The sequence below is a fragment of the Bufo bufo genome, chromosome 2 (assembly GCF_905171765.1).
Source record: "Bufo bufo chromosome 2, aBufBuf1.1, whole genome shotgun sequence".
Classification (NCBI taxonomy): domain Eukaryota; kingdom Metazoa; phylum Chordata; class Amphibia; order Anura; family Bufonidae; genus Bufo; species Bufo bufo.
Genome location: NC_053390.1, coordinates 423,439,833 through 423,584,011, shown reverse-complemented (window position 1 = coordinate 423,584,011; position 144,179 = coordinate 423,439,833). Strand labels below are relative to the sequence as shown.

The window sequence follows — 144,179 nt, the reverse complement described above, 5'->3', positions numbered from 1 at the left end:
GTGTCGGGGTAGACTCTGGCGCAACAACCGGAGCGGCAGTAGGAGCGAGCCCAGGAGCGACAACCGACCCATCGGCAACGGGAGCGAAATGAGCCGTGCGTTCAAGCAGGGTTTGCAACGCCACAGCGAACCGACCCAACAGGTGATCCTGCTGATCAAGTCTGGCAACCAGCGTGGGTAGCGAGGATGGCCCTGTACCGTCAGAATTCATGGCTTGGTCCTAATGTCACGGAACCATGAACCAGACGTACAACAAGAGATAAGTGAAAATAAGAAGGCTTTATTGAAAATAAAGCTGTAAAGCAAAAGTCCAAACGGATGGTGAAACCGAGCAGAGTCTTTGCGAAGCCAGAGGTCAGGAACCAGAAGGGTAGTCAGACGAAGCCAGGATCAGGAACCAGCAGGGTAGTCAGACGAAGCCAGGATCAGGAACCAGCAGGGTAGTCAGACGAAGCCAGGATCAGGAACCAGCAGGGTAGTCAGACGAAGCCAGGATCAGGAACCAGAAGCAGCAGCAGTCTTGGAAGCATGTGAACACAAGGGGACCAAGCAAGGAACTGAAGCCACAGACCTCCTATATATATGAGCTAGGCATCCAGCTCCTCCCAGTGGGAAGGAGGAGCCGCAGGGTGGAAGGCTACAAGAAACCCAGAAACTAAGATGGCCGCCAGCACATGTCAAACGAAGGAGAACAGCAAGAAGGTAAGACCATGATAACTACATAGCTGAGATGCTCTAGTAGCAGCCTGTGGATTTTCAGTCTTTTCCGTCATCTGGGGAGCACACGGGCTCCTTTTCTCTGCTCTCTGACATTATAAACACTCATTATAACTCAATCCTTATCTTACTGATAAGAATGTGGCTTAAATAAGTGTTTAGAGATAAATGTTGACTGACACAAAGTGAAAGTACCAGTCACACAGCTAGACAAACAGTTAACCCTTTGTGACAGCATGGCTCAATATTTTTAATAAAGGCCAAATGAAAATATGATTTTTAGCCAAAAATGAGTAAAATGCAATCATAAACAAAAATTGCCTCTGAAGGTGTACATACCCTTTAATATTGATGACCTAGCCTCAGGATAGGTCATCAATATCAGATTGGCGGAGGTTCAACATCCGTCACCCCCGCTGAGCAGCTGGTTGAAGAGAAGGCTGTGCTTGCGCAAGAACTGCCTTCTCTTAATTGTTTACCTGCTCGCTGTCGACATCGCAGCAGCGAGCAGGTGTAATTTCAAGAAGCCGTTCCATTAACTTCTATGGGATGGCTCCTTCCTATTCAAGTGTATAGGAAGGAGCCATCCCATAGAACTGAACGGGACGGCTTGGGTGCAATTACAACTGCTCGCTGCTGAGATGTTGACGTCGAGCAGGCGATGCCCCTGCCGATCTGATATTGATCTAAAAGATGGATCTGCATTTTCCCTAGTAATAAATGACTGGCACAGGCATAAGCCTATTACAATTTGTCAGTCTAATATATTATAATGAATTTATAATAGCTTTCATGTATTTTATGCCCCCAATAATCATGTATAAGCCAACAATTAAATGGGTTGTCTGAGATTTTGATATCCACATCTGATCGGTGGGGGTCTGACGCCAATCAGCTGTTTGAAGAGGCCATGGTCCTCCTCTGAGTGCTGCGGCCTCTTCACAGCTTGCCAAGCACAGAGTTGTACACATTGTATAGCAGATGTGCTTGGTATTGCACTTGAATGGGACTGAGCTACACCATGGTATTAAATTACCATCGCAAAAAAAAAAGCAAATGTACCATAGACTTTTCTGGATCCAATGGTGGCTAATGGGGTCATCCACTCAGATTCCTATCCACTTGTTATACCAGAAGAGGGTAAAACACAGTGAACCCTCAACTCCAATATAATTCTACATTTTTTGAATCAGTTTTTAATACAGGGCTCTTTTCAAGGTCCATAACCACACAGCTGACCAGACTGAAGTAGAACAAAAATACTGGGGAAATATTCCTTACTATTTCTAACTAAGGAGTAAAGGAATTCACATTTTTCCAACTTGTTCCCAGCTTCATCCTCACTGACCCCAAATGAGCTCACTGGACATATTTTCTATGTTCTCAAAGATTTTACTTTCAATAATTACTGGGGTATTAGATACAACAGTTGGGGAAAAAAAATATCATTTTTATTAAGCCAATTCTATCGGCCTTAAATAATGGTAAACAATTCCACATTTTGACTTTTGTACTAATCTTTTTTTATCAGTAAGACAATATTCAAGTCCACATAAGCAAAATGGTTGTGACAGATAAGAGCATGGCAAGAATTCCCTATACAATCACCCCTGGGTCTAATGGCATCAAAAATGATGTATTCCAATTAAAGGGGTTCTGCAGTTTGTTTAAACTGATGATCTATCCTCTGAATAGATCATCAGCATCTGATCGGTGCGGGACCCCCGCCAATCAGCTGTTTGAGAAGGCAGCGGCACTCCAGGAGCGCCGCGGTCTTCTCACTGTTTACCGCAGGCCCAGTAACGTCACAACTAGTATCAACTGGCCTGGGCGTGGCTAAGCTCTGTTCACATGAATGGAGCTTAGCCCCGCCCAGGCAAGTAGATACTAGTCGTGAAGTCACTGGGCCTGCGGTAAACAGTGAGAAGGCCGCGACGCTCGTGGAGAGCCGCGGCCTTCTCAAACAGCTGATTGGCGGGGGTCCCAGGGGTCGGACCCCACCGATCAGATGCTGATGATCTATCCAGAGGATAGATCATCAGTATAAACAAACTGCAGAACCCCTTAAAAGGTAATCCCTAAATAATTTCCATACCAGTGGATAAGATGATTAAAGGGGTATTCCCATCTCAGACAATTGGGGCAACTGGATCCATTCTGAACGGATGCAGATGGTTGTATTATTAAAACGGATGCTTTTTCCTGCGGTTTTGAAATCCTCTACCAGATCTCAAGACAGGAAAGTAAAACGCAGATGTTAAAGTAACCTAAAACGAAGCTGGCAAAATGACGGCCGGTGGTGCGTTTTGTGACACTTTCCTTCACTTGGTTGCCCGTGGCAACGTGTGGTGTTGTGTGCATGCTGTGGCAGTGTCTCAGCCCTATGGCTGATCCGCAGGACATGATTGTCACGCATGCCGTTGCCCGCGGCAACAGGTGAAGTGTGTTTGTTTATGTGTGTATTCCCCTTTAAGTGTCCGTCTTCCCTTGCCTGGTGTTGGAAGGGTTAACCTCCTTCCTAATGTGTGTGTGCACTGGGTGTGTCTGACTGTGGGTGTGGCTACTTGGGCCTATATAGCCTCAGTGTATATCACTTGTCTGAGGGGTACTTCAGCCATGGTTAGCTGGAGCAGCCTCCTGTGTATTCCATCTGCCAGTGGGGCCACCCTTGTGGTCATAGGTTTATGTATGGTGTCTAGAAGATGTTTGTTTGGTCTTTATTTATTGCAGAATATGGTTTCCTGGGTTCCCGTGTGATGTCTCTGTGTGCGGTGTCCTTTGTGTTGTTTGTGGACAGCAGCACTTGCACGTGGGTTCCAGGTTGTGTGTCTGTGGCAGGTAAGTGTGGTACTAGTCTCACTTACCTGCCATTGCCATATGTCTGTTTATGTTCCCCTTTCTTTATAGCTTGGCCATTTTAGACTCCTGTTACTCCGTGTCCAGGAGGAACGGGCTGTCTACCCAGCTCCTAGTACAGGGATCGACGGAGGGTCAGAAGGGATCCAAGGTTCCTGAGCATGAGCCCTCCTACCTTCAAGGGCGGCTCATGCAGCTAGGAGTCAGGGTCAGATTAGGGAAGCTATAGGAGGTGACCTGCTCCCTAATTCTGTGTTACTGGCCAAGTAGCAACCTTACATCTCCTGATACCGCACGGCTGAGGGTTTTCCCCATCCTCAGCCGTGACAGGTGCCAGGTCCAGCCACCACTAATCGTTCTTATTGGCCAGCGAAAATAGCCGAGTGGCCATCTTGCCTGAGCTGTTCTTAAAGAGGTCATCCAGGCTTTTAATATTGATGACCTGTCCTCAGGCTACGTCATCAATATCGGATTGGCGGGGGTCCGACACCCGGGACCCCCACGATCAGCTGCTTGAGGAGAATGCATGCACAGTGCGCACGTGCCGTCTCCCATCTCTCTTCCTGCTCTCCGCTGTATGTCTATGGGAAAGCAGCAAAGGACAGGAAGAGAGAATGGAGACTGCACGTGCGCACTGCGCGAGCGGTCTCCTCAAACAGCTGATCGGCGGGGGTGCCGGGTGTCGGACCCCCGCCGATCTGATATTGATGACCTATCCTGAGGATAGTCAACAATAGAAGAGGCCCGGACAACCCCTTTAACAGCATTTAGAAAATTGCTTTATGGCAGCCCCATGGGCCATAAACACAATGTACTGTAGGGGACCCTATTGACTTCTATGGGAGAGTTTTCTAGGCATGCTCGGTGACCTGTGTAGAGGTCACTGTACAAGGAAACAACAGATAAACTCTGAAAATCACCTATTGTGAATGGTGGATCCTGTCTTATCTATACACAGAGGTCATATAATTACAGGCAGGATTAGAATGAGTTAAAGTGTAACTGTCAATTTTTTATTTTATTTGCTAGTTTATTAGAACTAGGCATGTATACCCGAGTTAGCCTGTCAATGATTGTCAAAAGATCTGTAATTACCTTATAATAACAGTTTTCCAGGCCTACTCCTTTCCAATACCTTTTACCTATAACAAAAAGTTCTGAAACACTTAAAACTGCTGGGTGAAATTGAATTTTTTTTACAGTTCCAACCCTAATTTTTTTCCAGGTTCCCACTATATCATATGAAATATCAAATGGTGCCATTAGAAAGTACAACTTGTACCACACAAATCAAGTCCTTATATGTCTATATTAATAGAAAAATGAAAAAATTATGGCTCAGAGAAGGCAGGGAGTAAAAGACAAGAAGATGAAAAATCGCTCTGTCAGGGAGGGGTGGGTTAAAGACATACCCTATTCATGGTTGCTTAGTGCATCTAGCCCAAAGGTAAGTGTATGCCACAATAGACTATAAGCTGTTTTTCTGGATAAACAGGAGAGGCTAAAACTGCAACCAAGTAATTTTAGGCCTGGGTTCAGAAAGGGTTTATTTGAATTTAAGCACATGTAAAATTGTTACAAAATGCCAGCAGTTTTCTATAGTGATTTTATATGCATTTTTCACGTACTTAAATCCTTTAGCTACCTGCGCCATACATGTACGTCGCTGGAGCGATATGTAAACATGGCACCCGCTCGCACGTGCAGCGGGCGCCATGGCCGGCAGATCTCTGCTGTTTCAAACAGCAGAGAGCTGCAGCTAATTACCGTGACTGTCAATAATGCAGATTGCGGTAATTAAATGCTTTAGATGCCGTGATTAAGTCGTGCTTTAGATGCCGTGATCTACCAATGCCCCGTGCGGCCAATTGGGGCATCGGTAGTTGCACTGAACACTTTAAAGGGACACTGACAGGCCCAATAAGCATAATTATCTATATATATGCATGCACAGGTCTTCTAATGTGTATTAAAAACATATAAGTATAACCCCTGTCCACCTTATAAATACAGCAAACTCATGTTTTATAACCTGAAGTAATCGCTTTTCTTTCTGCCCAAGGGTCGGCGTTTCAGCTTCACTTCTGCCCAGCCAGCCGCCCCCCAACCGCCGTTTTGAAGCGCCGCCCAGCTCATCAATATTCACTTCGCTGGGCGGCTTCTGCTGTCCCCGACGTTCCGAGATCCGGCGCATGCCCAATAGAAAGCTATGGGTGCCGGGCGCATGCGCAGAAGCTGAAAGTGAGTCCGATGCCCATAGCTTTCTATTGAGCATGCGCTGGATCTCGGAACGTCGGGGACAGCAGAAGCCACCCAGCGAAGTGAATATTGATAAGCTGGGCGGCGTTTCAAAACGGGGGTTGGGGGGCGGCTGGCTGGGCAGAAGTGAAGCTGAAACGCCGCCCCTTGGGCAGAAAGAAAAGCGATTACTTCAGGTTATAAAACATGAGTTTGCTGTATTTATAAGGTGGACAGGGGTTATACTTATATGTTTTTAATACACATTAGAAGACCTGTGTATGCATATATATAGATAATTATGGTTATTGGGCCTGTCAGTGTCCCTTTAAGCCTCGCAGACAAGGCTGAAAGTGTTCATGTTGCAATTCTTATTTTGGACACCAGATGACAGTCCAGGATTAGAAATGAGCAATATTCAGTTTAAATCGCATTTTAACCCCTTAAGGACTCGGCCCTATTTCACCTTACGAACTTGGCCATTTTTTGCAAATCTGACCAGTGTCACTTTAAGTGCTGATAACTTTAAAACGCTTTGACTTACCCGGGCCATTCTGAGACAGTTTTTTCGTCACATATTGTACTTCATAACACTGGTAAAATTTATTAAAAAAAATACAAAATTTACCAATTTTTTTTTCAAATTTGCAAATTTCCAAGTTTCAATTTCTCTACTTCTATACATAGTAATACCTCCAAAAATAGTTATTACTTCATGTTTGGATCATTTTGGGAATGATATTTTATTTTTGGGGGATGTTGCAAGGCTTAGAAGTTTAGAAGCAAATCTTGAAATTTTTCAGAAATTTTCAAAAACCCAATTTTTAGGGACCAGTTCAGGTCTGAAGTCACTTTGCGAGGCTTACATAATAGAAACCACCCAAAAATGACCCCATTCTATAAACTACACCCCTCAAGGTATTCAAAACTTATTTTACAAACTTTGTTAACCCTTTAGGTGTTCCACAAGAATTAATGGAAAATAGAGATACAATTAAAAAGTTTAACTTTTTTGTCAGATTTTCCATTTTAATAATTTTTTTCCAGTTACAAAGCAAGGGTTAACAGCCAAACCAAACTCAATATTTATGGCCCTGATTCTGTAGTTTACAGAAACACCCCATATGTGGTCGTAAACTACTGTACGGGCACACGGCAGGGCGCAGAAGGAAAGGAATGCCATACGGTTTTTGGAAGGCAGTTTTTGCTGGACTAGTTTTTTTGACACCATGTCCCATTTGAAGCCCCCCTGATGCACCCCTAGAGTAGAAACTCCATAAAAGTGACCCCATCTAAGAAACTACACCCCTCAAGGTATTCAAAACTGAATTTACAAACTTTGTTAACCCTTTAGGTGTTCCACAAGAATTAATGGAAAATAGAGATACAATTTCAGAATTTCACTTTTTTGGCAAATTTTCCATTTTAATCCATTTTTCCCAGTAGCAAAGCAAGGGTTAACAGCCAAACAAAACTCAATATTTATGGCCCTGATTCTGTAGTTTACAGAAACACCCCATATCTGGTCGTAAACAGCTGTACCGGCACACAGCAGGGCGCAGAAGGAAAGGAATGCCATACGGTTTTTGGAAGGCAAATTTTGCTGGACTGTTTTTTTTGACACCATGTCCCATTTGAAGCCCCCCTGATGCACCCCTAGAGTAGAAACTCCAAAAAAGTGGCCCCATTTTAGAAACTATGGGATAGGGTGGCAGTACTGTTGGTACTAGTTTAGGGTACATATGATTTTTGGTTGCTCTATATTACACTTTTTGTGAGGCAAGATAACAAGAAATAGTGGTTTTGGCACCGTTTTTATTTTTTGTTATTTACAACATTCATCTGACAGGTTATATATTGTGATATTTTTATAGACCAGGTTGTCACGGATGCGGCGATACCTAATATGTATACTTTTTTTATTTATGTAAGTTTTACACAATGATTTCTTTTTTGAAGCAAAAAGAATCATGTTTTAGTGTTTCCATAGTCTGAGAGCTATAATTTTTTCAGTTTTTGGCGATTACCTTGGGTAGGGTATGATTTTTGCGGGATGAGATGATGGTTTTATTGCCACTATTTTGGGGTGCGTGTGACTTTTTGATCGCTTGCTATTACACTTTTTGTGATGTAAGGTGACAAAAAATTGTTTATTTAGCACAGTTTTTATTTTAAATTTCTTACGGTGTTCATCTGAGGGGTTAGGTCATGTGATATGTTTATAGAGCCAGACGATACGGAAGCGGCAATACCTAATATGTATACTTCTTTTTTCCCCTATTTTTTACCAAATTTTTTTTAACTTTATTTGGGGAAAATGAAGTTGTTTGTTTTTACATGAAACTTTAAATTTTTGGGGGGAAAACTATTTTTGAAACTTTTTTTTTCACTTTATTTTTTGTCCCACTTTGGGACTTGAACTTTTGGGGGTCTAATCCTTTACAATGCATTCCAATACTTCTGCAAAGAAAAAGGGGGTCAGTCAGCACATCCCAAAGCGCAGGGGCACGTTGCTATGGCTGAGAACAACATTATTGCTCTTACAGAGATCGCCTTGACGTGCGGCAGACAGGCTAAAATAATTTTCTACAAAATGATTTGCCAAGCATCTCGATGGTGCCGCCGTCGCACCAGGTAAAAGCCGCAAACCGCAGGTCTGAATTGACCTGCGGTTTGCGGCGATCGCCGACACGGGAGGGTCACGGGACCCCCCCCCCCGCGCATTTAGCCGTGGTGCCTGCTCAATGATTTGAGCAGGCACCGTGTTCCGATCACCGCCCGCCGGTGCGTCATGGGTCCTTAAGGACTCGGGAACCATGCCGTACCGGTACGTCATGGGTCCCTAAGGGGTTAAAAATCCCTGATGAAAAATTTATAGACTCATATATGAGACTCAAAATCATCACAAACATTTTTTAAAAAGTTAAAAAAATATATAAAAAAATAAAAAATCTAAAGGTTTAAATCACCCCCCTTGCCGTATAATTGAAAATTAAATACCTAAATGACAATAAATATAAAGGCCAACCTGGGGTTGGTGGAACTGCTATTTAGCTATCTCCTTTTCTGTTTCACATCAGCTCAGGTCAGTTCTTCTGGGACCACACCACACAGGGCAGACCACCCTGCCATAAATCGTCACAGGTCACTCGGGAAAAACCTAGGTACCACCTATAATGATGGAAAGAATGACAAACTTCTGTGCAACCTTTAATATACATTCAGGGGTGAACTAACCATTTCAGTATTAGGGCAGTAATCAATGACTATGGTCAGAAGAGCCCATAATGATTTACTTGGTCACATGACCCTTAATTAGCAGTCATCTTATGGACAGGATCTCTGTGTGGACAACACAAAAAGACTTGGCTAACAAAGGGCATACCTTATGAAATATCAAAACTATTGCAGAATTTCAACAAAGGCTCGACCAGCAAGTTTTATATAATCATCTCACATACACATTGGTCAACTGTAATCAGAAAGGAGCCAACACGTGTCCAACACGTCCCACATAGAAGGCTTATCAATAACTTGCAGTCTTTGTGCTTGGACTCCCATATTGTTGAATGGATTAGGCAGTGGCTGAGGGACAGACAACAGAGGGTTGTAGTCAATGGAGTATATTCAGACCATGGTCTTGTTACTAGTGGGGATACCTCAGGGATCTGTTCTGGGACCCATATTGTTTAATATCTTTATCAGCGAAATTGCAGAAGGCCTCAATGGTAAGGTGTGTCTTTTTGCTGATGACACAAAGATTTGTAACAGGGTTGATGTTCCTGGAGGGATACACCAAATGGAAAAGGATTTAGGAAAACTAAAGGAATGGTCAAAAATCTGACAACTGAACTTTAATGTTGATAAGTGCAAGATAATGCACCGGGCGTAATGACCCAAGAGCAGAATATAAAATCAGTGATACAGTCCTAACCTCAGTATCTGAGGAAAGGGATTTATGGGTCATTATTTCAGAAGACTTAAAGGTAGGCAGACAATGTCATCGAGCAGCAGGAAATGCTAGCAGAATGCTTGGGTGTATAGGGAGAGACATTACCAGTAGAAAGAGGGAGGTGCTCATGCCGCTCTACAGAGCACTAGTGAGACCTCATTTGGAGTATTGTGCTCAGTACTGGAGACCATATCTCCAGAAGGATATTGATACTTTGGAGAGAGTTCAGAGAAGAGCTACTAAACTAGTACATGGATTGCAGGATAAAACTTACCAGGAAAGATTAAAGGACCTTAACATGTATAGCTTGGAAGAAAGACGAGACAGAGGGGATATGATAGAAACTTTTAAATACATAAAGGGAATCAACAAGGTAAAAGAGGAGAGAATATTTAAAAGAAGAAAAACTGCTACAAGAGGACATCATTTTAAATTAGAGGGGCAAAGGTTTAAAAGTAATATCAGGAAGTATTACTTTACTGAGAGAGTAGTGGATGCATGGAATAGCCTTCCTGCAGAAGTGGTAGCTGCAAATACAGTGAAGGAGTTTAAGCATGCATGGGATAGGCATAAATCCATCCTTCATATAAGATAGGGCATGGGGCTATTCATAGTATTCAGTATATTGGGCAGACTAGATGGCCCAAATGGTTCTTATCTGCCGACATATTCTATGTTTCTATGTTTCACACGTGACTGAATAGCTGCAGATATGCACTCATGGATTTCCGTGCACTCTGCTTACAAAAACTGCAGTAGACTGACCTGCGATGTGGATTTGGAATCTGTAGCATGTCTATTTTGCTGTAGTTCACCATGAATGTCACCTTTGCAGTGGAGAGGGTGAAATCCACTGCTGTTTCTACGGAAAAAAACAACGCATGTAATACACTTGATATTTGGCACATTTTTTACTGTGGAACCTCGACAAAAACCTCAATAATAGTCTCTTCCGCTGCATTTTCAGGCACGTGTGCACGTACCCTAAAGGCATTGTCTGGCAATAATTAACTATTTAGTGATGTCACCTAATCGCCTATTGCTGTCCGCACTCCAGTCCTGCATACTGGCTCCTGTTCGTCCATCTTCCACACCACGGCTTGTTTTCTTCTGCCTTACAGGCTCGGCCTGGCCCACAGGGGTACAGGGGAATCCCCCGGTGGGCCCCTAGTCTCCCACCCCATGCACAAGTGGTACATAACACAGTAGACTTACTGCACTACATACATATATTCAATGTACAGCACCTCAACCAGCCTATTTTCATATAAAAAACTTGTTAGATTATTTATTATATTTGAATGTATCCGTACAGTGGGCCCCCAAAATAAATTTTACTGGTGGGCCCTAGGCTCCCCAGTCCGACACTGCTGCCTTAGGTATAAACATGGTCAACTGCGCCACTGCATCCACCTTTGTCCGTAGGGCACACACATGTGCTCCCTACAGCTCCCAAAGAACCAGCATGCAAGTGCCCTAATATTTACCAGTCAATGGCTGGCAAACCTGGGGTACTTCAGGAACTTTCCCCTGTGGGAGGGTGCCTGAGCTATTAGGTTGTCTAGCTTGCTAGTTTCCACTAAGGTGTGCTGTATCTGTTTGCCTGTGTGCCAACTTCTGCCTGAATCCTGGATTCTGACCCTTTGCTGCCTGTCCTCAGACCGTTTACTATACTGCACGTTCTCTGCCAGCCCTGGCCTTGGCCTGTCCCTGACTACGATTTTGTATGCACCCCTCACCGCTCTGCACCGGTGTCTCTGAACCCCGTGGGTCAGCTGTCAACCACACTGGGACTACTTCAGGAGTAGGGCTGCAGCTATCGATTATTTTAGTATTCTACCGATTAATCTACTCTAATAAGAAAAAGCTAATTAAAATAATGTTTTCTAACTCCTCAGCTCCCCTGCCATCAGTTCCCCCTCCAGTGCCATTAGTTTCTCCCCCAGTGCCATCAGTTCCCCCTCCAATGCAATTCCTCCAGCAGTGCCACCAGCTTCCCCCAGTGCCATCATTTGCCCCTCCATTGTCACCAGCTTCCCCAAGTACCACCAGCTTCCCCATGTCTTCAGTAACTCTCCATTCCAGTGCCATCAGCTCCCCCTCCAATGCCACCAGCTCCTCCCCCAATGTCACCAGCTCGCCCCCAGTGCCCCCACTGGCATCAGTTCCCCCACTCCCCCTCCTAGCCATCAGAGCCCAGACAGCGCCAGTGAACTAAAATACTTACCTTTCCTGTAGGGGCACTAAAGACACTCCAGAGATATTCCATTCTCTTCTTCACAAACTGCACTGGGACCTGACGTCACACAGCATCAGGTCATAGTGCGTGCTTACGTGCACTATGTCCTTACAATGTGTGTACGTCAGGATCCAGTGCAGCGCTGTGCGGGAAGGCGGGTGACCACGGAGGGTGAGTAATAGCAAGCTCTTCACTCACACTCTGTGGTCACATGGTACAAATAAATCATTGATGCAAAAATTTTGCATCAAGGATTTTTTGTGTCGAGTTAATCGATTAACTCGAGTAATCGTTTCAGCCCTATTCAGGAGGTAGAGACCTGGTGAGTCACCCGCAGCAAAGTCCAGATGCTTGTACAGGGGATAAAGGGTGAATACAAGGACTACCAGGAAAGCACCCTTAGATTTAGCCCAAAGTCAAATCTGTTGGTTGACACATGGGATTGGATGTGTATAGATAAGCAATGGGAGGAGTTAGAGGCGTGGCTTAGTGTAATAAAAGATTTGCTGCTACGTGTGCCGCTGTCCTGCCTTGGACTTTTCAAAGGTTGGGAGCAGGGTCGCCAACCCAAATTTTTCTATTTTCTGGACAACTTATCCCAAAATCACAGACAGCCAATATTTTTTTATAGAGAAATTGAAAAACCAAAAATGAATGGTAAAGATTATAAGTAAGGCTACGTTCACACTCGCGTTTGGTGCGGATCCGTCATGGATCTGCACAGACGGATCTGTTCAGATAATACAACGGCATGCATCCGTTCAGAACAGATACGTTTGTATTATCTGTAACATAGCCAAAACAGATCCGTCTTGAACACCATTGAAAGTCAATGTGGAACGGATCCGTTTTCTATTGTGCCATATTGTGTCAGAGAAAACGGATCCGTCCCCATTGACTTACTAACATTGTGTGCCAGGACAGATCCGTTTGCCTCCGCATCGTCAGACGGACACTAAAACGCTGCAAGCAGTGTTTTAGTGTCCACCTCCAAAGCGGAATGGAGATGGAACAGAGGCAAACTGATGCATTCTGAACGGATCCTTATTCATTCAGAATGCATTAGGGCAAAACTGATCTGTTTTGGACCGCTTGTGAGAGCCCTGAACGGATCTCACAAACGGAAACCAAAACGCCAGTGTGAAAGTAGCCTAAGGCCTCTTTCACATGGGCGTTGCGGGAAAAGGTGCGGGTACGTTGCGGGAACATGCGAGTGAAAAACATTGTAATGCGTTTTGCACTCGCGTGAGAAAAATTGCGCATGTTTGGTACCCAAACCCGAACTTCTTCACAGAAGTTCGGGTTTGGGATCGGTGTTCTGTAAATTGTTGTAATGACCGGCGTCACGCAAAGGGAGGGAAATGGGAAGGCCCTGTCCAAGGGAGAGGGAAAGGTGGTGACCCCTAACTCACCTTGCAGCTGGCACCTGACTGCCCTGACGTCCCTAGACGGGTTCCTCACCCGTACGCCGATCACGTGCCTAAACCCTGGCTTTCCCTAAGATGAGCCCTGTGTAGTGAACGGGGCGGTGGGATCACTAGTCCGCACCACTGACACTAAAGGAAAACACCAAGGAGAGGACAGACAATACAGACAAAACATATAATCCCAGGTGGGCGACAACAGCAGACCACCAAGGCCCACAGGGATCCGGAGGGTAACACTCTGGAACAACAACCAGGGAACACAGTTACACAGCTCCAGTTGGTCAGTATAGAAGTCCAGGCAGGAAGCTCTATATCTGGCAACCAGAGAAGTGTGAGAGGGAAATATAAGGAGGTTGGGAGTGCTGGACAAGAAACAGCTGAGGAGAAGGAGCTACGGATCCCTGAGTGAGCCAAAAAGGGTTGCAAGGCAAACCCAGAAAGCTACCATAAAGAAACAGCACTATGTTTCTACATAGAGCGCGCAGCCACCCGCTGCGACTTCCTGACCCCGGGTATAACGGAGCCAGGCGTGGCTCTTGACACCCTCGTGACAGTACCCCCCTCTCTACGAGGGGCCTCCGGACACTCAGGACTAGGTCTCTCAGGATGAGAGGCATGAAAAGCCCGAACTAACCTGTCGGCGTTTACCTCAGACACTGGAACCCACATTCTTTCCTCGGGACCGTAACCCCTCCAATGCACCAGATATTGAAGAGAGCAGCGGACCCGACGAGAATCAACAATTTTGGATATTTGAAACTCTAGATTACCATCCACAACAACAGGAGGGGGTGGCAGCGGTGACGGTTCTAGACATGGAACATATTTCTTGAGTAACGACTTATGGAAGACATTATGGATTTTAAAAGTCTGAGGTAGTTCCAGGCGAAAAGCCACGGGGTTAATAATGGCTACTATTTTGTAAGGGCCAATGAACCTAGGACCCAGTTTCCAAGAGGGAACCTTTAATTTAATATTCCTAGTAGACAACCACACATAGTCATTCACTCCTAGGTCCGGACCTGGCGACCGTCTCTTATCAACCATGCATTTATATTTACCTCCCATATTATTCAAGTTAGCTTGCACCTTCTGCCATACCGATGAAAGAGATGATGAAAACCGTTCCTCTTCGGGAACCCCAGAAGACCCCCCCTCTTTGAAAGTACAGAATTGGGGATGAAAACCATATGCACCAAGAAATGGTGACTTGCCAGTAGATTCCTGACGGCGATTATTGATGGCAAACTCGGCTAACGGTAAATATGATGACCACACCTCTTGGTTTTCAGACACAAAACATCTTAGATATGTCTCAAGGTTTTGGTTGGTACGCTCAGTCTGTCCATTCGACTGAGGATGGAAAGCTGAGGAAAAGGACAAGTGTACCCCCAAACGGGAACAAAAAGCTTTCCAAAACTTAGAAATAAACTGGGTTCCCCGGTCCGAAACAATATCGGAAGGGACCCCGTGAAGCTTCACGATTTCACTGATGAATACCTGAGCAAGAGTCTTAGCATTAGGTAGTGCGGGTAACGCAATGAAGTGTACCATTTTGCTAAACCTGTCCACTACTACCAAGATAACTGTTTTACCCGCAGACAAAGGTAAGTCAGTGATAAAATCCATTGACAGATGTGTCCATGGTCTATTGGGAATGACAAGTGGCAATAAAGACCCTGCAGGACGTGTATGAGAGACTTTCGCGCGCGCACAAGTAGAACAGGAAGACACAAAATCCATTACATCCTGACGCAACCTTGGCCACCAAAAACGACGAGACAATAGCTCCAAGGTTGCTTTACTACCCGGGTGCCCAGCAAGTGCCGAATTATGATGTTCCTTTAATAATTCGAGACGCAGGTTCAACGGTACAAACAATTTCTCTGAGGGGCAAGAGACCGGGGCGTCCCCCTGGGCCTCTAACACCTTCCCATCCAGAACAGAGTGTACCGCAGAGACAACCACTCCTCTTTGTAGAATGGGTACCGAATCACTCACATTACCCCCTCCAGGGAAACAACGAGATAGTGCATCTGCCTTGGTATTTTTTGCCCCAGGACGATAGGTAATAACAAAGTTAAACCTGGTAAAAAATAGCGACCACCTAGCTTGTCTAGGGGTGAGACGCTTAGCTGATTCGAGGTACAGAAGGTTTTTGTGGTCCGTAATCACAGTGACGGGGTGGATTGCCCCCTCTAAAAAGTGACGCCATTCTTCAAACGCTAGTTTAATAGCTAATAGTTCCCTATTGCCAATATCATAGTTCTTTTCTGCTGCAGATAGTTTTCTAGAAAAGAAAGCACAAGAACGCCATTTGCCAGGAGACGGACCCTGAGACAGCACAGCCCCCACTCCCACCTCTGATGCATCGACTTCAACAATAAAAGGCTGGGAGACATCAGGTTGGATTAGTACAGGTGCCGAGGTAAACCTCTCTTTTAGAGAGGAAAAAGCAATTTTAGCGGTGTCAGACCATTAAGAAAAATCAGTCCCCTTCCTAGTCATGTCAGTAAGGGGTTTTACAATCACCGAATAATTTTTAATGAATTTTCTATAGAAATTAGCGAAGCCCAAGAACCGTTGCAGTGCTTTGAGGTTCTCAGGAAGATCCCAATCTAAAATTGCCTGGACCTTCCTAGGCTCCATACGGAAACCTGAAGCAGATAATAAATAACCTAGGAACTGTATTTCCTGAACAATGAAGACACACTTTTCAATTTTAGCATATAATTTATTCGTCCGTAGGACCTGCAGTACCTGTCTGACATGCACCTCATGTGTTTTCAGATCAGACGAATAAATTAAAATATCATCTAGGTATATCACCACAAACCTGCCGATAAGATGACTAAAAATGTCATTAACGAAATGTTGGAAGACAGCAGGAGCATTGGTCAGACCAAAAGGCATGACTAGATTTTCATAATGCCCCTCAGGGGTGTTAAAAGCTGTCTTCCACTCATCCCCTTCCTTAATACGAAATCAGATTGTAGGCCCCCCTAAGATCAAGTTTGGAGAACCACCTAGCACCCGCAATCTGATTAAACAGGTCAGGAATGAGAGGAAGAGGGTATGGGTCTCGGATGGTCATCCGGTTTAGTTCGCAGAAATCTAGGCAAGGACGCAGGCCCCCATCTTTCTTTTTAACGAAGAAAAACCCTGCAGCCACAGGTGAAGAAGAGGGTCTGATGTGTCCCTTAGCCAAGCTCTCGGAGATATAATCTTTTATGGCTTGTCTCTCCGGACCCGAAAGATTATATAACCTGGTCTTGGGTAATTTTGCACCAGGAATCAGGTTAACCGGGCAATCATAAGGACGGTGAGGTGGTAACTTCTGACAACCCTTTTCAGAAAAAACGTCCTCAAAGTCCGAAATAAATGTAGGTAGGGTAGCTATGGAGGCGACTAAGCAATTGCTATTTAAGCAATTTTCTCTGCAATGCTCACTCCACTCCAATATACGGCATACATATTAGGACATCATCAGACATCATCCACAACTCCATCCTCCGTCAGGCAAAACTCCATCAGACCTCAAACAAAACTCCGTCCTCCCTCAGACATCAGCCAAAACTCCGTCAGACATCAGCCAAAACTCCATCAGACATCAGCCAAAACTCCGTCGTCCCTCATCCAAAACTCCGTCGTCCCTCAGACATCAGCCAAAACTCCATCAGACCTCAGACATCAGCCAAAACTCCGTCGTCCCTCATCCAAAACTCCGTCGTCCCTCATCCAAAACTCCGTCGTCCCTCAGCCAAAACTCCGTCGTCCCTCAGCCAAAACTCCGTCAGACATCAGCCAAAACTCCGTCAGACATCAGCCAAAACTCCGTCAGACATCAGCCAAAACTCCGTCAGACATCAGCCAAAACTCCATCAGACATCAGCCAAAACTCCATCAGACATCAGCCAGAACTCCATCAGACATCAGCCAAAACTCCGTCAGAAATCAACCAAAACTCCGTCAGACATCAGCCAAAACTCAGTCGGACATCAGCCAAAACTCTGTCAGACATCAGCCAAAACTCTGTCAGACATCAGCCAAAACTCTGTCAGACATCAGCCAAAACTCCGTCAGACATCAGCCAAAACTCCATCAGACATCAGCCAAAACTCCATCAGATATCAGCCAAAACTCCGTCAGACATCAGCCAAAACTCCGTCCTCCCTAACTCAAAATATGCCCTACTACACACACTCTTCACCTGACAGAGCTGCTAGCTGCTGGAGAGGCAAAGGACCTGTGATGATGTCATGACAATGTGACGAGTCACGTGTGTGGGAGGGGTCAGATGTGCACAGCAGCTGGTAGAGTGTACAGCATGGGTGTCAAACATGCGGCCCGCAATGAATATCTTTGCGGCCCGGCAAAGATGCAGCATCGCAGACTGCTATATATGAGCCGGGAGAGAGGAGGGACTGGAGTCCGTAACTAGGGGCGGGGCCCGGTGCAGTCACTGTACTCTTACACCGGGCCCCGCCGCTCACCAAAGTATTTATAAACGTGAATCCTTATCCTGTTATTAAGTTGAACTAACGCTGCGCTCTCCCATGTTCCCCTGTATCCCCACAGCACTTACTTAAGCTTCAATAGCAGGCAGAGCGGACGGCAGCAGTAACGTCACTCACTGATGTTGAGCGCCTGCTCCGCCCACTTTATGAATGAAGCAGGCGGAGCAGACGCGTGACGTCAGTGAGTGACGTTACTGCTGCCGTCCGCTCTGCCTGCTATGGAAGCGTGTTCGTAAGTGCTGTGGGGATACAGGGGAACATGGGAGAGCGCAGCGTTAGTTCAACTTAATAACAGGATAAGGATTCACGTTTATAAATACTTCGGTGAACAGAGGGCCGGTGTATTGGGGGACACTGTTATGAGGGGGATCTGTGGATGACATATAGCAGTGTCATCCACAGATCCCCCCCATAACAGTTCCATCCACAGATCCCCCCACCTCATAACAATGCCATCCACAGATATCCCACCCCATAGCAGTACCATCCACAGATATCCCACCCCATAACAGTTCCATCCACAGATCCCCCACCTCATAACAATGCCATCCACAGATCCCCCATAACAGCACCATCCACAGATCCCCCACCCCATAACAATGCCATCCACAGATCGCCCCATCCCATAACAATGCCATCCACAGATATCCCACCCCATAGCAGTACCATCCACAGATCGCCATAACAGTGCCATCCACAGATCCCCCATACCAGTGCCATCCACAGATCCCCCATAACAGTGCCATCCACAGATCCCCATAACAGTGCCATCCACAGATCCCCCATAACAGCACCATCCACAGATCCCCCATAACAGCGCCATCCACAGATCCCCCATAACAGCGCCATCCACAGATCCCCCATAACAGTGCCATCCACAGATCCCCCATAACAGCGCCATCCACAGATCCCCCATAACAGTGCCATCCACAGATCCCCCATAACAGTGCCATCCACAGGTCCCCCATAACAGTGCCATCCACAGATCCCCCACATGACAGTGCGTCATCCACAGATCCCCCATAATAGTGTCATGCACAGACCACCATTAATTCAAAGCCCACCAAAAGCACAACTTTTGGTTAAAAATATTTTTTTCTTATTTTCCTCCTCAAAAACCTAGGTGCGTCTTATAGTGAAGTTTAATATTTGTATATATATATATATATATATATAGGTCTCACTTGTGTTATTGGGCAACGGGATGTTGGGGGTCAGCAGTCATGAAACAACAATGTTGTTCTATGAAAATGTACGATTTTTTTTATTTTTTTTTTGATGCGGCCCACATAAACTTAAATTTTGTTTTTTTGGCCCATGTTAGCCTTTGAGTTTGACATGCTTGGTGTACAGAACTGTAGCCATCAAATAGAGCTCTGTACTAGAGATGTGTGTGTAACCTGCATGTAGCAGTGTTGTGTATTGTGTAGCAGGGCTGTATGTGTAACCTGCATGTCGCAGAGCGGTGTACTGTGTAGCAGAGCTGTATGTGTAACCTGCATGTAGCAGAGCTGTGTACTGTGTAGCAGAGCTGTATGTGTAACCTGCATGTAGCAGTGCTGTGTACTGTGTAGCAGAGCTGTATGTGCAACTTGCATGTAGCAGAGCTGTGTACTGTGTAGCAGAGCTGTATGTGTACCCTGCATGTAGCAGAGCTGTGTACTGTGTAGCCGAGCTGTATTTGTAACCTGCATGTAGCAGAGCTGTATGTGTAACCTGCATGTAGCACAGCTGTGTACTGTGTAGCAGAGCTGTATGTGTAACCTGCATGTAGCAGTGTTGTGTACTGTGTAGCAGAGCTGTATGTGTAACCTGCATGTAGCAGTGCTGTGTACTGTGTAGCAGAGCTGTATGTGTAACCTGCATGTAGCAGAGCTGTATGTGTAACCTGCATGTAGCAGAGCTGTATGTGTAACCTGCATGTAGCAGAGCTGTGTACTGTGTAGCAGAGCTGTATGTGTAACCTGCATGTAGCAGAGCTGTATGTGTAACTTGCATGTAGCAGTGCTGTGTACTGTGTAGCAGAGATGTATGTGTAACCTGCATGTAGCAGAGCTGTATTTGTAACCTGCATGTAGCAGAGCTGTGTACTGTGTAGCAGAGCTGTATGTGTAACCTGCATGTAGCAGAGCTGTATGTGTAACCTGCATGTAGGAGAGCTGTATGTGTAACCTGCATGTAGCAGAGCTGTATGTGTAACCTGCATGTAGCAGAGATGTGTACTGTGTAGCAGAGCTGTATGTGTAACCTGCATGTAGCAGAGCTGTATGTGTAACCTGCATGTAGCAGAGCTGTGTACTGTGTAGCAGAGCTGTATGTGTAACCTGCATGTAGCATTGCTGTTTACTGTGTAGCAGAGCTGTATGTGTAACTTGCATGTAGCAGAGCTGTGTACTGTGTAGCTGAGCTGTATGTGTAACCTGCAGGTAGCAGTGCTGTGTACTGTGTAACAGAGATGTGTACTGTGTTACAGAGATGTGTGTGTAACCTGCATGTAGCAGAGCTGTGTACTGTGTTACAGAGATGTGTGTGTAACCTGGGAACTATAAAAAAGTGTAAAAAAAAGAATAATAATTAGATCACCCCCCTTTTCCCAAAATGAAAATAAAAGAACTGAAAAAATACACATCATGGGTGTCGCAATGTGTAAAAACACCCATTGTATAAAAATATATTCCCCATACGGCAAACAGCAAAACAGAAAAAAAAAGAGTCCAAATGTCCGATTCGTCGCTTTTGGTCGCTTCATTTGCTACAATTTTTTTTATAAAAAGTGATCAAAAAGTCTTAAACATAATTACAAAAAAGTTATAGGGGTTAAAATAAAAAATAAATAAATCAGATTCTGGAAATCTCCTGTCACTCCGAGTTACTCAGAATTGGTAGCCCTAATTAATAAATACATGCAACATGAATGCATATATGCCGCTTCACACAAAACTAGATCACAAGTGTTAGGCCTCTTGCACATAAACGTTGTTGGTCCATTCCGTGCATTAGGGACAGCAATTTGCAGTCCCCAATGCACGGGCAACGTGCGTGCAGCGGCTGGGACAGATCCAGACCTATTCAACTTGAATGGGTCCGTGAGCATGTTCTACTTTTTTGCTGTGCGGAGGGACGGCCAGAAACACCACGGAAGCACTCTGTAGTGCTTCTATGGGGATCCGATCCGTGTTTCCGTTCCGTTCAAGTGAATGGGTCGACATCACAGATGCGGGATGCACACGGCTGGTGCCCTGTGTATTGCGGAACCGCCGTATGTGGTCCACAATACAACCACAGGCACACAGCGGCCATGTGCAAGAGGCCTTACAAAGATGGGATTTATGGTGCACATCCTCTTATGCTTCCCATATTCTACAGATTTATATCACACAGCTACTTACAGTTGTGCTGATAAGTTTACATACCCTTGCAGAACTTATGATTTCTTAAAGGGGTATTCTCATCTTCCCTTTTTTATACTTGCCTTGCTTGAGCGCGACGTTCACTTCCTGGATTCTTCTCTCGGCCGGGCCGTGCTTGCGCAGAAGACTGAAGATTTTCTCCCGGCCGGGGCGCTCAATGTCCTGAACGCGCACGCCGCCGCGCATGTGCCATGGTGACTTATTCCTGGCCTGTATAGTACAGACTCGGCGTGCGCGTTCGCGGCTCTGTACTATACTGGCCAGGAAGAAGTCATCATGGCGCATGCGCGACGGCATGCGCGTTCAGGACATTGCGCGGCCCGGCCGGGAGAGAATCTTCAGTCTTCTGCGCAAGCGCGGCCCGGCGGGATTCGACAGGAGAGGTGCCCGTAACCAGGGGAGACCAAAGACAACATCGGGTAAGAGGTGACTTATTTTCTAAAAAAGGGTGGGAATTGGGTAATAAAATGTATTTAGAAAAATGATCACTGTCAAATCATTAACAGATTTAACAGTGATCAATATGATGGGAATACCCCTTTAACCATTGTTCAGAGAATATGAACGATAACACGGACACTTGTCGCTCGCTCATGGTTAGTGGTCGGCTGAAGCCATTTATGTCAAACAACTGTGTTTACTCTTTATAAATCATAATCACAACACAAACTCCCCAAATGACCCTGATCAGAAGTTTACACACCCCAGCTCTTAATACCATGTATTGCCCCCTTTAACATCAATGACAGCTTGGAGTCTTTTGTGGTAGTTGTGGATGAGGCTCTTTATTTTCTCAGATGGTAAAACTGCCCATTCTTCCTGTTGAAAATAAAAAAGCAATTCCACCACAGTTTTACAGGATTTTTATTTACGACATTCGATGTGCGATAAAACTGACTTACTTTTATTCTACAGGTCAGATCGAATCCGGCGATACCTTATATGTATAGTTTTTCTTGCGTTTTAATAGTGATAAAAAAATAAAATAAAAATCAGATTAATTTTTTTGTCGCCATATTTTGAGCCCTATAACTTTTTAGCAATTATGTGTACAGAGCTGGGTGGGGGCTCATTATTTGCTGGGCAATCTGAACTTTTCACTGATACCATTCTGGGGTGTTTAAGACTTTTAGATCACTTTTTATTTAAATTTTTGTAGCAAATGAAGCGACCAAAAACGGCGAATCGGACATTTGGACTCTTTTTTTTTCTGTTTTGCTGTTTGCCTTATGGGGAATATATTTTTATACAATTGGTGTTTATACACATTGTGAAACCCATGATGTGTATTTTTTTAGTTCTTTTATTTTCATTTTGGGAAAAGGGGGGTGATCTGAATTTTTATGTTTATTAATTTTTTTACACTTTTTTATAGTTCCCAGGTTACACACACATCTCTGTAACACAGTACACAGCCCTGCTACATGCGGTTAGACACACTGCTCTATATACACAGTACACAGCTCTGCTACATGCAGGTTACACATACAGCTCTGCTACACAGTACACAGCTCTGCTACATGCAGGATACACATACAGATCTGCTACACAGTACACAGCACTGCTACATGCAGGTTACACATACAGCACTGCTACACAGTACACAGCCTGCTACAGCCAGGGTACACATACAGCTCTGCTACATGCAGGTTACACATACAGCTCTACGACCCAGTACACAGCACTGCTACATGCAGGTTACACATACAGCTCTGCTACATGCAGGTTACACATACAGCTCTGCTACACAGTACACAGCTCTGCTACATGTAGGGTACACATACAGATCTGCTACACAGTACACAGCACTGCTACATGCAGGTTACACATACAGCTCTGCTACACAGTACACAGCACTGCTACAGAAAGGGTACACATACAGCTCTGCTACATGCAGGTTACACATACAGCTCTGCTACACAGTACACAGCACTGCTACATGCAGGTAAAACATACAGCTCTGCTACATGCAGGTTACACATACAGCTCTGCTACACAGTACACAGCTCTGCTACATGCAGGTTACACATACAGCTCTGCTACATGCAGGTTACACATACAGCTCTGCTACACAGTACACAGCTCTGCTACATGCAGGGTACACATACAGATCTGCTACACAGTACACAGCACTGCTACATGCAGGTTACACATACAGCTCTGCTACACAGTACACAGCTCTGCTACAGCCAGGGTACACATACAGCTCTGCTACATGCAGGTTACACATACAGCTCTGCTACACAGTACACAGCACTGCTACATGCAGGTTAAACATACAGCTCTGCTACATGCAGGTTACACATACAGCTCTGCTACACAGTACACAGCTCTGCTACATGCAGGTTACACATACAGCTCTGCTACATGCAGGTTACACATACAGCTCTGCTACACAGTACACAGCTCTGCTACATGCAGGTTACACATACAGCTCTGCTACACAGTACACAGCACTGCTACAGCCAGGGTACACATACAGCTCTGCTACATGCAGGTTACACATACAGCTCTGCTACATGCAGGTTACACATACAGCTCTGCTACACAGTACACAGCACTGCTACATGCAGGTTAAACATACAGCTCTGCTACATGCAGGTTACACATACAGCTCTGCTACATGCAGGTTACACATACAGCTCTGCTACACAGTACACAGCTCTGCTACATGCAGGTTACACATACAGCTCTGCTACATGCAGGTTACACATACAGCTCTGCTACACAGTACACAGCTCTGCTACATGCAGGGTACACATACAGATCTGCTACACAGTACACAGCTCTGCTAAATGCAGGTTACACATACAGCTCTGCTACATGCAGGTTACAAATACAGCTCTGCTACATGCAGGTTACACATACAGCTCTGCTACACAGTACACAGCACTGCTACATGCAGGTTACACATACAGCTCTGCTACATGCAGGTTACACATACAGCTCTGCTACACAGTACACAGCTCTGCTACATGCAGGTTACACATACAGCTCTGCTACATGCAGGTTACACATACAGCTCTGCTACATGCAGGTTACACATACAGCTCTTCTACACAGTACACAGCTCTGCTACATGCAAGTTACACATACAGCTCTGCTACACAGTACACAGCACTGCTACATGCAGGTTACACATACAGCTCTGCTACACAGTACACAGCTCTGCTACATGCAGGTTACACATACAGCTCTGCTACACAGTACACCGCTCTGCTACATGCAGGTTACACATACAGCTCTGCTACACAATACACAACACTGCTACATGCAGGTTACACACACATCTCTAGTACAGAGCTCTATTTGATGGCTACAGTTCTGTACACTCTACCAGCTGCTGTGCACATCTGACCCCTCCCACACACGTGACTCGTCACATGTTTATGACATCATCACAGGTCCTTTGCCTCTCCAGCAGCTAGCAGCTCTGTCAGGTGAAGAGTAGTAGGGCATATTTTGAGTTAGGGAGGACGGAGTTTTGGCTGATGTCTGACGGAGTTTTGGCTGATGTCTGACGGAGTTTTGGCTGATGTGTGACGGAGTTTTGGCTGATGTGTGACGGAGTTTTGGCTGAGGGACGACGGAGTTTTGGCTGAGGGACGACGGAGTTTTGGCTGAGGGACGACGGAGTTTTGGCTGAGGGACGACGGAGTTTTGGCTGAGGGACGACGGAGTTTTGGCTGAGGGAGGACGGAGTTTTGGCTGAGGGAGGACGGAGTTTTGGCTGAGGGAGGACGGAGTTTTGGCTGAGGGAGGACGGAGTTTTGTCTGAGGTCTGATGGAGTTTTGCCTGACGGAGGATGGAGTTGTGGATGATGTCTGATGATGTCCTAATATGTATGCCGTACCAATATCTCCCTGGCCTGCCAATCCACCACTGGATTGTGCGCTACCAACCAGGGAAGACCCAACACCATCGGAGTGGGAAGCCCCTCCAGAACATAACATGAAAGCAACTCGTTATGGTGGTCCCCTACCCGAAGGTGTAAGTTATGGACAATGTGAGTGAGGTTTCTCTGAGACAGAGGAGCAGAATCAATAGCGAATATGGGAGTAGGTCTCTGTAGCCGTACAGAGAGCAAAACCCATAGTGTGGGCAAAATGGGCATCTATCAAATTTACTCCTGCTCCACTGTCTAGAAAAAAAGAAATAGTCTCCATCTTAACGCCAAAAACAACAACCGCTGGCAACACAAATTGCGATGTTCGTATGGAGGAAACGTATACCCCCCCGGCTGACATCCTCCACACAGCCTGGGGTTAGTAGTTTTCCGACGTTTTTTTTGTTTTTGAGGAAGGAAGGACAGACATTAATAAAATGACCCCTCTGCCCACAGAAAAAACAAACCCCACGCCTACGGCGAGCCTCAGGAGGACGGACCTGACGAGTAGTTCCTCCTAGCTGCATAGGCTCGTCTAAGGGCTCTATCACACTTGCGTTGTCCGGATCCGGCGTGTACTCCATTTGCCGGAATTACACACCGGATCCGGAAAAACGCAAGTGAACTGAAAGCATTTGAAGACGGATCCGTCTTCAAAATGTGTTCAGTGTTACTATGGCAGCCAGGACGCTATTAAAGTCCTGGTTGCCATAGTAGTAGTGGGGAGCGGGGGAGCAGTATACTTACAGTCCGTGCGGCTCCCGGGGCGCTCCAGAATGACGTCAGAGCGCCCCATGCGCATGGATGACGTGTCCATGCGATCACGTCATCCATGCACGTGGGGCGCCCTGACGTCACTCTGGAGCGCCCGGGGAGCCGCACGGACGGTAAGTATACTGCTCCCCCGCTCCCCACTACACTTTACCATGGCTGCCAGGACTTTAGCGTCCTTGCAGCCATGGTAACCATTCAGAAAAAGCTAAACGTCGGATCCGGCAATGCGCCGAAACAACGTTTAGCTTAAGGCCGGATCCGGATTAATGCCTTTCAATGGGCATTAATTCCGGATCCGGCCTTGCGGCAAGTGTTCGGGATTTTGGGCCGGAGCAAAAAGCGCAGCATGCTGCGGTATTTTCTCCGGCCAAAAAACGTTCCGTTCCGGAACTGAAGGCATCCTGATGCATCCTGAACGGATTTCTCTCCATTCAGAATGCATGGGGATAATCCTGATCAGGATTCTTCCGGCATAGAGCCCCGACGACGGAACTCTATGCCGGAAGAAAAGAACGCAAGTGTGAAAGGGCCCTAAGTCCGTACAGACTAACTGCTGCTTGGGAGGGGTTACCAATTGCTCCGTTTTTTTCAATCTGTCCCTAAGACGTCTATCTATTCTGATAGCAAGGGACATAACCGCATCAAGGGAAAAGGGAGTCTCATACAGCGCAAGAGCATCCTTAATCCTTTCGGATAACCCAGAGCAGAACTGACTCCTGAGAGCCGGGTCGTTCCACTGGGTATACGTAGCCCACCTACGGAACTCTGAGCAATACTCCTCTACTGGCTGCTCTCCCTGTAGGAGTCTCCGTAATTTTGATTCAGCCAGTGCGACTCGGTCAGGGTCGTCATATATGAGACCCAAGGCCCCAAAAAATTCATCCACTGACCGGAGAGCCTGGGAATCAGCGGGTAAAGAGAACGCCCAGGATTGCGGGTCCCCCTGCAGCAGGGAAATAACAACCCCCACCCGCTGTTCTTCATTACCAGAGGAGTAAGGGCACAGCTTAAAATATCATTTACAGGCCTCACGGAACGTCACAAATTTGTCCCTTCCCCCAGAACATCTGTCAGGAAGAACAACCTTGGGTTCCGCAACAACCTGGTTACCTGTAGCAACCGCTGGGCTTGCGGTCAGTTGTAATTGCTGCTGTTGCTGGAGGACCGACGCCTTCAATCCTGCCACCTCCAAAGACAGGCCTTGAAGTTGCTTTGACAAAGCAGCAATTGGATCCATACTGGATTCTAAGTAGGTAGAAAGAAATTTTATTTTATTTTTTTACCTACACAAAATAAGGGCCAGATATAATGTAATGACCGGCGTCACGCAAAGGGAGGGAAATGGGAAGGCCCTGTCCAAGGGAGAGGGAAAGGTGGTGACCCCTGACTCACCTTGCGGCTGGCACCTGACTGCCCTGACGTCCCTAGACGGGTTCCTCACCCGTACGCCGATCACGTGCCTAAACCCTGGCTTTCCCTAAGATGAGCCCTGTGTAGTGAACGGGGCGGTGGGATCACTAGTCCGCACCACTGACACTAAAGGAAAACACCAAGGAGAGGACAGACAATACAGACAAAACATATAATCTCAGGTGGGCGACAACAGCAGACCACCAAGGCCCACAGGGATCCGGAGGGTAACTGTCACGGATGGTGTACAGGGAAACAAGACAATACAATATAATCTATGAGTCACTGGATCCACAACTAAGGAACAAAAGGGAGACCCCTGCATGAGACCTGCCACTCTCCCTGACTGCTCAGCCTATGCGAACACCCCAAAGGTGGATGGGCGCATATCCACATACCTCGACTATCTAACAGCTGAAGACCCTACAATAGTGAGGGGACAAGACCACCGCCCCCCTACACAGACACGGAGGGAGCCAGGGTCACCTGGATCCAGCAAACAGAAAATCACAAATACATAAACAGTACTTATCTTGCAGACGACTGGGAACTAGGAAAGGCATGCACACACACTCCAGGAAGTTGTATAAGCCGCAACCTAATGCATCATGGGGAGGAACTTAAAGGGAAGCAATCAGTCCAACTGCATGACAGCTGAGATAGGCTAACGAGATGAGGAACTGAAATCAAAACAAAGAAACTCAAGGAGGAGGTTCTGGACAGCTCCTGTCAGAGCTTCTCAGCTGTCTGGTTGTGACAGTACCCCTCCCTCTACGAGTGGACTCCGGACACTCAGAAACCACCTTCTCAGGATGGGACCTATGGAAAGCCCTGATGAGACGAGTGGCCTTAATGTCCGTCACTGGGACCCACATCCTCTCCTCAGGACCATTACCCTCCCAATGAACGAGGTACTGGAGGGAACCGCGGACAAGACGAGAATCCACAATCCTAGAGACCTGAAATTAAAGATTTCCATCAACCATAATCGGAGGAGGAGGCAAAGGCGAGGGTACAATAGGTTGAACATAAGGTTTCAATAAGGACTTATGAAAAACATTATGGATCTTCCAAGTCTGAGGAAGATCAAGACGGTAGGCAACAGGATTGATGACAGACAGGATCTTGTAAGGCCCAATAAACCTAGGACCTAACTTCCAGGAAGGAACCTTCAATTTGATATTCTTGGTAGACAACCACACCAGATCACCAACATTCAGGTCCGGACCAGGCACACGTCTCTTATCCGCCACACGCTTATATCTCTCACTCATGCTCTTTAGATTATCCTGAATCTTTTGCCAAATAGATGACAAAGACGAGGAGAATCTGTCCTCATCAGGTAAACCAGAAGACCCCTCTCCCGAGAAAGTCCCAAACTGCCGATGAAACCCATATGCACCAAAAAATGGTGACTTATCAGAGGACTCCTGACGACGGTTATTTAAAGCAAACTCAGCAAGGGACAAAAACAAACACCAATCCTCCTGATTCTCCGCCACAAAACAGCGCAGATATGTCTCCAGATTCTGATTGACGCGCTCCGTCTGGCCATTCGACTGCGGGTGGAAAGCAGAAGAGAATGACAACCGAACCCCCAAGCGAGAACAGAAAGCCTTCCAGAATCTGGAAACAAACTGCGTGCCCCTATCAGAGACTATGTCTGAAGGGATACCATGCAATTTGACAATGTGGTCAATAAATGCCTGCGCCAGCGTCTTAGCATTGGGCAAACCAGGAAAAGGGATGAAATGAACCATTTTGCTAAAACGGTCCACCACCACCAGAATCACAGTCTTCCCTGAGGAACGAGGCAGGTCCGTTATGAAGTCCATGGACAGATGTGTCCAAGGACGGGAAGGAATGGGTAAGGGAAGGAGAGGACCTGATGGCCGTGAATGAGGGACTTTGGCACGAGCGCAAGTCTCGCAGGCTGCCACAAAACCTTGTGTCTTAAAGTAAGAGGCACAAACAACCTCCCAGGAGGACAAAGATCAGGAGCCCCCGACTGGGCTGCCTGCACCTCTGCCTCCAATTCAGGAAAAAGAGCAGAGACCACCACACCTTCAGTCAAAATGGGACCCGGGTCTTCAAAAGTCCCACCTCCCGGAAAACAACATGACAGGGCATCTGCCTTCACATTCTTAACCCCAGGGCGGAACGTGACAACAAAATTAAACCTTGAAAAGAACAAAGACCATCTGGCCTGTCTCGGGTTTAGACGCTTGGCTGACTCCAAGTAGGCCAGATTCTTATGGTCAGTAAACACGGTAATAGGGTGTCTGGCTCCCTCTAGCCAATGGCGCCATTCCTCAAAAGCTAACTTGATGGCCAACAACTCCCTATCTCCCAAATCGTAATTTCTCTCTGCGGAGGAGAGTTTGTTCGAGAAAAAGGCACACGGTCGCCATTTGGCAGGAGAGGAACCCTGAGACAAGACCGCACCCACACCCACCTCAGAAGCATCAACCTCAACTATGAAGGGTAAAGAAATATCAGGTTGTACCAGGATGGGAGCGGAAGCGAAACTCTCCTTGATATTAGAAAAGGCCTTACGCGCCTCTACCGACCAGGAAGAAAAATCTACCCCCTTTCTGGTCATATCAGTGAGTGGTTTAACAACAGAGGAATAATTCAAAATAAATTTCCTGTAATAATTGGCAAAGCCCAAAAAACGCATCAGCGCCTTCTGATTCTCAGGAAGCTCCCACTCAAGCACAGCACGGACCTTCTCGGGGTCCATGCGAAAACCAGAAGCGGAGAGAAGAAACTCCAGAAATTGAATTTCTGGAACCGCAAACACACATTTTTCCAGTTTCGCGTATAATTTATTCTCCCGCAGGATGAGCAAGACCTGACGTAAGTGTTCCTTATGAGTCTTGAAATCAGGAGAAAAAATCAAAATGTCATCCAAATACACCAATACAAATTTTCCCATTAAATGATAAAAAATGCTGTTCACGAAATGCTGAAAAACGGCTGGGGCATTCATCAAACCAAAAGGCATAACCAAATTCTCAAAATGGCCCTCAGGGGTATTGAAAGCCGTCTTCCATTCGTCTCCTTCTCTGACCCTGACCAGGTTGTATGCCCCTCTTAGGTCTAATTTGGAAAAGACTTTAGCCCCAACAACCTGGTTAAACAGGTCCGGAATCAGAGGAAGCGGATAAGGGTCACGAATAGTGATACTGTTCAGCTCCCTGAAATCCAGACAAGGTCTTAAAGAACCATCTTTTTTCTTAACAAAGAAAAAACCAGCGGCAACAGGTGACTTCGAGGGTCGTATGTGTCCCTTTCTCAGACTCTCAGAGATATAAGCACGCATAGCGACCCTCTCAGGTTGGGAAAGATTGTATAAACGAGATTTAGGCAGCTTGGCGCCTGGGATGGGATTAATAGGGCAATCATACTCCCTGTGCGGAGGCAAATCCTGAACTCCACTCTCAGAGAAGACATCCGAAAATTCAGAGAGGAAAGGTGGAACAGTCTTAGTAGAAACCTCAGAAACAGATGTCATGAGGCAATTCTCTCTGCAAAAGTCACTCCAACCATTTATTTGCCTCGCTTGCCAATCAATGGTGGGGTTATGTTTAGTGAGCCAGGGTAGCCCCAACACTAGAGGAGTAGGCAAACCGCTAAGGACAAAACATGACACATCCTCAACATGAGCATCACTCACAATTAAACGGATATTGTGAACTATGCCCTTTAATGATTTCTGAGAAAGTGGAGCGGAATCAATAGCAAAAACAGGAATATCCTTTCCCAAAGTGCATACCTGGAAACCATGAGTTATTGCAAATTGATGATCAATGAGATTGACAGCTGCTCCACTATCCACAAAAATCTCACAAAAAATGCTCTTGCTCTCTAGCGCCACCCTAGCAGGCAGGACAAAACGGGAACTACAAGCAAACGGAAAACCTTCAATTTCCGCCTCAACCCTGCTAATAGTAACAGACGGAACATTTTTAAAAGATTTTTTCCTTTTTGTTTCTTTATTACTCTCAGAAAACTGCCTGAATCTCCTAGAGGGACACACATTTGCCAAATGATTTATACCTCCACAACAAAAACAAACCCTCCCATGCGGGCTGAATCTTCTATTGTCTGAGGCAATCAACCCCAGCTGCATGGGCTCCTGCTCAGAAGGGGCTGACAGCGACTGAGACCCCTGCGCACAGAATGGGACCGCTGCACTGTCCCGGGACTGAGCATGACAGGAAGGAGAGATCTCTCCTCTCTCTCTAAGACGCCTGTCAATACGAACAGCCTGAGACATAGCAGAATCCAAGGAGGTAGGTCTCTCATGAAAGGCAAATGCATCTTTCAATCCTTCTGAAAGACCATGGCAAAATTGACTTCGGAGTGCAGCATCATTCCAACCTGTATCAGCTGCCCATCTCCGAAATTCTGAGCAGTATATCTCTGCGGATTGTTTACCCTGGCATAACAGATAGATTCAACCAGAGCAATACGATCCGGATCATCATATATCTGACCCAGGGCTAAAAAGAATTCATCCACTGAACGGAGGGGCCGTGCCCCCTCCGGCAGCGAAAAGGCCCAGGACTGAGCGTTACCCCTGAGCAGCGATATAATGATCCCCACCCTCCGTTCCTCATCACCAGAGGAATGGGTAAGAATGCGATAAATGGAGTTTGCAAGCCTCTCTAAAACGCACAAAATTCTCACTACCCCCGGAGAACGTATCCGGGAGCGAGATCTTAGGCTCAGCACAAACTCCATGAACGCAAGCTGAACCGGTCACTTGAAACTGAGAAAAAGTCTTACGGAGATCAGCTACCTCCAATGAAAGTCCCTGGAAGCGTTCAGCCAAAAGTGAAACCGGATCCATGCTTGAGACGGTTTTGGCGGCTTATAATGTCACGGATGGTGTACAGGGAAACAAGACAATACAATATAATCTATGAGTCACTGGATCCACAACTAAGGAACAAAAGGGAGACCCCTGCATGAGACCTGCCACTCTCCCTGACTGCTCAGCCTATGCGAACACCCCAAAGGTGGATGGGCGCATATCCACGTACCTCGACTATCTAACAGCTGAAGACCCTACAATAGTGAGGGGACAAGACCACCGGCCCCCTACACAGACACGAAGGGAGCCAGGGTCACCTGGATCCAGCAAACAGAAAATCACAAATACATAAACAGTACTTATCTTGCAGACGACTGGGAACTAGGAAAGGCATGCACACACACTCCAGGAAGTTGTATAAGCCGCAACCTAATGCATCATGGGGAGGAACTTAAAGGGAAGCAATCAGTCCAACTGCATGACAGCTGAGATAGGCTAACGAGATGAGGAACTGAAATCGAAACAAAGAAACTCAAGGAGGAGGTTCTGGACAGCTCCTGTCAGAGCTTCTCAGCTGTCTGGTTGTGACAGTAACACTCTGGAACAACAACTAGGGAACACAGTTACACAGCTCCAGTGGGTCAGTATAGAAGTCCAGGCAGGAAGCTCTACAGGGTGGGCCATTTATATGGATACACCTTAATAAAATGGGAACGGTTGGTGATATTAACTTCCTGTTTGTGGCACATTAGTATATGTGAGGGGGGAAACTTTTCAAGATGGGTGGTGACCATGACGGCCATTTTGAAGTCGGCCATTTTGAATCCAACTTTTGTTTTTTCAATAGGAAGAGGTTCATGTGACACATCAAACTTATTGGGAATTTCACAAGAAAAACAATGGTGTACTTGGTTTTAACGTAACTTTATTCTTTCATGAGTTATTTACAAGTTTCTGACCACTTATAAAATGTGTTCAATGTGCTGCCCATTGTGTTGGATTGTCAATGCAACCCTCTTCTCCCACTCTTCACACACTGATAGCAACACCGCAGGAGAAATGCTAGCACAGGCTTCCAGTATCCGTAGTTTCAGGTGCTGCACATCTCGTATCATCTGAAGGAAATCGTCTATGCTGTGAAGATACGAGATGTGCAGCACCTGAAACTACGGATACTGGAAGCCTGTGCTAGCATTTCTCCTGCGGTGTTGCTATCAGTGTGTGAAGAGTGGGAGAAGAGGGTTGCATTGACAATCCAACACAATGGGCAGCACATTGAACACATTTTATAAGTGGTCAGAAACTTGTAAATAACTCATGAAAGAATAAAGTTACGTTAAAACCAAGCACACCATTGTTTTTCTTGTGAAATTCCCAATAAGTTTGATGTGTCACATGACCCTCTTCCTATTGAAAAAAACAAATTTTGGATTCAAAATGGCCGACTTCAAAATGCCCGCCATGGTCACCACCCATCTTGAAAAGTTTCCCTCCTCACATATACTAATGTGCCACAAACAGGAAGTTAATATCACCAACCATTCCCATTTTATTAAGGTGTATCCATATAAATGGCCCACCCTGTATATCTGGCAACCAGAGAAGTGTGAGAGGGGAATATAAGGAGGTTGGGAGTGCTGGACAAGAAACAGCTGAGGAGAAGGAGCTACGGATCCCTGAGTGAGCCAAAAAGGGTTGCAAGGCAAACCCAGAAAGCTACCATAAAAGAAACAGCACTATGTTTCTACATAGAGCGCGCAGCCACCCGCTGCGACTTCCTGACCCCGGGTATAACGGAGTCAGGCGTGGCTCTTGACACCCTCGTGACAATTGTATTATTCTCCCTTATAACATGGTTATAAGGGAAAATAATAGCATTCTGAATACAGAATGCATAGTACAATAGGGCTGGAGGGGTTAAAACATTTTTTTAAATAATTAAACTCACCTTAATCCACTTGCTCGTGTAGCCCGGCATATCTTCTGTCTTCTTTTTTGCTGTGTGCAGGAAAAGGACCTGTGGTGACGTCACTCCGGTCATCACATGGTCCGTCACATGATCCATCACCATGGTAAAAGATCATGTGACGGACCATGTGATGACCGGAGTGACGTCACCACAGGTCCTTTTCCCGCACACAGCAAAAAAGAAGACAGAAGAGAAGCCGGGCTGCACGAGCAAGTGGATTAAGGTGAGTTTAATTATTATTATTTTTTTTTTTTAACCCCTCCAGCCCTATTGTACTATGCATTCTGTATTCAGAATGCTATTATTTTCCCTTATAACCATGTTATAAGGGAAAATAATAATGATCGGGTCCCCATCCCGATCGTCTCCTAGCAACCGTGCGTGAAAGTCGCACCGCATCCGCACTTGCTTGCGGATGCTTGCGATTTTCACGCAACCCCATTCATTTCTATGGGGCCTGCGTTATGTGAAAAACGCACAAAAAGGAGCATGCTGCGATTTTCACGCAACGCACAAGTGATACGTGAAAATCACTGCTCGTGTGCACAGCCCCATAGAAATGAATGGGTCAGGATTCAGTGCGGGTGCAATGCGTTCAACTCACGCATCGCATCCGTGCGGAATACTCGCCCATGTGAAATGGGCCTAAAGCCTCCTGCACACGACCGTATGGCTTTTTCAGTGTTTTGCGGTCCGTTTTTCACGGATCCGTTGTTCCGTTTTTTTGTTTCCGTTGTGTTTCTGTTTCTGTTCCGTTTTTCCTTTCCGTTTTTCTGTATGGCATATACAGTATACAGTAATTACATAGATAAAATTGGGCTGGGCATAACACTTTCAATAGATGGTTCCGCAAAAAACAGAACGGAAACGGAAGACATACGGATGCATTTCCGTATGTGTTCCGTTTTTTTGCGGACCCATTGACTTGAATGGAGCCACGGAACGTGATTTGCGGGCAATAATAGGACATGTTCTATCTTTAAACAGAACGGAAATACGGAAACGGAATGCATACGGAGTACATTCCGTTTTTTTTTTGCGGAACCATTGAAATGAATAGTTCCGTATACGGACCGTATACGGAATGCAAAAAACGGCCAGTAAACGAGGGAAAAAAACGGTCGTGTGCAGGAGGCCTAATACATGTTTATAGCTCAATATACTGATAAGAACTCCTTAGGCCTCTTGCACACAAACAAAAAAAAAAATTCTGTGTACGTTCCGTTGTTTGCGTTCCGTATACGGTCCATATACAGAAATATTAATTTCAATGGGTCCGCAAAAAAAACTGAATGCACTCTGTATGCATTCCGTTTCCGTATCAAGATAGAACATGTTCTATTATTGTCCGCATAACCGACAAGTATAGGACTGTTCTATCAGAGGCCAGCTGTTCCATTCCGCAAAAAAAGGAATTCACAGGGATGTCATCCGTATTTTTTGCGGATCCGTTTTTTGCGGACCGCTAAATATTGAAAAAGCCATATGGTCGTGTGCAAGAAGCCTTACCAGCATTTACTGGGAGATGTAAAATGATGAGTTACCACCAAAATAATATAGTAATGTACCCCCAGCCTCAGAAAAATCACTGCCACTTAAATTTTTTTTCATTGACACAGGAAACAAGTTGCCTTTTTTATGGACTGTCCAGATATTTCTGGACCGTTGGCAACCCTGATTGGGAGATATGTGTAATATGTGACAAAACATTTACACAGTAAAGCCTTGTGCACATGACTGTATTTTTGGTCTGGGACATTAGTTTCTATGGGGCACACTGATGTCATACACACGCTGTCCGCATCTGATAGGGTATAAGTAACTCCATTTTGTCTGTTTCAGTAACGTGTATTACGATTACATTTGGCCAGTACACTTTTCCAAGATCCCCCTTCCCCTCTTTGGAATGTGAGAAACTTCCTGTGCGGTTTCAAGATACCCATACATTCCTTAATTTGTAGTTTGAACAGTCATACCTTATAGGGTCATCTTGGCTCAAATGCATACTGGCCTATGTGTCTATACCTGATTGGTCAAATGCTGCTACTATGAGTCATCTATTATGTTAATGCAGAGCTCATGTGTGTTCATGCTATAGGTTAAAAACAAATGCTAACATATGATTGGCTGTCAAGGAAGCTCAACCCCCTCTATTATAACTGTTTGCCAACTGTGAATAAACAAGAATGGATTTGAACAAGACATGTGTTTAGTCTTCACCCTAATTCATTCTCCTGGTACCAGAATAAGACTTAATTCAAGCTGATCACCGAAGTCTTGTGTCAGGGACACATATTAGGCAAAGAGTCCAGATTGCCTTACAGCTTTGGGGGCTCAGTCCTGGGATCGAGAGGGTCATCCTCGGGTCTGCGGTGAAAGACATCAATTCTTGTCCTCCTTGGATCCGGGGGCAATGACCACATCTCGACTCAAGTAAGTTGAACCATCTATTTATGATTTCGGTGGATTGTTGTGTCCAGGGGACACAAGCAAAAGCTCAGGGAGCTAAGTTGATTATAAGAGACTCAGGGAGTCCATATCACTAGATATAAATAAAGTGCACTATGAAGAAATCCTGTTCAGGGAACAGAAGATTACAAGCTTGGATTAACTCTTATGTATATATAGTATAAGTATTTTAGAAGTGATAAGATTATCTGTCTGTGTGAGATGTTGACCGGGTGGTAAGTGTACGGTCACATCCCACTGTGAAATCATTCTTTTTCCATCACTGCCAACATGTAAACTTTATGTTGCACGGTCTAGTCCCACAAATTACTTCCTAGTTAACCCATGGGTAGACAATTTGGCAGGATGTGAGAATTGACAGTTAAAATGTGAAACAGAATGTTATGCCCGGCTGGCAACAGGGATGAAAATCTGTAAGAATCTGTGAAGTTAGAGCTTACAGACTGTGTACATCAGAACTCCTGTGATGGTGAAGGGGGGGCTCTGGTGAGTGAGAAAACAGAGCAGTGTCAGGAAGTTAATTGATGGCAAGGAAAAAGTGCCCCAGTGTCTGCAATCAGAAAGGGCTTGTGTTAAATGTTCAGAAATGAACTGGTTAAGTTTTGTTGCCCTAATGATATGTGTGTGTTTAAATAGGGACGATCCATAGCCCTAGAATTAGAGATTACAACAGTAAAAGGTGGTCTGTTAATGGATAAGTGTATTGAAGGAAAAGAGAAGTTGGTTGAAGGATAATAATAGGCTGGTGCATACTGAGTTATGGTTTAAAGTGTCCATGGAAGTAACTGAGAGAAATTGAAAGTTGGAGAAATGAGTAGCATTTCTTATTACAAGATGGAGGATTTTGAATCCTACAGAGAACAAAGAAGTTGCCATGTGGCATCCCTTCCCCCACCACATCTGCTGTAACATTCAAAAGTAATTATTGTACTTGTAGTTCGACAAGAACTTTTCCTCTTTTCATTTTGAGAGCACATCCAGAGAGAACTCCCTCCCATCTCACATCCCCCTCCTGTGCTCAGTAATTCAACTACCCTCCATATGGGGGTTGGGGGGGGGGGGCTGGTAATTGGTAATGCATCTGCAGACTGTGAAGATACTAATGTATGTTATCTATAGATCTTCCAGACAGGGCTCCAGCATTGGATTAGATCCAATGATGTTTGCAAATCCACTAGTTAAGAAAGTGCCCACAGTGATTGTGCTATGATGCCAATTGGAAGTGTCCAATCCTATCAATCTACGGTTGCACCCATTCTAAGTCCTTATTCAGATATGAGTAAAAGTTTGAGGAATATTTAGGACGGTTGAACGTCCTGTGATGGATTGCTTTACTTCCCCTGCCTAAACATTCCTGAGATAAGAGAAACGCAGTGACACAGGGAAGAGGGGGAAGGGGAATTATATAGAGTAAGTGACGATGTGTGCAACACTAAACTAAGACCACATGACATATAAGATGATTTGGGTTTTAACAAAATTACTGTATGATTATAACATGTATATTGTCTTCTTATAAGAGTTGATTAATCACAGAGTGAAGACCAGAAGATATTGGAAAAAGCAGCACAAACAGTGACAGACCATTAGCAATTCTGGGTATGGTGTGGATATCTGTTTCCAGGAAAGCTGTGTTTGTCTGTGCTGCAAGTTTTGGAATGAAACAAAGAAATTGTGTGACTAGGTTGAAAGATACATGATTCAGTGGAATGTGAATGGGTGTGGCTCTGAATTGTAGTGGACTTGAAAATGTAAGAAGACTGAGAGTTTTAGCAGAGCTGTGTGTGCAATTCAGTTTTTATGTATGAGGGCAAGGTTATGAGCTGTTTGTGAAAATAAGCATATGAAAATGTGAATTCGTATGGAGTACAGTATTTGTTTTCATATAATATGCACAGTGAGAATATTATTTAATTTTTCTTGCAAGTTTTTGGTTTTTATTGGTGCCAACAGCATTGATCAAGCTGTACATTTTTTTTATTGAAGTCAATGAAAAGTTTTTATGGGCCCTTTGTGTGTTCATGTCTGTATTGTCAGATCTGTTTGTTTCAATGTTTGCAGTTATGTGTTACATCTCGGGAGTGAGTGAAGAACACATTAGTGACGCTCCAGGAGTTAGTGGAGAATAAGGGAACAACGTCCCAGGAGTGGGCGGAGCCCAGGGGATGATATTGGCAATATTGGGCTGAACTTTAACCATACATATTATGAAGTGTTCTCACCGGTGGTGTCGATCGGCTGTTCTCCACCTGGCCTCTTAAGGACCTTTGAGTGATGTCAGTTTGGTCTGACTGTTTCATTGGACAATGGTGTCCCGTGACGTGGACGTCAGGGGTGGAGGCGGGGTTGAGAACACCTGATTGACGCCACAGGAGTGGGTGGATAGCATCGTACGTCACTCCGAGAGTGGGAAGAGAACACAGGTACAACGTCCCAGGAGTGGGCAGAGCCCAGGGGACGGTATTATTATCATTAATATTGCAATTTAATCTGATATGATTTAGGATTATAGATGGTATGATGTGGATTAGTGATTTCTGTTAGGACGTTGAAGATATGCATTGAATATATGTAATGGCGGTAACCCGAAAGGGCATATATGTATAGATAAATTGGTAATAGGGAGAGAAAATTCTCTCTCAACTGTATTTTAATGTTTTAGATGTGATTGTATTAGAGGATCACTGTTTGTGATTTTATTATGTATGATTTGCAAATGTTGTTCCTGGAATTTTGGGATATTGTCCGGAACCACACCGGTCTGTGTAATGAGACCAGCTGGGCTATTTAAAAGGCTTGACTGCAAGCATGCGCAGTTATCGCCCCTGAAGAAGCAAGGCAGCGAAACCCGGGTCGGGCAGGAACGTGACGACTGATTTATATATTTTATGCCTTTGTCTACCGACTTTTGTGAGTAGAATAAAACCGTTTTAAAAAAGATTGCAAGAGGGTGCTTCACTATCCTGCCTATCTCCTTTTATCCCTGCAGAGGAGGAGGTCAGGAGCGGACCCTGTGGGTGTCGAGGAGAGGGGCTTATACCCTCTTGCTATCCACTGTTGAACGGGAGACATAGTCTCTAGCAGCGCGGTTCCAAAACCCTGTGATATGTGTTACATGTTAAGTATTGTGCTTAACATCTGAGCTCTGTTCTTATGGGCAGCTGGGACACTAATGACAGACAGAAGGAGGACCACAGCGTCCGACTGAAAGGGGTGGACTTAGATGACTGAGAGTGGGAGGAAGGAGAGTCTGAGCCTTCTATGTGAATTAATGGGGTTTTAACAAAACCTTTCAAAACTGATTCACTACCACTCGAGACCATGGACAGGGAATACATCACAGATCATGTATTTAGCATTATACTAGATTGCCCAGTCAGCCTGTTAGGGAGAGATTTGTTCATTAAGCTTGACTTGCAGGTATCAGCAAAGAATCAGGACATAAGAGTACACTCAGGTCTCATTCCAATCTCTACACCATTGCCACTGATTCTTGCAAACATACAGGACCCCCCAGAACTTAACAACATTAACCCTGCATTATGGTCTTCAAATGAATATGACACAGGATTCATAGATTGCACACCTTACAAAACTACTGTGAAACCAGGTGTCATCTCAGTGTTCCAGAAACAATACCCGCTGTCAAAAGAGAAACTTGATGGACTTAGGCCAATGATAGAAGAATTCCTACAAAAAGGAATCCTGGCAGAGGTGATTTCACCCTACAGCACGCCCGTGAATCCAGTGACAAAGGCAGATGGTACTGCCCGCTTTGTACAGGATTTAAGGGCCATCAACAACATCATTGTGCCTATAGCCCCTGTTGTACCTGATGTCACTCAATTATTATCTGCCATTCCAGCAGACGCTGTTTGGTTCAGTGTGATAGATCTGAAAAATGCATTCCTTTCTATCCCAGTTGATAAGATAACCAGACTATTTTTTGCTTTTTCCTTTGACAGACATCAACTGACCTGGTGCAGACCCCAGGGATATGCTGATTCACCTGTAGTGTACAGCATAGTCCTCCAAGCCACGTTAAAACCATGGTACCCCCCCCCCCCCAAGGTTCTGTGCTGCTGCAATATGTCGATGATAATGTTACTGTGTAGCATGTCAGCGGAGGCCAGCATTCAGGATGGTTTATCACTGTTAAAATGGTTGTCAGGATGTGGTCACAAAGTTACACTTAAGAAAATGCAATGGTGTAAAATGCAGGTTGAATACTTGGGCTTTGTCCTCACAAAAGGTGAAAGGAGAATCAGCGCAGAAAGAGTCCAGTCTATTGCGGGTTTGGTCACCCCGCACACCAAGAAAGAAATGTTATCTTTCCTTGGTATGATAAACTACTGCAGACAATGGATTCCTGATTGCTCCTATTATGACAATGTTTTGAGGCAAGCCACTCTGGAAGAAAATCCAGATTTGATTAAATGGTCTTCTGAAAATGTACAATGCATTTGATTATCTGAAATGTTTACTCATGTCGAGTCCAGGGCTGGGCCTCCCTGACTATAATATGCCCTTCCACATGTTTGCACGCCAAAATTGTAAAACCATGGCGGGTGTACTGACACAAGAAAACGGAGGCAAGTTGCGTCCTTGTATATTTTTCTCAAAGGTAATGCCCACCCCTGTTCAAGGGATGCGGGCATGTCTGTGTTCTCTTGCAGCCTGTGCTATGATGGTAGAGTTGGCAACTTCTTTCACAATGTGACATTACACCATTTTGCACACCACTCGTGATGTTGTAGGCCTACTCAAGGGCATCCGCACTCAACACAGCAGGCAGCTGAGCTCATTGCACTCACTAGTGGATTTATTCTACATACTGATAGACCTGTCACCATTTATATTGAGAGTAGGTACACACACATGGGGTAGTGTGGGACCATAGTATGATCTGGCAGAGGAGAGGATTCACGGCAGCAGATGGTAAGGATCATGTCTCACAGGGCAATGCGCTGGCAGATAAGGTGGCGAAACGAGTGGCCAAATGCAACCCCACAGGTTTGTGTAACCATTGGGAGAGGACATGTCTGGCACCTCCAACCCCTGAGATGTTGCAAATGCTTACTGATCTTCGGTGGTATGCCACTAAACAGGAACAGTAAGACTGGTGTTATCCAGTATTGCACGGAGTAGGACATAAACAGCATTGAGATACTCATGGGTAGGCCTTTCCCCACACCATGGGCAAGACGCCCCCTGGTAGTGCAGGAAGGGGACTTGGACCTGATCAGAGAGGAGTATGTTACTAATCTGATCAAGGTCCTCAGTAAAACTGAGAAAAAAAAAGTTTCTTGTAAGTCTCCCTCTCTTCCACAGGAACCCACCCACCCATACAGGGTGGGGGATGAGGTGGTGGTCGAAACACTGAAGAAAGGAAGAGCTCAAGGTGATTTTGTATATGGCCCACCTACTACCGTGGTTGTAGTAACCAGAACAGCTGTGCTGACTGAACAATCTCCAATTTGGATCCACGCCACCTGAGTGAAGCTTGTGAGAGAAAGAGGAGGCAGGAACGGAGGCAGACAGCCTTGGCCTTAAAGAAGGACAGGAGGTACTAACGGGGGCAGACAGCCCTGACCTCCAACGAGGCCCAGAGGTGCTAACAGAGGCAGACAGCCTTGACCTCGAAGAAGATACAGAAGGGGTACTAACGGAGGCAGACAGCCTTGACCCCCAACGAGATGACGCAGTCGGGAAATTCCTCGAGATGGCTGAAATGTAGTGCCTTGATAATTGCAGTTTTGTGTCTCCTATTCACTGTCCCATGGCTGAGGAACAGACAGAAATACCTGAAAACGGAATGCAGGGGGGAAGACAATCTGTGCAAGACAAAGGAGAACTTATGGCTGTACCTGGCCAAAACTCTGAACTTAACAGATTTCTGTCTCCGAACCACTTTATCTGCATCTAACATTTTGGAGACATGTCTGGTAGCAGTCCCCACCCCAGTAGATGTATGGACGGGGCTCCTACGTTCCCAATGGAATGACACAGATTTGGAGGATCATGATGTTAAATATGGATATGTAAATCCTAATCATGCTTGTTATGACTGTCCTACATATGAGACTCTGCAAAGTAATATGATAGAAATAATTACAGGTCTTGTCACAGCAGCAGAAATATGTTATAACTTCACCTGTGATGAGACACTATTGCCTCTCTGCATACAAGCAAAAATGCAGAATAAGACTAAACCAAATATTTGTGATAGAGATTTAGGTAGTTGTAAAAAGATAGTATCAGGAAAGAATATGTAATGTAATATTACTAAAACAGTACCATCCCTAGACAAACATGTACCTCTACCAGCAGGATGGGTTATTACAAAGGGACCCTGTACAATAGCTAGGTTGACATTAGCAATGATACCACTATTCCCAGCAATGCAGACACGACACACGAGAGACACTTCCCTACAGTTACCAGAAAATTGTGATTATAATGTAAATCTCCTCTCTAGATCAGAATATATGAGTTTAGGGATGTCTTTGATAGGGGTACCAGGGTTGGCCATATATAACCACAGGACAATATCAAAACTTGCCTGTTTTATGGTAAGACAGATAAATATCACTGGTGCAGTTCTGCAAGATATGCTGCTGGATATACAATCATATAAAAAGGCTATCTTGCAGAATAGGGCAACTATTGACTATTTATTGCTCCAACATGGTGTAGGATGCTCAGCGTTCCAGGGATGTGTTGTTTCAATTTATCAGATCACTCCCGTGGAATAAAAGATAAAATAGGCCAATTAGAGGAGATGAGAAAACATATAAAACAAGATGTCGACCAAGGTTGGTGGGACTGGTTTTTTGGCTGGATACCTGACTTTGGTCAAATAAGGTATGTTTTAGGAGTGGTACTCGCCGTGGTCGCTGCAACAGTGTGTCTGTCACAGCCAGACAGCTGAGAAGCGCTCACAGGAGCTTCTCAGATCCTCCTCCTTGAATTTCTTTGTTTTGGTTTAGTTTCTCATCTCGTTAGTCTATCTCAGCTGTTATGCAGTCAGACTGATCGCTACCCTTTAAGTTCCTCCCCATAATGCAGTAGTGTGCGGCTGATACAACTTTCTGGAGTGTGTGTGCATGCTGTTCCCAGTTCCCAGTTCCCAGTCCTCAGTCGTCAGTCGTCTGCAGATAAGTGCTGTTTATGTATTTATGTTTTTGTCTTTTCTGGATCCAGGTGACCCTGACTCCCTCCGTGTCAGTGTAGGGAGCCGGTGGTCGTGTCCCTTCACTATTGTAGGGTCTTCAGGTAATAGATAGCCGAGGAACGTGGATATGCGGCCATTCACCTTTGGGGTGTTCGCATAGGCTGAGCAGTGAGGGAGAGCGGCAGCTCTATTGCAGGGGTCTCCCTTTGTTCCTTAGTTGTGGATCCAGAGAGACATTGTTTATATGGTATTGTCTTGTTTCCTGTACACCATCCGTGACATTATCAGCCGCCAAAACCGTCTCAAGCATGGATCCGGTTTCACTTTTGGCTGAACGCCTCCAGGGTCTTTCATTGGAGGTAGCTGATCTCCGTAGGATTTTTTCTCAGTTTCAAGTGACCGGTTCAGCTTGCGTTCATGGAGTTTGTGCTGAGCCCAAGATCTCGCTCCCGGATACGTTCTCTGGGGGTAGTGAGAATTTTGTGCGTTTTAAAGAGGCTTGCAAACACCATTTTCGCCTTCTTCCCCATTCTTCTGGTGATGAAGAACGGAGGGTGGGGATCATTGTAGCGCTGCTCAGGGGTAACGCTCAGTCTTGGGCCTTTTCGCTACCGGAGGGGGCACGGCCCCTCCGCTCAGTGGATGAATTCTTTTTAGCCCTGGGTCAGATATATGATGATCCGGATCGTATTGCTCTGGCTGAGTCTAGACTACGTCTGTTATGCCAGGGTAAACAATCCGCAGAGATATACTGCTCAGAATTTCGGAGATGGGCAGCTGATACTGGTTGGAATGATGCTGCACTCCGAAGTCAATTTTGCCATGGTCTTTCAGAGGGATTGAAAGATGCATTTTCCTTTCATGAGAGGCCTATCTCCTTGGACTCTGCTATGTCTCAGGCCGTTCGTATTGACAGGCGTCTTAGAGAGAGACGAGAGATCTCTCCTTCCTGTCCTACTCAGTCTCGGAACAGTGCAGCGGTCTCATTCTGTGCGCAGGAGTCTCAGTCGCTGTCAGCCCCTTCTGAGCAGGAGCCCATGCAGCTGGGGTTGATTGCCTCTGACAATAGAAGATTCAGCCCGCATGGGAGGGTTTGTTTTTGTTGTGGAGGTATAAATCATTTGGCAAATGTTTGTCCATCAAGGAGATTTAGGCAGTTTTCTGGGAGTAATAAAGAGACAAAAAGGAAAAAATCTTTTAAAAATGTTCCGTCTGTTACTATTGGCAGGGTTGAGGCGGAAATTGAAGGTTTTCCGTTTGCTTGTAGTTCCCGTTTTGTCCTGCCTGCTAGGGTGGCGCTAGAGAGCAAGAGCATTTTTTGTGAGATTTTTGTGGATAGTGGAGCAGCTGTCAACCTCATTGATAATCAATTTGCAATAACTCATGGTTTCCAGGTATGCACTTTGGGAAGGGATATTCCTGTTTTTGCTATTGATTCAGCTCCACTTTCTCAGAAATCATTAAAGGGCATAGTTCACAATATCCGTTTAATTGTGAGTGATGCTCATGTTGAGGATGTGTCATGTTTCGTCCTTAGCGGTTTGCCTACTCCTCTAGTGTTGGGGCTACCCTGGCTCACTAAACATAGCCCCACCATTGATTGGCAAGCGAGGCAAATAAATGGTTGGAGTAACTTTTGCAGAGAGAATTGCCTCATAACATCTGTTTCTGAGGTTTCTACTAAGACTGTACCACCTTTCCTCTCTGAATTTTTGGATGTCTTCTCTGTGAGTGGAGTTCAGGGTTTGCCTCCGCACAGGGAGTATGATTGCCCTATTAATCTCATCCCAGGCGCCAAGCTGCCTAAATCTCGTTTATACAATCTCTCCCAACCTGAGAGGGTCGCTATGCGGGCTTATATCTCTGAGAGTTTGAGAAAAGGACACATACGACCCTCGAAGTCACCTGTTGCCGCTGGTTTTTTCTTTGTTAAGAAAAAAGATGGTTCTTTAAGACCTTGTCTGGATTTCAGGGAGCTGAACAGTATCACTATTCGTGATCCTTATCCGCTTCCTCTGATCCCGGACCTGTTTAACCAGGTTGTTGGGGCTAAAGTCTTTTCCAAATTAGACCTAAGAGGGGCATACAACCTGGTTAGGGTCAGAGAAGGAGACGAATGGAAGACGGCTTTCAATACCCCTGAGGGCCATTTTGAGAATTTGGTTATGCCTTTTGGTTTGATGAATACCCCGGCCGTTTTTCAGCATTTCGTCAACAGCATTTTTTATCATTTAATGGGAAAATTTGTATTAGTGTATTTGGATGACATTTTGATTTTTTCTCCTGATTTCAAGACTCATAAGGAACACTTACGTCAGGTCTTGCTCATTCTGCGGGAGAATAAATTATATGCGAAACTGGAAAAATGTGTGTTTGCGGTTCCAGAAATCCAATTTCTGGGGTTTCTTGTCTCCGCTTCTGGTTTTCGCATGGACCCCGAGAAGGTCCGCGCTGTGCTTGAGTGGGAGCTTCCTGAGAACCAGAAGGCGCTGATGCGTTTTTTGGGCTTTGCCAATTATTACAGCAAATTTATTTTGAATTATTCCTCTGTTGTTAAACCACTCACTGATATGACCAGAAAGGGGGTAGATTTTTCTTCCTGGTCGGTAGAGGCGCGTAAGGTCTTTTCTAATATCAAGGAGAGTTTTGCTTCCGCTCCCATCCTAGTACAACCTGATATTTCGTTACCCTTCATAGTTGAGGTTGATGCTTCTGAGGTAGGGGTGGGTGCGGTCTTGTCTCAGGGTTCCTCTCCTGCCAAATGGCAACCGTGTGCCTTTTTCTCAAAGAAACTCTCCTCCGCAGAGAGAAATTATGATGTGGGAGATAGGGAATTGTTGGCCATCAAGTTGGCTTTTGAGGAATGGCGCCATTGGCTAGAGGGAGCCAGACACCCTATTACCGTGTTTACTGACCATAAAAATCTGGCCTATTTGGAGTCAGCCAAGCGTCTGAACCCGAGACAGGCCAGATGGTCTTTGTTCTTTTCAAGGTTTAATTTTGTTGTTACGTTCCGCCCTGGGGTTAAGAATGTGAAGGCAGATGCCCTGTCACGTTGTTTTCCAGGAGGTGGGAATTTTGAAGACCCGGGTCCCATTTTGGCTGAAGGTGTGGTGGTCTCTGCTCTTTTTCCTGAATTGGAGGCAGAGGTGCAGGCAGCCTAGTCAGAAGCTCCTGATCTTTGTCCTCCTGGGAGGTTGTTTGTGCCTCTCGCTTTGAGACACAAGATTTTTAAAGAACACCACGACACGGTCCTTGCTGGGCACCCGGGGGCAAGAGCCACACTGGATCTCATCGCTCGGAGATTCTGGTGGCCTGCGCTTCGTAAGTCGGTTGAGGGTTTTGTGGCAGCTTGCGAGACTTGCGCTCGTGCCAAGGTCCCTCATTCATGGCCATCAGTTCCTCTCCTTCCTTTGCCCATTCCTTCCCGTCCTTGGACACATCTGTCCATGGACTTCATAACGGACTTGCCTCGTTCCTCGGGGAAGTCTGTGATTCTGGTGGTGGTGGACCGTTTTAGCAAAATGGTGCATTTTATCCCTTTCCCTGGTTTGCCCAATGCTAAGACGCTGGCGCAGGCATTTATTGACCACATTGTCAAATTGCATGGGATTCCTTCAGACATAGTCTCTGATAGGGGCACGCAGTTTGTTTCCAGATTCTGGAAGGCTTTCTGTTCTCGCTTGGGGGTTCGGTTGTCATTCTCTTCTGCTTTCCATCCGCAGTCGAATGGCCAGACAGAGCGCGTCAATCAGAATCTGGAGACATATCTGCGCTGTTTTGTGGCGGAGAATCAGGAGGATTGGTGTTCTTTTTTGTCCCTTGCTGAGTTTGCTTTAAATAACTGTCGTCAGGAGTCCTCTGATAAGTCACCATTTTTTGGTGCATATGGGTTCCATCCGCAGTTTGGGACTTTCTCGGGAGAGGGCTCTTCTGGTTTGCCTGATGAGGACAGATTCTCCTCGTCTTTGTCATCTATTTGGCAAAAGATTCAGGATAATCTAAAGAGCATGAGTGAGAGATATAAGCGTGTGGCGGATAAGAGACGTGTGCCTGGTCCGGACCTGAATGTTGGTGATCTGGTGTGGTTGTCTACCAAGAATATCAAATTGAAGGTTCCCTCCTGGAAGTTGGGTCCTAGGTTTATTGGCCCTTACAAGATCCTGTCTGTCATCAATCCTGTTGCCTACCGTCTTGATCTTCCTCAGACTTGGAAGATCCATAATGTTTTTCATAAGTCCTTATTGAAACCTTATGTTCAACCTATTGTACCCTCGCCTTTGCCTCCTCCTCCGATTATGGTTGATGGAAATCTTGAATTTCAGGTCTCTAGGATTGTGGATTCTCGTCTTGTCTGCGGTTCCCTCCAGTACCTCGTTCATTGGGAGGGTTATGGTCCTGAGGAGAGGATGTGGGTCCCAGTGACGGACATTAAGGCCTCTCGTCTCATCAGGGCTTTCCATAGGTCCCATCCTGAGAAGGTGGGCCCTGAGTGTCCGGAGTCCACTCCTAGAGGGAGGGGTACTGTCACAGCCAGACAGCTGAGAAGCGCTCACAGGAGCTTCTCAGATCCTCCTCCTTGAATTTCTTTGTTTTGGTTTAGTTTCTCATCTCGTTAGTCTATCTCAGCTGTTATGCAGTCAGACTGATCGCTACCCTTTAAGTTCCTCCCCATAATGCAGTAGTGTGCGGCTGATACAACTTCCTGGAGTGTGTGTGCATGCTGTTCCCAGTTCCCAGTCCTCAGTCGTCTGCAGATAAGTGCTGTTTATGTATTTATGTTTTTGTCTTTTCTGGATCCAGGTGACCCTGACTCCCTCCGTGTCAGTGTAGGGAGCCGGTGGTCGTGTCCCTTCACTATTGTAGGGTCTTCAGGTAATAGATAGCCGAGGAACGTGGATATGCGGCCATCCACCTTTGGGGTGTTCGCATAGGCTGAGCAGTGAGGGAGAGCGGCAGCTCTATTGCAGGGGTCTCCCTTTGTTCCTTAGTTGTGGATCCAGAGAGACATTGTTTATATGGTATTGTCTTGTTTCCTGTACACCATCCGTGACAGTGTCTCTGCTGTTGTCTACAGTGTGTGCCCTCCCTTCTTGCCGTATGTAAAAAGGTGGCCGAAAGAGGGGTACACTCAACATTCCTCTATATTCCGGTAGAGGTAGAAGAGGCAAACACAACCCCAAAAAAAAGCCTGAGGATTATACTCCTGAAGGGTATATGGAATATCTAAAGGCTTACAAGCAAACTAAGGGAGAGCAAAGAAAGAACCATATAGTATAAGGTATATAGGGTCATCTTGGCTCAAATGCATACTGGCCTATGTGTCTATACCTGATTGGTCAAATACTATTATTATAAGTCATCTATTATGTTAATGCAGAGCTCATGTGTATTCATGCTATAGGTTAAAACAAATGCTAACATATGATTGGATGTTAAGGAACCTCAACCCCCTCTATTATAACTGTTTGCCAACTGTGAATAAACCAGAATAGATTGGAACAAGACATGTGTTTAGTCTTCACCCTAATTCATTCTCCTGGTACCAGAATAAGACTTAATTCAAGCTGATCACTGAAGTCTTGTGTCAGGGACACATATTAGGCAAAGAGTCCAGATAGCCTTACAGCATCCGTGCCACAAATTATACAACATGTCCTACGGACAAGAACAGGCATTTCTACATTGGGGGCCGAGAAAAGCACAGGATGCACCTGTATCGTGCAAATCTGCGCACTATAAAACGGATATGGTGGTGTGCAGGGGGCTACATGGCGACCAAAAAGGGGAAGAACTGCACTGTGACGTGTTGCACAACATCTTTTATGTTAGTGATGTCGCACTGTGACACGTGACTGCGACAGTCGCACAAAAATCCAACTTAGGGTGGGTTTCCCATCTGCGTTCTGGATTCCGTTATAAAATGGTTATAACGGAAAATAACGGAATCCATAAGATGGAAGTCAAAACGGAAACCTTTAGAGGCATTCCGTTTTGATCCGTCATAATAGAAGTCTACGGGATCCGTCTGGTTCCCGTTATGCAAGACGGAAAACAAAGTCCTGTCGACAGGAGTTTTCTCTCCGTTCTGCGTAACGGAAACCAGACGGATCCGTTATGATTCCCCGTAGACTTCTATTAAGACGGAAAGCCAAACGGAATGCCTTTTAAAGGCTTCCGTTTTGCATTCCGTCATAATACAAGTCTATGGGCAGAAGAATGGATCTATCCTTCCGTTATAACGGAAAGCCATAACACAGATGTGACCCATCCCTTAGATGGATTTTTGGGGAACTGTCGTGTTGTAACGCGACACCACTAACATTATAAAATATGTCGCGTGAAACGCGTTGCCGTGTAGCCCTAGCCCTTGACCACGGCAACAAGACGTCCGGTAACCCATAGCCACAGAACTGAAAGGAGGGAATGTGGTCAGGCAGGGGTTACCAGCCTCAGCCACTCCTCAGCTGCCTGTTTACAAAGACCAGGCAACCAGTGGGCGAAACGAAGTTTTATTATTGTAACCCATTCTGCCCCTTGCTTAAGAAATGCATAGGGCACTGCCAAACTCATTACGAAACCACAATCCGCTGAACTACCACCAGGCTCTATAAAACTGAGGGAAGGTCTTCAAATGGCAGCGACCGCACGGGGACGTGGCCGCCATATGGGAAACCGCCCCCCCTTTCCTCATGTGAGCCATCATGTGAGGTGTGCGCGCTGAGGTCACGGGCTCATTTGCATAATGGGCGGGGCTTCTCCCTCCGCTACGAGGAGCGCTGATGCCAGTCAATGAGATACCACACGTACATCCAGCACAGCCCCTGGCTGCATTCACACACGGCGATCTGAGAGGCGACCAGCTCATCAGTATGGGAAGCAATGGCCATTCTCGGGGTCCTCACGTAAGTGGTGTCCTGCTAGCTATTGTCACTGGTGGGTGGGGGGGCGTTATGGATGCTGTGTGTGTAGTGGACATGGCAATGATGTATGTGTGTTGTAGCTGTCTGTCAGGAATGATCCATCTTTTGTCTGGTCCTGCTCGTTTCCTTCTTTGAAATCCCATCCTGAAGCATGCAGATTATATATATATATATATATATATATATATATATATATATATATATATATCTATCTATAGTGGAGTCCCATTATTATGACCACCTCCTACTGTCGATGTCGGCGGAGTCACATAATATGAGCTGGCTTGGTGGGTATATAAGGTGTGCGATAGTCTGTCTGCACTCATATACCTCATTGATGTCAGCGTGCGTTCACTTCTCGCAGTTTCCAGGTCACTTATTCACAGTGGTGCCATTTGTCCACCCATTACCCATGACAGCAACGCGGGATATGTGTGCAGGCAGCCTATCGCACGCCTTATATACCCACCAAGCCAGCTCATGACATGTGACTTCACCGACATCGACCGTAGGAGGTGGTCATAATAATGTGACTCGAGTGTGCAGATGTAGTTCTAGTTGAACTGGACACAGTATAGTGCAAATTAGTGGGCCACCAGGTTGTCACATAAGCAGACCCTACAGAGAAACTTCCCAGTGGGCCAATGCCCAGGTGATCGTCTGAGCCCTCCAGCCTGGTAAATGATTATCTGACGCTCCCCTCTTGACTCCAGAATACAACTTGCCATCCTGAGGCAACTGGAGTAGGAGGAAGGAACGTGGCAGCTGGTGCTGGCCACCACAGCAGGGCAGTATTTTGTGATGCTCTGTGGTATAATGTGCCGCAATATGGTATTGCTGTCCCACCTATCTGTGTTAGCCCTGCTTTCTGTCAGTTTGGACCCAACTAGAAAATGGGGCCACTTTTAGTTTTTTCCAGGGCTACTTTAAGTTCCCAGTCCGCCTCTGCTTACAAGGAATGATAGAAAACAACAATGAGATGTCCCTGTGATGGTCAGTGAAATGTCTCCTTTCTCACCGGTCTCCTGAAATGGGGCCCAGATGTTCCTTGTTTTATGAGGAAATCGCTATGTGTGATGTCCTTCTCATTGTCTGTGCTTAAAGAGGACCTTTCACCGATTTTGACCCTATGAACTAAGTATACATACATGTGGAGCGGCGCCCGGGGATCTCTCTGCACTTACTATTATCCCCGGGCGCCGCTCCGTTCTCCTGCTATGTCCTCCGGTATCTCCGTTCCCTAAGTTATGGTAGGCGGAGTCTGCCCTAACGCTGGCCAATCGCATTGCAGAGCTCACAGCCTGGGAGAAAATAACCTCCCAGGCTGTGAGCTCTGCGCTGCGATTGGCCAGCGCTAGGGCAGACTCCGCCTACCATAACTTAGGGACTGGTATCTCCGCCTACTATAACTTAGTGAGCGGAGATACCGGAGGACATAGCGGCAGAACGGAGCGGCGCCCGGGGATAATAGTAAGTGCAGTGAGATCCCCGGGCGCCGCTCCACATGTCTGTATAGTTAGTTCATAGGGTAAGAATCGGTGAAAGGTCCTCTTTAAGGCTACATGCAGACAACCGTATGTGTTTTGCGATCCGCAAAAAAAAGGATGACGTTCCGTATGGCATCCGTTTTTTTTGCGGATCCATTGTAATAATGCCTATCCTTGTCCGCAAACTAGAAAAAAATAGGACATCCACAATTTTTTTTGCGGGGCAACGGAACGGACATACTTATGCAGACCGCACACGGTGTGCTGTCCGCGTTTTTTGCGGACCCATTGAAATGAATGGGTCTGCATCCTATCCGCAAAAAAAACGGAACGGAAACAAACAACGTTCGTGTGCATGTAGCCTAAAGAGGACCTTTCATGGGTCCAGACATTATAAATTAAGTAGCACGTTATGTAGGGCATAAAGCAGGGATCTAATAGCGCTTACTATTTTTCCTGGGCGCCGCCCGCTGTGCCGCTGTTAAATTTTCCCACCTGGAATGCTAATTAATAGCATCAGGACAGGGAGGAGGAGACGCCAGGGTTTCTCAATGAGCGTCTCCTTCTCCCTGGCTGTAGTGCGGTCAAATCACAAAGGAGAGCATCACAGCCAGGAAGAAGGTGATTATTATTTTTTTTCTCCCTGGCTGTGACACTCTCCTTTGTGATTGGACCGCACCTATATCAAGAATGGAGCCCTGCAAGTAAAGGCGCAGCCGCCCTCCATAAATTTTCTATGGGGTCGGCGAAAATAGCCGAGCCAGCTGGCTCGGCTATTTCCGTCGGCCCCATAGAAATGAATTGAAGTAGGCGCCGCGCATGCGCGGTACGCTCCCATTCACCTCTATGGGGAGCCGGCTTTGTGGTGTCCAGACCGGAGTTCTCCAGCCACCACCTTGAGGGGCTCCATTCTCAATATAGGTGCGGGTCCCAGCGGTGGGACTGGCACCTATAAGACAATGGGGGCATATCCTAGCGATATGCCCCCATTGTCTATGTCTGAGACAACTCCTTTAACTGTTCTACCAGAGCTGGGCTTGGGCAGAAGTGAAAGGGCGGGGGGCTGCTTTAGCTGCTGATATCTCCTGAATGGTAGCAGCTAGAAGCATGGGGCTGGTCTTGTTTGAAAGCTGACATTCCATTCATAAAAGACCATTAGCTAAACAGGAGATATCACTATTAGAAATCAAGTCAGGAATAATTGCGGATAAAACCTGCTTTTACTTTCACTTTCAGCTGCATTAACTGCATCCCGATTTCTAACAGTGATATCTTCCCATGTAGTGAAGATATTGCTGTCAGCTTTCAAACAATATCTCTAGCTGGTACCAAACTAGAGATATGAGCAGATAAAGCAGCCCCCCCTCCCTGTCAATCTGGAGGAAAATGAGGGAGAAGTTGCAAAGCTGACAGGCTGTAGGAGGAAAGGAAAAATAGTAAAAATGTATAGAGATGTGACATTATCATCACTGTATGGACCCACATAATAAAATTTATGTTATTTTTACCACTCCATAAACGCCGTAAAAAAAAAAAATCCACAAAATAATGTAAAAATTTCAGGTTTTTTTCTTTCCCCCTAAAAATAAAGTAATAAAAGTTATTTAATACACGATATATACCCCAAAATGGTTCCTAAAAAACCTACAACTAATCCCGCAAAATAAAAAATTTTTAAGAAATTTTTTTTAAACTTTACGACTGCTAGAACACAAGGGGGAATTTTTTAAAATTGTTTTTTAAGGCTAAAATTTATTATCTCACTAAGGGGTTTAAAATGCAATAGTGTCCCCTGAGTTGTGCGCCAACAAAATTTACTGCAGACACGCTTTAAAAATCTACAATAAAAAAGTGACATTTTTGGGAGGGTTTTTTGAATTTTATTGTGATGTTACTGAGTGCGGAGAGAGAGTTATATGATTATGGTTCAAGGTGCCTTGATCTCTGTACCCCACTGTGGTAGAACCCTACACTTCAGAATAGCAGGTTGACCAGCTCAGACCACTGTCAATCTGATTTGTACAGAACATGGGCATGTCCATTGCTTAAATGGAATCTGTCGGCTCCAAAACAGCCCCCAAACTAGAGTAAGCGGTGTATAGTGTAAGAGTCCAGTTATGTAATTTGTATCTTCATACTCCCTTCCATTCTGATGCTGACCAACAAACCAACAATAAGATGCATTGAGAGGACTCCTGAGCTCACACACTTAATGGAGAGGACTCAAGGAGGAGTCCTCTCAATGCATTTTCCTCCTGGTTTGTTGGAGCTCAGCATCAGAATGCGAGTGAGTGTGAAGATAAAAATTACAGAATTGGACTTGGGCATTGTTGTATTAGGGGCACATTATTGTGTCAGAGCCACCAGAAGATCCTCTAGTGGGTCAGTCCGACACTAGGCCCTAGTACAAGGCTGTGCATCAGCTCTTCACTCAATAGCTTGAATGTTGTAGTCTGTTATACCGCTTCTTATATTTTCACAGTGCAGTTTAAGGATTATTAGCCATTGATTTTAACATTAAAGGGGTTGCCTTGTCTCAGACATTGATGGCATATCTTTAGGATATGCCATTAATGTCAGATAGGTGCAGGTCCCACCTCTGGGCCCCCTATTTACCTCTGTGGCAGTTCCTTAGAGATGAATGGAGAGGTGGCCGTGCACGCTAAGGGACTAATGAAAATAGCTGTGCACGTTCGCTCAGCTATTTTCTGAGAGCACCCATGCATGCACATTGTGCTGCCCTTCACTTCGGGGGGCCCCGTTCTGGACATAGGAGCGGGTCCCAGAGGTAGGACCTGCACCTATCTGACTTTGATGGTATATCCTAATATTATGCCATCAAAGTCTGAGATGGGCCAACCACTTAAAGGGCTTCTGTCACCCCCCCCCCCCCCTAAACAAATTTTAAATTTTTTGGCTACTTAAAATCCTTATATTGCGATTTATCAATATATAGGGCTCTTACTCTTTTTCGTTCAGTAGTTTCTTAAAAAAACTGACTTTTATAATATGTAAAGTAGGGCGGCTACTTGCTGGTAGCAGCCGCATTCTCCTTTTAAAAAGACGCCCCCTCCTCATGTTGATTGACAGGGCCAGCGAGCCGTTTTAAATCTCGCGCCTTCGCCGTACCGGTCTTCAGTCGGCGCAGGCGCACTGATAGGAGGACGCTCGCTCGGCCGCTCCTTCCTCAGTGCGCCTGCGCTGGGTGTAGATGTGACTTCATCGGCGCATTGAGGAAGGAGCGGCCGAGCGAGCGTCCTCCTCTCAGTGCGCCTGCGCCGACTGAAGACCGGTACGGCGCAGGCGCTAGATTTAGAACGCAGACAGGGCCAGCCAGAGGGCGAGAGCGCTCGGATTTTAAGTAGCCAAAAAATGAAAAATTAGTTTAGGGGGGTGACAGAAGCCCTTTAAAGCAGCTTAACCATAGATGACTACACATCTAATGATGACCTTGTTAGTTAGAGCTAAGGGGTCTAGAGGCTGTAAGAGGCAATGCAGTAAAATAATCAGTGTCGTATTCTGTAGATGAGTTCAGGAAGTGAACTTCAGACAAACAGGATGTATTGTGTATAGCGCCGGTGAAGAACCTGTACGTCTTCCTCCACTCTGTGCAGCTGTAGCCATGTTTTGAGGTAGTACAAGCGTCCACAAGTCACTGTATTTGAGGAAGCTGTGTGGACACAACTAAATATAACAAGTGAGAGGGAATCTGGACCGCACATCCTCAATGCTATGCTTTTGATATAACGACTGTTATTCAGCATAATAAAACATGGCTTCTCAGCACAATTATTAATAAGTCTAACCTTATGCTATGCACTAAAAGGAGGCATTGGTATACAGTTTGATCAGAGCATAGGCCTACTTACCACGACAAGGTTGCCTCTTCAAGTGGGGACCTACTCTAACTTTAGCGCGGCACTGCGCAGCGACCACCGGCACCCCCGCACTGCACTGGACACAACTAACATCCAGTATTTAAAGGGTAACTGTCATGTTTTCATAAAAAAATACATTTTAGCATATGTTACTGCTGCTGCAGCATTATGCATAAAGCAATCTTTGGTTTCTTCACTTACCACTGTTTTCCTTAAGTTTTTCCCTTAGTTACAGCTGTTTAACCATTTACAATATGAGAACCTTCTCAAGATGGCTCCTCTGCCAGTTCTCTGAGGCCAAAACTGCTTTATAGAAACATAGAATGTGTCGGCAGATAAGAACCATTTGGCCCATCTAGTCTGCCCAATATACTGAATACTATGAATAGCCCCTGGCCCTATCTTATATGAAGGATGGCCTTATGCCCATCCCATGCATGCTTAAACTCCTCCACTGTATTTGCAGCTACCACTTCTGCAGGAAGGCTATTCCATGCATCCACTACTCTCTCAGTAAAATAATACTTCCTGATATTACTTTTAAACCTTTGCCCCTCTAATTTAAAACTATGTCCTCTTGTAGCAGTTTTTCTTCTTTTAAATATTCTCTCCTCTTTTACCTTGTTGATTCCCTTTATGTATTTAAAAGTTTCTATCATATCCCCTCTGTCTCTTCTTTCTTCCAAGCTATACATATTAAGGTCCTTTAATCTTTCCTGGTAAGTTTTATCCTGCAATCCATGTACCAGTTTAGTAGCTCTTCTCTGAACTCTCTCCAAAGTATCAATATCCTTCTGGAGATACGGTCTCCAGTACTGAGCACAATACTCCAAATGAGGTCTCACTAGTGCTCTGTAGAGCGGCATGAGCACCTCCCTCTTTCTACTGGTAATGCCTCTCCCTATACACCCAAGCATTCTGCTAGCATTTCCTGCTGCTCTATGACATTGTCTGCCTACCTTTAAGTCTTCTGAAATAATGACCCCTAAATCCCTTTCCTCAGATACTGAGGTTAGGACTGTATCACTGATTTTATATTCTGCTCTTGGGTTTTTACGCCCCAGGTGCATTATCTTGCACTTATCAACATTAAATTTTAGTTGCCAGATTTTTGACCATTCCTATAGTTTTCCTAAATCCTTTTCCATTTGGTGTATCCCTCCAGGAACATCAACCCTGTTACAAATCTTTGTGTCATCACTTCCCATACACACTTGCTGTAGCCAGCAGCTCCCTGCCAGCCAATCAGATTGGATTACTGAGAGACACGCCTCCTCACTCTGAAGCCTAATGCAGGCATGCAGTGTGAAGGACCGCCCCTCTGTCTTCTGTTTACACTGAGCTGGAGACAGACAAGCCATAGCAATGGTCTTTTAAAGGGCTTCTGTCACCCCACTAAACAGTTATTTTTTTTTTTGGTTAGTTTTAATCCCTATACTGTGATTTTTGCATACATACTGTAATTAATCATTTCGGTTCAGCAGATTATGTTAAAAACGTACTTTTAAAATATGCAAATTACCTTGCTACCAGCAAGTAGGGCGGCTACTTGCTGGTAGCAGCCGCATCCTCCTATCCTAAAGACGCCCCCTCCGCATGTTGATTGACAGGGCCAACGGACGGTATCGTCCTCTGGCTGGTCCTGTCTGCTATCAAGATCTCGCGGCTGCGCCGTAACGGTATTCAGTTGGCGCAGGCGCACTGAGAGGCGGACGCTCGCTTGGCCGCTCCATCCTCAATGCGCCGATGACGTCATCAAGTACACCCGGAAGAGAAGACGCCGGCATCGCTGGAAGGAGGCGGAGAGTCTGGTGACGTCGCTGGATGCTCGAATCAGGTAAGTATGTACGTAATAAGCATGCTGCCACAAAAACCACCAACGAAATGGGAATAAATAATTTTATAAAAATGACAGTTATTAACACTATACCACCAACGATTATTAATAATAAATCTCTTCCGGGTGTACTTGATGACGTCATCGGCGCAGGCGCATTGAGAATGGAGCGGCCGAGCGAGCGTTCTCCTCTCAGTGCTCCTGCGCCGACTGAATACTGTTACGGCGCAGGCGCGAGATCTTGATAGCAGACAGGACCAGCCAGAGGACGATACCGTCCGTTGGCCCTGTCAATCAACATGCGGAGGGGGCGTCTTTAGGATAGGAGGATGCGGCTGCTACCAGCAAGTAGCCGCCCTACTTGCTGGTAGCAAGGTAATTTTCATATTTTAAAAGTACGTTTTTAACATAATCTGCTGAACCGAAATGATTAATTACAGTATGTATGCAAAAATCGCAGTATAGGGATTATAACTAACCAAAAAAAATAATAACTGTTTAGTGGGGTGACAGAAGCCCTTTAAGGGAGCAGTGGAAAGGGACAGAGGACATTAATGAAATCTGTTATTATGAGGTAATTACAGATCTTTTGACAATCATTGACAGACTAACTCAGGTATACATGCCTAGCTGTAATAAACTGGCTAATAAAAATAAATAGGACAGTTTACCTTTAACCATGTCTTATTCAACTAGATCAAAATAGCAAGTGCGTACACAGGTGTACTTCCTCTATATATTACTCAACTCAACAAAAATGAAGTACCAAAATACCAGTACATATGTCAAAATGTATTGTCTTATCATTAAAAACACATATACATACACAGAATGTGGAAACAGGATAAAGTGCCAACGTGCAATAGCTAGCATCCCTTAAATAACACCACTATATAGAACCTCGCATGGATAGCAGTCTACAATACAGCCTGGAACAAACACGTGTAAATGTCCTCTAGGGCTAACCATGCCGCTATATGTGGTGCATAGTATATGGTCACACACAACCATCAAGGGTATAGGATCAGATTAATACCATGCCTCATATCCCATATCTATCTACAAACAGACCAGTATCCTATTAGTCTAGGAAAGATACTTAGAGACACATGTCTAAGGAATGTGAAAGCATGGTCATATATTCTCTTACCTAAAACCCTCTGTAGTGTGTGGGGATCACGATCGCTAGTTGGAGTGCCCCTCAACGCGCGTTTCGCATTCGCTTCTTCAGGAGGAGTCTTTTAACCATGTCTTGTAGATAATCCATGATAGATAATTGCTCATATGTTATAGCTACTAGAAATGCTTCCTGGACTCCATAGATAAAAACACTTACTTTAGGTGCGGAAGCAATAACTATAATCCTGCTTCAATAATTCAAAATGTCCGTACTATCCCTCCTCTGACCACTGTGACACAGCGAGGGGTTTTGTCTGGGAAGGCAGGTATTTTCCTCCCAACATTGGTGGCTGGGCTGATTTCCAGCCAGGTGAGATCAAATACCGGACCAGAGTTTTTAGTGCAGGTCCGGATTTTGGCAGCACCTGGCTGTCCTTTAATAGGCAGCTGGGCTCAGAATCTGAAGCATTGTGCTCTGCTGGAAGGTTCAGAGCCGCATGAGGGCTGCACGCTGAGGAACAGGCCCCCTAAAGCCTGCTATGGACTGCCGGGGATAAAACGGCTAGCAAGGTCACATGTCTGTTCTATGGACTTTTCATTGTGTGAATTAACACCAAGACTGTAATGAGTTGTTTTTCTTTTGCCTTTTGTGTGAATAAACACTGACATTTTAATTTACGAACTTGTTTCGCCTCTGTACTGCGTCCGCTTACCCTGCCTACCAGAGCAAATCCTCATACCACATAATGCAGTCGCCTATTGTGTTTTACTGCAGGCTGCTGTTACGCTGCGTTCAGACCTGAGCGTACGGGATGGAGCACTCTGTATGCGCGATTTTATGCGCGTTTACAGACGCGGCTCCGGAACAAGCGAATGCCCATTGTCGCGCTTTCCCGTCAGTCTATGTACGGGAACGCGCGACAAGACGCCCCAAAGAAGCTCCTGTACTTCTTGGGGCGTCGGGCGTTTTACAGCGCGATCGTACGCGCTGTGAAACGCTCAGGTGAGAACCATTCCCATAGGGAAACATTGGTTCTTGCCTGTTGAGCGTTTTACAGCGCGTAGGAACGCGCTGCAAAGCGCTCAGGTCTGAACCCAGCCTTAAAGAGCCCTTTACACGGCCTGAGAATCCGCCAGATAATCGCTAATGAGCGTTCCACACTCGTTAGCAATTATCTAGCAGCGTAAAGGTGGCGCCAATTACCAGTTGAACGAGTGAAATGGCGGGTAATTAGATCATTTGTGCAGGCACAAAAAAAATCTTTTGCTGGCAGGAGATCATGACGTCTAAACAGCCTCTGCTGCTGGCAAAGAACTGTGGAGGAGATTGCTGCATGTAAATACAGAGGTCTCCTTCCCTGATGAGCATGCGCTTGCCTGGGAGAAACGCTTCCTTCCCAACAATCGCTTGCAAAAGTGGCCAATGTAAAGGGGCCTTAAGATAAAGCTACTTTCACATATGCGTTTTTGCTGGATCCGTTTTCCTCAGGTATGGAGATCCTATGACGGATCTCAATACCGGAAATGAAAAATGGTGATGTGAAAGTAGCCTAAGAGTTTGTCCCCTTGTCTGACAGCCATCTTCCTTAGGCCATGTTCACATCTGCGTTGCGAACTCCGACAGTTTGTATCAGGGGAGGAACAGACTGCCGGAGTTCCCCGTATCCTGCAGAGCCGGATTCCACCAAGGACGACCGCATACTACACACAGCACTTTTTTGCAAGGTCAAAAGTGACTGGATCCATGCAGACATGAATCGGCTTTAATATCTCAGTGTTCTGTCCAATCTACATTCTGACAGGGCACGGATGTGAAAATCGCGCATCGGAATTAGCCCTTAAGATATGTACATGTCCCCAACGTTTAATTTCAAAGGATATGGGGCAAAAATCCGAGGCTAAAACTCACATTTCTGCAATGAATGTACTAGCAGTCAACTGTCGTTCAGTGCTTTTCCATACAGAATAAGGGCTAATGCACATGAACATGTCCGTATTGCAAATCCGCAAAACACGGATGGGAGCCATGTGCGTTCTGTATTTTGTAGAACGTCCGACCCTCAATAGAGCAGTCCTATCCTTATCCGTGATACCATTTTTTTTTGCGGGGCCGCAGAGCGGACTTGCGGATGCAGACAGTACACAGAGTGCTGTCCGCATCTTTTTCAGCCCCATTGAAGTGAATGGGTCCGCATCCCACCCGCAAAAAAAAGTGGCTCGGATGCGGACCCAAACCACGGTCATGTGCATGAGCCCTAATGCAAATAATGTGCATGCTATGGGTTTTAAAATCTGCAGTGCATATTTTATTCTGCACAGATTCGTTCCGCTGCATGTGTATGGGGTGGAAAATGTGTGGCTTAACGGGACATAGTCATGGCTTAGCAGAAAAGGGGAAGTGGCTTAAGTTGCACCATTTGGCGCCAACATTTTAGCAAAAAATTCTGTCACTTTGTTGGGGCTACAGATATTGATGACCCGTCCTCAGGATAAATCAGCACTATCAGATCGTTGGGGGTAAAACACCCCCCATCTCCACAGAGCTGTTTTCGAGCAGCCATGGTGCCAGTGTATGTAGTGGAAGCAGAAGTTTCTGGCACCGGTGTACTGAATGGTAGCTGAGCTGCTGTACCTCACCACACCATCAATGAAGCTATGCCATATACAGTATAATTTCTACAGTATAGATTCTCTGCAGTTCAACTGCCTCAAACAGTTGATCGGCGGGGGTGCTGGGAGTCAGACCCCCACTAATCTAATACTGCATGTAATAGCAGCTTTCTTCTCCACTGATGAGCAGGCAGTTGCTGGGATGGAACGTTTCCGTCCTAACAATCTCCTGCTGTATCGTCCTGTGTAAAGGGACCTTTAGTAACATAGTTGGTAAGGATGGAAAAAGACATCTGTCCATCCAGTTCCACCTGTTTCCTGCAAGTTGATCCAGAAGAAGGCAACCCTCCCCTCCCTCCCCCCGAGGTAGAAGCCAATTTTCCTCCCTTTAGGGATAAAATTCCTTCCCAACTCCAATCAGAATAACTCCCTGGATCAACGACCCCTCTAGTAGCTATAGCCTGTAATATTATTACACTCCAGAAACACATCCAGGCCCCTCTTGAATTCCTTTATTGTACTCACCATCACCACCTCCTCAGGCAGAGAGTTCCATAGTCTCACTGCTCTTACCGTAAAGAATCCTTTTCTATGTTTGTGACTAGTATCTAGTAAGGGATAGATTCATACTTGCCCTCTCCCTACGGCTCCAGTCCTCCGCAGTGGCTCCAGTGTGTCCATCTTCCAGACCTTGGCTTGCTTCCTTCTGGAGCAGTAGCACGTCAGTGATGAAGCCAGTCATTGGCTGCAGCAGAGCATGTGACCATGCGCATGCTGCACGGGAAGAAAACAAGTCAGGTACGAGAATATGGACACGTCGGCGCCATCACTTAGTAAAGCACAGGCATTAGGTAAAAACTATTTGCTGCCGGTCAACCCCTTTACAGCAACCTGTGTAGTCAGATGGATTAAGAGAATAATTAAGTGAGCCCATTTAATGAAGTATAATTACGGCAGTAAGTGGTATAATTGCATTCATCTAATACAGGGATTACCTACTTCCCACACTATCTATTCTGCAGCTACAACTCCCAGAATGCTTTGTTCACGTCTACGGAAGTCCTTTGGGATTTATGAGAAAAGCCAAGCAAGTGTGCATGCTGGGAGTTGTCATTTTACAACAGCAAGAGTGCCGAAGGTTACTGACCTTTGATCTCATATATCTGGCTTGTTTCTAAGTGTAGTTGGAAAGAACACACAGCTTAGGTTTCTAATTAAAAAATATATATATATCTTGTAAGTATACAGTGCAGTCGTAAAGTTTTCACTTTTTTCTCATTTTATTATGTTGTGCTTTTGGTGGGTTTTCACTTTGTCATTATGAGGTATTGAGTGCAGAATGATGGGGGTGGATTCAAAGTTAATGTTCACCATCCTGGATTTATAGGTACAATCTCTGAGGGTGCGGTCAAACATAGTGGATTCATGCGGCTTGGTAATGCCTAACAGCACGGCCATTAACATTAGCAATCCACACGGACCTGCCGCTCCTGGCCACAACGTGGCAGCACTTTGACTGAACACAGCTGTTTTTTTTTTTGTTATTTCGGCGTATTTATTTTATGCATTTTATATAGCGCTACTATATTCCGCAGCACTTTTACTTACATTATCATCCAACTGTCCCCAATGGGGCTCACAATCTAAGGTCCCTACCAGTATGTCTTTGGAGTGTGGAAGGAAACCGGAGTACCGGAAACTTATTTTTTTGTGGGTCGGGTGCGGATCCATTCACTTCAATGGGGCCGCAAAAGATGCAGACAGTACGTGGTCTGCTGTTGGCGTCTGTATTAGGGGATGAACATCCAAAGTCGATTCGCATAATACTTTGTTTAAGTACTGCGCTCCGTACAGTATTAAAATGTATTGGCTCCAATGAGCTGAAGTTATTAATTTGCGAAGTCTCACGAGACTTCGCATAATAACTTCATAAATTAATTTCTACTGTAAAAAAACATTTCCTGAACTCTGGTTCGGTTCCGAGGTACTTCTCAAAGTAATAACTTCTGCTCATCGGAGCCAATACATTCTAATACTGTACAGTAACCACACCTAGATTTTTGAGGAGGAAATTAATTATGTGCTTTTGGTGGGTTTTGAACTAATGGGGGTCTGTGGATGACGCACTGTTATGGGGATCTGTGGAGGACACTGTTATGGGGGATCTGTGGAGGACACTGTTATGGGGGATCTGTGGAGGACACTGTTATGGGGGATCTGTGGAGGACACTGTTATAGGGGGATCTGTGGAGGACACTGTTATAGGGGGATCTGTGGAGGACACTGTTATAGGGGGATCTGTGGAGGACACTGTTATAGGGGGATCTGTGGAGGACACTGTTATAGGGGGATCTGTGGAGGACACTGTTATAGGGGGATCTGTGGAGGACACTGTTATAGGGGGATCTGTGGAGGACACTGTTATAGGGGGATCTGTGGAGGACACTGTTATAGGGGGATCTGTGGAGGACACTGTTATAGGGGGATCTGTGGAGGACACTGTTATAGGGGGATCTGTGGAGGACACTGTTATAGGGGGATCTGTGGAGGACACTGTTATAGGGGGATCTGTGGAGGACACTGTTATAGGGGGATCTGTGGAGGACACTGTTATAGGGGGATCTGTGGAGGACACTGTTATAGGGGGATCTGTGGAGGACACTGTTATAGGGGGATCTGTGGAGGACACTGTTATAGGGGGATCTGTGGAGGACACTGTTATAGGGGGATCTGTGGAGGACACTGTTATAGGGGATCTGTGGAGGACACTGTTATAGGGGATCTGTGGAGGACACTGTTATAGGGGGATCTGTGGAGGACACTGTTATAGGGGGATCTGTGGAGGACACAGTGTAGACAGGGGCGCTATCTCTCCTGCTCTATAACATGCTGTGTGCAGCTCAGACACAATGTTCAACCTCACAGGCTTTTTTATAGAACATGAAAAATTGCACATTTCAAATGTTGCAAAATTAAAAACTACCAAAAAAATGCAATAATAAAATATTTAATTGATTATATTATTAACACGTATTATGTTTTATTTTAAGTGTTCCTGAATGCTGCAAAAATCGTGTGAAGGAATCCTCGATGTTTGAAAAAACATCCTGGCATGCTCTTTCCCGACTCAGTATTTGGCATAATTGAAAGCCTTGTGAAGGTCAGACCAAGGGAGCGGTAGCTAAAGTGCTCACATCACAATTGTGAGGATAAGACCAAGGCAGGGGTTGCTAAGGGGCTCGCATACACCTGTTGGTGGTTTTACAGGTTTGTCATACCTGGAGGTGAATGTAAGTACTTTTATACCTTCCTAGAGGCAAAGAAAACGTATTTAACCACTTCAGCCCCCCTAGCTTAAAGGGATTCTGTCACCAGGTTTCACCCCCTCCAGATAAAAATATGGTTATGTTCATGGAGCTTTCATGATTGCTAATGTGGTCTTATAAATGTAATCTGTAGGCTCATTTTGCTCAAAAAACGCTATTACTAACCTGTCAATCAACAGAATAAGGTGCCCAAGGGGATGTAAATGGATCCAAGCTGCCGCCCGCACCCGCCGCCGTTCGTGCCCAGCTCCGCCTTTCCCGACCTCAGCGCCGCCTCATAATCCTGTGTGACGCCTCCGGCTCTCCCTCCCCCCTCCTTCTGCTCTAACATCTCGCGCGTGCGCACAGGGCTCTGCCAGTGTGCAGGTCATCGAGAGGTTGAGCGAAGTGCCGGCGCATGCGCACTTCGCTCTATGAAGCCGAACGGAGAAGTCCGCGCGGGCGCATCAGTCAGAGCCCTGTGCGCACGCGCGAGATGTTAGAGCAGAAGGAGGGGGGAGGGAGGGAGAGCCGGAGGTGTCACACAGGATTATGAGGTGGCGCTGAGGTCGGGAAAGGCGGAGCTGGGCACGAATGGCGGCGGGTGCGGGCGGCAGCTTGGATCAATTTACATCCCCTTGGGCACCTTATTCTGTTGATTGACAGGTTAGTAATAGCGTTTTTTGAGCAAAATGAGCCTACAGATTACATTTATAAGACCCTATTAGCTTTCGTGAAAGCTCCATGAACATAACCATATTTTTATCTGGAGGGGGTGAAACCTGGTGACAGAATCCCTTTAAACCCCCTTAATGACCAGACCACTTTTTACAATTCTGCACTACACTACTTTTACGGTTTATTGCTCGGTCATACAACTTACCACCCAAATGAATTTTACCTCCTTTTCTTCTCACTAATAGAGCTTTCATTTGCTGGAATTTCATTGCTGCTGACATTTTTACTTTTTTTTTTATATTAATCGAAATTTACCGAAATTTTTGCAAAAAAAATGACATTTTTCACTTTCGGTTGTAAAATTTTTCAAATAAAACTACATTTCTATAAAAATTTTTCTCTAAATTTATTGTTCTACATGTCTTTGATAAAAAAAAAAAATGCAATAAGTGTATATTTATTGGTTTGGGTAAAAGTTATAGCGTTTACAAACTATGGTACAAAAATGTGAATTTCCGCTTTTTGAAGCAGCTCTGACTTTCTGAGCACCTGTCATGTTTCCTGAGGTTCTACAATGCCCAGACAGTAGGAACACTCCACAAATGACCCCATTTCGGAAAGTAGACACCCTAAGGTATTCGCTGATGGGCATAGGGAGTTCATAGAAGTTTTTATTTTTTGTCACAAGTTAGCGGAAAATGATGTTTTTTTTTTTTTCTTACAAAGTCTCATATTCCACTAACTTGTGACAAAAAATAAAAACTTCTATGAACTCACTATGCCCATCACGAAATACCTTGGGGTGTCTTCTTTCCAAAATGGGGTCACTTGTGGGGTAGTTATACTGCCCTGGCATTTTAGGGGACCTAAAGCGTGAGAAGTAATTTGGAATCCAAATGCGTAAAAAATGCCCTGTGAAATCCTAAAGGTGCTCTTTAGAATTTTGGCCCCTTTGGGCACCTAGGCTGCAAAAAAGTGTCACACATGTGGTATCGCCGTACTCAGAAGAAGTAGGGCAATGTGTTTTGGGGTGTATTTTTACATATACCCATGCTGGGTGAGAGAAATATCTCTCTAAAAGTCAACTTTTCCCATTTTTTTTTATACAAAGTTGTCATTTGAGAGAGATATTTCTCTCACCCAGCATGGGTATATGTAAAATGACACCCCAAAACACATTGCCCTACTTCTCCTGAGTACGGCATTACCACATGTGTGACACTTTTTTGCAGCCTAGGTGCGCAAAGGGGCCCAAATTCCTTTTAGGAGGGCCTTTAGACATTTGGATTCCAGACTTCTTCTCACGCTTTAGGGCCCCTAAAATGCCAGGGCAGTATAAATACCCCACATGTGACCCCATTTTGGAAAGAAGACACCCCAAGGTATTCCGTGAGGGGCATGGCGAGTTCATAGAAGTTTTTTTTTTTTTTTGCACAAGTTAGCGGAAATTGATATTTTTTAGTTTTTTCTCACAAAGTCTCCCTTTCCGCTAACTTGTGACAAAAAGTTCAATCTTTCATGGACTCAATATGCCCCTCAGCGAATACCTTGGGGTGTCTTCTTTCCAAAATGGGGTCACATGTGGGGTATTTATACTGCCCTGGCATTTTAGGGGCCCTAAAGCGTGAGAAGAAGTCTGGAATATAAATGTCTAAAGGCCCTCCTAAAAGGAATTTGGGCCCCTTTGCGCACCTAGGCTGCAAAAAAGTGTCACACATGTGGTATTGCCGTACTCAGGAGAAGTAGGGCAATGTGTTTTGGGGTGTCATTTTACATATACCCATGCTCAAATGACAACTTTGTATAAAAAAATGGGAAAAGTTGACTTTTAGAGAGATATATTTCTCTCACCCAGCATGGGTATATGTAAAAAATACACCCCAAAACACATTGCCCTACTTCTTCTAAGTACGGCGATACCACACGTGTGACACTTTTTTGCAGCCTAGGTGCCCAAAGGGGCCCAAATTCTAAAGAGCACCTTTAGGATTTCACAGGGCATTTTTTACGCATTTGGATTCAGTGAGGGGTATGGTGAGTTCATGTGAGATTTTATTTTTTGTCACAAGTTAGTGGAATATGAGACTTTGTAAGAAAAAGAAAAAAAAAATAATCAATTTCCGCTAACTTGTGCCAAAAAAATAAAAAATCTTCTATGAACTCGCCATGCCCCTCAAAAGTGATCTTTTTATAGCGCCGCAGCGATTTTACAGTGTTTTTGCAGTGATCAGAAAAAAAAAATTTCTGCCACTGCGGTGGGGCGGACTGAACGCAAGTGTGCGCACAAGATCAGGCCTGATCGAGCGAACACTGCGTTTTTTGTAGAGCCTATAGAACATGTCCTATTCTTGTCTGCAATTGCGGACAAGAAAAGGCATTTTCTATATAGTTCTGGCAATGTGCGGATCCGCAAAATGCGGAATGCACATTGCCGGTGTCCGTGTTTTGCAGATCCGCGTTGTCCGTGTTTTGTGGATCCGCGGATCTGTAAAACACATACGGACGTCTGAATGTAGCCTTACAGGGGGGTTATCAATGACAGGGGGGTGATCACCCCATATAGACTCCCTGATCACCCCCCTGTCATTGATCATCCCCCTGAAAGGCTCCATTCAGACGTCCGTATGTGTTTTGCGGATCCATGGATCCGCAAAACACATACGGATGTCTGAATGGAGCCTTACAGGGGGGTGATCAATGACAGGGGGTGATCAGGGAGTCTATATGGGGTGATCACCCCCCTGTAAGGCTCTATTCAGACATCCGTATGTGTTTTGCGGATCAATGGATCCGCGGATCCGCAAAACACATACGGACGTCTGAATGGAGCCTTACAGGGGGGTGATCAATGACAGGGGGGTGATCAGGGAGTCTATATGGGGTGATCACCCCCCTGTCATTGATCACCCCCCTGTAAGGCTCCATTCAGACGTCCGTATGTGTTTTGCAGGTCCGCGGATCCGCAAAACACATACGGACGTCTGAATAGAGCCTTACAGGGGGGGTGATCAATGACAGGGGGTGATCAGGGAGTCTTTATGGGGTGATCAGGGGTTAATAAGGGGTTAATAAGTGACAGGGGGGGTGTAGTGGTGTTTGGTGTTACTTTACAGAGCTGCCTGTGTCCTCTGGTGGTTGATCCAAGCAAAAGGGACCACCAGAGGACCAGGTAGCAGGTATATTAGACGCTGTTATCAAAACAGCGTCTAATATACCCTTCAGGGGTTAAAAAAAATCGCATCTACAGCCTGCCAGCGAACGATCGCCGCTGGCAGGCTGCAGATCCACTCGTTTACCTTCGGTTCCTGTGAACACGCGCGCCTGTGTGCGCGCGTTCACAGGAAATCTCGCCTCTCGCGAGAGGACGCGCCGGCGCGTCCAGGAGGAATAACAGGGCCGGCGCCAGGACGCAATCCTGCGTACGGCGGTCCTGAGGCGGTTAAGCAGTAATAGTAGTTAAAGGGGTTGTCCCACAAAAAACTATTGTACAGTTTTCAAACCAGCACCTGGATCTGAATACTTTTGTAACTGTATTTATTTAAAATATATTACAGAAATTGACTTATTCAATAAAGTCTCTCTGTGTAGCGCCACCTGCTGTTTGCTCTTTTTCTAATTTCTCTGTCCTGCTCACTGAGACCATAGCACATGCTCAGTTCCATCCTTCAACTGCCGCTAGCTGCAGCAGACAGGACACTCCCTCTGAGAAGGAACACGCCCCCTGAGCTGCCAGTTTAAAATAAATCTGGCAGAACAATTGGAGCAATGAATGGGGATCCATGTGAGGTACAGGGATGGGTCTAGCTTTATTAGAAAGAGGTTGTCATGTACTGGATTATGTATGATTTTCATTTTTTACATTATTCATGGAATAAGCCCTTTAATCTTGGGGAGCGCCATTCCATCAGACATGTAAAATCTTGAAGGGGTTACCAGAGGAATAATTGTATTAAAAAAGGAGGATGGAATGGGTTAAAAAAATAAAAAAGAATCATTACTCACCTCATTGAACCTCCTCCACTGCTTCGAGGCTGCTCCTGTTCCTCCTCGAGGAAATGACTTGGGCTGCCCACTCAGCCTATCACTAGTTGAGCCATTACCCACCTCAGCCAGCAACAAAGAGTAGCAACGGAATGGCAGTGGTGAGGGATCAGTGAGGGAAGGGTGCTGCCACACTACTACTGCACTTTTTTTTCTTTTTTATACTGGTAAAAAAAAATGCATGACTTTCATAATGCTCTGTTAGCCAGCATGTAACATCTGGCCGTGTTTTTTAAAATTTCCGCAAAAAAGCGTTTTTTTTTTTGTTTTTTTTTAAAGACGCAGTGTGAAGCCTCCCTAATTAACCCATTCAGACTTTTTTTAAATAAAATTATTCTTTCCCCGGAAAACCCTTTCTATAGGAAGTGATGTTTTTTTTATCTGATGTGTATTTAGTCCTCCTGTACATAATGTGCTTTTACTCAACTGACTCGTTTGGTTAGCTATTGTCCCCCAGCTATACAATGATAAAGCCTGTTATGCCGGCAGGAATTTCCCACTTCTCTAGCACTGAAAAAAAAACGCATTAGTATTTTGTTTGCATGGTTCAGGGCAGTTTTATTAGTCTTAGTATTTTTTTTTATTTTTTTCGCACAAGTGGTTTTTGGTGCCAGATGATGGCTGAAAGTCTATAGGAAATATGAAATATTGGTATTAAAGGGAAATATGGCTTTTGTTTAGACACTGCTGTTTTTAAAAAATGTTTCAAGAAATGTCATGACATAAAATACCACATACACCGATGCGCTGTTTGAAGCATATTTTGTTCAGAATACTTGTGTAAAATAGAAAAACACATTCAAAATGCCCGGATTTCTCTTGAAATCAGCTGTGTATTTTTCAGGCAGCAGAAATGACCATACTTTTATTATTACATTTAAAGGGGTTTTCTAGGAGTTGAATAGTGATGGCCTATCCTGAAGATACGTTATCAATATCTGATCGGTGGGAGTCTGACACCTGGTACTGCCACATATCAGCTGTTTGAAGAGGGCATGGAGTGTCAGTGAGCACTGCTCACACACAGTATACCAATCACAGCGCCGTACATTGTATAGTGGATGTGCTTGGTATTGAACGGGATTGAGCCGTGCCTAGGCCACCCGACTAATGAATGTGATGTCACATGGTCTAGGAAATGCTGCAAGAAGGCCACGACACTTACAGGAATGATGGTGCCTTCTCAAACAGCTGGTTGGCGGGGACCCTGGGTGTCGGACCCTCACCATTCAGATACCGATGACCTATCCAGAAGATAGGTCATCAGTTAAAGGGAATCTGTCACCTGCTTTTAGCATTTTAAGCTGTCACCATCGCCATGTTCAATAAAGTACCTTATTTCCTGCAGTGGTCTTCTTACTTTATTTCATTTTGATAAAAAAGCTCTTTTTCTGATATGCTAATGAAGCTCCAAGGTGCCCAGTGGGGCGTTTTTTTTCCCTCTCCGGTGCCCAGTGACGCCCCCCTGCAGTGCCCAGACCGCCTTAATTTGAATTCCAAGAACGCCTCCTGATCCTGAAATAACCTCCCACAGCCAAACGGTTCTGCCCCCTCGCCACGTCATCTTCTACCTTCAAGAAATGCCCCGTCCTTCTTCCTGTCGGATGCCAGAAATCTCGCGCAGGCGCAGTACCGCCTGCACGATCATCAAGCTCCTGAGGCAACCGCGCTCAGATTACATCACTGGGCTCGGCGCATGCCCAGTGAGACTTTTGAGGCGGTTGCCCTCAGGAGCTTGATGATTGTGCAGGCCACAGGCGGTACTGCGCCTGTGCGAGATTTCTGGCGTCCGACAGGAAGAAGAACGGGGCATTTCTTGAAGGTAGAAGATGACGTGGCGAGGGAGCGGAACCGTTTCTGGGGGCTGTGGGAGGTTATTTCAGGATCAGAAGGCGTTCTTGGGATTCAAATTAAGGCGGTCTGGGCACTGCAGGGGGGCGTCACTGGGCACCGGAGAGGGAAAAAAACGCCCCTCTGGGCACCTTGGAGCTTCATTAGCATATCAGAAAAAGAGCTTTTTTTATCAAAATGACAAAACAAAATAAAGTAAGAAGACCACTGCAGGAAATAAGGTACTTTATTGAACATGGCGATAATGACAGCTTAAAATGCTAAAAGCAGGTGACAGATTCCCTTTAAAAAGTCTCGGAAAACCCCTTTAATTCCTTTTGAGGAATTCATGACTCGATTAATGGCATTCTTTAAGGGAAAGCATGTCTTCAGCTGTAGGATGGACATAAAGAAGACATTCCAAAACAGGTTAGGCTACATGCACCAGACATCGCACAGCATTAGGCTACATGCACACGACCGTATGTGTTTTGCGGTCCACAAATTGCGGATCCGCAAAAAAAAAAAAACTCCTGCCATCCGTGTTTTTTTTTTTTTTTGTTTTTTTTTTGCGGATCCATTGTAACAATGCCAAAAACGGACAAGAATAGGACATGTTCTATTTTTTTTTTTGCGGGGCTACGGAACGGACATACTGATGTGGATAGCACATGGTGTGCTGTCCGCATTTTTTGCGGACCCATTGAAATGAATGGGTGATCAAAAACGCGTGATAAAAAACTGAAGGTTTAAAAACAACATCTCTTAGCAACCACCTGTGAAAAACGCATTGCATCTGCTTGCGGATGCTATGCAATTTTCACACAGCCCCATTCACTTTTATGAGGCTAGGACTGCATGAGAAACACAGAACATAGAACATGCTGCGTTTTTCACACAACGCAGAACTGATGCATGAAAAAAAAAAGACACAGACCCATTGAAATAAATAGGTCAGGATTCAGTGCGGGTGCTATGAGTTCACGTCACATATTGCACACGTGCGGAAAACTCGCTTGTGTGAAAGGGGCCTTAGAGAAATTCTTTCATGTGATCACACGACCTACCAAAATTTGTGAGCAGCACATCACCCTGTGCAAACATTTGCTGTCGACAATCAAAGAAACAGTATGGAAATGAATGATCAAAGTACTAGTGATCATTCCTCCCTATACAGAGTAGGGTTGTTGCAGGTATCGAAATTTCGATACCCAATCGATACTTTTGTCCCGGTATCGATACGATACCGGGATTTCCATTTTTTCAATACTTGGCTGCGCAGTCTAGTATCACAGAACATGAGCGCACTGCTGTCAGCGCTCTCATGTTCCCTCAGCAGCACGGGGAGAAGGAAGCAGTCTCTCCCTCCCCCCTGTGCCGCGCTGCCAATGAGAGAGGGGCGGGCGCACTGCGCCACCAATGATAGGAGGACCTCTCATGGGTTCGGACTTTGTTAAGTAGCAGGCTACATAGAGCGGCGCCCAGGGATCTCCCTGCACTTACTATTATTCCTGGGCACCGCTCCGTTCGCCCGCTGTGCCCCCGTTACCGTCTCCTGCTCTGTATGCTAATTACTACTATCGGAGCAATGGGGAGGAGACATCAGCTTCTCTCCTGGGCGTTCCTTCTCCCTGGCTGTGACGCTCTGCACTGCGATTGGACAGCGCTACAGCAGGGAGAAGGAACGCCCAGGAGAGAAGCTGATGTCTCCTCCCCATTGCTCCAACAGTAGTAATTAGCATACGGAGCAGGAGACGGTAACGGTGGCACAGCGGGCGAACGGAGCGGTGCCCAGGAATAATAGTAAGTGCAGGGAGATCCCTGGGCGCCGCTCTATGTAGCCTGCTAACTTACACCGGACCCATGAAAGGTCGTCTTTAACTTTTAATACAGGAGGCAGGTGCCGGCAGCAGAATCACATAGCCGGCACCCTGCCTCTGACAGGGATCTGCGATCAGCGTTAGTTAACCCCTCGGTTGCGGCACCTGAGGGGTTAACTGCCGCTGATCTGGTGCCGACACCCGCCTCCTGTATTAAAGGTTAATTATCATTGGTGGCGCTGTGTGCCCGCCCCCCTCAGTATTAAAATTATTGGTGGCAGTCAGTGGCCACAGGGTCCCCTCCCCTTCTCATTGTTGGCAGTGGCCACAGGGTCTCCTCCCCTCCCCCTCATTGGCGGCAGTGGCAGTTGTGATCGGAGCCCCAGCAGTGTAATCCTGGGGCTCCGATCGGTTACCATGGCAGCCGGGACGCTACTGAAGCCCTGGCTGCCATGGTAATCTCCCTGCTGCTGTGTGCACAAAGCACAGGGCAGCAGGGAGAGTGTGAAGTCCTATTCACCCTGATAGAGCTCTATCAGGGTGAATAGGACAAGGGATCAAAAGATCCCAGGTTATAGCCCATAAGGGGGAAATAGTTATTAAATAAAAAGTAAAAAGATAAATAAAATAAAAATAAGTATAAATCACCCCTTTTATATATAAACAATAAATAAATAAACATATCACATATTGCCACGTCTAAAAAGTCCAAAAAATATTTAAAAAAATCTATGCGGTAAACACCGTAACAGGAAAAAAAAATGCGGAATGCATGTGGCTTTTTTGGCATTTTATTTTTTCGATTGGTATCGAGTATCGTAATACTTTTTTATGGTATCGAAATCGAATCAAAAATTTGGTATCGTGACAACTCTAATACAGAGTAGATAATTTATGCATGTAAATGCAGTTCTACTGCAGCCTAAGGCCTCTTTCACACGGGCGTTGTGGGAAAAGGTGCGGGTGCGTTACGGGAACACCCACGATTTTTCCGCGCAAGTGCAAAAGATTGTAATGCGTTTTGCACTCGCGTGAGAAAAATCGCGCATGTTTGGTACCCAAACCCGAACTTCTTCACAGAAGTTCGGGCTTGGGAACGGTGTTCTGTAGATTGTATTATTTTCCCTTATAACATGGTTATAAGGGAAAATAGCATTCTGAATACAGAATGCATAGTAAAATAGCGCTGGAGGGGTTAAAAAAAAAAAATTCAACTCACCGTAGTCCACTTGATCACGAAGCCCGGCTTCTCGTCTGTCTACTTTGTTGAACAGGACCTGTGGTGAGCATTAATTACAGGAAAAAGACCTGTGGTGACGTCACTCCGGTCATCACATGATCCATCACCATGGTAAAAGATCATGTGATGACCGGAGTGACGTCATCACAGGTCCTGTTCATGTAATTAATGCTCACCACAGGTCCTGTTCAACAAAGGAGACAGACGAGAAGCCGGGCTTCGCGATCAAGTGGATTAAGGTGAGTTTAAAAAAAAAAATTTAACCCCTATATGCATTCTGTATTCAGAATGCTATTATTTTCCCTTATAACCATGTTATAAGGGAAAATAATAATGATCGGGTCTCCATCCCGATCGTCACCTAGCAACCATGCGTGAAAATCGCACCGCATCCGCACTTGCTTGCGGATGCTTGCGATTTTCACGCAACCCCATTCACTTCTATGGGGCCTGCGTTACGTGAAAAACGCAGAATATAGAGCTTGCTGCGATTTTCAATCAACGCACAAGTGATGTGTGAAAATCACCGCTCATGTGCACAGCCCCATAGAAATGAATGGGTCGGTATTCAGTGCGGGTGCAATGCGTTCACGTCACGCATCGCATCCGCGCGGAATACTCGCCCGTGTGAAAGGGGCCTAAGGCCCCTTTCAGACAAGCGAGTGTCCCTCTGCGCACTTGCAGCGCAGCTCCCGGCCTGACCTCCCAGCATTGCCGAGGTCACATAGCATTATATTGATTTATGATGCTGTGTAACCCTTAGGCCCCTTTCACACGGGTGAGAATTCTGCGCGGGTGCAATGCGTGAGGTGAACGCATTGCACCTGCACTGAATCCGGACCCATTCACTTAAATGAGACTGTGCGCATGAGTGATGTTTTTCACGCAACGCAGGCCCCATAGAAATGAATGGGGCTGCGTGAAAATCGCATAGTATCCGCAAGCAAGTGCAGATGTGGTGCGATTTTCACGCATGGTTGCTAAAGAGACGAGGGATGTATGATCCCAGACCCCATTTACTTTATAATTTTCCATTATAACATGGTTATAATGGAAAATAATAGTATTCTTTAATACAGAATGCATAGTAGAAGGTCAATTGAGGGTTAAAAAATAATAAAAACATTACTCACCTCATCCACTTGATTGCGCAGCCGGGATCCTCTTCTTTGTTCTTCTTGAAGGACCTGCGCTGACGTCATTGCGTTCACCACCAGATCTTCTATCTTCATTCAGCAGGACATGCGCTGACGTCACCACGCTCACAGGGACACGGATCAAAGTAGTGCGTGTCCCTGTGATTTTTTTTATTGACCTGCGGTCAGTAATAAAATACTGAGATGTGAACAGACACATTTAAATCAATGGCTATGTGTGCCGTTCGTGGAAAATGCAGATAAGGCCTCTTTCACGCGACCGTTTTTTTTTTTTTTTCCGTATACGGAACCATTCATTTCAATGGTTCCGAAAAAAAAAAAAAGAATGTACTCCGTATGCATTCCGTTTCCGTTAAAAGATAGAACATGTCCTATTATTGCCCGCAAATCACGTTCCGTTGCTCCATTCAAGTCAATGGGTCCGCAAAAAAAAAGGAACACATACGGAAATGCAGCCGTATGTCTTCCGTATCCGTTCCGTTTTTGCAGAACCATCTATTGAAAATGTTATGCCCAGCCCAATTTGTTCTATGTCATTACTGTATATGCCATACGGAAAAACGGAACAGAAACAAAAAACGGAACAGATCGCAAAACACTGAAAAAGCCATACGGTCGTGTGAAAAAGGCCTAACGCGTCTGTGAAAAACAGAAATGTGAATGAGGCCTAAAGATTATAGACACCATTGGGGGGCATTTATTAGTGCAGATTACACATTTTGTGCTAAAAATGTTTTCACTTGGTCTGTATTAAAAGACTTGAACAGTTTTTCCTCTACATCTACAGACTATAAGAGCGGTGTGGGTCCTGCTGGTGGGACGGAGAAGCCGGTGGCAGATGCGGGTGACTCCATTCATTTCTGTGTGAGTCTCCATAGAAATGAATGGGGCGGCCGCACGCATCTGCCACCGCTTTGTTCTTCTCAGCCATTTATCTTTACTTCGGGCTATCAGTTCGAAATGAATGGGACTAAGGTTGCATTTCGGCGCTCTCTGCGGAGAAGTCGTTCCGTCGTGACCGGGGCCGCAGCAGCGCGCGCTTCCCGAGCCCTAGGCCTCTAGAGTGGGCGGCTGGCCGCACCTTCTTGACGAGCTTACAGGCCACGCCCCTTGCGCGTCTGAGCAGACCGAGTGTTGTGGCGTTCTACTTCGCTCCGGAGCCCCGCCTACTACTGCAGAATCTCGATCCCGTTTCTTTTGCTGCTGCGCGTTATTCTTGTGGCGTTTGCTAACCGGGCAGCTGAACACCCCCCAGGTAAATAATAGTGATGCGACCCGGGTAAGGTCTGCGATGTGTAGGTGTGACTGTACCACTTTGGGGGAGGGGGGGAGTCGGCTTATGTTGTGGTTCCTCCTAATATTTACGGTCAGCCCTCCTACTCTTGTATTTCCCCCTGGCACATGCTGTGTATCTTTAGGTTGTGTACATTGTCTTACTGCTTTTGTACTTAGCGTCTCTCTCAATTACTATTTTAGAGGTCACTTAGTAGACATTTATAGGAGTTTTTCTTGGTAATGGTAATACAGTGGGTAGGAAGGTGACACGTCTTTAGTGTGTGACCAGGTACCTTCATTAGCCATGTGGTGGAAGACATTGGGGTAGACTGGCAGCACCCCATACCAATAGGTGTGTGGCATCGTCTTAACTTTTCGGGCTCCTGCATAGGATTGCATTATTCCCAGATAGTGAACCGACCTATTCATTTCTATCAGGCCAATATATCAATTTCCTTCGGCAGATTCATATACCCGATCTACAAATCTTAGAAAGTGAGAAAAAAAACTAGAGGACAAGGCCGTGTGCGTGAGGGTATTAGTGAAATAGTCAGTTTGTGGGGAGTCTCTGCAGTCGGGACCCCCACAGCGCAAACGTTTATTACATAATACATCACAACATGATACAGATTGGGAGGTAAGCGCTTTGTGGCCAGCGCTACACGGGCCTCGCCTGAAAAAGGACTTTTCTAGAGTCTCCCAGAACTGAATGTGCCGTCATCTGTTCATTGCAGAGGTGGTTTTTTAAGGTGTAAGACTCTAAGGCCTCTTTCACACGGGCGTCATGTTTTTGGCCCGGATAAGATGCGAGTGCGTTGCGGGAAAATGCACAATTGCAAAACATTGTAATGCGTTTGGTACCCAGACCCGAACTTCTTCACAGAAGTTCGGGCTTGGGTTAGGTGTTGTGTAGATAGTATTTTTTCCCTTATAACATGGTTATAAGGGAAAATAATAGCATTCTGAATACAGAATGCTTAATACAATAGGGCTGGAGGGGTTAAAAAAAAATAATAATTTAACTCACCCTAATCCACTTGTTCGCACTGCCTGGCTTCTCCTCTGCCTTCTTCTTTGAGGAATAGGACTTTTGATGACATCACTACGCTCATCACATGGTCCATCACATGATTGTTTTTTACCATGGTGATGGATCATGTGATGTACCATCTGATGAGCACAGTGATGTCACCACAGGTCCTTTTCCTCACAGATAAAGGCAGAAGAGAATCCGGGCTGCGCGACCAAGTGGATTAAGGATTAAGGTGAGTTAAATTATTATATATACACTTGCTTGCGATTTTCACGCAGCCCTATTCACTTCTATGGGCCCTGCATTGCGTGAAAAACTCACAAAATAGAGCATGCTGCGATTTTCACGCAACGCACAAGTGATGCGTGAAAATCACCGCTCATGTGCACAGCCCCATAGAAATGAATGGGTCCGGATTCAGTGCGGGTGCAATGTCTTCACCTCACACATTGCCCGTGTGGAAATCTCGCCCGTGTGAAAGGGGCCTAAGGGACACTACACTCCCATTTTTGTCATCACATGTTAACATCCTGTGTGTAATAATAATCTTTACTTGTGTAGCGCAAACATATTCCGCAGCGCTTTACAGTTCAGCTACAGTCATAAATAACATAGCAACAGACAAGTCACTAATTACAAGAGGAATGAGGACCCTGCTCGCAAGAGCTTACAATCTGTGAGGGGAAAGGGGTGACACAAAAGGTAAAAGTGCTTGTATCTGAATATTATTTGTAATTTTTTCTTTAAAAAATAAATAAATAAACAAACAGGTGGATTTTTTTCCTGGAAATAATTTTTGGGAGATCGCTACAAGTATTTTACTTCCTGCCCAGGATCTTAAAGTATAACTGTCGTATTTTTTTTTTTTTTTTAGAGTATTGGATTGTGGTGATTAATATCTCCTTGGTGGCCCTATTTCAACTTTTCACTGTGTATTCAATTATCCCTTAATTCCACATTTTTGTTCCCTGTACTGCCTACTTTTACCTGTGCTTAAAATAGGGTTGCTAGGCATGGTCCGTCTATGTGTTGAAGGACGGATGACGCAGCGTGCAGGCTCATATTACTGACAGCCAGGGACTGTAAGTAAATGATTAAAGCCAGGTCCTCCCCAGCAGCTGATAACAGTGCCTGGGCTGTGTGCACTTCTCCCTGTCCCTGCGCTTGGCAGACGCTCCCTCACTCAGCAGAGCTGGAGAATGCAGAGTTGGTGCAGCGCAGACCAGGGAAGGGAGATCTGCCATCTGCTCAGTGTATAAATGAAAGCAACATGTGGTAAGAGGACCCCTTTGTGCTGCAGGAGATTAACCCTTTAGGGGGGAGGGCTCTGGTTACTGACACTTTTGGGGCGCTATTGTTACTGGCTAGTGAGGGCAGGCGGGATTAGCCTCAGGGTGAGGGCAGTGGCGGCCATCTTAACTGAATAGTGAGATTGCAGTTTTATGCAGACTGGTTGCTAAGGGCTGAATCTTATTAAATATGGGGTAAGTCAGTCTAATAGTAACTGATTCTGGAATATCATGTTATTAGTAGCGGTCCGCAATGCACGGGCACCTTCCGTGGGGCAGGCGCATGGGGATCGCAGACCCATTCACTTGAATGTGTCTGCGATCCCTCCGTTCCGCAAAAAGATAGAGCATGTTCTATCTTTTTGCGGTGCGGAGGCACAGAACCCCAGAAAGCACTCCGTAGTGTTCCGTTCCGTGCTTCCGTTCCGCATCTCTGGATTTGCGGACCCATTGAAATTAATGGGTCCACATCCGTGATGCGGAATGACAACAGAACGGTGCCCGTGTATTGTGGGTCCGCAATACGGGAACGGGACACCAACGGTCGTGTGAACGAGCCCTGAGGCTGATAATCAAGGGGTGGGTTCCATAGGGGCTCACTCTGGGCCTAAAGGGTTTATCTGAATATTTCTAACTGATGACCTCTGGATAGGTCTTCAGTGTCTGATCAGTGATGGTCCAACACCCAGGTCCCCCGCCGATCAGCTATTTGAGAAGGCAGCGGCGCTCCTGTGAGCACTGCAGCCTTCTTGCAGTTTACTAAGCACAGCGCTGTACATTGTATAGCGGCTGTGCTTGGTATCACCCTTGGCCCCATTAGTGCTCCAGACTAAAAAAAAAATACCAAGTAGCCATTGGCTCCTGAACTGAAAAATTTAGGAGCCAAATTTTCATTTTTAGTCGCCAAATCGAAACCAAATCAAAATTTTGGTATTGTGACAACGCTACGCCGATCAGATCGGCGTAGTGTTGCTTCAATACCCAAATTTTGATTAGCTTTTGTCACCATAAAAAAGTATTGCGATACTCAATACCACGCAAAAAAAATAAAAAGCCGTGTGCATTTTGCATTTTATGAAACGTTCGGCCCATAATAGAACAGTCCTATCCTATTTTTTGGGGTGACAAGGTGACTAAAAAATGGCAAATCGCATGGTTTTTATTTATTTATTTCTGTTACGGCGCTCACCGCATAGGAGATATTTTTTAATAATTTAATAGTTTGGACTTTTCGGACTCAGCGCTATGTAATATGTTTATTTATTGTTTATATATTTTATATGTAAAATTGGGAAAGGGGGGATTTAAAGGGTTTCTGTCACCCTGCAAAACTAATTTTTTTTTTTTTTGGATAGTTAGATTGCTCATAGTGCGATATAGCAGAATATAATGCTCTTACTTACTTTCATGCGGCCGATTCTTTATAAAACGAACTTTTATAATATGTAAATGAGGGCTCTACCAGCAAGTAGGGCGTCTACTTGCTGGTAGCTGCTGCAGAAATCCGCCCCCTCGCCGTGTTGATTGACAGGGCCAGCCGTGATCTCCTCCTCCGGCCGGCCCTGTCAGTAATTCAAAAATCGCGCGCCTCGCGTCATTCGGCGCAGGCGCTCTGAGATGAGGAGGCTCGTCTCCTCAGCACTCCCTCAGTGCGCCTGCGCCGATGACGTCTTCTCTTTCGGTGATGTCATCGGCGCAGGCGCACTGAGGGAGTGCTGAGGATACGAGCCTCCTCATCTCAGAGCGCCTGCGCCGAATGACGCGAGGCGCGCGATTTTTGAATTACTGACACGGCCGGAGGAGATCACGGCTGGCCCTGTCAATCAACACGGCGAGGGGGCGGATTTCTGCAGCAGCTACCAGCAAGTAGACGCCCTACTTGCTGGTAGAGCCCTCATTTAGATATTATAAAAGTTCGTTTTATAAAGAATCGGCCGCATGAAAGTAAGTAAGACTATTATATTCTCCTATATCGCGCTATGAGGAATCTAACTATCCAAAAAAAAAAAAAAGAGTTTTGCAGGGTGACAGAAACCCTTTAAACGTAATATTTTAGGGTACTTTCACACTAGTGTTTTTCTTTTCCGGCATAGAGTTCTGTCCTAGGGGCTCAATACCGGAAAAGAACTGATCAGTTATATCCCCATGCATTCTGAATGGAGAGTAAGGGCCCTTTCACACTTGCGTTCTTTTCTTCCGGCATAGAGTTCCGTCGTCGGGGCTCTATGCCGGAAGAATCCTGATCAGTTTTATCCTAATGCTTTCTGAATGGAGTGAAATCCGTTCAGGATGCATCAGGATGTCTTCAGTTCCGGACCGGAACGTTTTTTGGCCGGAGAAAATACCGCAGCATGCTGCGCTATTTGCTCCGGCCAAAAATCCTGAACACTTGCCGCAAGGCCGGATCCGGAATTAATGCCCATTGAAAGGCATTAATCCGGATCCGGCCTTAAGCTAAACGTCGTTTCGGCGCATTGCCGGATCCGACGTTTAGCTTTTTCTGAATGGTTACCATGGCTTCCGGGATGCTAAAGTCCTGGCAGCCATGGTAAAGTGTAGTGGGGAGCGGGGGAGCAGTATACTTACCGTCCGTGCGGCTCCCCGGGCGCTCCAGAGTGACGTCAGGGCGCCCCACACGCATGGATGACGTGATCGCATAGATCACGTGATCCATGCGCATGGGGCGCTCTGACGTCACTCTGGAGCGCCCGGGGAGCCGCACGGACTGTAAGTATACCGCTCCCCACTACTACTATGGCAGCCAGGACTTTAATAGCGTCCTGGGTGCCATAGTACCACTGAACGCATTTTGAAGACGGATCCGTCTTCAAATGCTTTCAGTTCACTTGCGTTTTTCCGGATCCGGCGTGTAATTCCGGCAAATGGAGTACACGCCGGATCCGGACAACGCAAGTGTGAAAGAGCCCTAATCCGTTCAGGATGTCTTCAGTTCAGTCGTTTTGACTGATCAGGCAAAAGATAAAACCGTAGCATGCTACGGTTTTATCTCCGGCAAAAAAAACTGAAGACTCGCCGGAATGCCGGATCCGGCATTTATCCCCATAGGAATGTATTAGTGCCAGATCCGGCATTTAAAATACCGGAATGCCGGATCCGTCCGTAAAAATGTGTAAAGAGATACAAGACGGATCCGTCTGTCCGCATGACAAGTGGAGAGACGGATCCGTCCTTGCAATGCATTTGTGAGATGGATCCGCATCCGGATGTGTCTCACAAATGCTTTCAGTCACATCCAGATCGGCGGATCCGGCAGGCAGTTCCGACGACGAAACTGCCCGCCGGATCACACTGCCGCAAGTGTGAAAGTAGCCTTAGGCCCCTTGCAGACGAGCGTGTCCGGATGCGTCCCGGTGCATTGCGGCAAACCCGTGCGAGTAGGTACACAATTGCAGTCAGTTTTGACTGCGATTGCTTTCCGATGTTCAGTTTTTCTCGCGCGGGTGCAATGTGTTTTACACGCGCGTGATAAAAAACTGACTGTGGTACCCAGACCCGAACTTCTTCACAGAAGTTCAGGTTTGGGTTAGTTGTAGTGTAGATTGTATTATTTCCCCTTATAACATGGTTATAAGGGAAAATAATAGCATTCTGAATACAGAATGCATAGTAGAATAGGGCTGGAGGGGTTAAAAAAAAAAAAAAATGTAACTCACCTTAATCCACTTGTTCACGCAGCCGGCATCTCTTCTGTCTTCATCTGTGAGCAATAGGACCTTTGATGATGTCACTGCGTTCATCAAATGGTCCATCACATGATCCATCACATGATCCATCACCATGGTGATGGATCATGTGATGAGCGTAGTGACGTCATCAAAGGTCCTATTCCTCACAGATAAAGACAGAAGAGATGCCGGCTGCGTGAACAAGTGGATTAAGGTGAGTTACATTTTTAAAAAAAAAATTTTTTTTAACCCTTCCAGCCCTATTTTACTATGCATTCTGTATTCAGAATGCTATTATTTTCCCTTTATAACCATGTTATAAGGGGAAATAATAATGATCGGGTCCCGATCGTCTCCTAGCAACCGTGCGTGAAAATCGTACCGCATCCGCACTTGCTTGTGGATGCTTGTGATTTTTCACGCAACCCCATTCATTTCTATGGGGCCTGCGTTATGTGAAAAACGCACAAAGAGGAGCATGCTGTGATTTTCACGCAACGCACAAGTGATGCGTGAAAATCACCGCTCGTGTGCACAGCCCCATAGAAATTAATGGGTCAGGATTCAGTGCGGGTGCAATGTGTTCAACTCACGCATTGCACCCGCACGGAATACTCGCCGTGTGAAAGGCGCCTTAGTGTTTGTGTTTTTTTTACTTACTATTAGCCCCCTTAGGGGCTGGAACCCTTGTCCTATTCACCCTTAGGCCCCTTTCACATGGGCGAGATTTCTGCGCGGGTGCAATGCGTGAAGTGAACCCATTGCACCCGCACTGAATCCGGACCTATTCACTTCTATGGGGTTGTGCACATGAGCGGTGATTTTGACGCATCACTTGTGCGTTGCATGAAAATCGGAGCATGCTCTATGTTGTGCGTTTTTCACGCAACGCAGGCCCCATAGAAGTTAATGGGGCTGCGTGAAAATCACAAGCATCCGCAAGCAAGTGCAGATGCAGTGCGATTTTCACGCATGGTTGCTAGGATGAAAGTCTATTCACTGTATTATTTTCCCTTATAACATGGTTATAAGGGAAAATAATATCATTCTTTAATACAGAATGCATAGTAGAAGGTCAATTGAGGGTTAAAAATAATAATAATAATTAACTCACCTCCTCCAATTGATCGCGTAGCTGCCGGTCTCCTGTTCTTTCTTCAGGACCTGTCAAAGGACCTGTGGTGACATCACTGTGTTCATCACATGGTTCATCACATGGTACATCACATGATCCATCACCATGGTAATGGACCATGTGATGAGCTCAGTGACGTCACCACAGGTCCTGAAGAAAGAACAGGAGATCGGCAGTTGCGCGATCAATTGGAGGAGGTGAGTTAATTAATTTTTTTTAACCCTCATTGGCACTGCGCCACCAATGTTTATTATACTGGGGTGTTGGGGGGGGGGGGGGGCCACTGCGCCACCAATGAAGATAACTGACCTGTTAATACAAATACAGGAGGCGGGTGCCGGAATAGAATAGCTGGCACCCGACCTCTATGACAGGGAGCTGCGATCCGCTGCAGTTAACCCCTCAGGTACCGCACCTGCCTCCTGTATTTGTATTAACAGGTCAATTATCTTCATTGGTGGCGCAGTGGCCACAGCCCCTCCTCCTCCTCCTGTCTCTCTTCTTATTGGCGGCGGCGGCGGCAGCAGCACAGGGGGGGGGGGACGGATTCCTTCTCCACTGCGCTGCTGAGAAGAACATCGGCGGCGGGGCAGAGAACTATCATCTACTGTGCCCCGCCGCTGTATTCAGAGCTGCGGCGGCGGGTCTAGTCGCAAATGGCGACAAGACTAAAAAGTCTTGTCGCCATTTGTAAATTCTAAGTCGCATTGGCGACCATTTTGGTCGCCATCTGGAGCCCTGCCCCATTCACTTTTATGGGGCTGAGCTGCTCCTTGGCCATGTGACATATGAATGTGTTGTCATTGGCCTAGGAAAAGCAGAGAGAAGGCCGCGGTGCTCACTGGAGCGCCACTGCCTTCTCAAATAGCTGATCGGCAGGGGTCCTGGGAGTAGGAGCCCCCACCAATCAGAGACTGATTACCTATCCAGAGGATAGGTCACCTGTAAAAAAAAAAAATCTTGGAAAAACCCTTTAAGCCAAGGATGCAGGAAGAGCACTATGAGTCTGGATGGAGGCTACATTTTCAGTTTTAGTCAAGATGCAACTTCCGTTTTTTTTCTCTGACAGTCACGCGTTAGGCTGCTTTTACACTCGCGTTTGGTGCAGATCAGTCATGGATCTGCACAGACTGATCCATTCAGATAATACAACCATCTGCATCTGTTCCGAACGGGTCCGTTTGTATTATCTTTAACATCTCCAGAGCGGAATGATGACTGAACTGATGCCCTCTGAGCCCTGAACGGATCTCACAAACGGAAAGCCAAAACACCAGTGTGAAAGTAGAGTAAAGCCTCATTCACACGTCCGTGTCCGTGCTCAAATCCGTGAGAAGGTGGTCAGTGAAGGATCTGTTTTGGGTCCGTGGGTCCGTTTTTTGCTGTCCGTGTTTCACTGACACTGAACAGCTGAAAAATAATTTTCAAAGCATCTCTGGGTCCGTGTTTTTCACGGACCCATAGACTATATTGGGCGTGAGGGATCCGGGAACACGGACCAAGATAGGACATGCATCCGTGCTGTAAACACGGACCCACGGACCGTGCTAAAACACTGATGTGTTAATACACACATTCAAATGAATGGGGACGTGTGCTGTCCGCTGAGAACACTGACGTGTGAATGAGGCTTAAGTCAATGGGTTGGCAGAGACTGCACATGGACTGTATTCATGTGCAGTCCATTTTTTACTGATGGTTGCTAGGTGTGTGTGTTATTCTTCACTCACATAAAAAACGGGTGACCAGTTCATGCGATTTGGACAGGAAAAACAGAAACACTCAACACAGGTATAGACAAAACTGATTGAACTTGCATGAAAAGTCATCCATTTTTCACTGCACAGACTGATTCTGTATCGCTCATATAAAAGAGGCCTAAGATGAATATGCATGTGGATTTTTGTGCAAAACAGTCCGCAGTGTAATGCATTAACAGCTAAATAGATGCAATATTGAAAACCTCATGTACGTGGAGCAGAGATTTTCCACACGGAAGTGACTTGCAGTGTGGGTTTTGAAATCTGGAGCAAGTCAATTGTTTGTGCAGATTTTACCCTGCTAGGAGTGAGATGTGAAGCACAACTGTGATGAAATCTCTTAAGTAACGCAAATGGATTTTAGTGCGGAAACGCAGCGAAAACCACATGAAAATCGGCAGAAACCATGTGTATGCACCCTAATAGCGTCAATGTATTCTGTATTTGTCCTTTTCAGGCATTGACTTCCGGATATGTTTTTCTTGGGATGTTTTACTTGTTTCCACTATTCCATTATTTTGTGTGTATGAATTGCAATTAAAGGGTTTATCCTGGAAAATATAATGATGACATCCTCAGGATAGGTCATCATTATCACATCAGCGGGGGTCCAGGTGTCGGCATCCCCGCCGATCAGCTGTTTCAGGGAGCTCATCGACGTTCACTGATGCACCAAGGATGGCGCCTTCCATAGTGGCACTGCTTGGTATTGACTTGAATGGGGCTGAGCTGTACCGAGGCCATGTGACTGATGTACGGTGACGTCACTGGCCTAGGAAGAGACTGCAGCACTCAAGGCCTCTTCTAATAGCTGATCAGCGGGGGTCCCGGGTGTTGCACCCCCGCAGATCTGATACTAATGACCTATCCTGAGGATAAGTCATCAATATCTTTTTGGATGAGGTTTTTGCAGCAGCGACTTTCTGTACTTCTTTGTTTGTACGGGATCTCTTGCTCGCCAACATTTATGTGAGCTGTGCATTAAAGATCTGTTAAGGCATTGGTCTGCCATTGCATTGTTATCAATGTAGGTTCAGTAGTATTGCTACAGGATTACGGGGTGAACGGGGTTAAATCCAACCCCAAAAAACTCGTGGCATGTACTTGTATGATCGATGGAGACCTTGCGTTTATTTTCCATAGTTTATATATTGCGGTAGTGTTTTGCAGCGCTGCACCTTTGGCCACTGGTAATCTAACTTCCATATCTCAGATATCCAATTTCATAGGAAATCAGCGAAGCTCAGAGTGTGGGAGCATATTGTGTATATTTCATGGCTCCCTTCTTTGTCTTTGTTTGCTTTGGCACTCCTTGTTTGGTCAGGTAGTCAAACCTTTGATGTGGGAAGGAAAAGCTCTGGTTGTATATTTGCAGAACACAAAGGGCCAGATTTATCATTAGCTCAAGTCAGAATAATGGAGTGAAAAAGTCCCAAATATTTGCGCAATCGCTAAAACTGCGCACAAATTTGCGAGTTTTCTGAAAGTGGGCGTGCTTTCCTATGTAAATGAGTCTCTAGACAGATTTACTATTGGGACTATTTAAAAAGTCGCAAAAAAATGTGCAATTTCACTCCAGTGAGGACCATGCTTATCTTATGAGACTTTTTAATAGAACATGCGACTTTTTCGTAAAGACGTGCGACTTTTGTAAAGCTGCTTACTGACGGATTAACTGCTACCATCAAACAGCATTTATTACAGTCTAAAAGGGCCGATCATAAATCTGACTTGGCTAAAACTGACTTTAGCCATATGTGAAAGTGGAGGGAGCTGTCAGAGTAATGATAAATCTGGCCCAAAATCTTTGTTAGTCTACTTTTACACTGGCGTTTTGGCTTTTTGTTTGTGAGATCCGTCATGGACTCTCACAAGCGGTCCAAAATGGATCAGTTTTGCCCCAATGCATTCTGAATGGAAAAGGATCCGCTCAGAATGCATCAGTTTGGCTGCGTGTTGGTCTCCTTTGTGTTTTTTAGACGGTCACTAAAACGCAGCTTGCAGCGTTTTGGTGTCCATCTGATAAAACAGAGCCAAAAACTGATCCGTCCTGGCACACAATGTAAGTCAATGAGGACGGATCCGTTTTCACTGACACAATCTGGCATAATAGAAAACTGTTCCGTCCCCCATTGACTTTCAATGGTGTTCAAGACGGATCCGTCTTGGCTATGTTACAGATAATACAAACGGATGCAGACGGTTGTATTATCTGAACGGATCTGTCTGTGCAGATCCATGACGGATCCGCAGCAAACGTGTGAAAGCAGCCTTAACCACTTCCCGACCGCCCATTGACTATAAACATCCTTGAGCGGTTGGATTATCTCTGAATGGACCTTCTGGAACGTCCGTTCAGAGATGGCAGCTGCACGCTAATCGTGCAGCTGCCGAGCGGGGGGCCCGATGTCAGTAACAGCAGGGCACCACAGGGAGAAGGCAGGGATAGTTCCTGGGTGTCCCTGCCTTCTAGATCGCTGTGTATACAGATCAGGAAGCGCCATGTGATCGTCAGGGCCAGGTGAGTGCAGGAGCTGTCTGGTTATCCATAGACCACGATCAGCCCTGCACTGAGGCTGTTCAGTGTTGTATTCTGCTGTACAGCCTCTCTGGGGGGTGTATTCCCTCTGTAACTGGGGCTACTATGTCAGCCCCAGTTATAGGAGAAATCAATAGTGGAAAAAAAACATAAAAAAGGAAGTTAAATGTCCCCCAAAGATCTTGAATGACCTTATGGGGGACACAAAGTGTAAAATAAAAAAAAATTAAGTGTTTAGAAAAAAATATATAAAAAAAAAGTTTCACATTTAAAAATAAATAAATAATAAATTCCTCCCAAATCTGTTATTTAAAAAATATTTTAAAAAAATAGAAGAAAAAAAAGTAGACATATTTGGTATCACCGCGTCCGCAACGACCGGCTCTATAATAATATCATATGATCTACCCCATTAGGTGAACGCCGTAAAAAAAAAATATATAAACATTGCGCCAAAACAGATTCTTTTTTTTTTTTGTGAGCTCACCTCACAAAAAACATAATATCAATCTATCAAAAAGTCATATGTACCCCAAAATTGTAGCAATAAAAACTTCACCTTGTCCTGCAAAAAAACAAGCCCTCACACACAAGACTGTAGCCATAAAAATAAAATATGGGTCTAAGAAAATGACAACACAAAAACATAATTTTTTTTTCTAAAAACAGCTTAGCACTTACACATACCTTGTACATGACTACTCATGAACTCTGTTCTACTGTCAACTCTTCCTGTCTATTAGGCTCCATTCACACGTCCGTGGTGTGTTGCGGATCTGCAACACACCCGCCCGGCACCCCTATAGAAATGCCTATTCTTGTCCGCAAGCTGCGGACAAGAATAGGACATGTTCTATCTCTGGCGGAGCTGCGGACCGGAAGATCAGGGCTGCGCTCCGCAAATGCGGATGCTGACAGCACACTGTGTGCTGTCCGCATCCATTCTGTCCCCATAGAGAATGAATGGGTCCGCACCCGTTCCGCAAAATTGCGGAACGGATGCGGACTCATTTGCGGACGTGTGAATGGAGCCTTAGAAGAAACCCAACCCAGGTCACGGTGGCCTGGAGAAGAATGAGGTAAGTCTTCTTCTCCTGTCCATCACAAGTGGCTGCTCTATTCTTTTACAAAAATCAATGAGCAATCCTTCAGAATCCTTTTGTCCTCAGCTTGGTTGGAAAGATTGTGACGGCCATGTGACTTTCTGCATAGAGAACAATAGAAGTTGCATTGTTGCAGAAACTGCTTCATATTACCATTCGGCACACCAACAGAATGGAAAAATATGGCAATAAGCTAATAGTAATTTACAGAAGTAATTTAATGCATTTAGTGTAGGTATATATCAACTGTTTATCACTGAAAAATTAACCTACTTAAAACTTAACTTTTTATATTAGGTATTAGCTAAAATATGTCCCACAAATAGATAAATATTGTAGATGACTGCAATTGGTTATCTGGCAAATAAACTTATGTTTATAGGTACAGGGCACCACATTCAACATATAATAATGTATCTTTTGACACTGTATTTTTATGACCACTCCCAGTAAGATGTACATTTCATTCAGGAAACAAGAGCTGTTTAGCTAACTTCTAATTTATGACATCACTGTGTGAAAGGTCCTGGAAGGGTATTAGTGGCTGCGGGTCAGTGATCCTTTAGCAGCCCCGCTCAATAAAGGATTCTTTTTACTGGTCACTGGAAGTCAATGAAGGCTGTAATGTGTCTCCTTATGTTATTGAATTTCCAGATTCAGTAAAAGCAGTTTTCTCCATAGTGGTCTCTACACTGAAATCGGTAAATGATCCAAAATCTGATTTCTGGACACTTAGATTAAACAGAACAAGCTATTGCCAATAAATTGTAAGGGTATGTTCACATGACCAATTTTGAAAATACATAGCCAAATCTGCACATTTTCCATTGTTTTTATTTTCCCCAGCATGTTTTTGATGCAGTTTTTCAACACCTTTTTTTTTCTTAACCAATGGTTGTTTAATTCAACACAAAACTGCATTTCAGCTTGTGATTTTTAGTACCAAAAACCACGCTGTAAATGCACAGAAAAAGTGCGGACCATGCTGAGTGCATTTTTGACGCTTGCCATTCATTCAGTGGGAGCTTTAGCTTGGATTCCGCCCCAAAATAGGACATGGTGCTTCTTTTTTACAGATGGGGGGAAAGAAGCTAGTGTTGCTTCCCATTGAAATAAATGGGAGGCTGTTTTGAGGCTGAATTTTGCCAAAATCAGTGCCGAAAAGCGTGTGAACTGGCCCTAAGACCCTTTGCTAGAGACCATGTAGAGGCTGACTGTACATTGGGATGCTGCCATTTGTGCTAGAACACGACCTTTGTAATAGGCCGGTATTGACTTATTACTTGTCGATATGTGTCGCGTTTTGCAAGAATTTAATGATTTGGACTGCAACAAACAAGTCGCACAGACCTTGGCCGCCCTCTACAGTGCCGAAATAGTGGCCTGGATAGTTGAGATCAGCTTCCATCATTGAATCCGTACATAACTTGACCTAAGGTGCGAATGTTAAATCACCAGCATATCAGACTATATTGCAAATTTCACCTTCTGCATCCAGAGCTACAGCAAAATTCACATGTAACTCATAAGGGTTGTCACAGATTTACCTGTACCTTTTAGGGGTATGTTCCCATATGGTGGATATGCTGTATATTTTCCTCTGCAGAATTATGGTAAGATGTGCCTGAATGCACACATGACCACTCCTGCTAATCACTGGCCTCACCAGTATACAGTTCAGAACCACTGAGGCCAGTGATTGGCTGAAGCAGTCACCTGTGTATGTCGGCACGTCATCACAAAAGATGAAAGGTAGGCCTAGGAGCAGTGACACTGGGGAAAGGGGGGGTCGAAGAGGTGAGTATTCTCAGTCCCTGTATTGTTTTTATGTGTAGGTCCTAATTAAAAGCGCTCCCATTCACCTTCCGATCACCCGCCATTAGAAGTGTCAGTCTCGCTACACATGGCCATATGATGTCCCATCTGAGATCATCTCTGCGGCCAGTGATCAGTATGTGGTGCGACATCTCCCGACAAGGGATAAGTAAGGCTGCGTTCACCTTTACCTGGAAGGCATTGATTGAAGCCTTCATCCCAGTATCTGTCACATCTGATCCTTCATACCAATCTTTGCCACATCTGATGTGCTGTTTTCATCTGGCATAATGATACATGATGTTACAGAACCTGATGGACCTTATTATTAAGTCATTGGGGTCTGTTGGACACCGTTTTTGTCCATTGTGTGACTGCTCTGGCACCATCGTATGGAAACCATGGCACAGATGTGAACGTGGCCTAATTTTTATGAGGAGTATGTGACCTTGTGACAGGATTAGTGCCTAAAATTGACCTCTATAACGGACTACCTCCTAGGATCAGTGGTTGTTCCTCTCATAAGCATAACTGGCTGACTAATAGGAAGGAGTGACGGTACACCGTAATAAACCTGAAGATGTTCTCAGCACGTCTAAATGTCATCGATCGAGCATATATCCTCTTATCAACAGAATTTGACATTATAAAAAAGGTTTTATCAAAAATGTTTTCCTCCTGGGAATCCCTACTATTGCCTCCTCCTTCCTGTAGGCCATCTTCTGAGAAACCCCTTACTTTTGGAGAACATCATGGACCTGTGGAACATCATGACATTGTTGAGTGATATTCGGGTCAGTGGTTGTGTTCCTAACTATAATGGCTCTAAACGTTTACTTATGTACAGCAATTTTTCCATTTAGCACATAGATCAAAGACAACTCAGTGCGAGGAATGTAGGGACAAATACATTTTGAAAGCTATGTTGGTTTCTCTTGGGAGTGTAATGTGTGTGTGGTCATTGACAGTCCTCTCTTGATCCTGTGTAATCTGACACTGCATCATGTAACTAAAAAGCCTGATGATGGCTGTATTTTTCCATCCTGGGGTCACTGGTAAGTTATTCTTCCACAATTCATTGTTTGCCCACTTTCTCAAGCGAACAGATGTCTGTCGTTATTACTTTAGATGTTAGACCTTAGAGCGCTACCTGCTGAGACCTTGAAAAGTTTCTTTATAGACTGAAATCCACATAAGAAATCTCTTTGGAGAATCATACGTAGTAATTGCTTATCTTCTCCTGTGCCTCAAGCACATTGTATTACACATCCATTTAATATGCAGCCGTAATATGGCTACTGTAGAGGTGTATGGTCCTATACTGTACCCCCGACAGAATGTACTCTATTGTGTAAGGCTGATTTCACACAAGCAATGTTTTCGTCTGTTTTAATGACAAACAGCTTCCAGTCTGAAGCTTGACCCATTCATTTTAATGGGTTTAAGTACATGAGCATCTTTTTTTAACTGACACTCTGTTTGTTCAGGAATAATCACAGTATTTTCTATTTCCATCCATTTTTCCTGCAGGACTGGGTTGGCAGAGACTGCACACGGACTGTATTCATGTGCAGTCCATTTTTCACTGATGGTTGCTAGGTGTGTGTTATTTTTGACTCGCATGAAAAACGGGTGACCAGTTTATGCGATTTGGACAGGAAAAATGGAAACACTCAAGACAGGTGTAGACAAAACTGATTGAACTTGCATGAAAAGTCGTCCATTTTTCACTGCACAGACTGATTCTGTATCGCTCATATAAAAGAGGCCTAAGATGAATATGCATGTGGATTTTTGTGCAAAACAGTCCGCAGTGTAATGCATTAACAGCTAAATAGATGCAATATTGAAAACCTCATGTACGTGGAGCAGAGATTTTCCACACGGAAGTGACTTGCAGTGTGGGTTTTGAAATCTGCAGCAAGTCAATTGTTTGTGCAGATTTTACCCTGCTAGGAGTGAGATGTGAAGCACAACTGTGATGAAATCTCTTAAAGGGGTTGTCCAGGTTCAGAGCTGAACCCAGACATACCCTTATTTTCACCTGAGGCAGGCATCTGAGCATCTCATGCTCCGCTGCGCTTCTTTGCCCTAGATCGCGCAGGGCAAGGTCTGTTTTGTTTTCAATAACACACTGCCGGGCGGAAACTTCCGCCCGGCAGTGTGTTCGGTGACGTCATGGGCAGGCTTTAGCGCTGCCATAGCTGTTTTACTAATTAGGGCAGCGCTAAATCCCGCCCATCAGTGCCGGTGACGTCACCAGGCTTCCTGGCAGCCCCATGGAGAGCCCCGGTACATCACCGGATCTCCGAAAAATGCCTTTGCCCTGTGCAATTTAGCGCAAGGCAAAGGAGAGCATCAGAGCATGAACTGCTCCGATGCTCAAGTCAGGGGGGCTGCCTGGGTGAAAATGGAGGTATGTCCGGGTTCAGCTCTGAACCCGGACAACCCCTTTAAGTAACGCAAATGGATTTTGGTGCGGAAACACAGCGAAAACCACATGAAAATCTGCATAAACCATGTGTATGCACCCTAATAGCGTCAATGTATTCTGTATTTATCCTTTTCAGGCATTGACTTCCGGATATGTTTTTCTTGGGATGTTTTACTTGTTTCCACTATTCCATTATTTTGTGTGTATGAATTGCAATTAAAGGGTTTATCCTGGAAAATATAATGATGACATCCTCAGGATAGGTCATCATTATCACATCGGCGGGGGTCCAGGTGTCGGCTGTTTCAGGAAGCTACTGCACTCATCGACGTTCACCGATGCACCAAGGATGGCGCCTTCCATTGTATAGTGGCACTGCTTGGTATTGACTTGAATGGGGCTGAGCTGTAACAAGGCCATGTGACTGATGTACGGTGACGTCACTGGCCTAGGAAGAGACTGCAGCACTCAAGGCCTCTTCTAATAGCTGATCAGCGGGGGTCCCGGGTGTTGCACCCCCACAGATCTGATACTAATGACCTATCCTGAGGATAAGTCATCAATATCTTTTTGGATGAGGTTTTTGCAGCAGCGACTTTCTGTACTTCTTTGTTTGTACGGGATCTCTTGCTCGCCAACATTTATGTGAGCTGTGCATTAAAGATCTGTTAAGGCATTGGTCTGCCATTGCATTGTTATCAGAACAGGGTTAAATCCAACCCCAAAAAACTCGTGGCATGTACTTGTATGATCGATGGAGACCTTGCGTTTATTTTCCATAGTTTATATATTGCGGTAGTGTTTTGCAGCGCTGTACAAAACGTCGCACCTTTGGCCACTGGTAATCTAACTTCCATATCTCAGATATCCAATTTCATAGGAAATCAGCGAAGCTCAGAGTGTGGGAGCATATTGTGTATATTTCATGGCTCCCTTCTTTGTCTTTGTTTGCTTTGGCACTCCTTGTTTGGTCAGGTAGTCAAACCTTTGATGTGGGAAGGAAAAGCTCTGGTTGTATATTTGCAGAACGCTAAGGCTGAGTTCACACGAGCGTGTCCGGATGTGTTACGGCAAACCCGCGCGAGTAGGTACGCAATTGCAGTCAGTTTTGACTGCGATTGCGTTCCGTTGTTCAGTTTTTATCGCGCGGTTGCAATGCGTTTTGCACGCGCGTGATAAAAAACTGACTGTGGTACCCAGACCCGAACTTCTTCACTGAAGTTCAGGTTTGGGTTCGGTGTTGTGTAGATGTTATTATTTTCCCTTATAACATGGTTATAAGGGAAAATAATAGCATTCTTTAATACTGAATACTTAGTAGGTGGTCAATTGAGGGTTAAAAAATAAAAAATAATTAACTCACCTTCTCTTCTTCATCGCGTAGCTGCCGGTCTCTTCTTACTTCTTTAATCATGAGATGCCGGCTAAAGGACCTGTGGTGACCTCAGATCACATGGTCCATCACCACGGTGATGGATCATGTGATTGGACCATGTGATCTGACGTCACCACAGGTCCTTTAGCCGGCATCTCATGATTAAAGAAGTAAGAAGAGACCGGCAGCTACGCGATCAAGAGGAGAAGGTGAGTTAATTATTTTTTAACCCTCAATTGACCACCTACTAAGCATTCTGTATTAAAGAATGCTATTATTTTCCCTTATAACCATGTTATAAGGGAAAATAATACAGTGAATAGACTGTCATCTTAGCAACCATGCGTGAAAATTGCACTGAATCCTCACTTGATTGCGGATGCTTGCGATTTTCACTCAGCCCCATTCACTTCTATGGGGCCTGCGTTGCGTGATAAACGCACAATATAGAGCATGCTGCGATTTTCACGCAACGCATAAGTGATGCGTGAAAATCACAGCTCATGTGCACAGCCCCATAGAAATGAATGGGTCCAGATTCAGTGCGGGTGCAATGCGTTCACCTCCCGCATTGCACCCGCGCGGAAATCTCGCCCGTGTGAACTCAGCCAACTCACACGGGCGAGTATTCCGCGCGGATGCAATGCGTGAGTTGAACGCATTGCACCCGCACTGAATCCCGACCCATTCATTTCTATGGGGCTGTTCACATGAGCAGTGATTTTTCATGCATCACTTGTGCGTTACGTGAAAATCGCAGCATGCTCCTCTTTGTGCGTTTTTCACGTAACGCAGGCCCCATAGAAATGAATGGGGTTGCGTGAAAATCGCAAGCAAGTGCGGATGTGGTGCGATTTTCACGCACGGTTGCTAGGAGACGATCGGGATGTAGACCCGATCATTATTATTTTCCCTTAAACATGGTTATAAGGGAAAATAATAGCATTCTGAATACAGAATGCATAGTAAAATAGGGCTGGAGGGGTTAAAAAAAATAAAAAATAATTAAACTCTCCTTAATCCACTTGCTCGCACAGCCCGGCTTCTCTTCTGTCTTCTTTTTTGCTGTGTGCAGATAAAGGACCTGTGGTGACGTCACTCCGGTCATCACATGGTCCGTCACTTGATCTGTTACCATGGTGATGGACCATGTGATGACCGGAGTGACGTCACTACAGGTCCTTTTCCTGCACACAGCAAAAAAGAAGACAGAAGAGATGCCGAGCTGTGCGAGCAAGTGGATTAAGGCGAGTTAAATTATTTTTTATTGTACTATGCATTCTGTGTTCAGAATGCTATTATTTTCCCTTTTAACCATGTTATAAGGGAAAATAATAACATCTACACAACACCAATCCCAAGCCCGAACTTCTGTGAAGAAGTTCGGTTTTGGGTACCAAACATGCGTGATTTTTCTCACGCGAGTGCAAAACGCATTACAATGTGTGCTGAAAAATCGTGCATGTTACCGCAGCGCACCCGCACCTTTTCCCGCAACGCCCGTGTGAAAGAGGCCTAAATCTTAAACATAGTTGCTGGTCTTTGAGATATCATTTATAGACGGAAAGCACATTTCTAGCTTCTTATCTCAGGGGATCTCCTGGTTTGGAATCCTAGATTGTCTGTGGTGGTCATAAATAGGACTATAAAGGCTACATCCATGCTGCCATCATACCGGGAACCCAGTGGATCCCATTACAGTGACTGGGACCTGCATATGTTCCTTCGCCAGAACAGCGTATTGGAATTCTAAATGCTAGCGTGGACGTAGCCTATAAGATGAGTTGAGCAGATTGCTCATATATGTGGAAGCCGCCATTGGAAGGAGCTCTAAAAACAGCTTAGCACTTACACATACCTTGAACATGACTACTCCTGAACTCTGTTCCACTGTCAACTCTTCCTGTCTATTAGAAGAAACCCAACCCAGGTCACAGTGGCCTGGAGAAGAATGAGGTAAGTCTTCTTCTCCTGTCAATCACAAGTGGCTGCTCTATTCTTTTACAACAAAAAAAAAGCAATCCTTCAGAATCCTTTTGTCCTTGTCACGCGTCATTTCATTGATTCTGCTGCCAAGTTGCATCATCAAAATGTCAAATATTAAGCAATACTGAGAATGTGACATTCACGGTGCCAAGGCAGAACCTTATATAAACAGTTAGTGGGTGTGGATTCTGAAGTACAAATACTCACATTCTTGGCAGATGTTGAGTTTAATCCAATGAGTCATCCGGAATAGTTTATTTAGTGTTTCCTTTCTATGAGACTTGAAAAAAGCCTCAACTCTGCGGAGGAAAAGGCTGCCGGAGTTCACCATATCTGGCATAGCCGGATACCACCGTGCACCACTGGATCCCCATTCACTTTAATGGGATCTGACCAGTAATTCAGCCGCATTCCGGCATATATGGAGACTTTTGGCTGGACAAAAAATGTTGCGTGTAGCATTTTTTGGGCCGGCTGAAAGATACAGTGACCGGATTACTAGCAGAATGACCCTAATATTTCAAACTATTTCAATTAATATTTGTGTGTGTGGTTAAAAGATATCCACAGTGTCCCCCTTAACAGTGACCTCCACAGAACCACATCCCCTTAAAATGTGACCTCCAAAGCACCCCGTCCTGCCCCCTTAACAGTGACCCTCCACAGTGGTCTACCCCTTTAATAGTGACCTCCACAACACCCCCACCCCCTTAACATTGACCTCCACAGCAGACCAGCCCCTTAACATATTAATCTCCACAGAGGCCCTCCCTTTTAATAGTGACCTCCACAGTGGCCTTCCTTCTTAACAGTGATCCTCCACAGCGCTTTGCCCCTTTAAAATGTGACCTCCACGGCACCCCATACAGGGACCACCACCACACCCCACACCCTTAACAGTGACCTCTACAGTACCCGTCCCCCTATAACAGTGAAGAAAAATGGTTGTTATGGAAACCTGGTGTAAAACTGTGTGTATGTCAAGACTGAAGGACCTGCGAGCTTCTATTGGCTAATGAGGGTCATGTGACCATGTGTATGGCAGTTACGATATGAGTGAAGAACCGGTGAGCTCCTATTGGCTAATAGAATTTTTGGGAATGTCTTAAGAACGGTACGTCCCAGAAAACTGAGACCTTTACGAAAACCTTCCTGGCCACCTGATGTACCTACGTGCCAAATTTGGTGCAGATCGGTCCATTTGTTTGGCTGTGCATAAAGAACAGACAGAAATTCCTTTTTATATAGATAAGAAATATCTCTTATTAGAGAGAGAGAGATTGATTCAAAGTTTATTCAGCCACAGTGGCACAAGAGGCGACGTTTCGGCTCAAAATCCTGAGCCTTTCTCAAGCATCAAAACATAAGTGAGACATACCATATAAATAGGTGTACATAATTAGGGGGTGGAGTAATCAAATCATAAGATCAATGTGATAAAAGTATATGTGCAAACATAATTTCAATAATTCATACAGATATATAATTATTGTGAATAGTGATACAAAGCTAGGTGTAATACATAATCAAAAATTATACAGTGAAGTAACATAATAAGCATGTAAGTATCAATAACGCCGATTGCCATCAGCTGTTTCATATAAACATGATTACATTAATTTAAAAACGGGAGGAGCACAAGATGGGAAGAGTGACATACCGCATGTAGACAACGTATTACCCCATGTCCGCCATAGCCAACCGTATTGGATGACACCGTACCCTAATGCCCGCCATATTATAGTTGATTATTTTTTATTAATATGGTAATCTGGTTTTAGGCTGTGTCTCGTCAGATTTATAGAGAAGAAATTATAATAAATGTGTTGACCCCATAGTTGTGAGGAGAATCCCTTTCATAGGCATCAGAAGGAGGTGTGATTGGGGCGGCATTTGTACATATGATTGACATGGCAATGCCGATCATGTTTATATTGCCTGCCCAGCATAGGGATACTGTAACCCCCTGACAGGGGTGCCCGTCTCCCTGTTTCGCCTCTCATGAGCCTGCCAGTATCTAAAATGGCGCTTCCACACTAGATTCCATGTGGGCATGCGCGCTGGAGGACTGACAGAGTCTTCCGGTTTGTTGATATCCGCTCTGAGCTACGTGATCGTAGCGTGATGTCACTCTGCCGAGACGCACCCTGACGCCTGCGCATTGCTCAGAGATAGACGCCAAGGTTGGCTATGGCGGACATGGGGTAATACGTTGTCTACATGCGGTATGTCACTCTTCCCATCTTGTGCTCCTCCTGTTTTTAAATTAATGTAATCATGTTTATATGAAACAGCTGATGGCAATCGGCGTTATTGATACTTACATGCTTATTATGTTACTTCACTGTATAATTTTTGATTATGTATTACACCTAGCTTTGTATCACTATTCACAATAATTATATATCTGTATGAATTATTGAAATTATGTTTGCACATATACTTTTATCACATTGATCTTATGATTTGATTACTCCACCCCCTAATTATGTACACCTATTTATATGGTATGTCTCACTTATGTTTTGATGCTTGAGAAAGGCTTAGGATTTTGAGCCGAAACGTCGCCTCTTGTGCCACTGTGGCTGAATAAACTTTGAATTATTTTTTCTACTGGATGTGCTGTCCATTTCTATCTACATACCTTGGGTAAGCAGTGACAACCCTGGACATAGCACCCGTTACATTGTCATGTTTTGGTGCTGCCACATTTTTCTATTATTTTTATATATATATATATATATATATAAGTGTCTGTCTGTTCTTTATGCGCGACCAAACGACTCGACCAATCTTCACCAAATTTGGCATGTAGGTACATCAGATGTCCAGGAAGGTTTTAGACCGGGTCTCGGCTCTCTAGGACGTACCGTTCCTGAGATATTCACAAAAAATGACCTGCATTAGCCAATACAAGCCCTCAACTGCCATGCACACAGTCACATGTCCCTCATCAGCCAATTGAAGCTCGCAGGCTCTTTGTCTCTACATACACACTGTTTTACTTCCGGTTTCTCCACGCCATTTTTCTTCTATGCTGTAGGTCAGCTTTAGGCCGAATGCACACGACCGTGGAACACGGACGTGAGCGGTCCGTGGTATCCCGGCCTGGCATCCTGCTTGAGAGCAGGAGCACACCGCGTCATTGGTTGTTTTGACGCCGTGCGCTTCGTGTCGCCGCTGCAGTAAAGTAATACATTCGTATGATCTATAAGAGTGTATTACTGTACTGCAGCGGCGGCACGAAGCGCACAGCGTCATAGCAACCAATGACGCCGTGCGCTCCTGCTCTCAGCAGGATGCCAGGCCGGGATACCACAGACCACTCATGTTCGTGTTCCATTGTAATGCGTTTTGCACTCGCGTGAGAAAAATCGCGCATGTTTGGAACCCAAACCCGAACTTCTTCACAGAAGTTGGGGCTTGGGATCGGTGTTCTGTAGATTGTATTATTTTCCCTTATAACATGGTTATAAGGAAAAATAGCATTCTGAATACAGAATACATAGTAAAATAGCGCTGGAGGGGTTAAAAAAAATAAATAAATAATTTAACTCACCTTAATCCACTTGCTCGCGCAGCCCGGCATCTCTTCTGTCTTCATCTTAGCTGTGTGCAGGAAAAGGACCTGTGGTGACGTCACTCCGGTCATCACATGGTCCGTCAAATGATCTTTTACCATGGTGATGGATCATATGATGACCGGAGTGACGTCACCACAGGTCCTTTTCCTGCACACAGCTAAGATGAAGACAGAAGAGATGCCGGGCTGCGCGAGCAAGTGGATTAAGGTGAGCTAAATAATTTATTTATTTCTAACCCCTCCAGCACTATTTTACTATGCATTCTGTATTCAGAATGCTATTATTTTCCGTTATAACCATGTTATAAGGGAAAATAATAATGATCGGGTCTCCATCCCGATCGTCTCCTAGCAACCGTGTGTGAAAATCGCACCGCATCCGCACTTGCTTGCGGATGCTTGCGATTTTCACACAGCCCCATTCACTTCTATGGGGCCTGCGTTGCGTGAAAAACGCTGAATATAGAACATGCTGCGATTTTCACGCAATGCCCAAGTGATGCGTGAAAATCACCGCTCGTGTGCACAGCCCCATAGAAATGAATGGGTCAGGATTCAGTGCGGGTGCAATGCGTTCAACTCGCGCATCGCATCCGCGCGGAATACTCGTCCGTGTGAAAGGGGCCTTAGCGTCCGGCCACTGTTAGCGCATCGCCCACCGCTGATTAGCTTCGTACCGCTGATCAGCACGTTTGAATCTTTTTTTTCATTTTATTTTACAGTTTTTTGAAATTTCAATTTTTTTAGTTATTTATTTATTTTTTTCTGTTTAGGTGTAGGGCAAAGTACGCAAACACCCGTCCCCCACACACGCACACTGAATAAAGTTTTACACACACACACACACACTCCCCTATGGCCCGCCGGACGTTCTCGGCAGAAGAGGCATACGCCCTGCTTGCCTCCGAATCCGACAACCCCAGTGAGGAGGAGGATGACCCCACTTTCCTCTTGTCATCCGCGTCCTCCTCATCTAGCAATGATGATGAGCCCCCAAGGCGGCCGAGACGCCGCCAGGCGGAGCAAGGGGACCGCCATGCCAGGGACCCTGTGGCCCACACTAGTACGAGCAGCTCTTGGGCTCGTACTAGTTCTCCGGCCCACCAGATAAGTCCACCTGAGCCCCCTACCGGTGAACTTGCAAAGTGTACCCCAGAGGATTTAGAGCCTGTGATTCTTGATTTTGTTGGCCAAGCAAGAATCCAGATTCCCACAGTGGGCTTCACTGAATATGACTATTTTAGTCTTTTTTTTTCAGTGACCACTTTGTGAATATGATGGTGGAGCAAACGAACTTGTACGCCCAACAGTTCATTGCTCAACACCGGGCTCCTTTTTGGCTAGGTCCGGTGGCTGGACTCTGGTCAGTGCAGCCGAGATGGGGACGTTTTAAGGCCTCGTGCTGCACATGGGCCTAGTAAAAAAAAAAAAAAACTGTGTCAGGCATTACTGGAGTGATCCTGCCTATGACCGCCTGTACAAAATCAGGCCGGTCATCGATCACTTTGGGGCCAAATTTTTGGAGGCCTATGTACCTGGAAGGGAGGTCGCGGTTGATGAGTCTCTCATTGCTTTCAAGGGGAGACTCCTTTTCCGCCAGTTTGTTCCCTCTAAGCGGGCGAGGTATGGTGTGAAGCTGTACAAACTTTGTTAGAGTACCTCAGGGTACACTTACAAGTTTTGTGTGTACGAGGGGTGAGATTCCCGTATTGAACCCCCAGAATGTCCCCCCACTCTGGGTGTTAGCGGGAAACTTGTGTGGGACCTTGTACACCCACTGCTAGATGAGGATTACCACCTGTACGTGGATAACTTTTATACTAGTATCCCCTTGTTCCAGTCCCTCGCCGCCAGATCCACGTCCGCTCGTGGGACCGTGCGGAAAAATCAACGCGGCCTCCCTACCCACCCCCTCCAGGTACCTATCCCCAGGGGTGAGACCCGTGCACTTACCAGTGGAAACCTGTTGCTGGTCAGATATAAGGACAAGAGGGATGTCCTTGTACTGTCCACAATTCACGGTAACGGCATCACCCCTGTCCCTGTGTTGTATTGTCGACTTCAATCGGTATATGGGAGGAGTTGATCTCTCTGATCAAGTCCTCAAGCCATATAACGCCATGCGCAAAACCCGGTCATGGTACAAAAAAGTTGCGGTCTACTTGGTACAGGTTGCCTTGTACAACTCTTGTGCTGTCCCGGAGCTCTGGCAACACAGGGAAATTCCTCCAGTTCTATGAAGCAGTCCTCAAGGCCCTGATCGTTTCTGACCGGGAAAGAGCAGGCCGGAGTACCTCGGGAACAGGAGGCGCCCGGATCGTCCCTGGCCAACAGTTTCCAGGTGTGGTCCCCCATACTGGAAAGAATGGACGGTCCCAAAAAAAGTGCAGAGTGTGTCACAGGAGGGGAATACGGAAGGACACCACCACTCAGTATTACACGTGCCCCGATTATCCGGGCCTCTGCATTGACGGTTGCTTCAGGGAGTACCACACTTTCATGGAGTACTAAATTTATAATCCCCTTCCCCAATTTTAAGTCCATTTAGCCACTGACAATCGAAAAAAAACTATGGTTCTCAGACGTGAGACACTAAAACAAAAAACATATTTTTTTTTTCAAAAATATTATTTTGTAAAACTAAAATAAAAAATTAAAAAAGTAGACATATTGGGTATCGCCGCGTTCGTAGGAATCTGCTCTATAAAAATACCCCATGACCTAACCCCTCAGATGAACGGTTAAAAAAATAAATAAATGGTGCAAAAAAGGTATTTTTTTTTGTCACCTTACATCACAAAAAGTGTAATAGCAAGCGATCAAAAAGCGATATGCCCCCCAAAATATTGCCAATAAAATCGTCCTCTCATCCCGCAAAATAATTAGCCCCTACCGAAGATAATCGGCTAAAAACTAAAAAAAACTGACAGTTTTTTTTTTTTTGTTTAAAAAAGGATAATATAGTTTAAAACATATTGGGTATCGCCGCTTCCGTAAGAATCTGCTCTATAAAAATACCCCATGACCTAACCCCTCAGATGAACACGGTCAAAAAAATAAAATAAAAACTGTTCCAAAACAGCTATTTTTGGCAAATTTTCCATTTTAATCCGTTTTTTCCAGTAACAAAGCAAGGGTTAACAGCTAAACAAAACTTAATATTTATTACCCTGATTCTGCAGTTTACAGAAACGCCCCATATGTGGTCGTAAACTGCTGTATGACCAAACAGCAGGGCGGAGAAGGAAAGGAACGCCATATGGTTTCTGGAAGGCAGATTTTGATGGCTTTTTTTTTTTTTGGCACCATGTCCCATTTGAAGAACCCCTGATGCACCCCTAGAGTAGAAACTCCATAAAAGTGACCCCCATCTAAGAAACTACATCGCTCAAGGTATTCAAAACTGATTTTACAAATTTTATTAACCCTTTAGGTGTTCCTCAACAGTTTATGGCAAATGGAGATGAAATTTCAGAATTTCTATTTTTGGTAACCTTGCCTCACAAAAATATAATATAGAGCAACTAAAAATCATATGTACCCTAAAAATAGTCCCAACAAAACTGCCACCTTATCCCTTAGTTTCCAAAATGGGGTCACTTGTATGAAGTTTCTACTCTAGGGGTGCAAATGGGACATGGTGTAAATAAACCAGTCCAGCAAAATCTGCATTCCAAAAACCACACGGCGCTCCTTTCCCTCTACGCCATACCGTGTGCCCGTACAGTAGTTTACGACCACATATGGGGTGTTTTTGCAAACTTCATAATCAGGGCAATAAATATTGAGTTTGGTTTAGCTGTTAACCCTTGCTTTGTTAATGGAAAAAATGGATTAAAATGGAAAATTTGCCAAAAAATTTAAATTCAGAAATTTTATCTCCATTTAACATTAAGGCCCCTTTCACACGGGCGAGTATTCCGCGCGGATGCGATGCGTGAGTTGAACGCATTGCACCCGCACTGAATACCGACCCATTCATTTCTATGGGGCTGTTCAGATGAGCGGTGATTTTCACGCATCACTTATGCGTTGCGTGAAAATCGCAGAATGCTCTATATTCTGCGTTTTTCACGCAACGCAGTCCCCATAGAAGTGAATGGGGTTGCGTGAAAATCGCAAGCATCCGCAAGCAAGTGTGGATGCAGTGCGATTTTCACGCACGGTTGCTAGGAGACGATCGGGATGGAGACCCGATCATTATTATTTTCCCTTATAACATAGTTATAAGGGAAAATAATAGCATTCTGAATACAGAATGCAAAGTAAAATAGCGCTGGAGGGGTTAAAAAAAAATAATTTAACTCACCTTAATCCACTTGCTCGCGTAGCCGGCATCTCGTCTGTCTCCTTTGTTGAAGGACCTATGGTGAGCATTAAATACAGTTACAGGACCTTTGATGACGTCACTCCGGTCATCACATGGTACGTCACATGATCTTTTACCATGGTGATTCACCATGGTAAAAGATCATGTGACGTACCATGTGATGACCGGAGTGACGTCATCAAAGGTCCTTTACCCAGGTCCTAAAGAAAGAATACAGAAGCAGATGCCGGCTGCGCTATCAAGTGGACTAAGGTGAGTTAAACATTTTTTTTATTTTTTTTTTAACCCCTCCAGTGCTGTTTTACTATGCATTCTGTATTCAGAATGCTATTATTTTCCCTTATAACCATGTTATAAGGGAAAATAATACAATCTACAGAACACCGATCCCAAACCCAAACTTCTGTGAAGAAGTTCGGGTTTGGGTACCAAACATGCGCGACTTTTCTCACGCGCGTGCAAAACGCATTACAATGTTTTGCACTCGCGCGGAAAAATCGTGGGTGTTTCCGCAACGCACCCGCACATTTTCCAGCAACGCCCGTGTGAAAGAGGCCTAACTCTTGTGGAACACATTTAAATCAGTTTTGAATACCTTGACAGGTGTAGTTTCTAGAATGGAGTCATTTGTGGGTGGTTTCTATTATGTAAGCCTCACAAAGTGACTTCAGATTTGCTTCTAAACTTCTAAGGCCTCTTTCACACGGGCGTTGCGGGAAAAGGTGCGGGTGCGTTGCGGGAACATGCACGATTTTTCCGCGCGAGTGCAAAACCTTGTAATGCGTTTTGCACTCGCGTGAGAAAAATCGTGCATGTTTGGTACCCAAACCCGAACTTCTTCACAGAAGTTCAGGCTTGGGATTGGTGTTCTGTAGATTGTATTATTTTCCCTTATAACATGGTTATAAGGGAAAATAATAGCATTCTGAATACAGAATGCATAGTAAAATAGGGCTGAAGGGGTTAAAAAAAAAATTAAAATAATTAAACTCACCTTAATCCACTTGCTCGCACAGCCCGGCATCTCTTCTGTCTTCTTTTTTGCTGTGTGCAGGAAAAGGACCTGTGGTGACGTCACTACACTTATCACATGGTCCATCACATGATCCATCACCATGGTAAAAGATCATGTGATGACCGGAGTGACGTCACCACAGGTCCTTTTCCTGCACACAGCAAAAAAGAAGACAGAAGAGAAGCCGGGCTGCACGAGCAAGTGGATTAAGGTGAGTTTAAATATAAAAAAAAAAAAAAAAAAAAAAAGAAACCTCTCCAGCCCTATTGTACTATGCATTCTGTATTCAGAATGCTATTATTTTACCTTATAACCATGTTATAAGGGAAAATAATAATGATCGGGTCCCCATCCCGATCGTCTCCTAGCAACCGTGCGTGAAAATCGCAGCGCATCCGCACTTGCTTGCGGATGCTTGCGATTTTCACGCAACCCCATTCATTTCTATAGGGCCTGCGTTACGTGAAAAACGCACAAAGAGGAGCATGCTGCAATTTTCACGTAACGCACAAGTGATGCGTGAAAATCACCGCTCGTGTGCACAGCCCCATAGAAATGAATGGGTCAGGATTCAGTGCGGGTGCAATGCGTTCACCTCACGCATCGCATCCGCGCGGAATACTCGCCCGTGTGAAAGAGGCCTAAGCCTTGTAACGTCCCCAAAAAATAAAATATCATTCCCAAAATGATCCAAACATGAAGTAGACATATGGGGAATGTAAAGTAATAACTATTTTTGGAGGCATTACTATGTATTATAGAAGTAGAGAAATTGAAACTTGGAAATTTGCTAATTTTTCAAAATATTTGGTAAATTTGTATTTTTTTTTTATAAATAAAAATGATTTTTTTTAACTCCATTTTACCATTGTCATGAAGTACAATATGTGACGAAAAAACTTTCACAGAATGGCCTGGATAAGTCAAAGCGTTTTTAAAGTTATTCACACATAAAGTGACACTGGTCAGATTTGAAAAAAATGGCCTGGTCTTTAAGGTGAAAATGAGCCCGGTCCATAAGGGGTTAAAGGGAACCTGTCACCGGGATTTTGTGTATAGAGCTGAGGAGATGGGTTGCTAGATGGCCGCTAGCACATCCGCAATACCCAGTCCCCATAGCGCTGTGTACTTTTATATTTTTATTGTGTAAAAAAAAATAAAAAATTGATACATATGCAAATTAACCTGAGATGAGTTCTGTCCCTGAGATGAGTCAGGGACAGGACTTATCTCAGGTATATTTGCATATGTATCAAATCAGGTTTTTTACACAATAAAAGCACACAGGGCTATGGAGACTGGGTATTGCAGATGTGCTAGCGGCCATCTAGCAACCCATCTCCTCAGCTCTATGCACAAAATCCCGGTGACAGGTTCCCTTTAAGGGGGCAGGGGCCACTATTAAAGGGGCAACTGCTGTGGAGGTCACTGTTAAGGCAGCAGGGTACTGTGAGGTCACTGTAAAGGGGGCGGGCCCCTGAGGAGGTCACTGTCAGAAGTAGGGTGCTGTAAAACTCGCTGTTGAAGGGGTGGGCTGCTGTGAAGGTCCCATTTTAATGTGGCGGGGCACGGGGGGGTCAATGTTAAGGAGTGGGGAACTGGACTTCACTGTTAAAGGGGCGGGGTGCTGTAGAGGTCACTGTTATGGGGGATACTGTCGATATCTTTTAACGACACACAAACATTAAATTAAATATACCCTTGTGAAGCCGGGTCCTTCTGCTGGTGTATATATAAAAATGAGTGTCTGTCTGTCCTTTATGCACGACCAAACGACTGGACCGATCACCAAATTTGGCACACAGGTACATCAGGTGTCTGGGGAGGTTTTAGACCAGGTCTCAGCTCTTTAGGATGTACCGTTCCTGAGATATTTCCAAAAAATGACCTGCATTATCCAATAGAAGCCTGCAAGTCTTTCTCTTCATATCTCAACTGGTCACACGGTCACATGTCCCTTATCAGCCAATAGAAGCTTGCAGGCCCTTAGTCTCCACATACACACAGTTTTACTTCGGGTTTCAATAACAACCCAGCCATTTTTCTTCACTGCTGTAGGTCAGCTTTAGGCTGGGGCTACACAACGACAATAAGTCGCACAACACATAGGGCACAACTACGCTGCTACATGCATCCATCTTGGATGGATTTTTTTGTGACTTTCGTGTCACAGCATGTCACAGTGCAACACCATAGCCTATCATTATAAAAATTGTGCGACATTGGTGCTACAAAATGTCACGCAACACATGTCGTCATGTAGCCCTAGCCTTAAAGGGAACCTGTCACCGGGATTTTGTGTATAGAGCTGAGGACATGGGTTGCTAGATGGCCGCTAGCACATCCGCAATACCCAGTCCCCATAGCTCTGTGTGCTTTTATGTGTGAAAAAAACCTGATTTGATACATATGCAAATTAAACTGAGATGAGTCAGAGCTTGAAAATATGACTCTTCTCTGGTCACACAAGTAAGATATGACTCTTTTATGTTAATTTGCATATGTATCAAATCGGTTTTTATACACAATAAAAGCACACAGAGCTATGGGGACTGGATATTGCGGATGTGCTAGCGGCCATCTAGCAAACCATGTCCTCAGCTCTATACCCAAAATCCTGGTGACAGGTTCCCTTTAAAGGGGCAGGGCCCTGTGGAGGTCTCTGTTAAGGGGGCAGGGGCCACTATTAAAGGGGCAGCTGCTGTGAAGATCCCTGTTAAGTCAGTAGGGTACTGTAGAGGTCACTGTTAAAGGGAACCTGTCACCAAAAAATCGCTTATTAAGCTGTTCAGAGTACCTTATAGTGCTACATAGTAGTGTCCTATTGCACTTTTTCTTCGTTTTCCAGCATTTAGCCTCATTGAGAAATCGATGTTTTATTCAGCTGCTGCCCCCTGCTTCAAGTCAGGCTTGAAGTCAAGGGGGCAGCAGCCTAGGCGTCTCCAATCCTGCTCTCCCTGCCTCCCGCCACCTTGATTGACACGCCGCATCTCAGTGCCGGGACCGCACTCTCAGCCCGCATGCGCAGTAAAGGGCTGCTGTAGCGCGATTCCGGCTCGTACACTCAGCCGGCTTCAGTCTCGCCACAGCGCATGCGTCCGCCAGCCTTACATACTCGCGCCCGGCATCTTCTCTACCTGTGCATACAGAGCGGGCGCATGCGCTGTAGCGAGACTGAAGCCGGCTGAGTGTACGAGCCGGAGCCGGGATCACGCTACAGCAGCCCTTTACTGCGCATGCGGGCTGAGAGCGCGGTCCCGGCACTGAGATGCGGCGTGTCAATCAAGGCGGCGGGAGGCGGGGAGAGCAGGATTGGAGACGCCTAGGCCGCTGTCCCCTTGACTTCAAGCCTGACTTGAAGCACGGGGCAGCAGCTGAATAAAACATCGATTTCTCAATGAGGCTAAATGCTGGAAAACGAAGAAAAAGTGCAATAGGACACTACTATGTAGCACTATAAGGTACTCTGAACAGCTTAATAAGCGATTTTTTTGGTGACAGGTTCCCTTTAAGGGAACGGGGTACTGTGGCAGTCACTGTTAAAGGGACGGATGCTGTGGAGGTCACAGATAAGGGAACGGTTCCCTATGAAGGTCAGTGTTAAGGGGCAGGGTGCTGTATGGGTCACTGTTAAGGAGGCGGGCCCCTGTGGAGGTCAAGGGAGTGGGGTGCTGTGAAACTCACTATTAAATGGGCGGGCTGCTGTGAAGGTCAAAGTTAAGGAGATGTGCTGCTGTGGAGGTCCCATTTTAAGGAGGTGGGGCACTGTGGGGGGTCAGTGTTAAAGGGAACCTGTCACCAGGATTTTGGGTGTAGAGCTGAGGACATGGGTTGCTAGATGGCCGCTAGCACATCCGCAAAATCTAGTTCCCATACTGTCGATATCTTTTAGCGACACAGAAACATTAAATGAAATATACCCGTGTGAAGCCGGGTCCTTCTGCTAGTGTGTGTGTGTGTGTGTGTATGTGTATATATATATATATATATATATATATATATATATATATATATATGGGGCGGGAGATCAGTTGGATTCAGAATTGTGGCATTTTTAATGCCAATGGCAATGTGAAAAATGCTGATTTCCCATGGCAAAATACATACCCAAATTGTTCTTTTATGAGAAGAACATTAGAAGACGCATAGTAGATTGTCATGCAAACCTGTCTTTTTGTATTGGTATCCCAACAGGACTAAAGGTGGTCATACGCATTAGACTAAGGCCTCTTTCACACAACCGGATGGCTTTTTTTAGTGTTTTGCGGTCCGTTTTTCATGGATTCGATGTTCCGTCTTTTGCTTCGGTTGTGTTTCTGTTCCGTTTTTCCGTTCCGTTTTTCCATATGGCATATACAGTATACAGTAATTACATAGAAAAAATTGGGCTGGGCATAAAATTTTCAATAGATGGTTCAGCAAAAACGGAACGGATATGTAAGACATACGGATGCATTTCCGTATGTGTTCCGTTTTTTTGCGGACCCATTGACTTGAATTGAGCCATGGAACATGATTTGCAGGCAATAATAGGACATGTTCTATCTTTCAACGGAACGGAAATACGGAAACGGAATGCATACGTAGTACATTCTGTTTTTTTTGTTTTTTTTTGCGGAACCATTAAAATGAATGGTCCGTATACGGATTGCAAAAAACGGTCGTGTGAAAGAGGCCTAAAGGGGATAAAAAACAGACAATTTCAACCAAAAACGAATGTTTGTCAGGTGAAATTTAACAACGAACTATCATTTTAGCTGACCGATGACAGGCCATTATAATCTGAAAGGGTTGGACATGTTTAATATTTTCATCTTCTAGTCGGACAAAAGATCTTTAGTTCAAAAAAAGATCTTTCCTGGACAAAAGCTCTGCAAGATCTGCCTCTTGCACACGACTGTATCCGTTTTTGCACTCCACAAATCACGGCCCTGACCATCCCGCATTTTCCCTTCCACAGGTCCTGCAGTATGTTTCAAATACCTATTCTAGTCCTAATAGGACTTTTTTTTTTTCCTTTAGAGGGCCGCACGGTGTGCTGTCCACATCTTTTGTGGCCCCATTGATATGAATGGGTCCACATCCAATCCGCAAAAAAATAAGATCGGATGCAGACCAAAACTACGGTCATGTGCATGAGGCCTAAAGGGCAGAGAATACTGGTTACTAAGACTGATTTAGTGGTGATATGTGAACAAGTTATCAAGGTTACTATATTATGACTTGATTTGGTTCCAAATCCCCATTTTTGATAGAGAAAACCAAATCAAAACACCTAATAAAATACCAATTAAGGGCTCTTTCACACTTGTGTTGTCCGGATCCGTCGTGCACTCCATTTGCCGTAGGTGCCCGCCGGATCCGTAACACCGCAAGTGTACTGAAAGCATTTGAAGACGGATCAGTCTTCAAAATGCGTTCAGTGTTACTATGGCAGCCAGGATGCTATTAAAGTCCTGGTTGCCATAGTAGTAGTGGGGAGCGGGGGAGCAGTATACTTACAGTCCGTGCGGCTCCCGGGGCGCTCCAGAATGACGTCAGAGCGCCCCATGTGCATGGATGATGTGATCCATGCGATCACGTCATCCATGCGCGTGGGGCGCCCTGACGTCATTCTGAAGTGCCCCGGGAGCCACACGGACGGTAAGTATACTGCTCCCCCGCTCCACACTACACTTTACCATGGCAAACAGGACTTTAGCGTCCCGGCAGCCATGGTAACCATTCAGAAAAAGCTAAACGTCGGATCCGGTAATGCGCCGAAACGACGTTTAGCTTAAGGCCGGATCCGGATTAATGCCTTTCAATGGGCATTTATTCCGGATCCGGCCTTGCGGCAAGTGTTCCGGATTTTTGGCCGGAGCAAAAAGCGCAGCATGCTGCGGTATTTTCTCCGGCCAAAAAACGTTCCGGTCGGGAACTGAAGACATCCTGATGCATCCTGAACGGATTTCACTACATTCAGAATGCATGGGGAAAATCCTGATCAGGATTCTTCCGGCATAGAGCCCCGACGACGGAACTCTATGCCGGAACAAAACAACGCAAGTGTGAAAGAGCCCTAAGACTTTTAATCCCAATCATACTGCCCACCAAAAAGTAAAAAAAAAAATAATGTAAATATTTTCCTTTGCTGTATTTTGTAGGCACTCTACTTTGAAAACCTATCAAGGCAGAAAGTTGTCATGGAGAAGAACACAAACCAAAGAAAACTTCGAGTATGCGTGGCTACCTGCAACAGAGCCGACTATTCCAAGCTGGGTCCTATTATGTTTGGGATCAAAACTGAATCCGATTACTTTGAACTTAGCGTAGTGGTTATCGGATCACATCTAATCGATGACTACGGGTAAGTTGCGTCTTTTCCTTTTTAATTGCATTTGGGCTTTAGTTTCATCTACTTTTTCTATTAAAGGGAATCTGTCACTAGCATATTAGCAAAAAAAAATTTTTATGAATCCATGTGTAATAAAGTACCTTATATCCATATGTCTTGTTCTTTTTATTGTGAGTCTTGTCATTTCTTCCAAAAAACGCTTCTTATGATATGCAAATGAAGCTGTAAGGAGCCCAGAGGGGCGTTATTCTTTCTCCACGGTGCCCAGGAACGCCCCTCTGAAGTGCCGTGCCCGCCTAAATTTAAAAACTATTAACTCCTCCAAGTTCAGCTAAATCGCCTCCCAGAGGCGAGGCTAAGTGCTCCCCGCCCCCCAGCGCCGCGCTCTGCGGCAAACACCCCCGATCCTCCTCTCGCCTGCAACCGAAATCCCGCGCAGGCGCAGTGCCGGCGATTTAGCTGGCTGAGGAAACGGCGAACACGTCACTGGGATCGGCGCATGCCCAGTGACGCTGTTGCCCTCAGTCGTCTTATCAGCGCAGGAAATCGCCGGCACTGCGCCTGTGCGGGATTTCGGTTGCAGTTTTTTTACACTATTACAAAAAGTTAATTAGTGGCGAAAATATTTTTTTGTTTTATCCTAGTGAAATAGTCTTTATGTGTGTTTGTCAAATTGATGCCGTGTGGAAGTATTTTCATGGTGCTAACCAGACTTTTGTCCTGTCACCTTCATAATTTAGCAATACCTACCGTATGATTGAACAAGATGACTTTGACATCCAAGCGAGGTTGCATACAATTGTGAGAGGAGAGGATGAGGCCGCTATGGTGGAGTCAGTCGGACTTGCTTTGGTGAAATTGCCAGATGTTTTAAATCGGTTGAAACCAGACATCATTATTGTCCACGGCGATAGGTTTGATGCATTAGCATTGGCTACGAGTGCTGCACTCATGAACATACGAATCCTCCACATAGAAGGAGGTGAAGTCAGTGGAACGATCGATGACTCAATCAGACATGCCATCACTAAGCTGTCTCATTACCATGTATGCTGCACCCGGAGTGCCGAACAGCACCTAATTGCCATGTGTGAGGACCATGACCGCATCCTGTTGGCAGGCTGTCCCTCTTACGACAAGCTTCTTAATGTGAAAAACAAGGACTACATGGGGGTTATGAAATCCTGGCTCGGTATGTGTAACAGCAACACCCTCTTTACTGTGTGCCTGATTGCTTCCATACAAGTCATTTCTTATGTGTTATTTCAGCTGAAAACCAAAATTGTTCCCAAAAAAATAAGCATCAATACTTTTCTGCTGCTTAGGATGTAATCCTGTTTTGGCTAAAATTAAAATGGTTTTTCAAATTTTAATACTGATGACCTAGGTCACTTCTGTAGGGCTGAGCTGCTCCTAGGCCACATGACCGATGAACGTGTCGTCGCTGGCCTAGGAATAGTTGAGAGAAGGCCGCAGTGCTCACAGGAGCACCGATGCCTTCTCAAATAGCTGACCGGCTGGGTTCCCAGGTGTCTGACCCCCCCCCCCCCCCCCGCCCCCTTCCTTTCCCCCACCTATCGGATACTGATGACCTATCCAGAGAATAGGTCATCAGTATAAAACTCCCAATCTGTCACCTACATCATCACTATTTAAGTAAGGGAATTGCATAGTGGCACATGTCACCTTGTTCATAAATGTACCTTTCTTTCAGCCACCAGTGTTTCCAATCTTCAGAAAAATAACTTTGTTTGAAATGCAAATGAGTCTGCAAAGTGCCCATAGGGGCGTTAATCTCGGCAGAAGGAGCCCAAGCCCGCCTCCTCTCAACTTTAAAACGACGCCCCTTGTTTCAATATGTATGTCCCCTTCACCGCGACTTCACATCCCAGCCCTAACTTTGCCCACCTGTTTGCTGCCGCGTCACATCCACTCAGTGTCCCACTGAGGGCATTCGATTCAGTTCTTCAACTGGGAATGCGCCAAGCCCAGTGATGTTTGCAGCCTGTGCCAGCATGCAGCAGCATAAGAGTGGGCGGAGTTAGGGCTGGAATGTGACAACGTGGCAGAGGGGGTGGGCTTGGGCACTGGCAAGAGGCGTGCCTGGGCTCCGCTATGCATTTCAAGCAAAGTTCTTTTTCTTAAGATCAGAACCACCAATAGCTGAAAGAAAGGTACATTTGTGAATAAGGTGACGTGCTACTATGCAATTCCTTACTTAAATAGTGATGACGTAGATGACAGAATTTCTTTATAGAAAAATGCACCTTAGGCTATTTTCACACTTGCGGCAGTGTGATCCGGCAAGCAGTTCCGTCGTCTGATCTGCCTGCCGGATCCGCCGATCTGGATGTGACTGAAAGCATTTGTGAGACTCATCCGGATGCGGATCCGTCTCACAAATGCATTGCAAGAACGGATCCGTCTCTCCGCTTGTCATGCAGACAGACGGCTCTGTCTTGTATCTGTTTTCACATTTTTACCGGTCTGCGCAGGCCGGAAGGACTGATCCGGCATTCCGGTATTTTGAATGCCGGATCCGGCACTAATACATTCCTATGGGGAAAAATGCCGGATCCGGCATTCAGGTAAATCTTCAGTTTTTTTTCGCCGGAGATAAAACCGTAGCATGCTACGGTTTTATATTTTGCCTGATCAAAAAAATCACAGAAAAAACTAAGATAAAAACATCCTGCACGGTATGATATACAAATCTGCGGATGTCACTGTCCATATTATTGAAGAAAATCACAGAAATAAGATAATAAAGCACTTAGTAAAGTAGATGCAAGCATTATATATAGACAAAGTCCTCACTATGATATAATATCTGAGACACTTAGCCAATATATTTTGATCAAAACACATCTGAGCCCGCCTACCAAGCGCCAAGGTGGTCTCAGGTCAGGCGGGTCCTACGCTAAACCTACCTAAGCCATTGGGCTTCTATGTTCAGGAGCGTAGACGCCGCACATATGGTGTGCTGTTCCTAGTCACCTCCATGTGCATCAAGCAACCAATGGGAGGAGGAGCAAGCACACCCATATGCACCACCTAATCAAGGCGCTCTATTGGATAGGAAGGGCAAAAGTGCAGAGGAATGCTACTCCCAAGATAAAATAGGTCCACAATGGGATCTGCATATAGCTTGACCTGTGACATGGATTTATAATCCAAACCACATCAGCAGGCCGTGAAGTCCAACACCAAATGCGCATATGGATTTTACTGTTGATTCAGTGCAGATTTCCCACTCCAAAATATATGTCCCCATGCGGAAGTGCTGTAAAGGGAACCTGTTATCAGGTTCTTACTGCCCTAACTACAGCAGCATGCAGTTTCTCTGATTACAACAAACTACTGGGTGTGGGTAGAATTATCTCCTGGGTAGCCCACCCCGGCAGACTTCTTCAGACTAAGCCTGATTGACAAGTCAGGTAGCCTGTTCTTATTTCATGTTCCCCTTGGTTAGGGCAGTGTGAACCTGCTGAAAGGTTTGCTGGCTGACTCTAAAGCCTCATGTAGACGTCCGTGGAACACTGTCCGTGAGATACCGGACTGGCATCCTGCTTAGTGCGCTTTGTGCCGCCGCTGCTGTAAGTGTATTACTGTACTGCGGCACAAAGCGCACTGCATCCTAGCAACCAGTGACGCAGTGCGCTCCTGCACTAAGCAGGATGCCAGTCCGGTATCTCACGGACAGTGTTCCACAGACGTCTGCATGAGGCTTAAGGCCAAATGCATGTACATTGTATTCTATGAGAATTTTTAATTCTCAAGCACACAATGCAGATTTTTTGACCTACGGTTCAGATTTTAAAATCCACAGCATGTCAATTTATTTATTTTTCCTGACCAGATATTCCCCTATCACTTCAATGGGGAGAGTAAAATCCGCACCAACTGATGCGGATTGACCACACAGATTTCCCTGCGAACACCTGTGGATTTCAGTGCGGATTGTCCGCACATAAATACTGAACGTGTGCATTTACCCTAATGTGCCTACTATGCAGCCTGGCCCAAAGGAAAACTTAAAGAGCATCTGTCGGTATGATCAACCCTATTAAACCAGGCAAACTGCCTGGTAGGGATGATCATGCTGATTAAAACAATATCTTAGGTTTCTACATAGCAGTGTTCCCAAGATAAGATAATTTTTATTATGCAGATTAACTCTTTTGTGCACCAAGGGGCGGGCCAGAAGCCTTGGAGCACTGCTGTTCTATCGCCAATCTTCTCTGGGCACTCCCCTCTCTTTGACAGGGATAGACGTCTTATCCAGCTCTGTATTCTTGTGCCTCCACTCCACCACCCATCACCTAAATGACATTACACCCTGCCCACTTATGTAACCCCTTTATTCTCAGCATACACCCCCAATATTGACTGTATATAAATACTTCATGAGCCCCTCCAAAGAAAAGGTTGGTGACATAGTGGTCTTACAATGTGACAAGAAGTCACATAATAAGACCACGATAAGATTGTGAGGTAAGTATGCGCTCCTCTCCCGTACATCGCTCACTCCTCTGCCACCAATGAGTGCCGGGACCCACGTGTAATCATCAGGAGTGCATGATTCGCTAATGTGCTGCTGATTACGTGCGGCAAGATTTACACATGTAAAAAAAAGTCTAGATTTACACAGTCTAAAAAAACTAACTTTTTTTCTCTCTTGTGTCTACTTCTACATTTGGCTCTGAAAAGTGCACCAAACCTGCATGTGTGAATCCAGCCATAAAGTGTATATGACTTTAGAAATGTGGAAGAGGTTATATAGTATATAATGGTTTATATATTTTAATAGATGGACAGGTAAGAGGTTAAAGGGGTCACACAAGATAATTAAAAATCCCGTACAAGCCCTCCAGTAGCCTAAAATAAAAAAGCCTATTTCTCCAGCGCCAGTCCGATTCTGCCGCTGCTCATTTATGTGCCTGTGTACGGCTTGTGACCGCTGCAGACAGTCACATGACTAGGGACAGTGATTGGCTGCAGCAGTCACGTGACTGTAAGACATATGGAAGCAAAATTAACTAAAATATCCTGTATTTCATCCTTCCTCTGTCTCAATGGCTGTGCCAATCGCAATTCATTTTTCCCATATAATAATAATGTTGTAACAGGCCCATCACTGGGAAGTATAGAGAGTGACTTTCTTTCGAAAGCCGTGAGATAAACAAAAAGAAAATATCATTTTTTATGTATGTTTTATTCTTTACAGGCGATAATGTGAAACCTGGGGAATATATTGTAGCTCTGCAGCACCCAGTTACTACAGATATTAAACATTCAGTCAAGATGTTTGAGTTCACCTTGGACGCTCTAATTTCCTTCAACAAGAAAACGCTGATCCTCTTCCCAAACATCGATGCAGGTGAGATGCTGTGGAAGGGCGCGTCTTCTCCGTAATTTTATGCTTGTAGAGTTTTAACAGCAGCCGCCTCGTTGTCATCTGGGTTGAATACTGACTTGGTGTGTAGAAGATGTCAAGTTCTTCAGTGGGTGTGTAATGCATTTCTGCTCGTTACAGGAAGTAAAGAAATGGTGCGAGTGATGAGGAAGAAAGGTGTGGAGCACCACCCCAACTTCAGAGCCGTGAAGCATGTCCCATTTGAGCAGTTTATCCAGTTAGTTGCCCACGCAGGTTGTATGATCGGGAACAGCAGCTGTGGTGTACGCGAGGCAGGAGCTTTTGGAACACCAGTCATCAATTTGGGAACACGGCAGACTGGAAGAGAAACTGGTAAGGATAAAGAATTCTACTAGAGGTTAAAGGGCCATTTCACCCAGTCGTCTCCACCACAGCACACCCGAGATTGCCCCTCCTCCACTAGGGACAGTTAAAATCCCATCCAAAGAAGTTAAAATGCTTTCACTTCCTGCATCATAAAGGAGTTTTTTTTTTTTATGCATCTATTTTTATTATTTTATTATTATTCTATGGGACTGCCGACTGTGCTCGACTATTTTTCGAAGTCCCATTGAAGTGAATGGGAAGCGCACCTCGCAAGCGCGGCCACCACTCCATTCACTTCTGTGGGGCTTATGGAAATAGCCGCTCGGCTATTTTCAGGCGTCCCATAGAAATGAATGGAGGGCGGCTGCACATGCACGGTGCTCCCTCTGGCACTTTGCAGGCTCTGTGCTAAATAAAGGTGGGGGACCCATAGGGAGGACCCGCACCTATCAGGCATTGGAGACATACCATAGCGATATGCCCCCAATATGTAAGATAGGAATGCCCCTTTAAGGAAGAATCTCCTTCCTTAATGGATGAGATTAAGTGTATGATTAAAGGGCATCTATCAGCATATTTGTTCCTATGAAACTGGCTGACCTGTTACATGTGCACTTGGCAGCTGGAGGCATCTGTGCTGGTCCCATGTTCAAATGTGCCCGCATTGCTGAGAAAAATTTAGTTTTAGTATATGCAAGTGAGCCTCTAGGATCAACAGGGGCGGTGCTGTTACACCTAGAGGTTCTGATCTTTCTGCAACTGCCACGCTTTCTCCACTTTGACAGGACCAGGCAGTGTAAATGTCACCATGCCTGGCCCTGTCGATCAAAGATGTGGAGCTTGGGTGCAACCAGAGCAGTGGTGACTCCCTCATTGCACCACGGGACGAATTTGCATATTAAGAAAAAGTATCATAAGTCAGGAATGGAGCTTCAGATCAGCAAAAGAAAAACAGCGTTTTCATCAGGTGAACCACAGTTTTTGTTTTGTTAGTTTTTTTTAATGCAGTTTTGAAATTACTGCAAGTTTCTTATTTAGGACTAAAAACATTTTTTCAATAGGTCCTGATAAGCCCACAGCTTTATGAATTCTTAGGCTATTTTCACACTTGCGGCAGAGTGATCCGGCAATCTGCATGCAAATGGACAGCATTTGCATGTAGATTGCCAAATGCATTGCAAGAACGGATCCATCTCTCCGTATGTCATCCAGAGAACCAGATCCGCAATATATTTTTTTTCACATTTTTACCAGTCTGCGCAGACCGGAAAGGATGGATCCGGCATTTCGGTACTTTTAATGCCGGATCTGGCACTAATACATTTCAATGTAAATTAATGCCGGATCCAGCATCTGATCCGGAATTTTGGAATGAAATAATACCGCAGCATGCGTTCCGTGACTGAACTGAAGACATCCTGATGCATCCTGAACGGATTACTCTCCATTCAGAATGCATGGGGATAAAACTGATCAGTTATTTTCCGGTATAAAGCCCCCAGGACAGAACTCAGTGCCGGAAAAGAATAACGCTAGCGTGAAAGTACCCTTACCCTAAGTTCACACTTGCGCGTTTTACATCGCGTTCGAACGCGCTGTAAAACGCATAACCGATGCAAACCAATGCTTCCCTATGGGACTGCTTCACATTTTTGCGTTTTACAGCGCGTTCGAACGCGCTGAAAAACGCCCGACGCTTACACAAGTTCTTGAGCTTCTTTGGGGCGTTTTGTCGCGCGTTTGCGGCCATAGGACACTGCTGTCAATCACACAAACGCGCGTAATACGCGCGTTGACTATGGACAAAAACGCGCGACAAAAACGCGCATTAAATGCGCATATCAAATACGCTCAGGTCTGAACCCAGTGTTAGAAGTGCAGACATAAGAGCTACAGACAGAGCTGTCTCTGCATATCCTTAGGCTAGGCCGTGACAGGCGCAGGTCAGACACTCCTAATTTATGGGTTTGTCTTTAGGAAACCTTTTCACATACACCTAAATTAGGAGCGTCTGACCTGCGCCTGTCACGGCCTATCCTAAGGATATGCAGGCAACCAGAACTGACATTTTTTTTATTACCTGTTTGATGTTTTTGCAGGAGAAAATGTGCTTCATGTTCGTGATGCAGACACCGAGAATAAAATTATTCATGCACTTCAGCTCCAGTTTGGGAAACGATATCCTTGGTGAGTGTGATCCCACCTGAATACGCATGTGTTTTTTCTGAAGAGGACATGTCGCCACTCCTGACATGCCTTTTGAAGTACACATTTGTGTTCCCCAATGAAATAACAATTCTAGAACATCTTTTCTTAGAACTCTGTTGTCCTTCTGTTATTCCTCCCAGAAATGTATGAATAAATTGAAAAGTAGGACGTGTCCCATGGAGGAACACACCTTGCGTGACTGTGTAAGGACACACCTCTTGAATGGTAGCGCGCAGCTGTCGATTTATTCCAGGATGAATAACAGAGGAATGGTACAACAGAACTCCAGCATGGGGGATACAATTATTTACTTAAAACCGACTTGTGTGGAGAGGTGACAGGTCCTCTGTAAGCATTGCCACTGAGCACACTTTCTTCTCTCTTCCACAGCTCCAAAATATATGGAGATGGTAATTCTGTCCCAAGGATTGTGAAGTTTCTCAAATCAATCAGTTTGTCAGAACCTCTGCAGAAGAAGTTTTGCTTTCCCCCAGTGAAAGAAAATATATCGCAAGATATTGATCACATCTTGGAGACGTTGAGTGCTTTGGCCGTTGATCTAGGAGGAACAAATCTAAGGATAGCGATTGTCAGCATGAAGGTAATGATTTCATAATGCAGCTGGCCATTGTGGAGGTTATTACCAAGGACCCGGAGCTGGTCATCGTGCTTCAAAAATGAAGTGGGAAATATTTGAGGGTATCCAAAATCATGGTGGCAGCAGCTACGTGAATATATCCACAAGTAGTGCACAAGCTGTAGTGCCTCTAGGAATCAGTGGCCCAGATTTACTAATGTGTCTGCGCCAAAAATCTGTTTAAAAGTGGCACATTTTGGCAATCTAGGGTTTGTACACGTTATCCCGACATGCTTGATGAGGGGTGGGGTTTAGTGAAAAGGGATTGGGAAACCCAAATTTTGCAACAATTCTGGGTTAAAAATCTGTTGGTATAGGTCTACACGACGACATTTGTTGTGCGACAGACAGGGCACAACTACACTGCAACATTTGTCGCGCGACATTTTGTTGCACTAATGTCGCGCGACAATTTTTATAATGGCAGTCTATGGTGTCGCACTGCAACATGCTGCGACGCAACAGTCGCAGAAAAATCCATCTCAAATGGATTTTCTGCGACTGTTGCATCGCAGCATGTTGCAGTGCGACACCATAGACTGCCATTATAAAAATTGTCGCGCGACATTAGTGCAACAAAATGTCACGCGACAAATGTCGTCGTGTAGACATAGCCATAGAGTCAGAGGAAAGTGTCTCTCCCTGTATGTACCTGCGTCCAGCCTGAGCCCCAGGTCTAGACAGCCTGTCTGTGTACTTCATCTTTAGGACTCATTCAGACGACCGTATTGGTTTTTCCGGTCCGCAAAACATAGATACCGGCCGTGTGCATTCTGCATTTTATGGAACGGCCAGCCGTATGATAGAAATGTGATTGTGTACAAGAATAGGACATGTTCTGTCTTTTTTGCGGAGCCACGTGGTGTGCTGTCTGCATATTTTGCAGCCCCATTCAACTGAATGGGTCCTCATCTGTTTCGCAAAATGTGGACTCTTAATATATGGTCATGTGAATGGGCACTTAAGATTAGTATTGAAATCTATACATATGAAACATAGGAGAGGGCACAACCAATTATCAAAGCCAATGTGGGCTACCAGCATGTATAAGTAGTCAATGATATATGAAAAGAGGAAGCTACATGCCAAAAACGGATGCAAACCATATAAAATTAAAGCTTTATTGGACAATTTAAAAACAATTACAAAATGCCACAAAAGGACCTGGAGGTCTAAAATAATTATTTGTATGACAACTCCCCACAGTTCATATATTGTACTTGTCTTGACCTCCAGATGCTTTTGTGGCATTTTGTAATTGTTTTTAAATTGTCCAATAAAGCTTTATACATTTTATATGGTGTGTATCTGTTTTTGTCATGTACTGTCCCCTTTTTGTATGTCATTGAAATCTATAGACTTCATATGCAGTATCCATGTAATAGTCGACTACAAAGTTACAAAGACATGACCTGTGTACTTCCTTCATGTTGTCTCCTAAGAGAGGAATTTCCTGTTGGCCAAGAAGCCATATACAATGGCCATTTACTCAGAGGAAGGTTTTGCTAGTAGAATTTGTTCTCATCAGAATAAGTGACAGCTATTCCTTATAATGTCAGCTGTTTGAGAAGGCAGCAGCGCTCCAGCAGCGCCGCGGCCTTCTCCCTGTTTACCACAGGCCCAGTGACGTCACAACTAGTATCACTGGCCTGGGCGGGGCTAAGCTCTGTTGAATGGAGCTTAACCCCGCCCAGGCCAGTGATACTAGTCGTGACGTCACTGGGCCAGCGGTAAACGGTGAGAAGGCCGCGCCGCTGCCTTCTCAAACAGCCGATCGGTGGGGGTCCGACACCCGGGACCCCCGCCGATCAGAAGCGGATGATCTATCCAGAGGATAGATCATCACTTTAAACAAAGTGCAGAACCGTCATTAGAAACCTATTGTTTAGACCCCTACTCTCAACAGCTAGACTTGCTATCTCGAAATGGGAAAAAAAGTTCCTCTTTGTCCATTGCTGAATGAAAGGTCACGGTAGATCATATGTACCACCTAGAGCAGGGATGCTCAACCTGTGGCCCTCCAGCTGTTGCAAAACTACAACTTCCAGTATGCCCTAATAGCTGTAGGCAGGGGCATAACTACCATAGCGGCAGACCATGCAACTGCTATGGGTCCCAGGCCAAGAGGGGACCCAGTTTTAGTTGGGCTTATCTCCATTTCTACTGGATGTAAAAACATGGTCAGGACTCTACCCTCTAAAGGAACAACTTTTAGCAAACCAGGCAGTGGAAAAATGGCCCAAGGGTCATTGAAAGGGATTTAGGCAGAAACCCTTCTGTCCTGTGTGGGGGGGCCTGGTTTGATCCTTGCTATGGGGCCCTTACTTCTCTATGTACACCACTGGCTGTAGGCTGCCTAAGCATGCTGGGAGTTGTAGTTTTGCATCCACTCCTTGGATGTCACTCTAGCGGGATGTTTCCTTCATGTATGTATCCTACAGTATATTTGTCTAGATCGTTACTGGAGGAGACATACTTACCCCTTATGTACAGTTGCTTGTAAGTGCATATTGTACTTCTCAAAATGTTAATAAATTGATTTTAAAAGAAACCTATGTAGGTGAGACATTGTAGCCAATTACTGATAGTGTGACCATGCAGATCCAGACCGCTGATGTACATGGTGAGTGAAATACAGCTGGTTATAGTCGTGAATGTGAGATGGTAGAGCTAATGGATTTATGTAACTGGTCCATCAGCATTCATTCCGGCCTGTTGAATGGCACGGGTAGTGTGCGGTGCGCCCAGTTACTGTAAGGGCGCCTTATGCTTATAATCTGTTTGCCTGTATTTAATTGAATGAAACATTCACCTGTTTAGATGTTTTTTTTATTTATTTTTTTATTTTTTGGAGTACTGATCATACTTTTTCAATTAAACCATTTTTTAGGGGGAAATCCTAAAAAAGTATGTCCAACCCAATCCTAAAACGTACGAGGATAGAATTGAATTGATTCTGAAGATGTGCATTGAAGCAGCATCAGAAGCGGTGACTCTGAACTGTAGGATCCTTGGTGTGGGTAAGTACTTACTAGACATAGATGCATGGTTGAGTAACCTGCATAACAGGGATGACGTATTCAATGTACTATCTTCTTCATAACGTGCAGGCATTTCTACTGGTGGCCGCGTCAACCCACACGAGGGAGTTGTGCTTCATTCTACAAAGCTGATTCAAGAGTGGAGCTCGGTTGACCTGCGAACCCCTTTGTCAGACACCCTTCATCTGCCAGTTTGGGTGGATAATGATGGGAATTGCGCAACACTAGCCGAGAGGAAGTTTGGACAAGGCAGAGGAGTAGAAGATTTTGTCACAGTCATCACTGGGACAGGTATGGATCATGGAGCTTTAGGGAAAGATAGCAGAGATGTCATACAACTTGTACGAGTCACTTGTAGCCACACCAACCGCACATCCATTTTCACTCAGGGATAGCCTCTGCACTATAGTATTAGTCCTTCTGCCATGCGGTACAGGATTACACTAAATACAGGATGACAAAACTACCATATAAGTAGAACTGGAGAAAGGAGGCACCCACAATTTCACAAAGTCCAGACAACAGTTTAGTAATATAAATTCACCATTAGGGCCCATTCACACGGCCGTATTTTTCTGGATTGGATAAGGACCCATTCATTTCAATGGGGCCGCAAAAGATGCGGACAACACGCCATGTGCTGTCCGCATGTGCACTTTCATTCTGTGGTCCAAAAAAAAGATAGAACATGTTCCTTTCTTTTCCGTATTTGTGGACAAGAATAGGCGTTTCTATCATAGGGAAGGAAGTTCCAGAATGCACATGGTCAGTAGCCATGTTTTGCAGATCCGCAATTTGTGGTCCGCAAAAATGTATACGGTCGTGTAAATGGACCCTAACTGTCGCCTGAGCTCCCACAGCGCGGAGGTCTTTTTAAAGTTTCTGCAAAAATTGCGAGACTTACTTCGTCTCGCTTCTATCACATGTCAGTTTGTTCGTTGACGTAATGAGGCATGAAGGAGAGTTCGGCTCAGTAATTTATGCCAATAAACAAATTGACATGTAATAGAAGCAATATGAAGTAAGCTTGCAAGATTTGCAGAATCTTTGGAAAGACCTCCGCAGCAGACATATATTTTACAGCAAGACAGAGCCCATGTTATTAATAAAGTTTTTGAAGGAATCTGGTTTGGATACAGTAATCTGAACGCGATTCGCTCAAGCCTAGTCATGATTCTCGGCATATTTGCCCGGTTGCGGACAGATTTCCACCGGTCCCCATTACAGGTTTATATGAAGCTACCCTAAGCTAGCAAACGAAGGACTTATTTTACAAAAATGTGGTGTAGAGTCTTTCTAGTGTTTCCACTCATATCAGCATATTTTCTCTGGGTTAGGTATTGGAGGAGGTGTGGTCCATCACAATGAACTTGTTCATGGCAGCTCATTTTGCGCTGGTGAGCTGGGACATATCATGGTGTCTTTCGATGGACCAGAGTGCATGTGTGGCAGCCATGGCTGCATAGAAGCCTATGCGTCAGGAATCGCCTTGCAAAGAGAAGCAAAGAAGCTGCATGATGGTGAGTTCACGTGACTTTCTGCCTGCAGATTGTATGTTTGTCACTAGGTGGCAGTGAGGTCCCTGCCTCTCCACCATAGTTACAGAGCATCAGCAGCTATACGAATAGATGTTTTTGTATGAGATCACTATATATTTTTCGCAGGGGCAGATTTTGGTCCCATAATTTGAAGAAGCTCCTGTTATGTCTTTAACCTTGTTTTCTCTCTTGTCCAGAGGATCAGCTGTTAGTAGAGGATATGTCATTGAAGAATGATGAGTGCGTTACAGCTGTTCATCTTATCCAGGCCGCCAAACTGGGAAACTCCAAAGCCAGCAATATTCTAAAGACAGGTATTAACTAATATACTGTATAAGGACTTTCATGATTGTTGCCTGTGTCCCTCACTTATTAAGCTAGGTCACTGCATGGCTTCTTCATTAAAAGGGGTTGTCAGAGCTGCAGTGACATATTTGACTGCAGAGATGACGTGCTATATACTGTACTTGACCACTGCAGCCAATCGCTGTCCTCAGCAGTGTACAGCACGAGACTGCTGCAGTCAGAATAACTAAGCCTGTCAGGAAGGATGGAGTGGACTGGATTTGGGTGTGCAGGTATAATTTATTTTTTTAACACTCCCTTTCATTACATGTAAATTGAGATCTTATCTGTGACCCACCATGTGATGGCCTGATGCACACAACAGTTTTGCTTAAAAGGGTTGACTGATTGATATATGTGCAGTGGGCATATAGATAACATAGACTGTGGCCCCCTCTGAGCCAGAATTGAGATCCACTAACGTAGAGCGCCCCCCACTGTGGTCCTGCACGTCAATGTATTATAATACTACTTTTCCCCTGAGATACCTGTTTATTACAGGGCGTTTCTGAAGGGTTTTATAAGCCATTCACTTAAAGGGAACCTGTCATGTGGATATTTGATTATAATCTAACTAATTAATTATATACAATCATTAACTACTAAAAAGTGCCTTAGATGTATTCACTTACTGGTGTGACAGATGGTTATCTCATAATATACACACAAAGATGCCACATGCTAATGAGCTGATTCGAGTCCAGCGTGATGTCATTGAGTCCAGCGTATATTTAATTCAGAGCTATAGCCACTCCCCTGCCCACCTGCTGCTGGTTCCTATGGAAAATAACTGTCATTCAGCAGCAGGTGGGCGGGGAGAGTCAGGAGCTCATGAATATTCATGACTCATCATTATCAGCTGGAGCTTTTCAATACAAGATGTTGGCAGATTGACTGGGTCAATTAAAGAAACTGACCCAGCATTTTGCTAAGAGAATAAGTCACTTATTTATGTTGCCCTTAGTTAGGACACCATAAAACTGGTGACAGGTTCCCTTTAAAGAATGTCTGTTTCTTTTTAGTAAAGCTATCCTTTTCTATTTCTTCCAACAGCTGGAACAGCTCTTGGCCTTGGGATTGTGAATATCTTGCACACTATTAACCCATCGATGGTGATACTGTCCGGTGTTCTAGCAAACCAGTATGCAAGTGCAGTGAAGGAAGCGATACGCCAGAGAGGCTTGTCCTCCGTCCAGAATGTCAATGTTGTCGTATCTGACTTGTCTGACCCTGCGCTCCTGGGAGCAGCGAGTATGGTGCTGGACTATACCACACGCAGGACATACTAGAGACCTTTAAATGGACTGTGTGGTTGTAACTGTTACATTGCCAGCTTATGTAGATGCTTCAGTTCATTTTCCATCCTATATGTCAATGCCAAAGTTTGCGAATTGTTTTTAAGAAGATAACATATTTTCCTGACCAACTAGATGTTTGGGTAAACTCCAAAGGGATCCTTGCCGCATAGAAGAAAAAGACGACCAGATATCCTCCCCTAAATGGTTGAATCAATTGGGTAGTAAAGAGCCATGGGCATTTGGAAGTTTTCCATTCTTTCAGTTAAAGGGGTTGTCCACAGTTAAAGGGGTTGTCCAGATTGGTGCGGAGCCAACTCCCGGAACCCCCGCGATCAGCTGTTTGAAGAGAAAGCAGCACTAGTACCTCCTCGCCGTCACAACTGCAGCAGTGCGCAGGTGTAATTGCACCTAAGCCGTCCCATTCACGTCTAAGGGACGAGTGAATAGGACAGAGCCTTCCCATTGAAGTGAATGGGATGGCTGAGATGTAATTCCACTGCTCACCGCTGCAGTTGCGATGGCGAGGAGGTAAACGGTACGGATGCCGCTTTCTCTTCAAACAGCTGATCAGTGGGGGTGCTTCATACAAACGGATTCACTCATCTCTATTTTTATATGTTGGATGATTTTGTTTTTACTTATTTTTAGATGACTGCAGTAGATGTAATACTGTACTATATATCTGTGCTTCTCAAATTATGAGATGCACTCACCCAGTTAATGGCGCAACTCAGCCTGAAAAAACACTCTGGTTGCACCAGTCTGGTTTAGCTACATTTTAAGGGCTCATGCACACGACCATAGTTTTGATCCGCATTGACCTTTTCATCTCAATGGAGCCACAGCCCTGCGAAAAAATTTAACCCGGGATGAGGATAAGACATTTCTGCAAGAGAGAAAAAAAAAAAAAAATGGCTGTATGCATGAGCCCTAATGGCCTCATTTTTAACAGTTTAATGGAGACTAATTTTAAGATGAATTTTAAGGTCCTATCTAAATATGTTTTCATGGACTATGACTAGTGGTGAGACCCTGGTAGATAAACTGAGTAAAAGCTACATGCATTTACATACATTATGGCATCTTCCATACCAGGTTGGTGTGAGGTCTACACCAGTAACAATGTGAGGAGACAGTTGAACGGCACACCTCTGTGATGAGGGTGGTACTCAGTGGTATACAAAGTTCATGCAATTAAAGAGAAGACCACAGTACTCTGGTTGCTGTTGCGTCAAATGCTTATTTTTATTCTTATTAGAAAAACATTTTTTGGGATTTTTTTGTCTTTTTCATCCATCCAGAAAATAATATTTAGCCACTGGCCAACGTTTCGGTCAACAATAGACCTTGACCACGGCCTTAGTCATGGAGCTTGTAGTATTGGCTGGATGGCCATTTGACGCAACAGCAACCAGAGTGCCGTGGTCTTCTCTTTAATTACACCAGGCAGTAACAGACTCTGAACCTGTCCTAAACTTTCATCATTATTTATATAGGTATAAAGGAGGCTGTGTGTCCTCTAAATGGCTGTAACTGGTTTACAGTTGTATTACAATCACTGAATTGTTTATTAGAAGGGTATCTCCATAAATGTCATTGAAGTGAAACTTTTTTTTTTACCTCCGATGTGAAGACTGGAATAACAGTCAAAAATTGAAGTTTGAGAAGTCTATTTTTCTGGTTTATTTTGTAATTTTGTGTAATTAGTAACTTGGCACACCCAAGGTATAAAATATTTAATGTACAGATGTTTCTTAAGGCTCTAATATATTTAAAGGCTGTATGCATCTTTGCCTCCACTCTTTATCGTTTTGCTCAAGTGTATCTGAAATGAAAAAAGAAGCAACTTTGTCTGGACTGCTCAATGTCTACAGCTTTTGTGCAGATCTATGTGTAGGGGACATATAAGGCACTAGTCTGTAGTTGGTTACGGCCATTTTGCAGGATGCGGTACTGCAGGGAGACGTGTATACACACAAGACTGTAGAACACTTGTAATCCAGACTTTACAAAGGTGCATTGGAGCTTAAACCTGGGTGCAAAGGTGAAACGTTTAAATGGAAACATTACGTCTCCAACCCTTCTGGGGTGTGTTAAACACTAAGGGCTCATTCACACAACTGTATGAATGGGTCCACATCCGTTCCGCAATTTTGCAGAATGGGTGCAGACCCATTCATTTCAGTTGAGCCGCAAAAGATGCAGACAGCACACTATGTGCTGTCCGCATCCGTAGTCCCGTTCCGCGGCCACGGAAAAAGATAGAACATGTCCACAGTAGTGGACAAGAATAGGCATTTTCTGTCATAGTGCCGGTCATGTGCGGTCCGCAAAGAGGAACATTTATCAAGGCTTTCACAGTAGTCATGTAAGGAAGTTGCAAAGTGGCGAGAAAGAGGAGGAGAAGGCGGACCAGCAAGCCCGCCACATTTATCTTTATTCATGGCGGTTTTCTGGCATGAATAAAGACAAATATACTGCAGCCTCCTAGCTGCTGTACAATTCTAAGTCTGTCACATAGGCTGCCGGAGGATGCAACAAATCTTTGAGGGCTGACGCCTCTACATAAGGGTAAATTCACACGACCGTATAATTTTATCCTCATCCGTTCCGCATTTTGCGGAATAGATGCGGATCCATTCATTTCTATGGGTAAATAAAATGTGCGGACAACGTTCAGTATGTTGTCCGCATCCGTGTTTCCGCATTTCTAGTCCGCAAAAATATGAAGCTTGTCCTACTATTGTCCGCACAGATCGGTCCGCAACCCCATTCAAGTCAATGGATCCGCAAATTGCGGATGACATACGGAATGGTTTCCGTATGTCATCCGTTTTTTGTGGATCCGTTTCCGTATTTTTAAAGGCATAAATAAATTCTTTTTTTTTTTTCTCTCTTTTTTTTTTTTCTTCCATTTTTTGCGGACCGTAAAAAACAGAAGACATGCGGAACACAAACGGAAGTCATTTGTCCGCAAAATGCGGACACACGGTTCCGTTATTTGCGGACCGCAAAACGGGAAGGATTACACACGGTCGTGTGAATGTACCCTAAATTTTGTACATCCTCCGGCTGTGCAAGAGGAGTCAAGACCAGCGCAGCAAATGCCGGTCTTGATAAATGTTTGTATTATATATGTGTAATATGCATTACTTTTGCTTTTTTATTATCGCATCACATAGTAGCTTTAATTTCCCAACATTCCACCTGCTTTCTAGATTTTACCTTATTATTGGTGCAAGATTAGTTGTAAAATGTAGCACATTCTACCAGATAATGACAGGAGTAATTCATGGGACGGTACATTTGAGTGTTTTTTTAGGGTTCTGTGAAACATTTCCAGTACATTCCAGCTCCTCTTGTGATACTATACATTGCTGATAGGGGTAACTATTATTTGATATTTATTTAATATGTTAGGCCCCTTTCACACGGGCGAGTTTTCCGCGCGGGTGCAATGAGTGAGGTGAACGAATTGCACCCGCACTGAATCCGGACCTATTCACTTCAATGGGGCTGTTCAGATGAGCGGTGATTTTCACGCAACGCAGGCCCCATAGAAATGAATGGGTCTGCGTGAAAATCACAAGCAAGTGAAGATAGAAGGATTACATCATAAAAGGTCTCTTTACAGGTCCTGAAAGAAGACGATGCCGGCTGCGCGATCAAGTGGTTAAGGTGAGTTCATTTATTTATTTATTTTTAACCCCTCAATTGACATTTTAGTAAGCATTCTATATTAAGAATGCTATTATTTTCCTTTATAATAACCATGTTATAAGGCAAAATAATAAAATTAATAGAACACCTAACCCGATCTTCAGTGAAGAAGTCTGGGTACCACATTCAGTTTTTTTATCACTTGCGTGCAAAACGCATTGCACCCGCGCGATAAAAACCTGAAAAATCGCAGTCGCGTTTCCCGCAATGCACACGCGACGCATCCGGAGCAAATCTGGGACGCCCGTGTGAAAGAGGCCTTACTGTTAATGATCATGTATTAGCACAAAACAACAATAAAAAGTCTATTGAGAGACCAGACGGCCGGTGTTTGCTGTGTTTTAGATTTTCCCTTTTTTCTATTCAATTTTTAAATGATCATGCTACAGTATCTGGCAGAGTTAGTTAGTTTAGAATAGGCTGAAGTGAGTGATTAAAAGGTACCCCCAATGATGTCAGCTGTATGTCCCACCAGGATTGATAATGGGACGTTCGGTAACTAAGAGCTCTTCACACGAGCGAGGTTTCAAGCTGGGTGCGATGCATGTAACTAACTCGTAGCATCCGGATTGAATCCTGACTAGAGTTGAGCGAACCTGAACTTTAGGTTTTTCGGCACCCGAACATTTATGTAAAAGTTTGTGTTCGGTGACTTTTTTGGCGCTTTTTGAAAGGCTGCGAAGCAGCCAATCAACAAGCGTCATACTACTTGCCCCAAAAGGCCATCACAGCCAACAGCCATGCCTACTATTGGCATGGCTGTGATAGGCCAACTGCAGCATATGACCCAGCCTCTATTTAAGCTGGAGTCACTTAGCGCCGCCCGTCACTGCTCGGATTAGTGTAGGGAGAGGCTGCAGCTGCTGTGAGGGAGAGATCAGGGAGCGATCTTATCAAGAACTGGTTTATGTACTCAGCGATCTACAGAAAAAGTGTTTTGTGGGTGCAGTGCACAATTTTTTTAAGCCTGCCCTGAGCCAACTTCTGCTGAAAACGAACTTTTTTTTTCTTCATTTCATCAATATCAATACCTGATCGGCAGCCATTTTATGCAACGATAGTGCACCAGTATAGGCTATATGCAAGTTCAGAAATACAGCTTTGGCATACTGGGGTGAAAAAACCCTCTAATATACTGCACATCTGGGATTAGACAAGCATAAGTGACTGTCACATTTAGGACAGAAATACAGCTTTTTGGTTAGGGTGAAAAAAGCCTCTAATATACTGCACATCTGGGATTACACGTGCATAAGTCAATGTCACATTTAGGACAGAAATACAGCTTTTTGGTTACTGGGGTGAAGAAAGCCTGTAATATACTGCACATCTGTGATTACACGTGCATAAGTTACTGGCACATTTAGGACAGAAATACAGCTTTTTGGTTAGGGTGAAAAAACCCTCTAATATACTGCACATCTGGGATTAGACAAGCATAAGTGACTGTCGCATTTAGGCCATAAATACGGCATTTTGGTTACTGGGGTGAAAAAAGCCTCTAATATATTGCACATCTGGGATTACACATGCATAAGTGACTGTCACATTTAGGACATAAATATGGCTTTGGCATACTGGGGTGAAAAAAGCCTCTCATATACTGCACATCTGGGATTACATGTGCATAAGTGATTGTCACATTAAGGCCAGAAATACAGCATTTTTCTTACTGGGGTGAAAAAACCCTCTGATATACTGCACATTTGGGATAAGACGTGCATAAGTGAGTGTCACGTTTAGGCCACAAATACCGCTGTCATATAGAGTTTAAAAATTTTTTTTGAGTGCAATACCCTACATCAGGGTTTTTATTGGCGGTTAATTTTTTTTAACAGACTTAACCACTTTTTACTTTGCTTTGTAAACGCTAACTATGAGGCAAACATCTAATAAGGGACATGGTGGTGGTCTTGGTGGAGCCTCTGGTGCAGGGAGAGGACGTGGCCGTTCTGCCACAGCTACATGTCCTACTGAACCTACTACCTCAGGTCCCAGTAGCCACCAGAATCTACAGCGATATTTGGTCGGTCTAAGGCCTGAGCAAGTACAGGCGCTAGTCAATTGGGTGGCAGACAGTGGATCCAGCACGTTCACATTATCTCCCACCCAGTCTTCTGCAGAAAGCGCACAGGTGGCACCTGAAACCCATGCCCATCAGTCTGTCACATCACCCCCGTGCATATCGGGGAACCTGTCTGAGCCTCAAGTCATGCAGCAGTCTCTTATGTGGTTTGAAGACTCTTCTGGCAGGGTTTCCCAAGGGCATCCACCTAGCCCTTCCCCAGGGGTGGAAGACATAGAATGCACTGACGCACAACCACTTATGTTTCCTGATGAGGACATGGGAATACCACCTCAGCACGTCTCTGATGACGAAACACAGGTGCCAACTGCTGCGTCTTTCTGCAGTGTGCAGACCGAAAAGGAGGTCAGGGAGGAAGACTGGGTGGAAGACGATGCAGGGGACGTTGAGGTCCTAGACCCCACATGGAATGAAGGTCGTGCCACTGACTTTCAGAGTTCGGAGAAAGAGGCAGTGGTGAGACCGAGCCAACAGCGTAGAAAAAGCGGGAGCAGGGTGCAAAAGCAGAGCAGCCGTCACCAGTTCGCCTGCTACTGGCCACCGTCACTAGGGCCCGAGCACACCAAAGGCAGCTTCAAGGAGTTCCCTGGCATGGCACTTCTTCACACAATGTGCTGACGACAAGATCCGAGTGGTTTGCACGCTGTGCCATCAGTGCCTGAAGCGAGGCATTAATGTTCTGAACCTTAGCACAACCTGCATGACCAGGCATCTACATGCGAGACACGGGCTGCAGTGGAGTAAGCACCTTCAAAACCAAGAAAGGGCTCAGGCCCCTCCTGCTCCCTCTTCTGCTGCTGCCTCGGCCTCTTCCTCCGCCTCTGGAGGAAAGTTGGCACCTGCCGCCCAGCAAACAGAGGATGTGCCACCAACAACACCACCTCCGTCACCAAGCATCTCCACCATGTCACACGGAAGCGTTCAGCTCTCCATCTCACAAACCTTTGAGAGAAAGCGTAAATTCCCACCTAGCCACCCTCGATCCCTGGCCCTGAATGCCAGCATTTCTGAACTGCTGGCCTTTGAAATGCTGTCATTCAGGCTGGTGGAGACGGACAGAATCAAACAGCTCATGTCGCTTGCTGTCCCACAGTACGTCGTTCCCAGCCGCCACTACTTCTCCAGGAGAGCCGTGCCCTTCCTGCACAACCAAGTATCGGATAAAATCAAGTGTGCACTGCGCAACGCCATCTGTGGCAAGGTCCACCTAACCACAGATACGTGGACCAGTAAGCACGGCCAGGGACGCTATATCTCCCTAACTGCACACTGGGTAAATGTAGTGGCAGCTGGGCCCCAGGCGGAGAGCTGTTTGGCGCACGTCCTTATGCCGCCAAGGATCGCAGGGCATCATGCTTTGCCGCCTGTTGCCTCCTCTTCCTACTCGGCTTCCTCTTCCACCTCCTCATCCGGTCAGCGACAGACCTTCACCACCAACTTCAGCACAGCCAGGGGTAAACGTCAGCAGGCCGTTCTGAAACTGATGTGTTTGGGGGACAGGCCCCACACTGCGCAGGAGTTGTGGCGGGGTATAGAACAACAGACCGACGAGTGGTTGCTGCCAGTGGGCCTCAAGCCCGGCCTGGTGGTGTGCGGTAATGGGCGAAATGTAGTTGCAGCTCTGGGACTAGCCGGTTTGACGCACATCCCTTGCCTGGCGCATGTGCTGAATTTGGTGGTGCAGAAATTCATTCACAACTACCCCGACATGTCTGAGCTGCTGCATAAAGTGCGGGCCGTCTGTGCACGCTTTCGGCGTTCTCACCCTGCTGCTCGCCTGTCAGCGCTGCAGCGTAACTTCAGCCTTCCCGCCCACCGCCTCATATGCGACGTGCCCACCAGGTGGAACTCCACCTTGCACATGCTGGAGAGACTGCGAGCAGCAGCAGGCCATAGTGGAGTTTCAGCTGCAGCACGCATGGGTGAGTCGCACTGCGGAACAGCACCACTTCACCACCAATGACTGGGCCTCCATGCGAGACCTGTGTGCCCTGTTGCGCTTTTTCGAGTACTCCACCAACATGGCCAGTGGCGATGACGCGGTTATCAGCGTTACAATACCACTTCTATGTCTCCTGGAGAAAACACTTAGGGCGATGATGGAAGAGGATGTGGCCCAGGACAAAGAGGAGGAAGAGGGGTCATCTCTAACACTTTCAGGCCAGTCTTTTAGAAGTGGCTCAGAAAGAGGATTTTTGCAACAGCAGAGGCCAGGTACAAATTTGGCCAGCCAGGGCCCACTACTGGAGGACGAGCAGGAGGATGGGGATGAAGCATGTTCACAGCGTGGTGGCATCCAACGCAGCTCGGGCCCATCACTGGTGCGTGGTTGGGGGGATACGGAGGACGCAGACGATATGCCTCCCACAGAGGACAGCTTGTCCTTACCTCTGGGCAGCCTGGCACACATGAGCGACTACATGCTGCAGTGCCTGCGCAATGACTGCAGAGTTGCCCACATTTTAACGTGTGCTTACTACTGGGTGGCCACCCTGCTGGATCCCCGTTACAAAGACAATGTGCCGTCCTTAATTCCCTCACTGGAGCGTGATCGGAAGATGCGTGACTACAGGCGCACGCTGGTAGACGTGCTCCTGAGAGCATTCCCAACTGACGCCGGGGGACAAGTGGAAGCACAAGGCGAAGGCAGGGGAGGAGGAAGAGGTCGCCAACACAGCTGTGTCAGCGCCAGCACCTCAGAAGGCAGGGTTAGCATGGCCGACATGTGGAAAAGCTTTGTCACCTCGCCGCAACAACCGGCCCCAACTGCTGATATGGAGCATGTTAGCAGGAGGCAGCATTTGAACAACATGGTGGAACAGTACCTGTGCACACAACTACACATACTGACTGATGGTTCTGACCAATTCAACTTCTGGGTCTCCAAATTGTCCACATGGCCAGAGCTTGGCCTGTATGCCTTGGAGCTGCTGGCCTGCCCTGCAGCCAGTGTACTCTCTGAACGTGTATTTAGCACGGCAGGAGGCGTCATTACAGACAGACGCAGCCGTCTGTCCACAGCCAACGTGGACAAGCTCACGTTCATTAAAATGAACTAGGCTTGGATCCCACAAGACTTGTCTGTACCTTGTGCAGAATAGACATTTATACCACCATCAAACATACATTCTTGTACTCAAGTCAAGTGCAATTATTCTTTGTTTTCTTTTTTTTTTATTTGTCCCAATATTTTTGGGGCTACCTACCCAATAAAAAAATAAAAAAAACATTGTTGGCTACCTGTTCCTCCTCCATTGCTGCCTCCACCTACAACACCACATTCACCGCCTCCTCAACCTCCGACTCCATATCCACCTCCTTCTCTGAGTTGCAGGTTAATAATTTGTAATTTTTCGTTATTTTATTTCATTTTAAGTTTATTTCCCTATCCACATTTGTTTGCAGAGCAGTTGCCATGCTCTTAAGCACATTTTACTGCCTTTTACATCCCTCTAGCCTTTTCAAGGACTATTTTAGAGCCATTTTAATTTAAAAAAGTGGCAATTTTAGTGCCCTAAATTGAAAAAATATATATTTTTAATTGTCGGGTGACATTTTATCATTTTTGGCGTTGTAATGCTGGGTGACATGTACCCCCTTTTGCCGTGAATGAACCCCTGCTCTGCATTGCTGACAGGGGCCTAAATCTCTCAAAATCCTCTATTGTATTGCTGGGTGACATGAATGCCCTTTTGCAGTGAATGAACCCCTGCTGTGCCTGGGTGACAGGGGCCTAAATCCCTCAAAATTCTCTGTTCTATTGCTGGGTGACATGAACCCCCTTTTGCCGTGAATGAACCCCTGGGTGACAGGGGCCTAAATCTCTCAAAATCCTCTGTTCTATTGCTGGGTGACATGAACCCCCTTTTGCTGTGAATGAACCCCTGGGTGACAGGGGCCTAAATCTCTCAAAATCCTCTGTTCTATTGCTGGGTGACATGTACCCCCTTTTGCTGTGAATGAACCCCTGCTCTGCATTGCTGACAGGGGCCTAAATCTCTCAAAATCCTCTATTGTATTGCTGGGTGACATGAATGCCCTTTTGCAGTGAATGAACCCCTGCTGTGCCTGGGTGACAGGGGCCTAAATCCCTCAAAATCCTCTGTTCTATTGCTGGGTGACATGAACCCCCTTTTGCCGTGAATGAACCCCTGGGTGACAGGGGCCTAAATCTCTCAAAATCCTCTGTTCTATTGCTGGGTGACATGAACCCCCTTTTGCCGTGAATGAACCCCTGGGTGACAGGGGCCTAAATCTCTCAAAATCCTCTGTTCTATTGCTGGGTGACATGAACCCCCTTTTGCCGTGAATGAACCCCTGGGTGACAGGGGCCTAAATCTCTCAAAATCCTCTGTTCTATTGCTGGGTGACATGAACCCCCTTTTGCCGTGAATGAACCCCTGGGTGACAGGGGCCTAAATCTCTCAAAATCCTCTGTTCTGTTGCTGGGTGACATGTACCCCCTTTTGCTGTGAATGAACCCCTGCTCTGCATTGCTGACAGGGGCCTAAATCTCTCAAAATCCTCTATTGTATTGCTGGGTGACATGAATGCCCTTTTGCAGTGAATGAACCCCTGCTGTGCCTGGGTGACAGGGGCCTAAATCCCTCAAAATCCTCTGTTCTATTGCTGGGTGACATGAACCCCCTTTTGCCGTGAATGAACCCCTGGGTGACAGGGGCCTAAATCTCTCAAAATCCTCTGTTCTATTGCTGGGTGACATGAACCCCCTTTTGCCGTGAATGAACCCCTGGGTGACAGGGGCCTAAATCTCTCAAAATCCTCTGTTCTATTGCTGGGTGACATGTACCCCCTTTTGCTGTGAATGAACCCCTGCTCTGCATTGCTGACAGGGGCCTAAATCTCTCAAAATCCTCTGTTGTATTGCTGGGTGACATGAACCCCCTTTTGCCGTGAATGAACCCCTGCTCTGCATTGCTGACAGGGAACTAAATTTTGTGAAAACATCTGTTAATGATCGGAAGATGCGCGACTACAAGCGCACGCTGATGATAGCATTCCCACCTGCCAGCGGGGGCACAGTGGAAGCACAAGGCGAAGGGAGAGGAGGAGGAAGAGGTCGCCAACGCAGCTGGGGCACCGCCAGCACCTGAGAAGGCAGGGTTAGCATGGCCCAAATGTGGAAAAGCTTTGTCAGCCTTGGAGGTGCTGACCTGCCCTGCAGCCAGTGTATAGTGTGAACGTGTGTTTAGCACGGCAGAGAGCATTATCACAGGCCGCAGCCAATGTGGACAAGCTTACGTTTATTAAAATGAACCAGGCATGGATCCCACAGGACTTGTCCGTACCTTGTGCAGAATAGACATTTATACCAGCCTCAACCATCCATTCTTGTACTCAAGTGCACTTATTCTTTGTTTTATTTTGTTATATGTCCCAATATATTGGGGGATACCCCAATTTAAAAATAAAAAATAACACAAATCAGTGTTGGCTACCTATTCCTCCTTCACCGCCGCTTCCACCTACACCGCAACGTCAACCTCCACCGCCTCCTCAACCTCCTACTCCTAGATCCAGATTGTTATTTTAAATTTTTCTGTATTTTATGTTATTTTACGTCATTTCCCTATCGACATTTGTTTGCAGAGCAGTTGCCATGCTCTTAAGCACATTTTGATGCCTTTTGCAGCCCTCTAGCCCTTTCCGGGACTATTTTAGTGCCCAAAAGTTCAGGTCCCCCCATTGACTTCAATGGGGTTCGGGTTCGGGGTCAAGTTCGGGTCCCGAACCTAAACTTTTTTTTTCAAGTTCGGCCGAACCTGCCAAACCCGAACATCCAGGTGTCCGCTCAACTCTAATCCTGACCATACATTTCAATGGGTATGTTTAGATGAGCATTGTTTTTCACGCATCATCTTTGTGTCTGGAAAAATCGTAGCATGTTCTATATTGTGCATTTTTCACACAGCTCTGGATCCATAGAAGTGGATGGGGCTTGCATGAAAAACGGAAGATATCCGGATGCAATGTGTTTTTCTTTGATGGTTGTTTGGAGATGTAGATTGTTGTTCAGTTTTTCTTCACATGCGTGAAAAAGGGATACACTTCAGATGGAAAAAACACACACACTGCATGCAGTCACAGAAAAAACTGAGTGAATTTGTGTGCAAGATCATCAGTTTCTCCCCAAACAGATCCTGACACATTCCGTATCGCTCATGTGAAAGAGGCCTAAGAAAACCAAAACGGGGAGCCTAAAATACCTTTGCGCCCCTTGCTCATCCTTGTGGTAGGGATACTTAAAGGGGTTGTCTCACTTCAGCAAGTGGCATTTATTGTGTAGAGAAAGTTAATACAAGACACTTACTATTGTATTGTGATTGTCCATATTGCTTCCTTAGCTGGTTTTAATAATTTTTCCATCACATTATACATTGTTCTTTTCCATGGTTACGACCACCCTGCAATCCATCAGTGGTGGTCGTGTTTGCACACTATAGGAAAAAGCATTGGCCTTTCTCATGGCTGGGACCCTGGAAGCGCACGTAGTATAGTGTGCAAGTACGACCATCACTGATGGATTGCAGGGTGGTCGTAACCATGGAAACGAGCAGTGTATAATGTGATGGAGAAATGATTCAAGCCAGCAAATGAGGCAATATGGATAATTACAATACATTAGTAAGTGCCTTGTATTAACATTCTCTACATGATAAATGACACTTGCTGAAGTGAGACAACTCCTTTAAGGTTATGTTCACACAGTGAAAACTACATGTTGTAGAAATCAAACATATAAGTGCCACGGCTTAGCCCCATTTAATGGGGCTTATCCACATCTAGACACATGCTATATTTTAGTGCCATGAAGGGATGTGTTCCTTGCCGAAGTTTTATAAACAATGTGAAAAAAATCTGAAATTCGGAAGGAAAAACAGCCAGGTGAATGTGCCCTTTTACTGTACTCGTAGCCTGTTATGGACCAATACTTCTTAGAAAATACCGGGCATCAGTGAACAAAAGAAGGTGTTAGATGATCCGTTCCATTTGCAAAATGGCAGTTTCACATGTACAGTCTTTACTTATTATAATGCAAGGAATAAATAAAACATGGCAGCTAAAGCACGTAATCTGGCAAATAAAATATTATCTTTCCTAAGCAACAAGCGAAAAAGTTTAACCAAGCAAAACTGAGTCATATTAGAAAGAAGCGAAGCAGAGAATTAGCATAGGGAAAAAAAGGAGAACTATAACTAGTTTGGGTTACGTTTAACACCTCTGTATGTGCCTGGGATTGCTGGAAATTGGAAGCCCTTTTAAACAGTTGGCGTAGAGTCGGACCCACTAGTCTGATATTTATGACCTGTCTAGTTGAACTGAGGAAACAATGGAGAGGCTGCATCATTTGCATGAGGGCTGTGCAGGGTGCTAAGAGTCAGTGGGTAAGTGTTTTGTGGTAGTGGAGAGGGTCATGTCAATGGCAGATGTGTACTACGTAGCTAAATTTGTTTTTACGAAATGTTAAAAAGAACCGTACATTTCAACTCTAACAGAGCGGAGGAGGACGGGTGAGAAGCCGGACCCGTGGTTTCTACCTGAACAGGGTTTTTCATTTTAATTTGGACTCATTCTAAGTATTTAAATGTTTTCTCTTCACAGAGACAAGTACACTTGAAATGAACACCCACAACTACCAGAACCCTAAAAATAAAACAGAAACAGTTCCATACTCATGAATACATGTTCCAAATGAAAAATACATCTAGACAATGCCTCATGATTGTTCTGTAGAATACATTTTACCTGTGTTTCATTGTTTCCATGCCAGTATACCTCCATGCCCAATCATATCTCATCCTATATTCAGGCTAGAGGCGGCCCAACAGAGCACGAGAGCTTCATCTAATACTGTAATCACTTACACGTATCATCATTATATTCACACATTGAAAGTTTCATTCATTTTCAACAACTGCTTCTTGGTGCATGCATTACTTTTTTCTGTCAGTGAGTGTACTTACACTACATTCCTCACGAAATAACCATTTTATAACCATTTTGGAGCATTTATTCTTATAACTATTACAGCATTCTGCTGTTATTCCTATTAGAATTTTATGAACAAATGTACAACTGGATATTGCCATCTGGGGGGGTTCCTGCATAGTCTGACACTGACAGCACTGATTGCATGTCAGACTGCCCCCAACTGGTAACATCAAGTTGGACCTTTATTGTAGACTGCTGGCAATTCATTCATAAACTTGTAGTAGGAATGTCACAATATAGTCACAAGACTATGCTCCAGAATTGTTCTAAGTGGAATGCAAATAGTTACTATAACAGACATGTCAGAAGAGGTGACAGATCCTACTTAATCTATATGCACAGGGCTAGATTATAGGAGCAAGGGGGCCGATACCTTGTCAAACAGCTGAGTGGCAGGGGTCCTGGGTGTCAGACCAACACCGATCAGATACTGATGACCTATCCTGAGGTCATCAGTATAGAAATGTCAGAAAACCCCTTTAATCACTTAGGGCCCTCCAGTTTTTATATGCGGCAGAAAAGGTAATTATGCAGCTTTTACTAATACAATATGCATTACTAGTGGTCGTCGGCCTATTTTCCTGCCTGCCCTGTGAACTAGATGAAATCTACTGGTCGAGGAAGTTGATTGTCTAGGGAGAGGGGAGAAGCAGCTGCCAGATAGCCTGCACAGTGATATCTCGTGGTTACAATCCACCATGCTAAATCTAGTTTCACCCAACAGTAGATATTGAGGGACAGTAGAGCTGCCCCATAAACAATAAATTATCAGATCCTTATTGTCCAACATTTATTGTAAGGAATTCATGCATTATATGATGCTGCTACAGGTCCCCTCACCAATCATAACCCCATGCTGGCTACAGGCTGATATAATTTCCTAATTTAACAAGGTTATGCCATGAATAATGTAAAAATTGAAAATCGGACATCATACAGTACATGACAATCTCTTTCTAACAAAGCTAGAACCAGCCCTGTACACCTCACATGGATCCAGAGATCTTCCCATTCATTGCTCTGCTAGATTTATATCAAGGGGAGTGTCTTATCTGCTGGAGCTCTTAGCCTATCACAGCTCAGGAGGCAGTTTAAGGATAAAACTGAACATGTGCGGCCTTCTCAATAAGTAGGACAAAGAAATAATAAAAAAATAAACAGCAGGTGGCGCTATACAGATGCATTTTATTCAATAGCTCTGTGACTATACTAAATGTCTAATTACATGCAATTACTAAAGTATTCAGATCCAGATGCTGGTTTGAAAAAAGTAGAATATTTTTTGTGGGACAACACCTTTAATGCAAACCTGTCAAGTGATTCCGTCTATCCTAGGAATGATATATAGATTTATATGAATTGAAGCAAGATTCCTGAGTGGAAAGCAGAGTAAATCTAGACTTGACTGCTATTTAAGACAGAGAGAGAACAGATTACCCCACCCACGCAGTAGGACAACTTTCTTGCATACCCACCCTTGCATGATAGAGAAAGCTGTCAATTACTGTGTGGGTGGGATCATCAGGACTCTTATTGTCTCTCCTAGGAGTCCTGTTATAATGCACTCTACATCTTAGAGTCCATTTACACGACAGTAGGGGCCCCATTGACTTGAATAGGACACGATCCGCAATAGGACGTCCTATCTTTTGCAGTGTGCAGGCACGGACACGAAAGCCCAAAGAAGCACCAACGAGTGCTTCCGATACGTGCCTCTGCTCTGCAAAAGATGGGACATGTCCTATCTTTTGCTGTATTTTGCGGATTGTGGACCCAGTGTACACGGCTGGTGCCTGTTTATTGCGAGCCCGCTGTTTGCAATATGAGCACGGAGCCTTTACGATTGTGTGAATGGAGCCTTATTTAGAAATCCTGCTCCAAATCATATAAACCTGTTATCACAGAACTCAGCTTCTCTCCCTTTATCAGATCCTGCTCTCAGAAAGGACAGCAGAAATAACCCGACCCTTCCTTTAAAGGCTATATAACGATTTTCACAGATTTTTTAATTGTGTATTTGCTCCCCAAATGCAAAATGAAACACCTTTCTAAATGGTCCTTTTTAACATGTCCTTCCATTTTGCTGTTGTAGAGTCTATGTCATACTTTTACATGCTGCTTCTCTGTCATAGAACTGATACCGTACTGAACCTGGCCTATCTCTGCTCCACTCCCTGTCGTTCTCTTGGGAAGGTAAGTAGGTTACACAGTAAACTGTATTAGAGAATGAGGAGAGGATCCAGAATCTCCAATCTACAGTGGGAAAATCAATCGGGCTATGTAGAGAGTAGAAAGAAGCCAGGACAGAATCTACAGGAAGAAGGGGGAGAGCAAGTACAGGCAGCAGCAGTGTATGCACACTGGAGATCACATAGGGGCTGTATAAGACTGGTTAACAACTGCTTTGTCATTTACAGCTCTATTATATAACCCAATTGTTTCCATCATAATGTATGTCATTTTACCATAAGAATATTGGATTACACTTACCGGTAATTGGTTTTCTTTGAGCCTGGCAGCACCCCTGGAGAGACCGCCTCCACCTCCTCAGGACAGGAAACAGGAACCAGTACCGCCTTTTAAAAGATGGATCATCCCCTCTACCTCCAGTCCTTTTTCAAGAACTAAGAAACATAATATCTTAACAACCTAAACATATATTTGCTTTTATATATATTTATTCTTTTTTTTTTTTTTTTTTTTGGGGGGGGGGGGGGGGATTAATTTGGTGCTGTCATAGGCAAAGAAAACCGATTACCGGTAAGTGTAATCCAATATTTCTCTTTCACCTATGATAGCACCCCTGGAAAATAGGCAAGAAAACCAATCTAGGGTGGGACCGCAGCCTGAAGCACCGTACGGCCAAAGGTAAGACCCTCATTAGAAGGTATGTGAAGTCTATAGTGCCTAAACAAAGTATGTGGAGAACTCCAGGTAGCCGCCTTACAAATTTGTTCTATAGAAGCTGAAGCTCTCTCTGCCCATGAAGTGGAGACTGATCTTGTAAAGTGAGCCCAAAACCCGGAGGGCAGAACAACTCCCTTAGAAGAGTAAGCTAAGGAAATGGCT

The 144,179-nt window shown here is 45.2% G+C and overlaps 1 protein-coding gene across 2 annotated transcripts; it reads left to right on the top strand.

Moving 5' to 3' along the window:
• Positions 1-50,629: 50,629 nt before the first annotated feature.
• Positions 50,630-128,142, top strand: GNE (glucosamine (UDP-N-acetyl)-2-epimerase/N-acetylmannosamine kinase). 2 transcript variants are annotated; one of them, XM_040417380.1, is made up of 12 exons: positions 50,630-50,766; positions 112,291-112,493; positions 113,222-113,673; positions 117,709-117,861; positions 118,018-118,230; positions 120,324-120,411; positions 120,823-121,033; positions 123,960-124,089; positions 124,180-124,401; positions 125,448-125,630; positions 125,846-125,962; positions 127,047-128,142. In XM_040417380.1, exons 1-12 carry the CDS (start codon positions 50,644-50,646, stop codon positions 127,280-127,282), a joined length of 2,331 nt encoding a protein of 776 aa, XP_040273314.1. In that variant the 5' UTR covers positions 50,630-50,643; the 3' UTR covers positions 127,283-128,142. The 2 variants fall into 2 exon arrangements, with proteins under 2 accessions (XP_040273314.1, XP_040273315.1); XM_040417381.1 differs by lacking the exon at positions 50,630-50,766 and adding an exon at positions 76,954-77,041.
• The last annotated feature ends 16,037 nt before the right edge of the window (positions 128,143-144,179 follow it).

Bases quoted from the DNA above. Each gene is read 5' to 3' on its own strand.
- GNE (XM_040417380.1), top strand. From the start codon at position 50,644: ATGCCAGTCAATGAGATACCACACGTACATCCAGCACAGCCCCTGGCT. The intron at 112,494-113,221 runs GTAAGTTGCGTC...TTCATAATTTAG, and splicing joins CATCTAATCGATGACTACGG to CAATACCTACCGTATGATTG. The intron at 125,631-125,845 runs GTGAGTTCACGT...TCTCTTGTCCAG, and splicing joins AGCAAAGAAGCTGCATGATG to AGGATCAGCTGTTAGTAGAG.